The following is a 129,474-nucleotide window of genomic DNA, read 5'->3' as shown; positions in this document are numbered from 1 at the left end:
TGGGTCTGATGATTGCTGACCACCACACTGAGCCTCCTCCTCTCATCTGCAGAGACCTGGGGCTGCACTTCCACCACACAGGAGGATGTTGCTGTTTGCTGCAAGCATCTCCTGAACTAGGCTACCTGGTCATGTTTTGTTTAGTGGGAGCTCCTCTGCATTTCATAACCCTTGTCTCCAGTCTTGGTGGCTCTTGTTGAGCAGAATCATTTACAGTATCTGTAGAGGGAGAAATAGGTTGACATCAGAGAAGCACGAATAGTATCCCAATACTGGTGTTGAAACAAGTGCCACAGATCTTTGTGGCCATGTTAATCCTTGATGCCTTTAACAGTGCAGCTTTGGGGGTTGTGTGGGAACATGTCTCTCCTGGCACCTGGCCTCTGTCCTGGGCAATGGGAGCTCAGCAGAAGCTGAGACCAATCCTGCAGGAAAATCAAGATACAGTGCAGTGTGGGAGCAGTGGAAGAGGTAGGAAAATGGTTACTAGGCCTTCTCCTCCCCTCATTCCCTCAGATCTTCCTGAGCACATCCTCAGCTCTATGGTGTGCTGGATTATCCCCTGGGGAAGTGAAGATGACTGATGTCTGGGAGTGATTTTTCAGTCTCTCTCCTCGCTGATGCTCCTGCAGTAACACACCGTCCCTTCAGATGCTCTTACTGCATTGGTCTGGCAACTTCCCTGGGAACCCTCCCCCAGGGAATATCACATCCATTGCCCAAACACCAGGTGTCACTGAGGCCCTAAGGTAACATTTCCTTGCTTTTTATTTCAGATGGTATTTTTCAGTTTTGTTGTTGAAAATATCATGAGGTTTATTTTCCCTATGGAAAAAATACATCTCCATTTCTCTCAAAGTGATTTATAGAGAAACACAACACAAAAATACTCTTCTACAAGCAGGACTGAAACATAACTTGAAAGAGAACACACAGCCTTCAGTATCCAGGAATCTGCTTGATCTTTGTCATACTGAAGCAGCCATCTACAAAAGCAAGCCTTGTCCCAGCAGCTGCTGAAAGAGCAATTCACTTCAGTGGAGCAATTTCTTCTCAGAATAATGATCAGAATCATATTTATGATTGGAACAGAAGTGCACTTCTGTTTCAGAATTGTAGTAATTTTTCTGACTGTTGAGATGCAGGATCCTCTCAAGGGAAAGGTTATACATTAATCATTCATAGTATAACATGGAGAAACCAGGTCATAAGGAGACTGAACAAGTTCTAAAAATAATCTGGTTGAGAAATGAAGAAGTCTGCAAGATGCAAAATTAGAGGACACTCTCACTTGATTCTTTTGTCCTTTGAAACTGAAGATCCCAGATCAAATCCTGACTGGGTCTTTAGGAGTATAAGAACTGAATATGCAAAGGAAGCACCCCAGGCTTAACTTTTAATTGAGTGAGGCTGTGTACCCAGGCCACAAATGTTCAGTAAGGGTGACCTTTTTAACTAACTCCACTGGGCTTTTAGGCAATTTGAGATATTTGGAAGCAGCTTGTCTATACCTAAGATGTCTGGAGTCTTTCAATTGTCCTCACTTTTTGAGGTTGCCTATTGGCAAAGCACCTGTGTTGTTGGGTTTTCTGTCTGCCAGAGAGCATTGAGATTCAGGCAGCTGCAGAGTAAGGATGGGGAAACCTCACTGATGTTCTCTGCTGCCTGAGGGTGATAAGGAGGAGGATGGACAGAGTCTTCTTGGAAGGGCACAGAAGAAGACCAAGAGGTGCAATGAAAGAACAAATGCATAAATTGCAGCAAAGGAAATTCAGATTAAATGTATGGGAAAAAATTCTTCACAATGAGAGCAGTCAAAGACTGGCACAGGCTTTCCAGGGAGGCTGATCTCCATCCTCAGAGACATTCATCTAGTTTACAGGGGGGAAGCAACTGTGATAAATTCACAGTCTGAAAAAGTAGAAATGCAGTGTCGTGGACTCAGCCCAAGCCAAGCATGCCTGAACAGGAGTTGTTGGAGTGGAAGGCTGTTGACAGCTTTGTAGCATATGAACTTTGCATAGGTGAACTCTGAGAGTTACTGGGAGAGAGCCTGGTTTGTAACCAGCACTACTGAGCTGCCCAGTAGTAACCCAATGGCGCTCATTTTTTCCTCTCTTTTATAAGGATTCAGTCAAATAGAGGAACAAGCCTTAAAGAAAGGCAAGTTATAAAGATAAAAGAGACAACAGGGCTGGAAGAGAAATGTGTTGCATACTTGGGGATAAGGAGAGAAAATATTGCCAAGGGCTTGCAGGTGATGTTTTTTGAAATTTGTTTCACCAAGGGAACAGCCTGCTATCTCCTACTGAGGGAAATAAAGGCATTTATCAAAGATATGTCAGTCATCTTCATCAATGTTCTCTTGGATTGCATCTGGGAGATGGTGCTGCTCTTTGTGACAGAATTGTGGCTGATGTGACTTACAATTCCCTCTGTTACTGATTACAGGGTGTGCTAAACCATGCATGTCAACTACTCTTACACTGGCACGCCTCTCAATGTCCCTACTGTCAATACTTGCTGTCTCCAGGCTTTAAGTGCTGCAGAAGACAGCTTTGTTCCTGCCCTGGGACACTTCGTTCTCCTGCTCTGCCAGCGCCCCGCGGGAACACTGCTGACTCCATCCTGTAATTGCCTACACGTGGCAAAGTCAAAGACTCCCAAGATTAGGGAGCTCGAATCATGTTTGGTGGAGTTTTGACTTGTTGTTTTGTTTTTATTTTGTTTGTTGCTGTTGTTTTGTTTTGTTTTGGTTTTGTTTTGTTTGTTGTTGTTGTTCGTTGGTTTGGTTTGGTTTGATTCGGTTTTGGTGTTGTTTTTTTTTTAATTTTTTTTTCTCCCCTCTTTTTTGGGTCTGTGTTCTCATTCCACCCAGAGGCAGTGAAATACACAGATCTCGATCAGATTAATGCTGTTAGGAAAGTAAAGGCAGGACAGGAGGACAAAGAGAAGAGAAAGGGCAGGGGAGGGGGCAGGCTGGGCGCGGTGCGCGCTCACCCATGATCTTGCAGTGACTCACTGATACGGCAGCGCCTGGGGAGCCTCTCCAACATTTCCAGCTAGCCAGATCATTTATTGTAGTGAAATGATTCACTGACCTTAAGAAGCAGCCAGAGGCTTTCTCTGGAGACTGCTGGAGAGGCAAAGTAATCTAATAGATGGGAAACTGCACTGAATACTTTTTTTTTTTTTCTTGGTCTTGTTAATGATCTCAGCATGCACAGCTCATTTCAGCACTCTGAAGATATTTGGCAAGTTGTTACTGAGATTTTCCAATCATTTTAGGACTGGTATTCAGTTACAACCGAAGATTATAAGACATATTTTAGCTGTGTAGTGTAACTTCCCAAAGTGATTTTTGAGACCTTTTGTAATACAGGGTGTCCATCTCTTACTTATTAAGGTCACTACAGAGCACTTTCCTCTAACAAAATAAAAATAAAAATCCACCCTATGCAATCTGCACACAGCCTGGAGCACAAAGAAGCAGTTCAGACAAGCAGTGGGTTTAGGTGACTTTTGAAGTCTGTTACTCCCAACTTTACAATTCTGGAACATTTTTAAAATTTCATGCAGCTGTGCTGAATATGAAGGCACAGCACATGAAATACCAGCTAGTAACATGCAGGACAAGCAGACAGTGTCTGTCCAGAGAACAATTTCAGCACCTTATACATGTCCCCTTCAAACCTGTGCTTAGGAATGGTTGCCTACAGTTCCCACGATTAAAATGGGAATTTGTCCTTTGAGAGCCCAGAGGTCATGGTGATTCCTGGAGTTACACCGGAGCAGCCACGTGATTGTGGTGATGGTTCCCTGTTCCACCTCTGTAGAAGATGCTGATTTCTCAATATCCTGAAAGTCAGGCCAAGTCTTCTGCTGTCTGTAAACTACAGCAAAGCTCTGGTTTCATACTAATGTAGAGCCAGGTACCAGGAAGTGAATGCAGGAAAACTGACATGGGCAGCTGACTGCTCCTCAGCATCTTACCTGGGGATACTTTGGGGCTGTTCAACCAGGGAAGAGTTTGAAGGTGGTTGGAAGTCTCTTCACCTGGTGAACCATTTCCATAGTTTGTCAAAGACAGGGACATAAAATGTATGAGAGCAATGTGTAAGGGCATGTTGTGCATTCTGCACCTGCACAAAGCCCTTTCCCATTTTGTCCTCTGTTTTCCCTCTGTGTTTCATTACATGGTGGGTATGATACTAATAACAGATGTTTATCCCCAAATCCAGCCGTTTATTATTTTCCCTAAGAAGTTGTTTGTTCCAAATGAGATGACTGATTAAACTTTTTTTTTTTCCTTTAGAAGAGTTTGCTGAATGGGAGTGAAAGAGGCAGCTTAAACTTTGTATTCCAAGTAGTTTCATGCTTCTATTTTTTTTTTCTGCTGTTATGTGACTAATAGATGTTGTAATGGTTGCCATAGTCATGGCTGAAAAGTCCCTCTGTAAAAGCTCTTTGTATATAGATAAGTGAATTTTATAGCTTAAAAAAAAAAAAAAAAAAGAAGCCTTGGTGAGCTCAGCTATTGCTGTTGGCAGCAGTCTCCACCTCTGGGATGGTCACTCATTAAAGTGATATTCAATCCTCACTTTTGCACATGTGCCTCAAAGAAGCTGCATGACCAAGACTTAGTGCCAGCAGCTAATATTGCCTCTTTTCTTGATGCTGCTTTTCTCTATTTCCTGTACAAATTCTTCTAGGAATTAATTTCTGTGATTTGACTGCCTTAAGGGATGACAACATACTAGTAACTTTGTATACCCAAATATGCACAATAGCAGCAAAGTTAGAAGATACCATTTTTATGTTCAAGGTAATTTATAAGAGCATCTCTTGCTTGTACTTACTTAAAATTTAGATAGTTCAAGTATTTTACATTTTAAATGAGAAGGAGGAACAGCAAAATTAAGTGTGTAAACAGCAGCTAAGAATGGAAATCATCATGTGCAAAGCCAGAGGACTAAATCATAGTCTGTACATGTGGAAAGGAGAGAAGGCTCACCAGTTGAAGAGGGGATAGTGGGAATTTGTCTCTGAGCAGGTCGCAGACAGTGAGATTTTGAAGAAGGTATGAAAACTGCTGCTGTTAGAGCACTAGGACACCATTTTAGCAGCACTCTTGAAGTTGTAGTTCTTCATATGGACCTCTCCAGATCAATCTGCTGCCCTTGTCAAGATGGAGTCATACTCATACTGTGGAAGGAATGGACAAGAACAGCCCAGCTCGACAGGCAGAGCAGCTATGATTTCTCAGGAGTAAGGAAAGCTATGTTCTGTTAAAAAGCAAGTGGCCAGAACAAAGCTCAGCTTCCACCACACAGCACTTCTTCCAGTGCCCAGGCTGTGGAAAAGTTCCTCTCATTCTCGAAAGTATGACAGACCAAATCAGTTAAACTTCTCCAGTTCTGCCTGAACACTTTAATCTGTGAGATAATACAGTCATTAGAAAGAGGAACACACACAGGATCTCCACAGCAGCCCGTTATACCAGAATCTGGCTGTTTGAAGCTAGGGTGTGGGCACCTGACAGGAATTTATTTTGGAATTACTTGCAGCTGAGCATAGGTTTGGTGGATATGATACTCCAGCTGACCATGGAGAAAAGCAGAGCGTGCTGTCAGATATCAGCATCAGAGATACCAGAAATGAGTCAGAACAACTCAAAAATTAGAATGCATGTTGCAGCATTCTACAGAGTGGGAACAAGGAAAATAGCAATCATAGTGACATATCAAATTCCTGTTCTGAAGCAGAGAGACGTGAAAGACAACTCATTTAGCAATTACACATTCTTTAAATCACAAAAGGGAAAATCACAGAATTGTAAGGAAAAGAAAAACACTGCATAAAGTAAGTGACTGTCAGTCCATGAAATGAGATTTTACATGCATGTGGTCATGCCAGGCAGAACTTCAAAACTGAATGTATTTATACCAGATGCAAAGGCAAAATGAGAAATGGAGTACAAGATCAAGAGACAAAAGGACTGAATGTCTTAGGCTTTGAAAACTAGCAAAATAAGAGAGCAGAATGTCCATAAATGAAGATAATTTTTAAATTGCATCATAATGCTGTCACTAAGAGATTGTAATTTCTAAACATGACCTACAAAAAGCATTCCAACTAAAATTTTAGGTAATCCATAGAAACCGGCTATTCCTGCTAAACCATGTGAATTTATGATCTTAGTGAAAAAAGCCACAAAAACAAACAAACAAACCAACAAACCCCACAAAACAGGACAGATAGTTTATATGGTCAGAAAGATGAACAAGTTAAGCCACAATTTTTGGCATAAATTTTTTACAGCATCGAAACATTAATGCTGTTATATTGCCCTGGTGGTTTTGCATCTGTGGAATAGCTACTGTGAATTTTACCCCTCTAAGTTAATATGATGTCTACAGCATCACATGTTTTGCAGTGTGCCTAATAGTTAAGAGAGAAATATTAGAGGTCAATAAAATAAATAAAAACCTAGACTTCACTGCCAAAGCTTTAATAAAGAGATACCAAGAAATAAAGTGAAATATGTACTTGCATATATTCAAGCATTCCAAACAATTTTTAAAATGAGCTCAGACCTCAGCCTTTCATTTGGAGCTATGTTCTTCACACGGAAAAAAAAAGACACATTCCTATTATTTGATACTAAAGCACTGTCCTGGAGGAAAAAAAAACCCAAATGAACAGAATATTGATACTATTCTGTTCAATAGTAAGTCATTCAACTACCAGGCTCTCAGATGAGAACACAGCTTGGGAGCTAATGCAGACATGGATGAATACCAGTTTCCTCAAGAAGAGGGACTGAGAGGCCTGGCAAAAATATTTACCTTATGCAACATAAGTGTGTGGACATGAACTCATGTGTCAGAGCCTCTGAAAAACCATACCTCCAATGGCTGGAAATTTCTGCTGGAAATAGCCAGAAAAGTAAAACAGAAAATAAAAAATGAGAATATTGCAGCCAAATGACTGTTCAATTGACACAGAGGAAAAACTAAGATGGTTGCAGGCTGTTGAGTAAGAGCTGTTCATGAAATTACCATCCCAAGAGCAGGATATGAATATCCCCTCAGAAAGGTACTACAATGGTCTGTGTGTCCATCCTTGGTCTGTGCAGTACAGGCACAGCACCCCCCAAGTGCTCTGCAGAGACACCCTGAGTGTCTGCACTGAGTAGTGGCCAGAGCCCATGAGACAGGAGTGATGTAAGATACGTATTTGTAGCCTGAGAAAAAAGAGGCCAAGACATTAATCAGTGTTTGAGGTGAACTCTGTACTAATCTGCCTGGTTTACAATCTGTGGTGTAGATATGTCTGCGTTACATGATCTGACAACCAGAGAAGCTGCAGACTGTCACCTGAGATAGCGCTCTAGAAGGAGGATGTTTAGAAAAGGTAGGAAACCAGAACTTCTTTTAAAAGCATTTAAAAAAGTTTGTTCACTGAATGTGACTGAAGCAGCAAAGCCATGAGAGCTACACCATTTACAACTGACCTTATCCAGAGCAGTCCAGAATTCAGAAGTATGGTAACCCAACAAAAATATGAGCTCAGCTGGTTCAGATCTCAAGGGATATTAAAATAACAGTTTTGAGAAAAGAATGAAAGAGAAGCAAAGTATAAACAAAATCAACCAAAGATTTAAAAGTACTTCTATCTCAAAATATATTCATCTTCCTGCTAAGACCCAGATCACAGGGGAGAATCTTCCACTTTTGGATACTGAACAGTGATGATAGCATAAGCATTTCAAGTGATGTTGAATATAGAGGCAGCCAACTTGAGGATATGTCAGGACAATCTGAAAACAAAATCTTGTCTCATTGCTTATTGAAAATAAGCAGCATCTCCAGTGCATTTTTCCACAGGCAGAAACTGTCTTCTCATTATAAATGAAATGTCTATTTGCAATGAGTTTATGCACCACATCTGGGAGATAATCTTATTGCATCCTACTGCCACAGTTATCAAATAGAAAAACTGAACTAGAAAACAAATGTGTTGGGTTTTTTTAAGTTTACAGAATGTATTTGAACAAAAGAAAAAAGGTCAGGCCAGTCTGGAGCAATATTCCTCAAGGAGTAGCAGTAGCATCTTGGTATAAACATGCACGTTCCTTGGTTCCAGTGGAGCAGCACCATGAAAATCTGCAGTAATAAAAGTGGGATGAGAAGCATGCAAAGGCAAACAGCTGCACTGGAGGAGAGGCAGGAGAGCTCCCACAGCAGGGTGAAACTTTCAGTGTCAGAGAAAATCATGAACTTGAGGCAAGGCACAAAGGCAGACATGGAAGATAGTGCAGCATAGGCTGTTGGTGGGACAGGTAACTCAGCCCAGGTAAAGCTCCACTGACTGCAACCGACATCACATAAAGGTTGTCACCACTGAAAGATGACACCAAAGAGCAAAAGGACACTGATAGAAGCACTGGCTAAAGAACTCTCTCTGTGTGCTGGTAAAACGATACAAGAAAGGAGCCTGCCCTGGTGACATCTGTGTGACAGGTGACATCCACGTGCTCCTGCCAGGAGAGCCTGGCAGCTGGACAGCAGTGGCAGCCCCTGCAGGGACAGCTGCTTTCCCTGGGTGCTGCTCTGGGGGGTTTGCACAGCCCTCCCCAGAGCAGGAGCCTGAATGCAGGAAGCCTTTTACAGCTCCAGGCCTTTCTGCAGTCCTCAATCTCTTGTAGATGGTTGCTGAAGAACTGCTGAAATCTATCTGTGCTTATGGTCTGCCAGACTGTCTTTCCAAACAAGATTTTGCAGATGATATTGAATTAATTTAACCTATAGGCTCATGTAAATTGCTAATATACATAATTTCTTTTAAAAATTCATAATCCTTTTCCTAAGTGGTCAACACCAAGTACTTGTAAGGAAAATAGAGGAAATTTTCCAAATCCATACTTATTAAGTCATAAAATATATAGCTTAATATCTCTTTCTCAATGTATTGTAACCTATCTCAGATACTATACAGAAATAAAAATAAAATAGAAGATCTTCAAACATTATTTCTTTCCTATGTTTTTGATTTTGTTTTGCCTAGTGTTCAACTTCCATGACATCACAGCAACACTACTCATAATGCTGTAACACAAGAGTCTAGGGAAGGGGAAGGCTTTGCCTGCAAATAGTTAAATATGTGTGATTGTCTTGAACTTCATTTTTTGTGTGCGTTATTATGAAATTACCTGGGCTTTTTTTAATCTTTAAGGTAATATTTCATTATTGTTTCAGCTCTATTAATATAGTATAAAGAAGAAATATTTCATTTTCTCTAATGAAGAAAATGAAAAATCAATTTCCAAGCCATCTCATTTAGAAAAGTAATTTTAAAAACCATGAGACCATAATTTTGAATTGCGTAATGAACAATCAATTCATGTTTTAGAGCACACAGAGTCAAGGGTGATTTGTTTAGCAAATTCAACTCAGTTTTCTAATGCAGTTTGTATTTTATTTGTCCTGACCATACTATGTCCATTTTCATGGTAGCTCAGTAGGAAAATACATGAAGACCCAATGCTTCTTATAGAGGTTTTTATTTCTGATTTACTGTGTTCCCTTCTCCTCTGTACTAACATCTCATTTGAAGCTCTTGGTTGCCCTCCCAGCAGAGTGCCCTCAGCTCAGATTCCTGAATCTGGTGCTACCAGGCACCCCTCTGTGGGAGTCTGTTTCCATGGGGGATGTTTTGCTTTCTGCCCCACAATCTGAGTCACAACATGGGGCAGTGGGGCTCTGACTATGCTGCCAGAGGACTACACAGCTAAATGTCTCAAAGGCACTGCAAAAATCTACAAAATCTTCCTTTAGAGGTGATAATATAACATGAGAAAGTAAGATCATAGGTGTTTTATAAATAAGTAAACTAAGGACATGGAGGCTAAATCACTTTCCAAGGGCCATGCATATATGCGGAGACAAAAATAACAATAAAATATATTATGCTTTTCAAAGAATTTAAACTAGACTATCTGGTAAATTTTACTTCTTTCACTACTCAATAGTCTTTAATAAATCCTTAACTGGCATAGCTACCTGAAAACATTGAAACTTTCCCAGTTTCCAGAATGAGAAAACTGATCCACCTTTTCTTTCCTTAACAAAGGAAACAAAGGTTTTCATGCATGGGATCCCTGTGGATCAAACCCAAAAACATCTTTATATTATCAACCCTGTGTTCAGAACAAATCCAAAAGCCCCATATCAGCCACTGTTAAGAAAATGAACTCTACCCCAGACAAAACCAACACAGTATTTTATTAAGCTTGGCTGGTACTGAAATTCAGCGTAGGGCAGCCATATACTTTAAAAGATTTCAGGGAAAACCTGTTGGTTTTAACAAACATACCTTGGGGGAATGGGGGGTTTCTGTCTGCCATTGAGTAGGAAAATGCAGATAGCCCAATCTTCTTTTCTATACCTCCCTGATGCAACTGGTAAGCTCTCAGAGATATCAGCAATATTTGAAATGGCTGAGCACCATTTCTTCTGCAGTGATGGAGCAGACCCCTCTTTTGCTCACTTTTGTCACATGCAGAGTGAGAAATATCTAATGGGAAAGCAGCAACTCAAAGACCCCTCAACAGCTGCTGAGGTGTTCAATCAGTTTGGCCCCAGGAATAGAGAGGCAGAGCTGGATCACATGTACAAAGAGCCTGTGAGCAGAGTTACGTGGCTATAAACTTGGTATGAGAGGAGATTGAGCAAAGCAACTCAGATGCCACAAGCACGATTTGCTTGCTGCTAATGATGTCTCTGTAACATCACAGGCTATCTCTAAGCTATATTTTCCATTGCCTTGCTAGCTTGCAAAACTTTTAATGGAACAAGTTTTTCTGGCAGAAGAACACTGATTTTTATCTTTAATGAGCAGCCTCTCTATCATTTAGCTTCAGGAAACAGCTTCCTGGTTGTAAACTGCTTGAGACTGCTGACAGCCAGGCGACTTCAAAAGCAGCCAGGACTGACTTCCTTGCTAACTTTGGGAAGGAATTCAAAAATGCTGAAAGGTGCAGATGATTCTGTTATGGAGCAGGAGGACTCTGCTTCTCAACATGGAGAAATGATGAGTTGGGATATCAATGATATCAAACTTCCCCAGGTATGTGTCTTAGAAATTGATTTAGTAATCTCCACCACTAATCTTAAATGTTTTCTCAGTCATCTATGACACATTGCCTTTATTCTCTTTGTCACCTTGATGTATAGGGGAGGGTTTTGCTAGAAAATACTGAGAAAATATTAGTATTTCCATGCATTTCTCCTTAAATGTATTACTGAAAGAGCTGTTGATGCATGAAAAATGTCATGTTGCAAAAGCATTGTTTTCACTGGTGGATTAGGTGCAGAGAAAGCAGAGGAATAAAGATACCTCCTGCTGTGGCCACTTAATTAGGGCTGCCCAGGACTTGCTTTTTGCCCTGGGTAATGCTTTTTGAGAAAGGAGCACAGCAGCCACAACTGCCTTGCAACTGTGAGTGCTCAATCTCCCTGAAGATTGGGCTCCAGCTCCAGAGCTGTCTTCCCATATGGAAGCAAGTCTTTTCACTAGCACCTAGGGAAACGTTGCTTCATGCGTGCAGATGTTTGCTGAGAGGCACAACAGTGATCTTCCCCTCCCTCTGTCCTTTTCTAGTTCTCTTAGCTAAAAGTTTCAACCATGCTCTCCACTGAAAGCCCACACACCCTGCACACAATGTCACCTCCCTGCCCCTCAGCTCTGCACATTTCTGCCAGATTCCTCCTGCTGCAGTCCTTCAGCATCCAGCTCTGCCTTTCGTCTCCCAGCTCTGCCTTCTTACTGGATCCCAGCCTCCTCCCTACTATGACAGTGCTGTTTGCCCAAAGCCTCCATCTTCCAGGATGTTCCCTTCTCTGCCCTTCAGCCCAAGGTCACTTCCACCTGCATTTCAGTCTGGAGGCTTCACTGACACCCTTCCCTACACTGTCCAGTGGCTACCAGGGGAGCACGGGTGTTTTTCTCTTCTTGGTTCATGTTCTTACTGCTGTCATGGCTCTCAGTCCTGGGATTAGCAATTTAAAGGAAATTTCTACTAAGGTTTTGCATCCCTTACAAGAACTTTTCCCTCAAAACCATCTACTGCTCCCTCCTGACAACCAGCATCACCTGCCAGGGTGCTAGTGTCACCTAGGCTAGAGGAAACCCAGCAGGGGTCCAACTCTGCTCAGCTCCTGGATAAGCTCTTCCCCTCCCCAGCCTAAAATGTGGCTCGCTTTGCTCTTTCCACAGTATGTGAGCCAGACAGACTGGTTTCAAGAATGGCCAGATTCCTATGTAAAACATATCTATAGCTCAGAGGATGAAAATGCTCAGAGGCACCACAGCAGCTGGGCAATGAGAAACACCAACAACCACAACTCTCGCATCTTAAAGAAGTCCTGCCTTGGGGTGGTGGTTTGTGGTAATGACTGCTCTACCTTGGATGGGAGGAAGATCTACCTGAGACCAGCCATATGTGATAAAGCCAGGCAAAAACAACAGCGTGAGTACAAACCTGGCAGTTCATTGTATGGCACTTCATAGGTGAACACAACATAGGAAAAATCAAAGTACAGGATACCCTTTGGATTGCTCAGACTTTCTTTCTGCCATTCCTTATCTTCCAATGCAACTCTTGATTTGGAACTGTGCATTTTACACCTCTTATTGTTGGGGTGTAATCATCTGCTTGTTTGTTTTTTTTTTTCCTAATAATTTTTTAATCTCTATTTCTGCTGGCTAGGGGGTTGGTTCCCAGCCTTCTCAGGCGCACGAGTGAGGGTACTGAGGAAGCAGTGCAGTGCAGGCAGCTCCCTGGCCTGCTGTTCCTGCCCACCTGAGTGTTGGCTGCATTATTGCACTGCCCCAAGAGTAACTCAGGAGGAGGCAAATCTTGCTCATAAACTGTGATGACTGGAAAAATAGGCCCCACAGTCACGTCACTGGAGCCAGACAATGCAAATAGAGAACATGAGCTGCACACACATTTTTAACAAGACCATTCCAAACAATTGTGATTGCTCAGTAGAGCTAGCACATACTGATTTCTGGAACTGATGTACATTTCAGCTAAAGAAAGGTGCTACTCAGGTGCTCACTGAGGCCAGAACAATGCTTTCTAAAACACATATGGCATTCCAAACACTGACAAGAGAAAAACTAAAACTGGCCATGATAACAAATTGTTAAATTGTAATAACATTGTAAGAGAAATAATTTTTGAAAGTTATATTTAAAAATGGACAGAATAAAGGCAATGATTAGTTTGTTTATATTAATTTTTGCTAATGTTTGGAAGTTTTTGACACAGTTTCTCTCAGTGTCATTTCTGAGCACCAATGCCACCAATGAGCCATTGTATCTTATGGGATTTATCTAACCAGTGTTGTGTAGGAAATGTTTCCCTCTATCCTTGTTCCAGGGAAATGCTGTCCAAACTGCAATGGACCACTGCGACTCCTTTCCTGCCGAGGCCATGGTGGCTACCCAGTTACCAACTTCTGGAGGCATGAAGGCCAATTCATATTTTTCCAGGTTGGTATAAAATTACCTAACTTTATGCAAGTTAATTTAAAGATTGGTGGTTTGTTCAGCAATTTTTTCTTTTTTTTGTTTTGTTCCAACAAATGGGGCTATTGAATATGAAAGGTGAAATGACTGTAAGGAGAAAAAAATTTCACAAGGTGCCAAGCAACCTGATCTAACTTTGAAGTTAGTCCTGCCTGAGCAGGAGGTTGAGCCAGAGGACCCTTCCAGCCTAAATGAGCCTATGCTACTATGATTTTACAGCACAGTGTATTTTTTATTTAGGCTTCTGTGAAAACTTGTTGATTTTGAAGTGTTTTGCCTCAGGTACATAGGAGCCAACAAATCCTCAGAAGTCAGAAATAACATGTTATCTCTTCCCCTTCTCCAAGGCAATACACATAATCATGAGGCAATCTTGGAGCAGGAAATGGTTGTACCCAAGGCACTCTCTATGGAAAATGCCATCTATGTATTATTTGTAACTTATATCTGGATCACAGTATATGCAAGTGTTTAAATAATGGCCAGTGTTTCTGGAAGCTGTAGTCCTAGTTCATAACATAACCACTTTCCTGCTTTCTATTCTTTCACTTACTAAACAAAATTAATTCTCCGTTGAAGCTAATGGAAATTAATGATCAGATAAACATGTCTAAACTGTGAGAAGAATTAAAATGACTACAGGGACTGTAGCCAAGCTGCAGAAGACCTCTTAGCTTCAGCTGGAGCTCTACTGGGGGACTGTCTTCTACAAATAAATGTGGTACACTGATTTTATGATTTCAGAGAGTTTCTACCTCATCCCACTTCATCTGGGATATGTTTATTATTTGAGCTCACAGTAACTAATCTCATTAAATACAAAACACTAAATTAGGCCATAATATGTGATTTTGTCCTGTGCTATAAATTCTACTCCCTTAAGATTATTAACAAGGTTGCTTCTATCTTTAACATGCCATAATTACTTTCTGAAGTCCAAAGGAGCTCATGACCACCCACGTCCAGAAACAAAACTAGAAGCAGAAGCAAGAAGATCAATCCAAAAAGCAAAGTCAGCTTTTTCTCCACCTTCTCTAAGACTAAAAAGAGTCCAGGAGATTGAGGTAACTCTTACTATTGGTCAATGAAATTTTGGTCAAGCAATCTGTAGTTCAATGCATGGTGGAGGCTATCTGGGCTTTGGGTCTGGGTGGGAGCAGGATTTATATCTCCACATTCTGCATGCCCATGATCAGGCCAAGAAGGACCAGGGCTGTCCTGAGCATCCTGCTCTCCTTAGCACTCTCCAGAGCAAATTTGTGCCTGGTGGCAGCAGATTGCATCTACACTGGTAAACAAAGCAGGAAAGAAAAGTTGCTGTCAGGCAGGGTAAGTTTCATCACCGTTCATGTGGAACTTTCTGTCCATGAGTTTCTGCCCATTGCCTCTTGCCCTATTTCTTGGCACTCCAGAGAAAGGCAAGACATCCTCCACCCCTGCTTGCTCTCCTTGAGTTTCAGCAAGGTTAAAAAGGGGAAGGTGCATAACTAGTACCTAGTTTGCCTGGTTTGAAAGCAGAAGAGTGCTTAGAAGGACTTTCTGAAGCATTCAGTTAAAACGTCAGCTTTGAGGGGTGTGGAAACACTTACGAAAGCATCTCTGAAGATCTCTGTGACTGCTGGAGGAGGGAATCCCAATGACCTGCATTGCAAAGTCTGTGTTACACTCAATTATCATCACCAGTATTCAGATGCAGTTTGTCTTTTGATATGTTAGGGGTGGTGCATTCCCCCAACCTAGTGTTAGGGACAGTAATCCATTCAGCCAGAGACAGATGGGATAATTGCTCTGGGTGGGGACACATTTCTTAAGTGGATTACATGGAGAAGGGGATTTGGGAACCCAAGAAGCAGATAAAATGTGCACACAGGAAGTTAAATCCATTAGAATAGAATGTGAATTTAGAAGCTGCAGCTATTTCTACTGGAAATACTCAGGAGAACACTAAAACCCAGAACCTCTTGACACAAGTGCCTGGGAACAAAAGTATAAGAAAAAGCAGCTAATCTCTCTAACTGTCTAACAAATACAGCAACGATTCTTTTCCTATCACTGGTTTAGTTCTGTCTCCGTGAACACTGAGATACTGCAATAGTTTCCACCTAGGAAATATGACTGAGCCATGTGGCTTTCTTTCTTTTATAACTGAGTCTACTGATCAGCCTACTTGTTTAAGTTTCCTGTAGACATCTTTCCCTTTCTAAAACATCTTCCTGAGGCTTTCACTTTCAGTTATGTGGGAGTAGAAACAGACTCAAGATGTCACAAATGTCTAATAGCAGAGCCTGCTCTTTGGCTGTTATGACTCTGTACAGTCAGACTTACACCATTTATCCTCATTGGCTTTCCAGTTCATGGTACTCCAGCAGATTTTCCTTGGGAATAACCCATCATATTCAAGGTTTGCCAAACTGGCTATGATACAACTTAACTCAGGAGCCTGATTGTCACACAGAACCTGTGTTGCCCAATCTGCAAAAATATATTCCGAAAATATTCCAATTTAACATGTTCAATCTGCAAAATGTATTCTGAAAAGGTTCAATTTTAATGTGCTCACAAGAGACCAGGGAGGAGAACTTTAGAAAAAATAGAGCCCAAAATAGAGTAAGTGATATACAGGATAGTATTTCTATGGCAGGTCTGTAGCTGAAGATGGGCTGGGTCCTACACCAGATTGTTGGAAGTATTTTCTCATGATGAGTGGAGAACAACTAAAAGGAGCTTTGGTGCTCCAGCAGTCTGCAAAACCACTATAATTAAATGGATGAAAAAGCAGAATTGCAAAGAAGAGACACCTGCAAGCACTCATCAGAAATTAGTGTTCTGAAAGGAATTAATGCTTGCATAATTATAATCCAATAATTGGGGCAATTAAACAGAAGACCCAGAAGAATAATTCTTGTGTGTTGATCCCATAAAAAAAAAAAAAAAAAACAAAAAAAAAAAAACCCAAACAAAACCAAAAAAAAAACAAAAAAAAAAAAAAAAAAAAAAAAACAAAACAAAAAAAAAAAAAAAACCAACCAAAACCAAACATACTTAGATTTTCCTATCTCCATAGGAAAAAAAATCTGTGTGGTCAAATATATTAGCACAATTTCATGTTTAGGTCCTTCTTCAGTATATGCTGGCAGTGGACCCTAAGGGCTGTGAAAGCAAGGTCTGAACAACTCTTTTGGTGTAAAACAGGCTTTGGGCAAAAACTGGTGAAACCAACTGAGAGCCAAGAGCTGGGAATCTTGTTTAGGTTGCCCCTACAGGCCATGGGCACTCCCCAATGGTGAGGGAGGCTCTGCTGTGCTATCTCTTCTGTTACTTGAGTTCACAGAATCACAGAACGGTCAGGGTTGGAAGGGACGCCAACCACGGCGTTAGTTGAGCGCCTTTGTAAGCAGCTCCCAGAGGAGAGGGGCTCTACCCCACCTTGCTTCACTAACCCATGCCTTGTTTTCCCAAGTCTCTGGCAGGTGCAATGCCGACACAGGAGCCTTTGCTTCTCTCCCACCCGGAGGCTCGCATGCCACCTGCTAATTTCAGAGGACATTTAAGCAAGAGCTGGCCGGAGCCGAGACCGAGCAGCTGCTGTGGGCAGCTTCCATGCCCGAGGCCAGCCGGGCAGGACGGTCCCTCCGGAGAGGCAGCGGGCTGGGGCCGAAGCCGGTCCCTCCGCGGGGCCCCCAGCGCCCAGCACACCCTGCCCGGGACAAAGGGCGGCCGGGACCCCTTCGGCTCTGACGCGAGCCCTTTGGGGGATGGATCCTGCGGGGAGAAACCCCCTCTGACCTACAGCGGCAGCCGCCCCGCTCTGCCGCCCCGCGCCGCGCCTCAGGGCGGGCCCTGCGCCATGGCGAGCGGGGCGCAGCCTCGCCCACAGCTCCTGCCGCCGCCGGGGGGAAGCGGAGGACACGGAGGACACGGACTCTGTCTCGACTACTGCGACAACGACCTGGGTTTTAACCTGTACCCATTGCGGTGACTGGGTTCAAACGTCCCTGCTCGCCCCTCCTCTGGCAATGGGTCCAATTCTCCACCCCTGTGGCAACGCAGATGTGGAAATGCTACCACAACGGGTCTCGCTTTAGCTCCCCTTGCAGGCCCCAGAAGGGGCTTTCATACCTGTTCATTTAACACACTAAATACTGTTTATTTAACAGTCGTGTTTCCCCCCAGTGTTTCAGATCTAATAAAAGCTATCAGCTCTTAGAGACTGCCTCGCTGCCATTCTGGTTTGGTAGCATTTCTGCCCTCCTGGATACACAGCTTGTCCCAGCCTGTGGGACTGTGGAAGGTGCAATGGATGATCTCAAGGATCAGCTCTCCTGTGCAACCTTCTGCACTCTTCCAGCTTCTCCAGGCAGTCCCTCTTCACACCTAAGTCCCTGCACTGCACCAGCCTTGCACACGTGTTGTATAGAGCTGGATGCAGGACTTCACATGGGATCTTGTGAGAATGGGGAGAACCCTCCTCCTCAACCTGTGGCCACATTTCTTCTGATGCAGCCCAGCATACATTTGGTCTTCTGACTTGCATATGCACACTGCCATATCATGTCCAAAATACAAATTGCTCTAAGGCTTTGTCTGCAGGGCTGAATCCAGTTTCATATATTTAAGGTGCCTTGCTGCTTTTTCTATGCAGTTTTCATTTCTTTCATTGCAGATTGTAAAGAACCCTTCAGCATCCATTCCATACATCACCCTCTTTGCTGACCACTGCCACAAGCTGTATTTCAGCAGGAGCCATCAGTTCTTTACATTTCTTAAAAAAAACAAGGGTGCCAAATAGCAATTTTCTTGCCTAAACTTAGTGGCTCAGACACCTTTGGCAAAGATTCCTTTGACGTCTGCATGCCTTTGCTGCATGACTGGTCTCTGCTGCTCTCTGGTTTCAGGGGATTTCAGGGGGTTTCAGCACTCTTCCTGCAGAGGCAGGCACTGACACACACCCCTGCTGCCACCTCTGCAAGGAAGAGCTCAGGATGTCATGTACGATAGATGGAGCCACATTTCAAGACTGGTTCCTTTATCCATCAAAGGGAGAAATAAACCTTTCATTGAGATGAGTCTGGGAGGACAATTTTACAAAATAAGTGGCAATAAAAACTTCACCATACCTCAGAATGGGAGGTGTCACGTGTTCATCAAATAGGTTCAGTCTTAGATGTTTTTCATGGGGTTTTTTGGGGTTTTTTGCTCCTCTAGTTATCTTTTTGGATTCTCTCTCTCTTTTATTATTATTTTTTAAGACTTTGTAATATACTGGTTGCTAGGGAAACCACTCTCCTTGTGATGGTCTAGTTCAGAGAAATTTACAAGACAAGGATGAATTGTATTTATAGAGTGTTTCAAAATGTTTATTGGAATTTGTGAAACTGGATGCACAGTGATTCGTTTTAAGTGGAAAAAAATCTAAATGTAGATCACAAAATAACAGTGTGCTATTGAAGGTCAACTCACCAAACCTTTTTTTTTAGTCAGTGAATTACTCCCACACTAATTCCAAACTTGGCGTGTTTTATGATTTCTCAGGTCATTAACTCAAAGAAGGAAACTTTGATCAACATTTGTAACAACCTCTAAGACAGAAAAAGAAAAATTAATGGCAGCCATGAACATTTGTGCTTCAGGAGGTGAGCTGCAGGGTTAGGGACAGGCAAGGCCCCCGGCGCTGGTGTCCCATAGCTGGGATTCCTCAAACCAGCCACACAGGTGAGGGATTGCCCAGGGCATGGCCCCTGCCACAGCCACCTGGCTCTGTCTCGTCTCTCCTCTGAATTCCTTGCCTCTCCACTGCAGTGCTGCCAGCATCACCTCTCAGCAGCAGTGCCATTCCAGTGTGTGGCTGGGAGGCTCCCTGGTAATTGTTTCCACACCTAAGTTCTATCAGTTCCCCTTACACTCACCAGACACTTCTACTTTTAGAAACTTCCAGCAAAGAGGATTTGATAACCAATCCTGTTCCATGCCTTCTCTGTTCCAATCCCAGCTGTTAGCATTTTTCACTCATCTGATTTTCTTTCCTACAAATCAACCATTTCTTCAATTCTTTTAAGATGGGTAGCATCCACTTACTCAGTTTCACAGGTTTACTAAAGGTCTATTACATGCAAACCTCCCTGAAAGGTAATTACTACCGACCTTTCTTCCTGCCTGAGAAAGAAGAGCCTTTTTGTTGGTTTGCCTTGGCGCCTGAATCAAAAGGTTTCCAGAATGAAACCTATTCCTGTGATCTCAGCTCCCCTCTGTAGCTCCCTGACACAGAAGAGCCATACCTTCTTGCAGCTTCCATGCTTGTGATCCTGCACAAGCAGGACTGTCTCACAGTTTGGGGGGAACCCCAGCCCCTGTCCATGCAGTGTTCCTCATGCCCAGCCTGTTCCCAACAGAAACACATTTTAAACTCAAAATTATTCATTGTTAAAAAGGAGGAAATGAAACCTTTATGATTTTTCTAAGGTTAAACACATAAAGCCTTTCCAGATTTACAACCTGCTAGGGTCATTTTGACCTTTCCAAACTCTTGAAGCAACTTCTGTGCTGGCAGCAACTCCCTCCACTTTAGGTACATTCAGCATGGTGGGTCAATATAGCATGAGGTTTATCTCTGTTTGGCTTGGAATACAAAAATACCAATCCCATCTCTGACCTTCACAAAAATTAATTTTTCAGTGTCTTTGGGATATGTGAAAAGAAACAAATATGTATCATTGTTTTAAGCCTGTTTTAACCAGCTGTAAGGTACTGTGCCCAGCTGGGCAGTGATAAGAATAGCAGAATCATAGAATGGTTTGTTTTGGAATAGACTTGAAAGATCATTTAGCTCCAAACCCCACTGCCATGGGCCAGGACACCTTCCACTTGAGCAGATTACTTAGAGCCCCATCCAGTCCCCCTCTAGGTACTGGAAGGTGCTATAATGTCATCCCAGAGCCTCCTCTCCTCCAGGAGAACAGCCCCAACTTTCTGAGCCTGCCTTCATTGAAAAGAGATTCCAGCCCTGTGATTAACTTTAGTTGCCTCCTATAGACTCATTCAAACAGGTCCATCTTTCTTGTGTTGGGAGCCCTAGACCTGGCAGCAGCCCACTCTAGGTGGAGTCTTATGAGAGCATAGTAGAGAGGAAGAATCAGAGGTGAAAGAGCACTGGATGCATGATCCTCTGATCCTATATTTTAGAAAATATAATGAACACTCAGGTTTTTCAGATTAGCTTAATGAAGAAACACCAATTGATCTGTGAGGATCCAGCCATAGGATAACCCTGAACCTCATTCTCTTCTGCAGAAAATGATTTTCTGAAAGGCCCAGGTACAGCAAAGCATGATGAAGCCAGCAGAGATGCAAGGAGGTCAGGATGTGGATGATTACACAGGCAATATGGTTTGTTCTGGCTTATTGCTGTTTGTGATGGCTGTAGCTACTGCCAGAGCTAATATACATAAATCATACATGGCATGAATGATCTACTCTACATTCCCGAGGTCTGAGCTCTGAAAGCACTGGCCTCAGTATCTAAGGGCTAATTCTTTGGGAGCAATCTCCATGCTTGCTCTGAAGCAAGTGTTTTTATATATAAGGGCTCTTCTGAGGCCATCAGAGCACTACAATGTTCCTCAGTATCCTATATTAGCCAGGCTGTATCTTATAGAAACCTAACTTTTATGTTTGGAAGATTTTCACTCCTGCAGCATTTAAAGGTGAAATAGACATATAAGGATAAGAAACTACCTGAATAGTACAAGGCAGCAACTTCAAGCCTGAATTTATTAGTGTATTTATCCTGAGAACATCAAATTGAGAAAGGGCAATGTTTTTGTATCAGTGACACCAAAGGGGAAATGAGAAAGCATAATGGGGATTTGACCTACATCTCTCCAGCCCTGGGAACATACACTGTTTCTTGTGGCCTTCCTCTCCCCAGGACCTCTGCCTTTGCATGTGAAAGGAATTGCAGGTCAGACTGAGCAAAGACATTTTCCTTTTCAACTCCTTGTACAAAGCTCCTGTCCCTGGGGAGATTGGCAAGGCTATGGACTTTTTTCTACAATATGGTCCTAAATGCATTCTCTGTATTTTTAAATGAAACAAACTTCTTGTCAAACTTCTGATGGTTGAAAAGACTCCAGCTGAGGAAGCTTTAGGGGATACACCTCAATTCATTGCAGAGAGCTTTTCTTTCCTTGTGGTCTTTGGGACATTTAGTAATCTGCATGTCTGGTACTCCTGGCAATTTTTCCCTCAGGGTAGTAATTTGGGGCTTTTTAGTAATTATGGTCAAGGAGTCAGTGCTTTACTTATTGCAAGCAATATGTAGAAGTGACTCTGTGGTAGATCTCAGCAGGGATATGGCCAGGAAAAGGTGATGTACTGAATCAGGATCAGTCAACATAGATTGCACAAGTCAGGTTGAACTGTTTTGGGTGTTTAGATGTGCAATTCCAATTGGTATTCATGTTTTGCTTTGATTACTGATTGCATCTATTTTACTCTGACACCAGCAGACTTCCTTAATTTTTTAAATGAACAGCATCATTTTCACATCCTCCTCTGTCTCTCCTGGGTCCCCATGCCATGTAAATCCTCTTCCTCCCTGTGCTGCTGCAGTCCCCAGGCATGAAGGGGTTTTTGTCTTTCACAAGGTGGACTTCTCCAACATTGTTTATCTCCTGAAGCAAGAAGGACTGAACATCAATGCAGGGGAAACAGTTTAGGGAACACTTAAACAAACCCAACATATATAAGTCCACGGGCCCTGATGGGATGTGCCCATGAGCACAGAGGAAGCTGGCAGGTGTTATTGTGAGGTCACTCTCAATAATCCTTGAAAAGTCATGATGATTGGGAGAGTCTGAAGACTGGAACAAAGCAATGTTATTTTTGTCTTTAAGAACAAGGAGGAAGATCTGGGAAACTACACACTGCCCAGCTACACCTTGAAATGTGGAAAGGTAATGAAAAAAAATCCTCTTCATAATTCTTTGCAAACACATAGAAGACTAAAAAGTGATTAAGGCCAGTCAGCATGGATTTATGAATGGGAAATTGTGCTTAACCGACCTCTGAGCAGTCTACAGTGAGAGGGCTGGCTTGGTGGATAAGGAGAAAGCAGTGGATATTTTTTATCTTGTTGTTAGCCTGCCTTTCAGAACAGTCTTCTGAAACATCCTCAGAGACAAGCTGATGACATATGGGATTGTTAAGTGGACAGTGAGTTGGACTGAAACCTCTGCTATTTTGTGATTTTGTAACTTAGGATCAGTCATAGCTCTTCTCATATCAGAGCGCTGCAGTCTCCAGGTGTTTCCATTTGAATTAGCCATGTGCAGTGTGGCATATACAGAAAGTCATTTGAAATGTGCCATATGAAAGACACCCTGGGGCAACAGGACACAGCCTTTGTGGCCCTGAAGAAGGCAGCATCAGCAATGTGATTGCCACAAGCATGCTTTGCTCTCCTTGTTGGATTATTTGATTTCTGTGAGCAATGTGAGATGATCTCCTGTACAGCACAGATAATCTCTTAGGGGACAGGGCAAGCGAGGAAAATCTTTGGCCAGCTTTTCACTCTGAGCTCATTTCTGCTGTTTCCAGTTAGTAAGTGAGGAAGCAGAACTGTCTTGGATGGTGTGTCTCAGATGAGTAATTTTCATCTCTCCAAATCAGTTGTGGCAAGATTCAAACTTCACATCTTTTGACAGTTGTATTACCAGTGATGTGGCTTAAGTATTCTGTTTCCAAGAGTTGCCCAATCTATTTGTTCTTCTGAAGATGGACAGTCATAAATAATACAGACCACAGCACAAGAGTGTCCTCTTTGCTCAGTGCTTTCTGTGCCTGGTGGAAACTCTTAAGCAAAGGTCAAAGCCACATGGCAGCTGGGCATCCAGCTCCTTTTTGCTTCTAGAGGAGATAGCAATTTCCTGTGGCAGGATCAGGTCCCTCACTCCTTCATCCCCAGCAGAATGTCCCTGGCAGAACATGGCATGGACCAGCTGGGGGGGCCTTCTGTCCCAAACAGCAGGGGAGGAGTGGAGGCACAAGGACACGCTGCTGACTCCTGTCTGCAGCCTCTCCCCTGGCACCTGCAGGTGTCAGGGTGAGGTGCTGGCAGCCTTATGCTGGACTCTGGCACCTACAGCAATGAGTAATGACTGCACAAGAACAGCTGTGACCAGCCTAATGTCTGTGGATACTATAAACATTGTGTGTCATGAAAAGCTGTTTGCCAAACATCCAGATTTTCTCTGCTCAAGTCACAGCAAGGACAGGAGGTAACAAACCTTATTTTCAGTGCAGACCAGCAGTGGCTGTGGGCAGAGCAGGATCCCTGGGGGCAGGGCCCTCCAAGCTGACAGCAAAAGCAGCAGTACATTTCAGGGCTAGTTCATGTTCATTGCTTAGAGACTTCCCTGATTCCCCACAGAGAGAAGTGGGATTCCCTGCCTGAGAGGCTGGAAGATGGTAGGACAAGGGGGTACACATGGCATGACTAGAGACTGACTCCTGCACTCAGAGGAAAATCTAGAGGCAGGAAGAGAGCAGGAGAAAAAAGAATGAATGTCCAGTCTTGGGATGGCTGAATATAGGATGAACAAACAGACCTTGGCCAAAGTGAGTTAAAATAAAAAGTAAATGGATGGTGTCTTGCCAGTTTACTCCACTGAAATCAATGATATCAGTCTCTGTATACACAGGAGAAAACTTTAGGTCAAACTGTAATCCTGCCCTGACCTTCCTGCACTTTAATGCATTTAATCACCCCATCAACAAGGACAGAACTTTCCAGAAGCCTCAAATACCTGCCAGGAGCCATGGAGAAATGAAAACCAAAACCTGTTCCTCTTTGCACAGATGGTTTAGTGCTTGGTACTCCAAGGCAGGGAGCCAGTGGAAAGCCTCAGCCAGCAGAGCAGGTATGGCAGCTCCCTGCCATGGGAATTCCCATGGGAAATTCATGACAGAGTGCAGGATTACCAGCACAGACCCCATCACAGCACTGGCATTACAGACAGTGACAGATCTAAGCATTGAGACACACAAAGCTCACCTGAGGAGCATCACCCAGCAGGTTGCTGGGCTGCTGGTAACCTGCTCTCCTCTCTTCCTCTTGCTCAACACACAATGCCCCACTGGGAATGGGCAGAGGGAAATGTTTTTCTGCAGTTCAAGCAAGGTATGGTCTGGGGTTTTATTGTTTTGTAGCTCAATAGTTAATAATAGCTGTGTAGCTAATTTAACAGGAGTTTTGGTGTTACTTGACTTGCTCTAACTCAACTGAAGCACTTAGACTGAGCACTTGCACCAACTTCCTCTTGTGAACTTCCAGAAAATGCTCCTTCAAAGATACTGAATTATTTACATCTTAGCCCTGCTCCTTCCCAGTGCCTTGTGGAACCCTTCCTTGGGGACCAGAGGAGTTTATCTCACTTGTTAAATTCACTGTTAAAATTCACTGTTCATACCTTTATTACTGACAAATGTAAGGAAGAAAGGTTTGTCTTCAGCCAGATGAAACTAATCTCCATGACCATGATTTGCACTCACAAGTGGAATTGTCTGTGTCCTTCCTGCAGCATGGCAGTGAGTCCCAGAGCCACTGGCTCCCAGCCCTGGCAGCAGGAGGAGAGTGCTGCTCCACAGCAAGCAGCAGCCAGGCTGGGGTGGCCTTGGTGGCTTGGTGAGGTTGCAGATCTCTCTCCACACAGGAGATTTTGCCTGACCCCATAAAAAAGGTCTGGTTGGCTCTTTCCTGTAAAACTAATGTGTTGTCTGAAGGTCCTTTCTAGGTGTCCACCAAGGGAGTGTTTCAGTATTTTTAAAAAGTTAGTCTCTTGAAAGCCCTATTCTTGTAAGAGTAGAAAACCTCATTATTCAGCAAGAAGCTTAAAGTTTTTCTAAGCAGATCTTTTTAACTTTGTCAGTGGGTTTTTCTTGGCCACCCCCTCAAACAACATACAGCTATTCTTCTCCAAGCTGGATCACTCCTTCATAGTGGAAACCTGGTGTCCTGAACTCCAGACAGCCTCCTCCCTCCCTCCTGTCATTGCACAGAGTGGATCTATGGTTTTCCACACTTATTCTCAAAGTTTAATTTTACTTTTACAAACTCATTCACAATTTTACCTACTTGATTAAAATCTTAGTCTTACATGACAGAAATTATGAAGCTGGGCTTGGCTTCCTCTGCCAGGCTCTCCCTTGTGAATTCTTTGAGTTCTAGTAATGGAACTGTATTAAAGCATTATTAAGATTATTTGTGATGATATAAATAAAACCTGAAAATAGGTATTGTATAACAGGCTTTTTCCCCATGGAGATACCAGAAATGTGTCTCTTTCCCCCATTGCCTACTTTCATAATTGGAACTTGGTGCAACTGAATCTTTGGTCCATCTGTCAATTTATTTCAGAATTCAAGTTCAAAAGATTTGGTGCAATCTGTCAGACATGATGACTGCTTAATATTCATTTTGTTAGAGAACTGTGTAAAAGGCTCTACAGAGGCATCTGGACAGGCTGAATTGATGGCCCAAGGCCAATAGTCTGAGGCTCAACAAGGTCAAGTGCTGGGTCCTGCACTGGGGCCATGACATGCAGAGCTACAGGCTGGGGGCAGAGGGACTTGTTCTGTTAGGTCTTGGAAAACCTTAACTTAGGCTTACTGTAAACCTGGGGTAACCTTTTCTCCGTTCAGGTGCTATAACTTGGTTTAGTTTACAATTTTTCTATAGCAAACCATCTTCAAGACCTGATGAGAAGCTGAACTGCAATTTTAGGACAAGAAAATCAGGAATGCTGCTGTGCTGAAGGTCAGTGATCACCAGTTGATAACAATGCACCTCATTATTTTTTAAAATTCCTGTAGACATTAGTAATTACATGCTGACAGTACACTATATGATTATGCTGTCATAAAAGACTCTAATTTGAGTCCTTCAAGAAGAAAGAAGAAAAACTTGATTCACTCTGTTGCACACACCCAGACAAATATTCAACTTATTATCAGATTATTTTTCATGGTAGTTTTTCAGGTTCTACAGACTTTGGTGGGTTTTTATATGAAATGTTTAAAAAGGCACACTTTTTAAAGAGGGAGCAGGTTTCAAACAAAACTGTTGGCAACTGTGTTAGCCCCTTACAACCTTCCCCCTCTATTACCACTGGGAAATGTGGCTGACTTTAATATCTGTAAGTTTATTTTTCTCAGACTTTACTTGCCAGATCACCATCTGTCTAGACACTGTCAATTACTAATATGTGTACTCAAGGTAAGTGTAAGGGTACTCAGTATTTCCCTTCTCAAAATTTTTGTGATTAAATTTACAGGGAGAACAGATCTAACCCACTATATTAATGTGTGCCATTTAAGGCACATGTCAAATCATCCAAAACATTGATTCAAAGTGCAGAAGTTGTGATATATACCCTGGAACCTTAAAGGTCTTCTTGAAGGTTGTATAATAGGAATGATATTTTCCTTGGGTATCCCCTTCACCCCCCCAAAAAAATCAGTGAAGGCCACACCCATTGGGACAGTCAAGTAAAAAAAGTAAAGCTGATCCTATTGGGTCAGCTAGTAAAAAACCCCTAAAGCCCCGATATATATACTCTTAATTAAAACTGGTTGTAACTGATTATTACTTTCATACACACTTATCAATTTTCTTTTATATGAAGACATTTGTGTATTTTACTCTACATTAAGCCACTGAATCCTGTTTCCCAACCCTGAGGTGCCTGCTCCTCAAGTTGTTTTGAAAGCAAAAATCAGCTCTTTGTGTGAACACTGTTTGACTCAGGAGGCAACAGAAAATGGGTTCTAGGGGAAAAGGAGGAAAAAATTTTTTTTCCTTGAAATATGCCACTGAGAGCTAATAAAAACCTAATGCCCCTGTAAAATATCTTAACTGGCCATCCCAGGTTAATAAACTCTGAAGTGTGAAGTACTCAACCTAAACCAAATTTCTTATCAGTACAGATAGAAAGGAACTGCCTGAATCCTTGCTCTAAGAAACCCCTACAGTATCCTCTTCAAAATATGAGAAAGGAATGCTCCTTTCTGCTCCCCAAAGACAGCAGGTGGTGCAACATCAAACTTTGGTGAAGATACACACCTCCAGCTCATGGGTTCACCTCTGCTCTCTCTGAGGCACCCCATCATATCTGTGTTTACCAGTTTATCAGGGGTTCTGGGGAGATATCTGTTGTTATTCCTTACAAAAGCTGTTCTATAACAAATAGATTACTTGCACATACTGCAGGGCAGGATGTCCAAAGCCCAAAAGCATGTCTGCTTAGCCCTGGCTAGGGGCCACCAACCTTGCCCCAGCAAACTGAGACCAAAATGTTGAGAGCAGGGCAGGGACTGAAATGATGACCCCTGCTTTGGGAATGTACACTCTCCAAGTGGCACTTCTTTTCAGTGCATCATGCTTCATCACGTAGTTTTTCATATTGGCTGCCTCAGATCCCATTAGGAAGCCATTATTCTGTGATTCAAATAATTAAAATCCCTTCTAAGAGAACTGGCCTTTCTGTTTATTCCCATTCAGTTGTGTTATTGTGAATGTCTTCCTAGTGCAGAAACATCAGGACATGAATACTTGCCTGGCCAAATGTAATGATTGCTTAGTCCATTTCCTCTATTTTTCCTAAAATGTTCTCAAACTTTAAATAAGTTTTAGGGGAAAATAAATATACTTAGTTTATGAAGTACAAAGGAATGCTTCACACTGTGGCAAGCCACCTCATGGCACAACAGCAACAGTGTGCACCACCCTGGGAAACACAGGGAGTTGCATCCAAAAGCTCTTGTTTACTACTAAGCTGCAACAATCTGCAAGGCAAGCACGATCTCAGGAATAAAATAAAATTTAAAAAGGGGACAAAAATCAAGCAGGCAAATTCAATTGCCAAAAAAAGAAAAAAAAAAAAAGGTTGCAAAGTAAATCTGGCAGATTTGTTTAAGCAACTTCAGCAATCTCTTACCCTCATGGTAGTAGAATTAATTAATTTACTTAGTTTGTAATTTAGTATGGAAATGTAGGGGTTATGGTGCTTGTATGTAGGGGAAATTAATTCCTTCAGAAATAAAATGTGTGGAAAAAAATGTCTACTCATCTTGGCCTTTCACATTAAAGAAGTATTTAATTTGGCAGGATTTAATAGTGTTACTTTCCTTACCTCTGCATCATATCCAGCTGTTTCTCATAGAGCATTCTGAAGCTAAATTAATAAACATGTTTCAAGTATCTTCAAAAGATGTCCAAAAACCTGCAGTTGCCAAGGAAGGGTGCCAATCCCAAAGATGCAGGAATGTTGTCTTCAGATGCAGTCATGTCCCATGATTTTTTTTCTATTCATACTCTTAATGTATCTTCCATAAAGTTGCTCTATACTGTGAAGTTAACATGTGTCTTTTACTGCCTTGAATGATAGGTACACACCAGCACGGTGCACCTTTCAAGTGGGCTACATTACCAGAGCTGAAAGCAGTTCTAGCTAGAAGAGAATGCCACTTATATATCCTCAGAAGTTCCATTCAGTAACAGAGACTTGTTTCTCTTCCCAATCCTTTGTTTCAGTCAGTATTATATAGGACTTCTGGTTTTAACTGTTATTTTAAGGACTCAGGAACTAGACTCTGGACAGGCCAGAGGCAAGGCAAAGGTATTATTTGTTCCTTTGAAGCAAACAATTATGCATGTCATTTTAATAAGCAAGCTGCTAGTCTTAGCATAAAGGAAAAACCTGGAATCCAGACCAAGCAATAATCAAATGGAAATCTTTGATTCTCTGCAGGTGTTAGTAATACTAAGTAGCATAGGTAACAGTAATTTCTGAAATCAAAATTTCACAGATGTACAGCAGCTTTTATGTTTCTCTCATATTGGACCATAGAAAAAATGGTGATGCACCTCAGTACTTCAGCCATTTTAAAGCAAACTAAAATTTCCAAATACCCTGACACACATTCCAAGGGAATTCTTTTGAATTAAAAAAGAAGAAAAAAAGCAAACAGAACAGATTCTATTGTTCTCTTCCATTAAAGAACCTCATGTAAACAGCACATGTTTTTTATATCCTGACCAGCTTGGCTCAGGGCTATCAAGTGATTCAGGAGCTAAACGAGCAGCTGGACAATTTCTACTGGCTGGTCCCTTGCTCAGGGCACTGAATTACAAGGTCTCTTTACAAAAAAAGGTTTAACTGATGCTAATCTCCAATCAGTGAGACAAATCAGTGTAACATCTGAGCATCTTCTCCATACGAAACTCTGCACTCTGCTGTCTTTAATTCAATGTATACAAGAGATCTACAGCTCCAAGAATGATGTTTCTGTCACCTTTTGCAGCCTCCCTTCAGTTTTTATAAGTGAAATTGTCTCAACTCCTTCAGTAAACTCGTGGGAAAAAGAACTGTATAGGTGCACACCTTATTCTTTTAGTCAAGTTACTAATGCAATTAGTAAAGGGCAATTTCACAGAAGTAAACTAGTTATACCAACTAATGTCATTATATGATAATTACAAGGACAATGAATCTAAATTATAGAAACACAGAGCCTCTAGTAATTTGAGCCTTGGACTACTGGAAAACACTATACAGAATGAAGGAAAAGCAACTAGTCACCAATTCTTTGCTGAAACGGGTGCTATTTTAATAGCTGCACATGAACAAACAGTAATAGTATCTGCTCATTCATCATTTCAAAACATAAAACTAGCTTGACTCTTAAATCACTTAATGCAAGCATATTCATCATACCTCAGTCTTATATATAGAAGGTTCACATAATTTTTTTGGTCAAGGAGTATTTCCTTTAATCTCAAAATAATCATTGCTTGAGAGTTCTATTGAATCAACATCTCTATTTGTAATGAGCTGTCTTTTCCTTACACCCAGAATAATATATAGCCAAAGCAAGGAAAAACAAAAGGTCAGAAGAAGCAAGTAAGTCTTGGTATGAATAAAGCTCTGAGTAAAAAGGCTCCTCTATTACATCCAACTTGCTTACTGGACAAGACTGCACCTAAACTAATAATCACTATCATAATCTGACTCTTGTGGCAAAACTTAAGACACTTCTCAGCAGGCAGAATCAGATCTCTACCTTTCACCCTCAACAAAATGTGTAGGTAATGAACAGATTCTCCTCTTTACAACCTTTGCAGTATTTCAAAACACGAAGCTGATATTCTAAGCAGTTGCTTTTCCTTTGAGCAATGAGAACACAATAGACTCCTTATTAAACATTCTGTTGCATGAAGTAATAGTGAAACTGCAGTCTAAGGGCACAGACCAAATAGGAAGAGCCTTATGACAGTAGCTAGGAATGTCATCAACTTTCAGATACACACATCCTCATTGATAATGCATGTACCTGAAAACTTCTCTACTTTTCTCAGATATCCTGTAAGTAGTATAATAAGAAGTCATTAAGAGGTTAATTCTACCTGTCAATCTTGCCTGGAATGTAGTTTATGCATGGTAACTCATAACTAATCAGGAAAATAAGGATTTATTGGGAAAATAAGAAATTGCAAGGGATTGCATGTTCAAAATCATGATTTATTGATGTATTTTTTTAATCATGTAGCTCCTTGCAAAGATACAGTTTATAAATTATAAAACAAGTATAGTTCTTTCCACAGCTTTCACATTTTAGTCCTCAAGTCCAGGTCAGTATTTTGAAACAAGATGGTCAAAGGTAAATTATGCAAAATGGATTAAAAAAAAAACAAACTACACTAAAAGCTTCAGTTCTTCCAGGATCCAAGACAGACACATAATAAGCAGCATTACAATGTCTGCACTACACCCCCAAGTGATATATGCAGGAGAAGCAGCATACAGTACCTGCACCAGACCTCAAGGAACACTTCATGATTAGCAGTACACAGCACCTGAACATCTACAGCAGCCTCAAAACTTATTGCAGTCAAACAAATGCTCAAAGGGTTTACAGCACGGGTGGCAAGGGCAGATGAGGGGTTGTAGCACATTACAGTCATGTCCAAGTGAGCCCTACTTACCTGTGTATTCACACCAGGCCAGTGCACAAGCAGTGCACACCAGCACTTCACCCCTGCACTGGGACACTCCTGCAAACTCATCCTACAGCACAAGGGAACAATTCAGTGCCTGTATCCCTCTCCCCTCCACGCACATCCAGTGGAAAAGGCAGGCTCCACTGAACTTTTACAAGATCAAATTACACTGATGACCAACTGACACCACTGCATTGGTGGGGATGTACCACTGCAGTTAAATTTTCTATTTTGTGCTTGCTTGCACTTGACTTTTTCCTTAAGGTTGATGTCAACTAAATGCCAGATCTTAAAGGCAAACAAAGTAAGTTAAATTTAAAGAAAACATTTATTTGAAGTTCTTTTAAATCACACAGTTTAACAGATGACAACTTTCTCCCTTTTCACATTTCAAGTCTTCACCAGAGACCACAAACACTGTCCCATGGACAGTGAGATTTTCCTATTGATTCCTTTTGAATGAATCGGTGTCTACGCAGATAAAGATTCACATTTTAAGCAAACTGATTTAAAAATATTTTTTAAAAAAACTCAACACAACAAAACATATAACTTTGTTATCAAATTCTTATCACAAATAAAAGGTGTTTAACACTCATAAGCTTGATCTCAAAACAAAATCCCAGTCATTCACAATCAAATAGAACATACTGCCTTCAAAAAATTTCCCAGAATTTTAAAATGCTCCAAATATATACACATTTATAACTTAAGTGCTTATTAGCTACAACTTTTTACTCATGCAAAAGTTGTGAGAAGAGAAGGTGTTTCTTAGAGTGGCTTTTCTGAATATGCAGTAAAACTCTTCACTCGTGCAAAGAACAAAGGGGTGTACATTTTGTCAATGTCAAAAGTAGTAACAGCTGTCTCACCAGTCGATCTGCAAAGAACATTGTAAAAGTTAAATTAGCACAAGTTGCTGTTTGAGTCCCTCATGCAATCATGTTCCATAGTACAGCGTGTGCATCAAGCTACAGCTGGAATAAAGTGTCTTTTGTAATGCTTTGTTCTGAAAGCATTTGAGTATTAGCTGAATCACTATACAGAATCCACTTCTTCATTCATACCTAGAAAATCACTTTGCCTTTCCACTCTCATTATGAGCTCCAAGGCCTGAGCAGTACAGAAACTTCACACTGAAAAGAATGTCTGTGATATAAATTAGGTATGACATTAGCTTTCATATAAACAATTTGTCTGTTTATAGAATTTACCTATACTTCCAACTCCCAGTAGTTTATTTCCTGCATTTTATATTCTCACAGCTCAATAGCTGAGCTATATTCCTATAAAAACACTGAATATTAAGAACACTGGAAGACAAGGCCTAAATCCACCCTAACTGCCAACATCAAACATCTGGAAAGCCAACTTGCCAGCAATTTGAAGTGTCAGGAGCAAGAACAGAGGTAATGGCTCCTACCTGGTTAGTGATCAGAACAGTTGATCACATGTCCATATTCTGCACTGCTAAATTGTATAGTTAGTAACATTAGAGTTCTCACATGACAAGTACAGACATCTTTAGTCTGCACATCCAGTTGAAAATATATAAATCTTAAAGGAAACACACTTTCCACACCCCCTCACTAGCACCACATTAAGTCATTCAACCCTGATTCAGTTCTGAAATCAAATACTCAGCATAAATCCTTTAAAAACCTAAAATAGTAGAGTTATACTACTTAGGAAACTTCCTATTATCATAAAACAGGTTACTAAAATCTTGGGATTTCTTTACATAGAAGTTCATTATGGTATTTCAAATCAGGACCAGTTATTGTTTTCATGACATTTTGTTAAAGTCACCTATGTCTCAGACTCTTTACATTTTCTGTACTTAGTACTGGTCAAATTAATGTCATCTTTAATTCCACAGTTAAGTATTCTTCTTTGCTTTTGTTCTCCATTTACTCACCTGCAAGTGATGTGACAAGAATGATGTATCCACACAAGTTTGTTGAACCTCTGGCGCCCACTGGAGCATAACTGCAGTCCTACATGGAAACTGTGATCTGTTTCTTGAGCAGGAACTCGGCGGAAATACCTGTATTTGTGGTAATCAACTGGTTTCTGTACAGAGAAATAAGAAGTTTCATGACTTACAAAGAACACATTGTGCAACTATTTACCCCAAGTAACTGGGAGACAGATAGGTAAAACTCATACTTGAAAACAAGTACTACTGTTCCTTCAAAATATATAAGTATGTATGTTAATGATGGAAGAAGTTTTCACAGAAAGCAAAAGAAGCATGCAGAACACCACCCCACTGTGCATACTCACTCTAACACTTCTTACTCTTCACAAGTTTCTCCTGACTAGCACTTTGGTAATCAGAAGAATTTGTAAATAAGTTGATCAAATTGTTCAGAGTTAATTAATAAATACTGCTTATCTAGTTTTACTAAACAATGTGGAACATAACTGTACACAGTCAAATCTATTCTCAGAAAATGACCTGTTCATTCTTCTTTCTTGTTAATAATGTTGACACCTAATAGCACCATAAATGGAAATTAAGCCTAATTCTCCCCTAAGGGGGAGAACAACTGTTTAAATTTGAACCAGATATTTATTTGTCTTAATAAATGATCACAGATTTGGGGACAAATGTAAGAGACATCACCATGGTTATTTATTTATACTTTATTTTTAAACTGTTTAAAAATTACATTAATTTATTAATCTTTTCGTGTAAGCAAATCTTTGGGTCTCTTAAAACATTGTCTGAGTAAAATCTTGTTGATCTATTTCTCCTCTATTCTATTTTTCTACCTACCTCTTCCTTTTTCTTCATTATTACAGCAAATACTTTGGTTTGATTGTCTGTTTCCTGGGATAAGCGATAATGGCCAAGCAAGATTGCATCCGTTCTGGGAAGGTAAAAAGGAGGATAATGTCAAAGACATAAAATTATTCTGTGTCTCAAAAGTGTGATGTTCTTATAATACAAATATCAGTAATGAAACAAAGACTGACTACACAGCATAATGATATAAACTATTTCTTATTTCCATTCAATAAAGGCTCATTGATGATATTAAATGGGGAAAACATTTTGTAAAGTGCTTCTAATTTTCCCAAACAGGACAGTAAAGGTTAGTTAGTTGGTTCTATCTAGCCTACTGATAAATGTTTACAGATTTCTGGTGAACAGCTCAAACCTGTTTAGAAGTTGCAAACAATTTTCTATGCTTTTATGTCCAAACATCAAACATATCTCACTGAAATCTTCACTTTCCTTCACTTATGGAAGTGTGAGAAGGCAGTCAGTAAAAATAGTATCTTCAAAAGGACTGTTCCATTTACTTGACTTAAAATTTTTTAATCACATAAGCAACAAAGAAAATCTAATTAAAATATCAGGACCCTAAAATGAAAGATATCTTTACATAAAGATCAATTTTTTTTGTAGTTCTTAGGAGAGAATTATAAATATCTACAACACAATATAAATATCATTGTTTTGCTAAGCCAGGTTATAGAATCTGAGACAAAAGTAAATAGAAATTGCTAGGTAAAAGCAAAATAAAAACTGTAGATCCAAATACTTTATTTCAATAACCTTGTGTTTTTAGTCCGTAAGCGAGGAACTATAGATTGAGGATCTTCAGGAGTTGTTAGCATCATAACTTGACCATCTGGAAAGAATCTCAAATACCTGCAAAAACATAATTATACAATGCAAACCTAGAAAATGTATACTTTTCCTGTTTCTTTGCTTTTGAAATCACAGGAAGTTACCCAGAAGGGTTCGGAACTTAACTGGTAGTAGCATTTGAAAACACACATAACAGAAAAAAAGAGATCAGAAATCAAAAGAGAGTTATAAATATTGAAAGAGGAAGTTATGAAGAGTTTTGTCACCTCTGTCAAAGCAAGGTGGCTACCCGGGGATCAAAACTGACCTTAAGTTTCTCCATTCCTATCTACTGAGATCAATGCAACAAAATCTCAATTACAATATCAGTACAGAATTAAAGATGTCACATGGACATTTTCAGGTTCTGGAATCTGACTGATTTTTACAGTACTCAAGTACTGTGCTAATGTTTGAGACTATAGCAATAGCCATCAGGTTCAAAGGCTTCTATGAATAGCTTGCAGCCTCAGAAGGGACAGCAGAATGAAACAATAAATCTGGGAGAAACAAGATGAACGACAAAAAAAAGGCTGAGGAAACAAATGGCAAAGCATTTACAGCTAGATGAGAAAGCCCAGCCTCTTGATTTTTACAAATGATTACACATACCCTAAATGACTGATCTTGTATAATCATGTATTCTCTTTGCTGAATTGTGTCATGTGCTCTATCAGACATATAAAGCAAAAGTTGTTTAGGGAAAGAAATCAGTAGATAAGTACTAATTGTTGTAAGTATTCACGCCTTTGCCACATGACATGATTTAAGTGAGGATGAAACATGTTTCTAAGCTCATTTCTAATTATCATAATAAATCCTGTTTCTAAAACCTATTCTCAAAAAATACACATTGCTTTACACACCGTAGCAGTCCCATTCAGTTTTACAAACTTATTATTGTTTGTGGTAGCCAGGGGTGGATTTAAAGAACTTAAGAGAAACATTTCACTCACTCATTGTACTACAGCTCTACCTGTAATATTCCACTTGGTGCCATGCTCTATAGAAACCATCAAGAGACTGTTCTCCTTGGCGTATGTATTTTGTCTTGCTGACATACACACCTACCAAAAAGAAAGATATGTGAAAAAAAAACTAAAAACATAAAATACTTATGATGAAAAGCCAATAATCTAAAACTTTTGAGTACGGTTGTGTTACTTAAATACATGCAAGTTTTTATTTTCATCCCTTGCACCTTCCCCTTCTCTTTGCAGATATTTTACAGATTGAAATGCACAAACAAATTCAGATCAGGTCTAACAACAAGGTCATGAACATCAAACCCACCTGACTGTTTATCTCACAACTATTTCCAAAATCACAGCTTACCATCAAATCGAACGCGAGGCCTTTCCAAAAACATGTCCCTCCAAGAAGCATACGGAACAAGCTTATTGCAGCTCCTGCCCCAGATTTTCAAACAGACTTGATGCCAGATTTCAGGATCTCTAGTGAAAATGAGAAAAAGCAAACCCCATAACTTCCCTACAAACATTGTTTAGCTTTCACATATCAAAGTAACATTCTCTTACTTAGTTTGGCTGCAACTAAAAAAGTCTTTCTTGAACAAAAATAACTCATAATTTAAAACTCTTGACTAATTTACTTAATTCTGGAGTATTTGAAAGCCTTTTCCTCTTCCCAGTGAAACTGAAGAACAGAGTGTCATTTTCATCCAAGTACAGAACCACAACACTGCAGCATCCTGGCACTTCTCTGTGTGGCTGTATGAGGATGACAACATAACAGACCATAATTTGGAGACTTAATTTGCAAACAAGGTAGAGCAAGTAATAATGCTAGATTTTTATTATGGTAAAGTAATCTAGCTCACCTACTATTTAGTAGTGTATTCAAATACTGATTAGCACTTTGAGGAGCTTAACATGAAAATGTCCATGGGAAGGAAAAGCAGGACATAATTAGTGCAAAGAGAAGTTTCCCTCTAGGTAAATTATCTACAATACCTGGCACAAATGTAAAATCCTCGACAAACAAGAGATAATTGCTCCAATGATCTTAGATCCAAGTCACTTGAAACCACCCATCGGAAAATGTACATCAGTACTTCCATAGGCAACGCTAAAAAGAAAAGAAATCCCTGTCAGATGCAACCAGCAAATCAACAGGTTATTTATAATTTCAGGTTTGGCTTTTCACTTTCTATTAAAAAAAAATCCTGCTTTTCACATTGTAGCCCAATGCCAGAGAACAAAAAAAAAATTAACTTAAAAGGTCACTATAGATTAGATGTGATGTCCATAAAGGACCTTTTTCAGCCTATTAACTTCTGAAGGAGATATGACTTTTTACAACTTTTCATTCTGCTATGAGAAAGTCAGTAAAAAATATATTGTAACACTGGCTGGAAAGCAGAATATAAATCTAGAAAGAGACCAATATTGCTGCTGAATGGACACATCTCCTGAGATCATTCTAGACTAATCTCTGCAACATCTTGTCTTTACTGGCCAAAAAAAGAAAATACATTTTTCTCAAGAGTACAATGCACCAGTTATTAAAATAAAGCATTTTTTAAATCCCTGTTTTCTTTATGTTTTGGTTTGCTTTGCTTATTTTATTTTCTTTTCTTGACCATAACAAAGGAAATCAGGCCAAGATTTCAAAGTGCAACTGGTAATTTAGGATGCAGAACAAAGGCATCTGTTTTTAAGAGAAATCATAGCTCATATACACTCTGCACAATTTAGATCTCATTAGGAAATCTCAGGATAACTGTCCTAGAACTGAAGCACTGGAAGTCATTAACCTTCAAAAGACTTTCTAGCTTTGTTATATAGTCTTTCTGACCTTGAAAGCACACATGTTGCAAAAATCTCACACAGAATCAGATAAAATAAAAGAAATGTAAAGATGCATAGTCTACAAAACAATTGTCTCTTACTCACACTTAAAAACCATAATAATAATTGTATTTCAGAAGAACAGGAAGGAAAAATGGAATACACTTACTTCAGCAAGTCCATTCCTAGAAGTTGCTACTTTTAAGTATGCCTCTGATCCTGAAAATTCTACTCAGAAATACTACATGGAAAAAGTTTATGTGATAAAGACAAGATCTTGCATGAGAACAGGATTTGTTTACTTAGTTGATAATTTTTTTCTCCTTTGTATGTAACTACAGAAGTAAATAAAGAGATAATGCATGCACTTCTTCAAAGCTGGCTTTTCAATGAAGGAGACAAATGTTTTAATAAAGTGAAGCATCTATATAAATTCTGCCTCTCAAATCTTACAGTGTATCTTAATTCTTACCTGAGATGTGGGTCTGGCTGACATAAACTTCAGGCTGACAAAGTTTGACTGAAGATTCCTGAAGAGTTAACTGCTGCTGGAAATCTGTCAGGAGATCTGCCATTTTGTCATCCTCTTTGCTATCCTCAACACTAGAAAAGGGACAATGCCAACACTTTAATATTGAACAAAACATTCCAACAGATGTCCTCACTTTGGCATCAATCCACTGCCTTCCTCTCATTCAATGGAGCTGTTTCCTGTACATTTTTAAAGCAATCTCATTTCATCATACAATAAAACAACTACTGAAATATGATCAAGGTCATTAAGATACTGCTGGAATGCAAAGTTTTTTTCACTAAATTCCCATCCCAGTTTTTTTTTATTTGATAGTTTTTTATTGAAGTCACTGAAAAATTTATTGACCTCACAAAACAACAAACCCCATCTTTAACTTTGTCTAAGGTATGCCATATCTTAGAAATAAAATGTTGCTAATGAAAAGTTGTATTTTGCAATCTCTCTCATGATGTAAGAGATTGGAAACAATTCAGGATTACTTTTCATGCCTGTGTAATTCACTAAAGAGTGATCCTTGGTGGGTTTATTCAACAGTAATGAAGGAAAAGTTGGTAGCAATTCTGTAAATAGGCAGAAATAATACATTTCAGGAGCCAGAACAAGATAGCAGAACAGAAACAATAAGCTTGCTACTTATCGGAAAATTTGAAGGATTATTAAGTGGTAAAATAACATTACCATATTAAAAAAATAAAGTTATCTAAATTTAAGTCTTTTGTCATAGTATGATCTTCTAATAGTTTCCTGCTTGCTTGCCCCAAATGACCATAAACAACACAAAACTCCTGGAGCACATCACAAAACACTTTCTTTCCCCTGACTTGGTATATGAGCTAATTAAGAAACATTCTAGTCACTTTTTAATACTGTTCAGTTCTACTCTAAACAAGCTAATAGAATGAGCTGAGAATATAAGCAAGCAACTAGTAGACCTACCAATGGATTTTGAAGTATAAAAATTATGTTTGGCCCTGTCCTAACTAAGATTACAGTAAGATGTTGCACTGAACATACCTTCCTTTATTTTGGTGAGTATGATGGTCAGTTTCAGTACCTATCGGCCAAATTGTAAACTGTTTTTTTCAAATCTAATTGTGTAATTTGTTTTTTCTTATCAAGACTGTATGAAACACCTACAACAGTAATTCAGAAAGCACAAACACCACAACTAAAATCTCTCCAAAATAACACATCTCTATCAACACTACTTTTCAACAGTAGAGTAACAATTGAGACTACTGGTTGTTTTTCTGTCACTGACACAAAGTGCTGGGAACAATACAGCAACATTTAAAAACACACATAAAAATCCATAGAACTGTAGAATCATTTAGGTTGGAAAAGACCTCTAAGATCATCAAGCCCAACCATTAACCCAGCACTAAACCATGTCCCTAACTGTCACATGTACACATCTTTTAAATATCTCCAGGCACAGTGACTCAATCTCTTCTCTGGGCACCCAGTTCAAGGGCTTGACAACCCCTTCTGTGAAGATTTTTTCCTAATATTCACTCTAAAGCACACTCTGAGGCCATTTCTTCTTGTCCTGTCATTTGTTATTTGGGAGAAGAGACCAACACCTACCTCAATACATCCTCCTTTCAGGTGATTGTAGAAAACAGGAAGATCTTCCCTGAGCCTCCTTTTCTCCAGGCTAAGCACCCCCAGCTCCCTCAGCTGCTCCTCACAGCACTGGTGCTCCAGACCCTTCCCCAGCTCCCCTGCCCTTCCCTGGGCTCTCTGCAGCCCCTCAGTGTCTTTCTCACAGTGAGGGGCCAGAGCTGGACACAGCACTCGAGGTGTGGCCTCAGCAGTGCTGAGCACAGGGGACAATCCCTGCCCTGCTCCTGCTGGCCACACCATTGCTGACACAGGCCAGGTGCCACTGCCCTTCCTGGACACACTCTGGCTCATGTTCAGCTAACTATCAACCAGGACCTCAGGGTCCTTTTCCACCAGGCAGCTTTCCAGCCACTGTGTCCCCAGCCTGTAGTTCTGCATGGGCTTGTGGTGGCCAAAGCACAGGACCCAGTGCTTGGCCTTGTTGAAATTAACACAATTGGCCTTGATTCAACATGTTCAGATCTCTCTGCAGAGCCTTCCTACCCTCCAGAAGGACACCTGCCCAACTTCAGGTCAGAGTCTTAATGGAGTAGAGAAAATGATGCTTAAGTAAGAAAATAATCCTGCAAAACCCAAGGTTTTCACATTATTATAGTACATGATCCAGTAGTTTTCCTAGTGCACAAATGCAGAGCAAAGATTTCATGCCAGCAACAAATTCAGAAATGAAACTAATGGATGTAAATAAAGCACTTAGCTCATCTTGCACTCTTTTGTATTAAGTCAACAGCTGCATTGGAGCTGTACTGTCCTGGGGCAACAAGACTGAGCTAGTAATACAACAGCGACATGGTTGTGCTTTCCTTTTTCATTCTCCATGTTAAAACTCTTGTTTTTTTCATGCAGCTATCAGCAGCACCACTGGCTGATATGAGTGAGCAAGAATTTGGGAAACTGCTCCATAAGCTTGCCTACGTTAGACTGCAGGGGCTGGAACAGAAGTTTTGACCCTCCTTAAACAAAAGTCTTGGGCTCAAGTTATGCCAGCCATAAGACATTACACATCCACCGAACTGAGGCTAGGGGTATTCTGATCTGTGTGATGATGAAAGACCAGACTAACCAAATTGCAATCTTTGAGCTTCTAAATGTACTGCTCTACTGAAAACGCTCTCATGTGGCTCTGTTAGCAAGAGAATACATTATTCCTTTGCTTAATTAAGATGCTCACTTTATTAGCATGAAGTTTTAACTAATTAATCATTTTGCCATCTACAACTTTGTATATGATCCTAAAACTGAAAATCAAAAATCAAAATAGTGACTGATGCTTTTTTTTATTAAGTGAGAGCATAATGACAGATTTGTAATCCTTCCCCCTGAAATCAGCTAGCCCCAAACAAGCCTGTTACTGCCCTTGAAAAATATAGTCTACTTAACTGACAGTAGGTAAATTTTCCAGATACTAGGAGACTTAAAACTTCATATTACAGCAGAGTATTGAAACCTTTCAAAAAGAAAATGTCATGTTTCAGTACTCCTATGCACTTAATTAGTAAAATTTCATACTTACCACCTCTTTCCAACTCCATCACCATCTGGGGACCGTGTATAGGTGATCTTAAACTCTATATCAGGTACAAGCTGCATGGCTAGACGATAAAACTTGATGGCTGAAAATAAAGGTTTGATGTTCAAACATATCTGATGCCCATATTAGCTTGTCAAAGCAAAGATTGGTTTCAGAGAAACAGTTTCAGCTAAAACACAAAAAGATGGAAAATGCCTTTGCCTAGGAAAGCTTATTTAGTCAAACTATTAGGTTTAAATTCAATACAGAAGAGAAGAACAGTAAGTATCTGTTTTCAAAACTAAAACCCTCATGTGCTTTTTTAGAATAACGAGTTATCTCAGATGTGTTTCAGCTTTTATAGATTTACCTTAATTACCACAAAATCAACTATGGAGTAGAAAATCTTACAGTAAAACATTATGAACTCCTGATGTTGTTTGGTCCCCAACACTTGCAAAGATTTCCCAACAAACTGTAAAGATTTTAGACAGCAGATCCAGAACTAGACATAAGTTAAATGAGAGAGAAAAATGATGCAGGTACCTGCAATAGCACAGACAGGCATTCAGAAATATACAACACTACAAAGGTGAGAATGATGAATAAAATATTGCTGCAATTTTAAAATTTCAACAATAGATGCAAAATATATCCATTTCTCTATGGAAAGCCCTGGAAACTAAAGAAGGCACAGAAGCAAGCCACTCAACACACTGAGGGTGAGGAAAGCAGCCTTGTCACAAAACTATGGGACATGAAGGAAAACCTGACAGCTTGGGTTTTGCACTGTTCTCACACACACATATAAATACTTATGCCTTTAGCACTACAAAGATCCTATAAACATTGAGTAGAGAAAGAGGTTCAGGAACATCACTGTGGCAGCAAACTTGTTTGGATGTCTTGCTTTTGAGTCAGCTCTGTAAATGCTTTGCAAATTAAATAAATTTGATGTATTCACATTCAATCTATGTTAATACCAGCAGTAAAATCCTGTAAGCATGCATATGTTTCTTTGTACTCCTACATCAAGATACCAAGATCAGAGGGCAATTCTTCTTCAGCTTAGACTCTTAAAACCAAAACTCAAATAAAACATCAGTGAGTGTGGAGCTTAGAATTTGTCTGACAAGTCTCAGAAACTCAAGCTTGGGGCTAGTAAATGTTCCTGTTTCCTTGAGTTCATGTCAGGGTCAGTGACTAACAAATAATATCCTTTGGCTGTTGAAGATGAGAAATACCAGCAGTCAACTAAATAGAGAACAGTCTCAACTTTAGCATTTAATCTTGCACATCTGTCTCACAAACATCAGGTATCAGCAGCTTTCAGAAGCAGACTTGGATTCTGGTGACCTGGGCCAGGTAAGCAAATAAAAGCCTGGTCTGAAAGAGATGTTTCAACATGTGCCCAGTAGCATCATGGCACCATGGCATAGCACCATGCCTCTGAGGTCTCACATAGATCTATGTGTAGCAATAATTCAGTTTAGCTTCTCTAAGTCTCAAATCAAATTCAATTGAATTCCTATTCATGCAATCCAGCTGTCTGAAACACTTTTGTGAATGAACTGTTAGATATTACTATTTCTTTGCTGCTATGTTCAGTGCACAAGGAGTGCACTGAAGCAGATGAAGCCATAACTTTCATTGTATATACACAATGTTCAAATAGACTGCTTTCCTCACTTTAAAAAAAAAAATTATTCAGAAAGAATATTCACAATCTACTACATGATATCCTAAATACGCACCAGATTTTTACTTCTGACATATTTTTTACTGTGCATTTAATCTTTTACCAAACAACCACCATATATCTTAGCCTAAATTAATTTTTCCCTGTAAAAACACAGAAATTAGAAACTGAGACAGCTGATTTTATGAACTACAGAGGACTCACATTTCTCTCAGTTAATATGAGATATGAAACAACAACCAGAAATCACTTGAAAATGAAAGAAAATTCCCATGGTGAAGTGGAAATTTTATATTCAACAGGTGGCTGACTTCAGGAGCTTCCAGAGTTCTCTCAGATTTCTGTATCTCAAACTTACATTGCACCTGCACTTTACACACAGTTGCCAAACCTGGTGGATGAGCAGGATGGCACATACACTCTGCTTTGCTTTCTTTCTTGTATGAAAGAAACAGAAAATTGGTATCTCCACTACTGACCCACAGTAGTAGGAAGTTAGGAAGACTTCTTACTCTTTAGATTCTGAAAACTAAATATGGAAAGAAAATTTTTAATTTCCATTTTTACTAGTACTGATAGCAAGAGTAGAGGTAAGCAAACTAAGCACCTTAAATATTTATGATAAACCTCAAAGACTACCAGATTTGAATGTTCACTGCAGGAATTCTTGAAAAAGCTATTTTAGTATGCTGTGTTAATCAAAAAAACAAACAAAACCCCCAAACCAAACAGCCCTCTAAAAAAAAAAAAAAAAGCATAAAAAAATTCCCACAACCAAACAATAAAGTATTAAAGCATTCCACAGATTAAGTAGTTTTGTTCACAGTGGAATGATGAGAACTGTGAGCACAGGACATGTAGTTTATTGTCTTGATTAATTACTATGCTAATTTCATGTTACAGAAGTCACATAAAGAGGTGCTCTAAGATACTGTTATTTTGCCTGAAAGCTATAAATTCTTTCTTTGGTGTAATTTTTGCTTTACCTCAACCTTAGAACTGTGATATGATGGTAAGCATGTTTGCTTGCTTATCTGAATGATGGAGCTTTGGAGCTTGCAAATCACTGTTAGTCAGTAGTTTAAGTTCACTGGCACCATGCAGATTTGCCCATAAATCACAGGGTGTTAGATTTCTCTACAATAAGGGTGTTCATTGTAGACTTCCATATTACCTTCATAAAGGGCCCCATTTCGTTCTTCTTCCACTGCCTTCAGGAAAAGTTCTTTTGCCTGCACGCACAATGAATTACCATTTTTAATTCCTTATAAATACAAGTGCAATGTCACTTAACTTAGAATTATTTTTTATTTTACCTACTGTACCTATGACAGAGATAACAAAATAATACCATGAATAGAGAAGACATACTCATGTGCTACAAGACATAACTGAAATTCCCAGTCAACAAACTATCTGTATTCCTGCTACTCACCCCTTACCTACAGTCTTTCAGAAAGCAGATTGTGAAGGAGACACCAAGGCAAGCATGAAGACTAGAAAAATCAGTGTAGGATTACACAGACATTACTATGGAGAACACAAGATAACCTCCAGATTTAATTCAGCATTAGCTTTTAGAAAAGTTATAGTGAACAGTAATACAGACAAATAAAACCTCAAAATTATGCATCTTTTTCCGTACCTTTTCCTCTTTTGCTATCTCCTGTTTTCCCCTGGCATCAACAGACTTTAGTCCAGGTTCTCTTGATGATGCTTTGCATGGCAGAGGTTCCAACCCACTAGAACTCACACCTGGGGCAAGCTCAAACATCCACTGAGCTCTGAACATCTGGAGCTCTGCCTAAAAAACATGATTAATTCTACTTAGTGTCATATATTCAGACAGTTTATCTTCTGAGGAGAAATTATAAAGTACAAACACAAAAAGAATTTCAAGACTATGCTTTACATTTCCAAGTCTTACATGGCTTCAGTGGTTATGACCTAAGATTCCATAGAAAAGTGATCTTTTCAGACATGTTCATGTTTGTTCTTGTTTATACAGAATTTATCATAAGCAAGAAATCAATTAGCTCTTAAAATTAAAATTTAGAAAATTCAGGTTTTTGTACACAAGCATTCTAAGTTATCTACCATTCAAAGATGGCCATTTATATAATATACAAATAAGACCTTACTCCTTTCTCTTTTAAAAAGTATGGACTATGCTCTTTGAAATACTACAAGTTACAATTCCTGCCACACCTTTTTTCTGGCATCTTTGAAGTTACACTTTACATGTCTCTTGCAATCATCACAACTTCTGGGGAGCAACTACACAGAAATCTACGAGAACACACTTTTCTATTACACTGCTTTTATCAGATTTCTAGTCCAGTCAAGAGTGACAACTTAAACTGGAATTTGATCACAGAAACTGCTGTTCAATTCCTACAGTTCTTCAAAGAAATTCCTGAACTGTCACAAGCTTTCTTTTCATCTACACACATAGCCAAAGACTCAATTTGACACTTAGAACACATTGCAAAATTTATCTCACTTTTGGAGGGGCAGACAGATTAAGCATTTGTCAGATCAACAAATGTGTGGTAACTAAATGAGGACAAGTGATGCAGTTTAAATCACAGCAGTACTATGTTTGTAAAAACCCACTAGCATGAGAGACATACCTGAAGATTTGCTTCACCAGATCTTTCACTGTCATCGGTTCTCACCAGATCAGCGTGACAATCTTCTTCAGCTTCTGCCTAGTAGAGAGCAGATAAATGTGATTACAGGGTCTGCCTAAGTCCCTACAGCACATTCACAAACAGCAACTGTCATGGACACACATTAAAAAAAAATAGCGTATTTCCATTTTGATTATAAAAATTAATTTAAAAACTACCAAGATCTGTTGTACTTATGTATTAACTCAATGAAGATGGGTTTTGCATTTTAGACACGTTAATCCAACACATCTTAGCTGTGTATCACTTGAAGGTTTCCACACTTCAATACACTGCCATACCTGACTAAATACACTCTATGTCAAAGCACAGAGCAAAAGCTTCAGTATTAAACAATAATGTGCTTTGTTCAACTAATTAAAGTTTAATCGCTATCTTCTCATTGTAAAAATAACCAGTATTATATTGTTTATTAATATTTGCAAGAGCACAAAAGTGCTTTGAATAACAATATATACTTCATATATACATGTGAAACTAAACAAGAAATGTATTGAAAAATAAAATAAAAAGCTAGCATGAGAGCTTGACAGTTGGTTTTATTTACAGTACAGCTGTGAGACAGGTTAAACAAATAAAACCTGAAATAAGACCTTTGACTAAACATAACATGGCTGTACACAGGAAGTTAAGCCAGCTAGTTTAAGAGGAAAACTTTAAAAGATGCAAATGAATTATAATAGTGAAATATACTGAGATTTATGGAGTTTGTACTAAAATAAAGGAAAACTAATTTTGAGCATCACTGACAAGCCACTACAATGACAACAACAGCAAGATGCCAGTAATCATTTACAATTGATAGACGTGGTTGTTTGGCTGAAGATAAACAGATATTGTGTTTATTTCTACACTCTGATTTTTAATTTCCGTACATTTTTAATTTCCCAGTGGAGGAAAGAGGTGAGCCAGAACACTGTAAAACACTAGTGGCATTAAACCTCAGAAAGGAGTAAATAACTTGGAAATTTCATGGGCTTTGATTCCAGAATTTAATTGCAGGCAGTTAATGCCCTATGAGTTGTGACAGTCCTACCACATTATTAGCATCCAGGAATATTTTGTTGGCCAAGCAGAGCCAGCCTAGGAATGAGCTAGCTCTGAAATGGGTGTCTGTAAGTGCATTATTATGGCACTGGGCTGACAGAAATAAGGCCTAATTCTGTCTGTGCAGAGTGCAAGGCTTCTGGTTTGCAGCCTGAATTATGTCCAGTCAGCTCTCCAGTCTGGGCAATAAAGCTAGTTTTATCTGCAACATGCAGAAATCAGCAATTTTGAAACTAAATCAACACACTATCTTCTTGTGCATAAAGGCACGCCCATTAAAATTTTAACTCCTGAAGTCTGTAAACAAACTGATTTAAATGTTGAAACTACTCAGAAGGTAGGAAGCTGGATGAAGTTTACCTCATTAAAAAACTTTTTATTTCACTAACCTGTTCCACTCTTGATTTTCAATCCCTCCTCTCCATTCAGCTGCCCTACTTCTTGATTTTTGAGTCACAGTCAGACATGGTAGTGGATCAACTCCATCCAAAATGTTAGTTGATGCTATTTGAAACCTAAATATGCTCTTGTCTCAAACCAAAAATACTATGAAACCTACCCCACAGTCTAAAAGCTGTCAAAAACCATAATGAAATTGATTACAAGAGAAGTTTTGTCATTACCTTCCCTATACTGCATGCATGTGCAATCTGCAATCTCTCGTATCAAAGGTTTGTCTTCTGGCAGTAATAGCAACCTAAGTGGCCACCTCTCTAAATTTACCTGCAAAGCAATTAATTCACATTGCTACTGCATAGGAATGAACTAGAAAACTGATCTCTATTAACAACCTTTCCACTATTTATTTGATCTGCTGAAACCCTATGATTTTGCTAGGACTAGTGAGTAAACACAGGCACTGTGAAGCAAGGACCTTCACTAGCAGACAGCTCATGAGGTCACACCTAAAGCACTTTGCAACGTGTACAGATTGGCTCCTTGTCCCCACTCTGAGAATACTTGCATTATACATAAGAGTTTCTAAAATCCACAGAACACTGTGCTCTAACTGCTACTTAGGGGATAAATCCAGATTGTTCATCCTTGTGCTGCAGGCCTTTCTCCTGACACAAGTCAGCTGTCACATGGAACAGTGATTTCATCCTGATTGAAAGGAAGACATCATACTGTGTACTGGTTGATTTGCTTGACTAATTTTCCATGAGGAAAAGTAGGAGCCTGTCAAGCCACCAAAAGGTAATATGTCAAAAGTAAACACCTAATTTAGGCTGCAAGTTGTAAAAAACAAAATCAGCTGGGAAGATTCAATTCTGATTTGCTTGCAAAGCTTTAGAAACCATTTGCCAGATGCAGAACTAGTTTATTTGCACAGTTCAGTTTTGTTTTGCAATCAGTAATTGCATGCTGATTTCCTCAGACTACATTACTCACTAAACTGTCTGTACCGTCAGACAGTTTAATAGTTCTGATCTCTGTTTCAGCAAAATAAAAGCAAGATCAGAAACAGTTCGAAGCTGAGAGTCACCAGTTGAACAAGGCTATGTGTTAATGTGTGAACCATACAGAACTCGGGGAGGAGCAAGTACGGCAAAGCCAAACAGTGACTGCCTGCTAACATTCCACTTGGTTCTATAAAAAAATGAGAGAACCACACTATTTTTCAGTAAATGTGGTAGAAACAACACCGTGTTCAAAAAGAAGAGTTTTGATAACCGTGGTGAGACATTTTAACAGCTCCCATGTGATATAAATGGTTTAACTCTAAATGATCGAGTTCTCATCATGGATACTTGAATCCATATTGAGGCGCAGTCAATAATGCAATACTGAAGCCAGGAATATTTCTGATATGTTAAATGACAAACTCAACTCGAGTCCCCGGCCCACAGAGTCCTTTAAATTACTGAGTGACTTTATGCCACCACATTTTCGAGGGAAGAGAGGGAAAGGGAGGGCACGCTCCCCTGTAATGACACAGGGATTTTGTTCTCGCGTTCCTACGGAGGGCTAGCTCGCCCCAGAACCAAGCGGCCCCACTCCGGACCAGCCTCTGCGGGAGGCGGCCGCGTCTGCCGCGCTGGGGCGGGATCACAGCCCGTCCGCCTCACACGGTGCCCGGGGGCGGACAGGCGGGCAGGGCAGGGCAGGGCTGCCTGCCAGCAATTCGCCCGGGGGCCGCTCCCACGCACACACCCCCGAGTCCCGGTGCCGCCCGGCCGTTCCTGCGCGGCGGCCGAGCCCCGCCGCCCGGGCCCGCTCACCATGCTGCCGACGCTCGGGCGGCGCTGTCCCGTCCCGGGGGCTCTGCCCCCCTGCTTGGTCCGTGTGTCCTCCCTGCCCGCGGGGGGCACTTAGCAGAGTTCTCGGTCGGAGAAGCGCACCACGCAGCGGGAGTCCCTGCGGGCCCTGCGGACGGCAGCCATCTTCCCGGCGAGCAGGGCCGGCGGCGGGAGCGGCGGGACACGGCCCGGGCGAACCCGCCAGGTCAGAGCGCCGCCTCCCGCGCGGGCCGCTACGACGCGCGACAGCACGGACTCCCCGCCCCAGTGCGCACCGCGGCCCGTGGCGCCTCTGCCGCCTGTGGTGGCGCGCTGCAAGGCCTGCTGGGGAGCGTAGTCCGCGGCCGCGCACCATGGGAAGAGCGGCAGAGCAAAGGCTGCCGGGAACTGTAGTCTCCGTGAGTTGGAATCCCGGCAGGCGCGATCCCAGGGGCGGGAGCCGAGGCAAAGCGGCGATGTCCGGCAGCCGCGATTTCCGCGGTGACTGCGGCCAGGCCGGGACCCTGGCACAGTCGAATCGCCGACGGGGTAACGGGAGAGCGCTCAGTACCGCGACTGTGGAGATAACAGCGCTGCCGCGGCCATTGAATCTCTTGGCCCTGATCATTTGCTCGTCCAGTTCAGTGAGCACAGTTATCACCTGCCGTCAGCACACGCCTCGTCAGGTTTTTTAAAACTGGACTAAACCTATTTTATTTTTTTTTTTAAGCGTATCACAGTCTCTTTGTTCCAGTAGAAAACCAGTGTGTATGGATCTGTGAACCTTCGTGCATGTCTGCTGCTCTGAGGGTTTTCAGGAGGAGGATGAGGAAGCGTGTGGCTTCTCTGGAGGGGCAGGTGAGCGCTCGGGCTCGGGCGGCGGGAGCAGGAGTGGGGTGCAAGGGCTGCGGGAGCCGGCAGCGGCAGCGGGTTTCGGGTGCAGCGACTGTAGAACTGCTCTGTGGAGAGGAGAGAGGCAGGGGCTGCCCGACAGGCCGGGCGCCGATCCCTGGCCGGGCCGGCGGACGTGGTGGGAGCGGGGCACCGGGTGCTGCTGGCGGGCTGTGTCAGCCCGACCGCCTGAGGTTCTGAGATGGGGCGCTCATGGCTACAGCTGGCTATCATTAGTGCTGCTTCTCCTTTGGAGCTGGAGGCATAGCTGCTTTTCTCCTACCTGGGTATGCCTCTTCTTAGACATCAATCGTTACATAGCAGTAAAAACTGCTTTCCTGTGAGTGTGGTGAGGCACTGGCACAGGTTGCCCTGAGAAGCTGTGGATCCCCCATCCCCCGCACTGTTCAAGGCCAGTTTGGGTGGGGGTCTGAGCAACCTGGTGTGGCGAAAGGTGTCCCTGCCCATGGCAGGGGGTTGAAACTAGATGATCTTTAAGGTCTCTTCAAATCCAAATAGTTCTGTGATTCATTTGAGAGTGAAGAAGCCTTGCCTGTAACAACAGAAAAACGGTGTCCTGTGGTTGTCGCTGGCATGAGTGCTAATTGTGATTATGCACGTGGGATGTAATATGGGTAGCTTAAAGCAGAAATCTTATGTAAATATACACTCTGGCTTCGCTGAGAATCATGCTGGTCTGTTGGAGGCAATTTGCATCTTTGTTATTTATTAATGTAAATATAAAGATTAGCTTCTGACTAGATGGGCTGGGGGAGGCACCCAGAGCTTTGTTTTCCCCACACCTGTTTTAGCAAATGAATATCCTGTCTTACACTCTACTGAATTACAGCACCAGCTCATCTTGTCTTTCCAAATCCTGGGAATTAACTCTATGCTTTACTTTCAAAACCTAAGGGATGAAGTGTAAAAAGAAGCAAACACTTCCTGAATTATTATTACAGTCCTGATAATCAATTGTTTTAGAATAATTTTTTGTTCGTTTTCCTTTTTCTGCCCTTTCCATTCTCTTTTAGCCTGACCCTATCAGAGCCTGAGCTGCTGGTGCTTGGGTGAGGAAGGCACAGGCCCACGAAGCAGCACTTAAAATGTCGATTTTTTTTCCCATTTGTTCACAGTTTGGCATTTCTGCGTTCTAGTTTTGTTGTTTAAACTCCTCTCTGGGATGTGAGAGAGGCCTATCAACATTGTGGGGTTTGTGTTTGTTCGGCTGGGTTTTGTTTTCACAGAATCACAGAACTGTTTTAGTGTTGGTAAGGACCTCTGGAAGTCATCTAGACCAAACCCCGTGCCAGGGCAGGGTCACCTACGCTGGTTACACAGCAACACCGCCAGGGTTTGCAATGTGTCTGGAGAAGGAAACTCCACCACCCGCCTGGGCAACCTGTCTCAGTGTTCTGCCACCCTCAATCTAAAGAAGTTCTTCCTCATGGTTAATGGAACCTCAGGTGTTTCAGTTTGTGGTTATTACTCCTCATGTTGCCACTGGGCACAGCTGAAAAGAGTTAGGCACCATCTTCTTGGCACCCGCCTTTGAGATATTTCTACCTATTAGCAAAATCCGCTCCTCATTTTCTCCAGATTGGACAGGCTCGGCTCCCGCAGCCTCATAAGAGAGGTGCTCCGGAGACGGTTTGGTTTTTTCTCGTTGAATCCCAGCTCAGCTGTGCGAGGGGCCCGGCGCGGCTCCCCGCGGCAGTCGTGGGGCGCTGTCCCCCCGCGGGGAGCCCCGCCGGGCCGGGCCGGGGGCGCGGGGGCCGGGCGGGGCCGGGGCCGCGCCATGGGCCGAGCGAGGCCCGCGCGGCGCCGCTCTGGGCCGCAGCTGCTCCGCGGGGCGGCGGGGCCGCCATTCCGGGCCTGTGCGCGGGCCGGGCCGGGGAGACGCGTCCGCGGTGAGTCCCGCCGGGCGTGGGCATGGCGGGGACCCGCGTTCCCGTACAGCGAGGAACAGGAGCGGGGACACTCGAGTGTACAGGGGCCGAGGCTGGGGATCGGGCCCCGCCTCAGCGCGAAGGCCGGGCCGGAGCCGGGACCTGGCCTGAGCGGCGGGCCCGCCATCGCCGCTCTGTCCCTGCCTTGGTGCGCAGCTCGTGGCGTTCCCCCGGAGCCCGGTGTAACAAACGGGGCGGCCGCTGGGACCGCAGCCAGGGACACCCACGGCTCTGAGCCGCGCCTTGCTCACTGCTCCCTGCGAGTAATGCCTTCGAGTAATGGCCACAGCGCACTGCAAGGTTCAAAAGGCACATGCTGTTTGTTTACTGACTGCGTTTCGCAGCTGTGAGCCAGTTTCGCTTTCAGTTCTCGGTGCTTCAGCACTTCAGACAGGACTGGATACGTATTTAAAGGGTTTTTAAGCGGAAGAGTAGATTGGAGTTACACCTTGAATAAGCCTTGGTGTTAAAAGGACTTTTAACTGATTTCTGTGGGGAAAAAAGTGTGTACGTGAGGTAAAGTCTGAAAACGGTGGTACAGCATGGTGAAAATAAGGAGTTTGCATTTTACTCTTTAGTACCAACACACTTTTTACTTTAAGATATTTTTTGCAGTTTATATTTACATTCTCTAACGATGTGAATTTATGTAGGTGGTATTTTTAGATTGGATGATACATGTTGTAGCGCTGCAGGCTGCCTAGAGACTCATGCTCTTTTACAGTGATTTCAGTGGGACTCAGGCAAAACAGTCTGAAGGCCTACTAAAGGAAATTTTTAAAACAAACTCACTATTAAGTTCAACAAAAAAATGATGTTGATTGAGTTAACCAGAGAAGACTTAATTTAGGTTTTGTCAGTGGGTTTTCATACAGGTGGGCTGTGCTTCCATGGGAGCTGGGTTAACTTCTGTGCATCCTGACATGTTTTTTAACATGCATTCCTCACTGAAATTTCTGACCAGTTTCTGACTGGTTTGTTTTTTTTATCTTTTTTATTGTTGTTGGGTTTTTTTCGTTGTTGGGGTGTTGTTTGGTTGGTTTTTGGAGGTTTGATTTGGGTGGGGGTTGGTTTTTTGGTGTCTTGGTTTTTTGTTTGGTTTTGGATTTGGGAGTTTTGTTGGATTTTGAGGTTTGTTTTTTTGTATGTATGGGGTTTTTTGTTGGTTTTTTGGGTTTTTTTGCTCTACTCACTTTTATTCCTCAAAAATATTTCAGTTAGTCTGTTTTGGTCACATTTGACACCAGACCTGAAATTGCAAATATAATTTCATACAAGTTTTGTGAGAATTGGTATCCTCAGTAAGGAATAAGCAATTAGGTTCACCACTTTAGCTGTTCAAGAGGCATCAGATGAACAATCTATCCAGCCATTGGCGATTATTGCTAGTAATGTTAAATATCTTTAGTTTTGCTGTGGTTATAAAATATGAGGCAAGGGTGTTCCTCCATTCTTCAGTCACAGTTCCCTGAAAGGGATATGTGAATGGTAATTCTGGGACAGCGTAGGAATCTGTGAATTTTGAGACATCACAGCTGTTAGGATCACAGTTTCAGAATTTTGTTGTCAGGTCAGTATGTGCAGGAAAGTCCACAAGTCCCATCTCTATTGATTGGAAATTATTGTATAAAATAATTTGGATATTAATTAATTTTAGATCTTCAGGCTGGGAGAATATGCAAGAAGTTGTCATTATTCAGAACCTTGGCAACAAGATTTCAAACAAAGGCTTCTGAGTTGCCATCTGGTCACTGACCTGTTGGTGTAAACAGGTTAAGGCTTTATAACCTGGATGCAGACCACTGAACATAGCTTTATGCTATTCAAGTGCACAACCTGAAAACCAGCCAAAAAGGAGCTGGTGCTCCAAACTGCTGTTACAGACAGGTTCTGTGTTCCTTGGCAAGTAGTACAAAATGTGGGATTAGATCTGTAGGGTGCTCAGTCCTGGTTCTCTGTTTCAGTGACTTTGTGGAAAGAAACAGATACTGGTAGAGGGCAGTTCCTCCTGCCTGAGACACTATACAGTGTCTGAGATAGATTTAGAGGCATGCTGCACAAGGGGCAAATTGTCAAAAGGTCTTCTAACTTCAGATTTCCTGGTCTTTATTCCTGTATTAGTAGGGCTAGTAGGCTTAGAAGACAGAAAATAAAGGATGCTCACAACATCTTGCATCTACAGGATTGTGACTCTGCATTGATGTCAGTTCAGAGTTCCAGCAACATAGTCATATTACATCTAAGACCATAACAGGGCTTTGTGAAATAAGAGATATAAGGCTACTACAAAGGAAATTGTGGAAATGTAGCTAAAATACATGTTATAGAAGGCAAAAGTTGCAAGCCATAAGTGTTGTCTTTTTAAGAGGTAAAGAATAACAGAATGCAGTGACCAAAGCTTCATTTTAGGGGAATTCTGTTTTATTTCAAATGTATGGTTAGTTTACATAGAATAGTTTACTTTTTTCTTTTTTTTTTTTTTTTTAAATAAACTGTAGGGGAGGAAATACCAGCAACAGTTACATTAAACTAGAAACAAGAAGTTTTTTGCTTTATTATCCAGCAGAGATTGTGCGGATGGATGCCTCATCCCTGGATGGGCATGACTGGGTCAGGCTTTGAGCAACCTGAGTACTGGAAGGTGTCTCAGCCCCATGGCACAAGGGCTGGAACTAGGTGATTTTTAAAGTGCCTTCCAACCCAGAACAAAAGATCAGATAGATAATCTGATGTAGATGCTACTTCTAGAGACTGATTCATGCTGATTCAGTTACTGTAGTGAAATACATTTGGTCTTGCCTGACAAGAGTGTAATAATCTTCTTCTGCACACTTTGTTTAAAGAAATGCATATAGCTGTGCTCTCTCACATAGGACCATATGGGAATTTAGGATATTGGTTTAACTGATGGCAGTGTGACTTGTAAGATAGTGACTTACATGCCTAAAAATTCTACTAGAACAGATCCCCCCCAATTGCATTGTAAAGCTTCATTTTTCCTGGTAGCAGACTGTGTTTTCTCCAGGCCACGAGACTTCATCCTGTGACTTTAGCAATAGTGTCTCCCATAAGGGCTGCTTGCAAGCTTGCTGGAAGGGACCTTTAGCTTTAGCATAGGAGTGGCTTTGGGGATTATGCTCAGTCACATCCAAATACAGGCTGGCCCTTTCTGGTGAGAGAGCAGGACGAGTGTTTGTGTATGGCTGACAGGGCTGTTCTCTTGGAGGAGAGTGGAGTCTGAAAACAAGCAATCTCACAAGGGTACAGAAATCAAATGGATTGTGTTCTGTGCTTTCAGACCAAAGGCTAAGTCTTGAAAACATGATTCCTGCAACTGTTCACACTGTCCTGAGTGCTCTATATTTATGCTGCCACAGAAAGAAGTGGTTACACTCGGAGAACAAACACAGGAAACGCCAAGGACTGAAATGCGCTTGCAGCTAAAGTATCCTCATCATGAATAGGTACAAAACTATCAGACAGCTTGGTGATGGGACCTACGGCTCTGTTCTCTTAGGGAGAAGCATTGAATCTGGAGAGCTAATAGCCATTAAAAAGTAAGTGGTTTTATACATTACTTAATGCGTAGTCCAGGTTTTTCCTTTTCTAGGTCCACATCAACTTGGTCATGCTAGTTTGAGTATTTCATGTTCTGTGCAGCTTTTTAATATGGAGTTGTATTTGGGCAGCATGAAAAGTTCCTTGTATCTTCCAAAGCCTCAGCAGGACATAAAGAGGGTGAGATATATAGACATTGTTTAACAGCACTTTGCTGCTATGTGCATAGAACATGTGTTTTATTATTTAGAGTATTCTGCAAATGCTTCTTTGGAATCTATGGCCCTTTTGCTGCTGCTTACATGGAATGTATATTATTGTAGTCTAATTTGCAATGGAATATTAATACTGCAGTGATAATTAACACAACTGATCTCATTGTCCATTATCTGTATCTTTTATGCTATTGGTCTTTTCAGCTCAAGATTTTATTGAAATTCCTTGAGAAATTGATTTGATTTTCTCTTCTGCTTCAGCAGCGACCTTACTTTGTAAATGGCTTATTTGTGCTAGCTATGGTGAGAGACATCTGTAAAGCATTGCAGGCACCTTCCTGCAATACCGACCATGACAAGGGGCAGACTTGTCAAAAGAGCTTTCAGTACAATGCTGTTTTGTATGAGCAGTCAATAGCTGGCTTTATCAGCTTTCTAAATCCCCTATGCTGAGGGTATTTTGCCTGTATCAGACCTTGCTAGAAGTACCTTTAATTTTCAGTTTGCAATATGGGAAAATCTCAAAAAAATCAGAACAAGCCATAAGTATTCTTTTAGCTTAGGTGTTAATGCTGGTCCTTTGTTAAAAACAAAAGTGGCCTGGTAAGTGAGTGCACAGGACAGTAACTGCAAAAACACTGCACTGTCAAAAAAACTAAAAAATCCACCCCTTCATGACACAAAGGGATTGTAGTTCTTAAACTACTCTGTAAGTATTCTACTTTTTAACAGCTGGTTTCAAACTGGAAACCTGCTACAATAATAAATATTGTATTACCATTAAAGGCAAAGGCTCAGGTCTGAAATCCAGACTCTTCACAGCTGGGCATTTTTGTAAGTTTTAATCTGTGATGGTCTGTGTGCATCTCTGTGAGCCTTCATCCTTTCGGTTCTTAATGCATAGAGTTGGGTCTCAAAGAACTGAGTGGTAATCAAAATGTGCATGAACACACAGGACCATATGTTGCACACAAATACTGTGTTCAGAGTTACAATATGGCTTAGGAGAATGCTTTAACAGAAACAAACTGTGTGGCAAAGCTGCTTATAAGCTTGAAGGGGAAAGCAGGATCAGAAAAGCTGGTGGCATGATAGATGCACCTTGCAAGGGAAGGAGAAACATGGGGAGTAGTGGACAAAGGAAAATGTGGAAATACAGCAAGGTACTAAAATTTAAGAGAAATCAAAATATAGAGAAGAGGGGCAAGGAGAATATGGTAAAATTGGTGACCCAATGAAGTGATTGGCTCTTCATTTGATTTCAAAACCTTCCTCTGAGTTGTTCATAACTGTCAAAATTGCCCTTGTTTTTTTACCAGTTAGACTGTCCTCCATCACATTGTTATACCAGAAAAAAAATAGCATGCCTGAGTTTGTTGAAGACTGAATTATTTTCAGCAAAATATATATACAGAAAAATTCAATCCTGTGTAATAGTAATTATTATTTGACTGCAATTCAATTTATGTGTGTTATTCTGGTAAATCAGCTTGACTATACTTTGTCTAGACATGTAAAGGTTTTTGACAAAGGGCTAACATTTTTTGTTTTGTTGGAAGAACTGAATTTTTAAGATGCAGAGACTTGTGGTTCTAAGAACGACTGATATTTTCAATACATTAGTCATTATTTTCCCCTCTACTTTTGTAGAATGAAGAGAAAGTTTTATTCCTGGGAGGAGTGCATGAACCTTCGAGAGGTTAAGGTACTTGTTTTGTTCAATGGTTGGCTTCAAATTAGACAATCACTGTCACATTTGGGGGTAACATGAAGTGTTTTACAACTCTTGTGTCAAAACATTGCTCCCAAAGTGAGCAGTAGCATATGACGTTACAGTTCTGTTTCCTGACTCTGCATTGGAAGGGAGTGTTGGTAGGCTCATAAAAATGCTTGTTGAAATTCTGTAACCTTACGAAAATTACTTGGTTGCAGGGAGGGGTGTGTGAGTGAGAGCATTCCTGTCACAACACCTGGAGTTCATTGGTGTTTATTTTTCTGAGCTTGATAGCACATGCTCTTTGTGCAACATTAACTTTTGTACTTGCAGTTGTTTCTCTATAGTTGGCTTGAGGACAGACATTTAGCATGAAGTTCTGATGTTGAGGGTAAGCTCTAAGGACCTCCTTAATTCATAATCAGTACTGAAAACATGCAGGAAACCTAGGTCATTTTTGTTATGGTACTGTGTAAAAATGGATGTCGAATACACTAAAAGTCTAAAAAGAAAAGAAGGAAGACCCAAGTTTGCTAGTTTTGGCTAGGGTAGAATTAGTTTTCTTTGTAGCAGCTTCTATGGGTCTGTGTTTTGGGTTTTTGACCGAAACAGTCCTGACAACACAGGCATGTTTTAGTTATTGTTGAGCAGTTCATTCACAACCTCAGTCCTTCTCTGTTTTTCATGCTTCCCTGACAGTGAGTAGGCTGAAGGTGGGCAAAAGGGTGGGAGGGGACACAGCCAGGACAGCTGACCAAAGGGACATCCCATGTGACATTGTGCTGAGCAGCAAAAGCTGGGGGAAGGAGGAGGAAGTAGAAGTGCTTCAGAGTGATGGCATTTGATTCCCAAGTAGCCATTATGTGTGATGGAGCCCTACTGTACTGGAGGTGGCTGAGCACTTGCCTGCCATGGATAGGATTGAATGAATTCCTTACTTTGCTTTGCTTGCATGCTTGACTTTTTCTTTACCCACTGAACTCTGTATCTCAGCCTTTCAGTTCTCTCACTTTCTGCCCTTCTGATTATTTTCCCTGTCCCACTTGGAGGGCTGAACAACCTCAGCTGCCCACAAAGGTTAATCCAACAATACCAAGGAAGACTTTTCAGGTTGTTTCTAGTACCTGACTGTGGCCAGTGCAGGTGCAAGAAGAGTGTGAATTCTGCCATTAGGAGGCTCATTACACAGCAAATGCAATTGTTCTACTGCTTACAGTGATAGCAGATAGCTGGCTTTTGAATGACCAGCACATTAAATTGCTGCATAGATTATATATGTATGTGGTAATACTTGGAGGTCTGGTCTTTGTTCTCATAGCTGTCTGATTATTTAAGACACTAAAGATTTTTTGAAGTTAATTCTTCTGCAACAGTGAAATAAATTATTTTGGGGTTTTTTTGGTTTTTTGTTTTTGTTTCTCCTACTTCATTATATTAAGACCCTTGTAAAATCCTGCTTGTATTTTCTGTTTCTAGTCTTTGAAGAAATTAAACCATGCCAATGTGGTAAAGCTGAAAGAAGTTATCAGGGAAAATGATCATCTGTATTTTGTGTTTGAATACATGAAGGAAAATCTTTATCAGTTAATGAAAGAGAGGTATGTAACAGCATCACCCATTCCTGATATAAATTAATTACTTGTGTAATGTGCTTTTAACACCCCTGATACTGTTCAAAGGACTTTGGATCATTTGTTTAGGCTTGGATCACTATAGCTTAAAGCTGCAGGCTGCAGTAGGGACTGTGACTGTCATCTTTGAGCATATCCCAAGCAGTCTAGTGAGAGTTTCCAGTGTCTTGTCCCAGATTAGTGTGGTAGGGGAGTAGGGTGTCCTTTTGAGAGGTAGGAGGAGAGGTGTGGGCTTTTAACAGTCCTCAAATTGAGGAGGTATTGGACCTAGAACTTCTAAGTACTCTAATGGTCTTTTTTTTTATAGGAGAGTGGTACCACCACCTCTTCTTTTCTGGCTTCCTCAAATAAATGAATAAGTGAAAACTAATTGCAACAGTAATCAAGAGGTATCAAATTTTGGATTGCTTCCAGGAATTACATTTCCTTGCAATGTAAACTGACATGACAAAGTTCGCTTGTTTAATTTGTCAGCATTCTGAATAAAATCTAGCTTTTTGATATTTTCTGGAGCATTAGTAAAGTCTTAATTTTAGCCTTTGGGCCATGATAACATCCACCAGAAGATAACTAAGGGCATAATTTCTGGCTTTGAATTGTTTCTCTCTATGGGCCATAGTATCAGCCTGGCAGATGACAATAATCTTCCTTGATTTAACAAAGTAAGGTTATTGTTATAATATATCTTGTGAATGCCTCATAAAATAGCTTTTTAAGTGTAAAAATGCTTACTAGGTGTGCACAGGTATAGAAAACTGTAATTTTATTGGGCACATACATATGAATATATAATTATATATATGGATATATATTATATGAAATAATGAACTTTGAAGAAATTATTCAAGTCTATAACAGAAACCAACAATCTTTGAGAATTTCACAGAAATGCATCATATCCTACCTTAAGAAAACAAAAAGTACAGATGTCTCTAAAAGTATGCTTTGCATCCTAGTCTGTGCAGTTTAGCTAGGCCATGGACTTGTTAGACATTGTTAAACTTGTTAAACATGAGTAAGTCAAATCTTTAAGAACGTGATTTATTTCCTTAATTCTTAGTTAAATGGGCAGTTTTGTGCCAAGGGACTGTAGGGGAAATAAGAATTTCTTCTGCAGCTAGAAAAGAAAGTAGGCAAATATGAAAAGCTGACTAGGAGTTTTAATTGTCATTGCTACCTTTTATCTTTGGCTTGTTAGACAGCAAAAGCTAATATATGAATCTAATAATTAATATTAATTTTTTCCCTTTTATTCCACAGAAACAAACTGTTCCCTGAGTCTACAGTTAGGAATATTATGTATCAGATCCTGCAAGGGCTTGCATTTATTCATAAGCATGGTAGGTTATGTTTTAACTATAAACATTCTGAATTAGAGACAGTGTTTGTTTAAGTTTTCTGATTAATACACAATCAATTACATTAATAACTTTAGTAGAAGGAATGATCAAAAGAATGGCTCTGTATCAGAGTTTCAGATTACTGAAAACACCTGTATTTTAAAGTTGCCTAGTACTACATTCTGGAGGTTTGCTCACTTCTTTTTTTGTAGATTTCCACTTTGTCAGTGTGGCAGCTGGCCACTCTGAAACTCTTTGGATGTTAATGAACACATTTCCTGATAGATTTAAAGGTCCCCTGAGGCTGAGAATAAAGAAATTACTCTTTCCTCAAGGTACACACAGATACCTGAATAAAATACACATTGTCTATAAGATACATTTAAAGTAATAAAGTTAAAATGACAAGCAGCTTTTGTTGCAGGAGCTTCCAACTAATATTTCCAACAATGATAAAAGCTAGAGCTGATATACCAGCCAGTAGTAACAGGATCTCCTTAACTAATAAAATCTCGAACAACTTTATTTTAACAAAAGCTTTTTCACAATTTTTTTCTGACCTTTGCAATTCTGCTAGATACACTGTAGGGTCTGTTGCTGGGCAGCTCTCTGGGTTATCAGAAGAGATAACCCTTTTCTGAACTGACATTGGTGGCCAAGGTCCTGGAAGTGAAATGCTTGCAAAGACCAGTAAAGCAGTTCATTTGAAGAGCACATTTAAGTGTGTTTTGCAGAATATTTTCCAGCTAATGACTTTATTCACTCTTCTAATGGGGCTTGGATACTCAGCTGAAACCTAACTATAAATTCCCATCTGTTTTGGTGACATACATAGTATGTAAAAACAGAAAAATATTATGATTGATCTGCAAAAATCTAAGCCAGCTTTTTCCAATAAATTGTCAAATGAATCACAGCCTTTCAGAACAGCTTTTATTGCTATATACTTACTATAGCTGTGAAGACTGAATAGTTTTATGTCAAAACTGTCCTTTTCACTAACCTGCTATCACATTAGGTTTGTATTTCTGCCAAGATGTTGCAAATCCGTAGTTGAGAACACCTGGAAATGTTTGGCAAGCCCAACGGGTTGGTTGTGATACTGTGGCTCACAGTGTAAAAATGAGTGTCCCAAGATTCACTCTGCAACAGTTTTGCAAAAAAAAAAAAAAATCACATTAACATTTTTCCCTCTCAGTATTTCTCTGTTCTCCTTCTGTGTGGCATAGAAATGCTTGTCAAGTAAACTTCCTACCTTCTTTGTCCATCTGAACTCTTTAAGCATCTTTTTATATTTGAGTACACAATGGATTGCTTTTTTTTGGAAGTTTGTCACTAAATAAATTGCCTCACAAGCATTCTGTTGGTGCATGTCTGTGCAACAAAATGCACAAGCAATTGTACTAAATGCTAAGGGCAGCCTTGATTGCTTTGCCTGGTACCTTTCCCAAAGCAGTAGTTCAAGCTGGCACCAGAATATCAATTCAGCATTACTAGAAGGATGCAGTCTCCTGGTTAGATACCTACAGCACTATGTCTTCAGTGCTGTTATACATTAATCTAACAAACAAAAGCTAATCTATGTCCAGGTGTAGTCTGTTCTCTGTGGGAACATATTAAAAGCCATGGAAAAAGTATAAACATATTGGAGTCTCTGAAAAGGATTTGGGAGAGCTTCAGTTAGGTAGTACAGAGGGAGCTGTATCTAGGGATGATGGTTCAGATGCTTGCAAGAAAAGAATAAGGACAAGATTTCTGTGCTAAGCCTGGAAGCAAAGTTCAGAGACAGTAGTCAGTGATACTACCAGCCCTCTTCTCTCATTTGTATTAAAAGAGCACTGGCCAAACATTCATTCATGATCAGTTTTTACTGGATGCAAGGAGCACTAAGAAAATTAACTGAGGTCCTCTGACATGGTGTTGAGTAGCTGAGTGCTTGCAGATTATGTTCTCAGATTTAAAAAGTTCAAAGTGCAAAAAAACCCCTCAATTTATATTCTGTTTAAAATAACATTTTATGTAACTGATAACTTTATTGGACAGTTTCCAGTTAGAATGAAACTAGCATTAAAATGGTGGAAATTTTTTTTATGTTACAGATGTGTCACTTGAAAGAGCTGTCTGAATAAATGCTCTAAATTGTTACAAGATAACCAACTTGTATGTACTGTTCTTCACAATCTAACTGAACATCATTGTACTGATCAGCTCTGCTGATCACATAAGACTGATGTCTGTGTAGTGCTGTTCCAGCTTCAGCGCTAAGAACTAAAGCAAAACAAGCCGGTTGGAAAATAAGTGATACAGCTGTGAGTGATATTGCAATCCACATCAATATGTCATTTGCCTTTCAGGGTTCTTTCACAGGGACCTGAAACCTGAAAACCTGCTTTGCATGGGACCAGAACTTGTGAAAATTGCAGATTTTGGCTTGGCCCGAGAGATCAGATCTCGACCTCCTTACACTGATTATGTATCCACAAGATGGTAAGTGCTAGTACTCACCTACATTATAGAAACTTGCAGTTAACACTTGAAGGTAGTACAGTACTGAATTTGTACTGATTGTTATATTGCTCTTAATGCCTCCTTGTTATGAAACTTTTAAGTTTGGTGTAATTTGAAAAGCTTCAGTTAGAGCAAGACAGTTTACAGATAGCAGCACAGCAGCAGAGTGGGAGTGTGGTAAGGCAGGTGGGAGCATGCTAGGGTTGCTGTGTGTCAGGAAAGTGTATGACAGTTTGCAGAAGCTTGAGTAGTTTTAATCAAAAAAAAGAAAGTCTGTGTACAGGAGAGGAGAGTGAAGTTTTTAAGGAATGCTTGGTCTTAATAGCCAAGAATGAAGAGGTGAGTGATTTCATGTGTGTTTCAGTTCTGTAGATTGTTGGGATTTCCTTTTCTTCCTTTCCTCTACAGGTACAGGGCTCCTGAAGTACTTCTGAGATCCACCTGCTATAGTTCTCCAATAGATGTTTGGGCTGTCGGTTGCATAATGGCAGAAGTTTACACACTGAGGCCTCTCTTCCCAGGCGCCAGTGAAATTGATACTATATTCAAAATTTGCCAAGTCTTAGGGACGCCAAAAAAGGTAACTGAAGTGATATTCCAGACTGCAGTAATCCTGGAGTTGTTTTGCAATACACAATGGCACAGTAGCAGTAAGCATTAAAAAAAAAATCTTCCCACTTGCTCTTAATTTATAATGATGTCAAATACAATAAACTAAATTAAAACTTATTTTCTGTTCAGTAAGTATTTCTGTGCAGTAATTATGCTATAAAAGCTGACACATAGAGGAGAAATTGACCCCTGCACAGCAAACAAAGTCCTTAGACTGTGATTTCATTAACTGGGAATTTAATTTTTCTTACACATTGCATATAAACCGATGGTTTAAGAGACTAAAAATAGGGATCATGGCAAGATCCCTATTTCCTGATTCCTTTTGTGCCCATGACTCTGTCAGATGTATAGCAAGTCTCACCTCTTACCAGAGATGTGAAGATTTTTAGTGAAGTTCTCAATACAAGACTAGAGTAAGCTGGACATGATCTATGGTCTTCACTGATAGATTATGTGCTAGTATGCTTAGGCAGTGATACTTTACAGCTGAACTTTTTTTGTGTTTGGAAATCCCATTCTTCCAGAATGACTGGCCTGAAGGCTACCAACTTTCAGCTTCCATGAATTTTCGCTGGCCTCAGTGTGTTCCTAACAACCTGAAAACTCTCATACCTAATGCTAGCAGTGAGGCCGTGCAGCTCATGAGAGACATGCTGCAGTGGGACCCCAAAAAGCGGCCAACAGCTAGTCAGGTTTGATTTTTTCTTTTTCTCTGCCTGTGATTTTTTTCTTTTACTGCAAGGAACAGTCATTTAGCAGTTGCTCAGGGGTGCAGTTTTTAGAAGGGAGAAGAGGAGAATCCAAGAAAAATTTCTAAGACAAAGGAGGGTAATTAAGAAAGTGTTGTCAAGTCTTTTGCATGAAGCGTCAGCTGCTTGGGGTATGTGGTCAATGATCAAAGATGTGACTGCAGCATGTAAATACACAATACACTTGAGTTAAGCATAATCCAGTCACTGTGAATAGCAGTAAAGTGAAGACAGGATGTATGGCTGAAGGCTGTGATGCTGTTCTTTCACTGCAATGTGCTACAGAATGACTGGAATCTGGTTTAGCTACCTTGCCCTAGGCAACCTGTGCCAGTGCTCTGTTACTCTCAGAGTTAAAAAGTGTTTATTGATGTTCAGAAGGAACTTCCTGTGTTTGTGCCCATAGTCACTGAAAAGAGACTCAATTTTCTTTGCAGTTTCCCTTAGGTTTTTTTGCGTACTTTGGTAAGATCCTCAAGAACCTTCTCTTCTCCAGGCTGAACAGTCCCAGCTCTCTGTTTTTGCTCATATGGGAGATGATCCAGTCCCTTAATCACCATTGTGGTCCTTTGCTGGACTCTCTCCACTATGTCCATCTCTCTTCAGCTGGAGAGGCCAAAACTGGACACAGCAGTCCAGGCACAGCCTCATCTGTGCTGAACAGAGGGGAAAAATCACCGCTCTTGATTTGCTGGCAGTGCTCCTCTTCAGGCAGCCCAGGAGTTAGTCTTACTTGCAGCAAAGGGTTTATTTGGTAGCCCTTCCATGTTCAACTTGGTGTCTACCAGGTCCTGTCCTGCAAAACTGCTTTCCAGGTAGTTGACCCCAGCATGTTACTGGTGCATCTGGTTATTCCTTTCCAGGACTTAGTATTTATCCTTGTTAACTTGATGAGGTTCCTGTTAGCCCATTTCCCCAGCCTCCCAAAGTCTTGCAGGGTGGCAGCACAACCAACTACTGTGTCAGCTCCTCCTTCCACATGTCACATCAGCAGTCTTGCTGAGGGTGCACTCTGCACCACCAGTGACATCATTAATGGAGGTGTTGCCAACAGTATTTGCCCCACTATTGACCTCTGGGGAGCACAGATGTTCCTGGCCTCCAACCAAGACTTTGTTCCACCAATTGCCATCCTTTGGGCCTGGCCTTTCAGCCACCTGTCAGTTCAACCCACTCTCTCTTCCTCCAGCCCAGTGTTGCCTGGATGAGGCTTGCTTTTGCTGGGCAGCCTCAGTTCAAGTGCATTGAGCAACATCCTGTACATAAGCATTGCCCAAGTCATCAGTATTATGCACATAGTGGTGGTAGCCACTGGTTTCGGGTAGTACTCAACTAATACAGTAGGCACCTTTTGGAAAACAGATGTGATTCTGGGTTCAGATCTGACACTTGTCTTCAAGGGCCATAGCTGAACCTTTGTGATTTAATTAGGCCTTCAGCTTGAAATTTAATTAAAACATTTCAAAAGTGAAATAGATTAGGAACTCTCAAGGTAGTGAAGAATAAAACAACACTGACTGTAACAGTTTTAAGAGCATTAATAAATGTTTTACAATAAAGTACAAATAGAGTGAGGAATCTGAGCTCACAGAAGCTGTTTGCAGTAAGAAGTCTTTGTGAGGGAAAGATGAGTATGCCTGAAACACCAAGATAGATTGATTTCCTTTACTGACAACTTCCTGATTAGTTGTAAGGCAGAATAAAAGTACTTTTACTAACTGACTTTACTAACTTGTCAGAAAATGTAGAGGCTAATTTCCATAAGGGTTGTATTTCTTTCACTTAATTCAGTCTTGGAAATGGAGAATGGAAGAGATGGGATGTCACTTGGGTTCATTGAGTTTTGTTTGCTGAATCTATAATGATGGGGTGATGTTTTCACATGCACATGATGAGACAGCCTGTAATGAAACATGCCTTTAGATGCCATATACCTGGTTAGCTATCTTAACTCTGCAGAACCTTTTCTTCTGTACTAGTCCACAGAGAATTTGATAACTCTATGTCTTGAAACTTCTCCACTGTTTTTTTGAAGTGAGTTGTGCTCACTGGAATCTAGTGTTGAGAGATGGGTCTTCTGCTGTTTCCTACCCCAGAAAAAAAAAAAGGAATTAAATATGTACTGACACATAGGACTGGAGTAAATGAAAAACTTCATGGTTTTATAAGCCTAATGTCTTTATTACTCTTTAGGCACTTCGATATTCATACTTCCAGGTTGGGCATGCCCTGGGCATTCAGGAGCTGGGAAAGCAAAAGGAACTGCATAATAAATCATCACTGCATATTAAGCCTGTCCCTCCAGCACAGCCCCCTCCGAAACCTCATGCCCGAATTTCATCAAGGCCTTTTCAACAAAGCCAGTCTGCTCAGCGTGTGGTGTACGCGTGTAAGACAGACAACTCTGGGACTGAGCATAGTAACTACTTACAGGAGGACAAATCTAACCAGGTTCTTCTGCCTGCACTTCACAATAAGGTTCCTCAGCAGGTAAAGGTCCATCTAGCATAAGATAGCTTTCTGATATACTGCCTTTTTCCCATTGTTTGTTGTTCTCTTTCAAGGTTCTCGTACTGCACAAGACAATGAGTGGAGCTATGAAATGGTTCCAATGTTCCAACTTTCTTCTAGAAACTGAAAGTCCCTCTATTGAAATCTAAATCCAGTTGCTGTAAAACAAGCAAGTCAATTTCTCGTTTTAGAGCCGTTTTGTGCTTCCCTTTGTTGTAAAGCACCACTAACAGGATGACACTGATGTCATATGACTAAAAAGGATGTACAGTGTTCAAAATATTAATGAGATTGATGCCAGAGAGAAAACTATTAAGCTAAATAGTATTGAAATTAGGGAAAGGGCACTATTGCCTTTATCCATTTAAGGTATCCAATTTATTGACTGGGAATAATAGTCCCTTTGGTCTTCCATATTGGACATGGAAACATTATTCTTGCAGCATGAGAATGTACCCTTTCTGTCTACTGATGAGGATACTGGATTTTAAAGTAGGTGATGAGAGCAGACAGTGTGAATGCTGCTGCTACAGGGTCACTTGTAAGCAGGGTCTGAACTGCCCAGTGTCACACAAAGTCAAAATGTACTGCTGAGCCTGCATGACTGAAGGGAGACAATTTGTACCTGTGCTGTCTTGCAAGAGAAAAAAAAACCTAAATGTGTAGACACAGGCTTGTGGAAACATAAGTGTTTATGTAGTTTTATACTCCCAACTTGGGTCTAGAAGTAAAAATTGAGTGTAAGGTAATGGTTGGGAGTGCATACTGAAACATTAATAGAATGGGAATTGAGACCCATTATTCTGTCTGTTCAAGACGCTTTATTACTGGACAAAATGCAGATGATACATAATAATATCAGCGGGCTACAGATTGTGTTCTTAAGCATGTTTAATGGAAGTTGAAGATTGTGTTGTTGTAGTTCTACTACTATTATTACTCTTTGAGATAGAGGAAAAAACGTCCTCTGTGTTCCTGTCACCTAATTTGTGGTCTAAGCACAAGGGTTTGTTTCTTTTTAATCTTATAACAGAAAACATCTGCTGGGTGTGAGAATATAAACAGTGAACTTAAACCAAAACCTAGGCGAAGATGGGGACATCTTCCCAGGACAGTTAAGAGTTCTGAAGACTGGGATGACTTGGAAGACCTTGATTTCAGCTCTTCCATCATGAGAGTGGACTTGAAAAACAAGAAGCAGAATGATGAACCTCTTTGTAGGCAAGTTGTTTTTTATGTGTATGTGCTATTTGGTGTATTTCTTTTACCTTTTCCTCTGTCTTAGTAATGTTGCTCTTCATGCTTTCTTTATATCTAGAAATGTATATCTATACAATTTTGTGTTCTTTTTTTTATCCCCCCACTGAAAATGATAACTGGCTTAAGTCTCTCCAAGTTAGTTTTTTGACTACATACTTTTGATTTTGCACATGGACCATTTTGACATATTCCACACATATAAACTGTTTTGGACAAGTCTAAGCTGCAGTTGGATGGTGTACAGAAGAGAAAAACTTACTCAGCAATTTGTAAAAACTTTAAAAGCAGTATATAAGGGAATTAGAAGCACAAATCTGATTTTCAGGGTCACTTGTATGACTTTGAGTTGATAATATTCCCTGTTGTCTGTGTGTTTATGATGTAGCAAACACATTATAAAGAAATGATTCCTGGAGGTGGGATGGAGTTGAGAAAGTGAACTCTGAATGAACATGTGCTGTAAAGAGTTGGACTGTATGTACCAATTTTTGAATTACAGATTTGAAAGCATTTTGGACCTGAAGCCTTTGGATGCTCTAGGCTGTGGCAGCAGTGCACGAACATCCCATGCGACCTTTTTGCGGCAGGACACTCCCACATTGCGAGTTTCTGCAGCAAAGCAACACTACTTAAACCATTCTAGGTATCGACCTGGTTAGTAAAAAACCACTTTTTTCTTCTTCCTGCAATTCCAACAGGAATATGAAGTAGTCATTGGTGCATTACCTCTTATTCTTTTAACTTGTGGAGGGGAGCTGCTGATCAAAGAACATGAGGACAGAAAGAGCTTTCCTAATGTAAATGGCCATGACACAAACCTACATTCCAGCAACTGAGAAGTGCTGCTTAGAATAAAGGGGACAGGATTGTTGGTATTTCTTCTTCCTGATGGATACTCTTATACTTGGAAGTGCATTAGAAAATGTCTCCCTAAAAAGACTGGTGGTCTAGACTGGAAGAGAAGTCCCATCTGTTTACCTCATGAGCATATAACACCATGAACAACAAGTGAAACTAGCAGCTGGATTATACTTTGCTGTAGTTTGGAGTTAAGTAAAGTGCAGATCCACATCTATAGAGAACTGCATGCCTGTCTTCATGATAAACTCTGTTATACTGACAGCAGTGCTGAGGCAGGATGAAGTACAGGAGGCAGACATGCTGTCTGCCAGTATTCAATGTGAGATGAATTTAAGCGTATTCTTTCTCATAATTTCTATTCATAAAGGTAGTGTTAGTTATTTAGTCAGTAGTACTATTTCTTCAAAATTAATTAAGTAAACTAGAAGGTATTGTAACAGCAAACTCAGTCTTTTTTTTCCTGAAACAATTAATCACTTTCACATTGTCTCAGAGTTTTGGATAGCTAAAACTTGTTTTACTGGAGGAGATTGTAAAACACATTGATCCCAAGACTGCTTTAGCCATATCATAAATTGTGAGTGCATCCTTGAATGTTAGGTACCCTACTTAAAAATGGGATCTATGTTAAATACATATAATAGGTCTCATCTGAACTGTAGTGCAAACTGTTTGCATAATCTGAAGTTTAGTAGAGACACCAAAGAAGAGTGAAGTACTATGAGAAATGGAATTGCCATTATTGCTTCTCAGTTTATCTTGTTGCTGTTAGGCTTTTATAGGAAGCACAGATTTAATGTACATAGCAATGTTCACTTTCTGTGACATGAGAATATTCATGGCCTTGATGTGTAAGGATCCTGTCCTGTGGTATAAGCAGCCATTGAAGCTAGTGGAACTACTTACATTGTTATGTTCACAGGATTAGGGCCTGTGGCTATAGTTACAGCATTCCTGTATTATGAGGGGTTGGAGGGTGACTCAGAGAGTTAGTGAGAGGGAGAGGTTGTGGTTAAGTTGAACCAGACATCTGCTCTAAGACTGTGCATCAGATGGAATAAATGCAGGCCTGTGTGGCAGCAGGGATCTTAGTGAAGTAATCTTTGCATTTTTGCAATATAGGAATAAGCACCAGGAATAACATCATCTCTGCTTCAAACAAAGAGTCTGTTCCATCTAATCAGTGGCCCAGTTCTGGTTTGTCTGGGAAAACTTTCGGTTTGGGAGGAAGCACTACCAGCAGGATGAATTCAGGTAAGAAGGTGTTCTTAAGACTCTTGAGGAATGATAATAAGTGATGTCTATGCAATTCCCCACCAGTGTATTTTGGAGTCATCCATTTCCAAAATGTTGTCAGCTCCCAAGATACCTGCTAACTCTGTCTTGTCTATGTGTTAAAATAGGTGTCTTCTTTGGGACACTGCCTTTAACTGAAATACAGATTTTTTTTCTAGTGAATCCTCACAAATCTGAAGTACCCCATACATAGAAGGCTGGACAGCTTAGGTCTGTTCAACCTGAAATACTTCATCTCGTTTTCAGTTTCCCTCTTCAGTTTCTTTAAGTCATGTTTTCTGGTTTCCAATTTATTTTAGTCCACCTGGTGCATAAATGGATGTCATTACAGGAGGAAGCTGGTATAAACTGAATTAGCCATACATACCATTCTTGTTAAACAAATTAAGAAAAAAAAATCTATCATGTCTTTCAATTGATGTTGTTAAAATAATGTAGTAATTATAGTTTTAAAAATTCATACAAAAAGCAAAACTTCCGTTTTTCTTCTTCAGGTTTTTTTTTTTGACATTTGGTATTTCAGGTACTTAATCACTGTTGTTTGAGTTGAGGTAATTAATTTGTAGACTTTTACATTAGTTTTTATCAGATATAACATGTTGATGTTTTTAGATTGTATCTGTGTTTTTCCTTTCTAAACTCTGCCTTCAGGTTTTCATGTGATACAGTTCTGCAGTGCCATATTTCTTTTGCATATAGTGTTTTGGAAGTGTTTTATTGCCAAAGTTTGTTTTGAGTCTTGGCCCAAAGAAATATTTTGGGTCTCTAGAAACTCAGGTTAAAAAAGAAACCAAAACAACAACTTCAAGTTTTGGATGTAATTTTATCAGAAAATTGTTCTTTAAGCTTTCAAGATGGGAGGACACTGTAAATAGCTAAACTACATGAGAACCTTTATATATGTAGCATGTCTCCTTCCTGGCTCTTTTAGAAGTTTTTGCTTCTTTCGTAGCAGCATAGGATGCCATTAGATTTTTCTCTTTTTTATTTTATTATCATCATTTCCCACAAGAGGCTTTGCCATTGCTCTAGTACAGCCTAGGCACTTGTGTGATGGCTCTGTGCATAATGTCTTGTTTAGAGTCCCTCTGTGCTATAACTCCTGACTGTTTTGTCCTGTTTCTATGGCTTCTCCTACAGATCAGTTAAATCTGCTCCTGCTCATCTTAGGGACAAGCTTTGTAGCTGGCTTTCAAAATTTGAAATGTGAATCTGTACCACATTTTTAAGTTGTGCACTCACAGGCTTCACTAAGAGCTTTGTGTAGCACCAAAGCCCCAGACTCAGTACATAGAAACCAAGAGTCAATATATTCTTAGTACATAGTTGCAGAAAGTCAAGCAAGATAATTCCAGCTGAAATGCTAAGTTCTGGAACCTTTGAGAAATCTTGAAAAAGCTGAGATGTCAGGGAGAATTGCCATTCTCCCTGACAGGGTGCAATCTGTACCTGTTTTCCATTAATTTGTTATGCAGTCTGATACTGAAAGTCTTCTGAATGCAGGTGTATATATAGATACTGTGAATTTTAAGTGCCTTCAATTAAGTTCTTATTTTGTTCAGTCCGTGATCAGGCTTGGTCTTGATCCCTCAGGGATGTTACCTGTTGACAGTATGGGAGATCCATTGTGTTCAGGTGTTCCTTGCCATTTTTTTCAGGGCCCATAGGATCAAGTGGTCTAACGAGTGCTTATGCCCCTTCATTTCTGAAGAAGGAAGTAGGTTCTGCTGGGCAGAGGGTTCAGCTAGCACCAGTTGTGGATTCATCTTCTGGTAAGTTCTGTCTCTTGGTCCTTTGGTCAGTACTCCAGTAATGCTGTATGTATGCAGCACTGAACTACTTATCTTTGCTTTATTTGTCATATATGACTGATTGGAAGTATTGTTTGTAACCTTGCAGAACTTCATATGGAGAAGGATTTGTGTTTACTTTTGTTTATTAAATATGTGGGTTATGTTCAGCTTATTTCAATGGCACCTAGAGGTTAGTGTGAGAGCTGGCACAGAATTCACACTTGTCAAATCAGTGATGTAAATATTCTTTGTCCCCTAAGGTTTTAGAGATTGGATCCACTGTTGTTTTATACCAGCAAACTTTGTTTAAAAAGGAGGCTTATTTCCTAAAGTAGATGATCTGGATCTGCACCCAGTTATTGTTCAGTATGGACAGCTCTCACTGAACCTTTGTATCACAGACTTTTTTTATCCTTCAGATTTTGCATCTGTGCCATCAGTCAGACCCCTTCTGGGATGGCCATCGTTCAGCTCACCTACCAAAAGCTCGCCCAGGTTAATGCCTCTCCCGCCGGCAGCGGAGCCGGTCCACGGGCGCGTTGACTGGTCTGCGAAGTACAGCGCTCACCGGTGACCTGGGAAACACCCTGACCACTGTGTGCTTCCCTGGAGATGCTGGCCAACCTGAGACCATTTCACACTGCTTTATATACCTGTACATTTAAAAGAAGCAGATCTTCCATGAATGAGACATTTTGAAGTCTTTTTTTTTACTTATTTGCATTAATCTGAATGCAATATTGTACTTTTTGTATAAAAATGTTTTGTTATATACTTGGGTCCAGTTATTTTCATAAAAGTGATACATTTTGTATATAAGGCTTAGGGAATTTGGCATTTTTATACAGCAAATTTTTATAATGAACTTTTAAAAAATATATCTTTTTTATTAGATTCAAGTTTTTATAGAAGTGGATAAAAAAAACATGGTGCAATATTGCAGTGAAGGAGAAGTACTGAGGAAGGGGCATTCATTAGACATTTTCTGAAGTTTATTTGCTAATTCAGGCCATGTAATTTCAAGTGATGCCATGTCTCATTGCCACACTTCTGTTGTCCTATGCTCATTTCTTCATACTGACATCAGAGGAGTGACTTTACAGTCTAAACTCTCCTTCGCAGTCACTGAGAGACTGCTGAAAGATAGTGGGAGGCACCTTTTTTTTTTAATTTATTTTTGCCTTTAAAAGGTTTTTTGTTGAACTGCTATTCAAATTTGCCAAATCTGAGGGCTCTTATTTGGTGAAGGGTAAATATTGTTTTGTAGATCTGTTTTCTGACACAGCATTCCTTTTTCCTGTTTATAAGTAATTCTTTGGCATTGTTCACTATGAAATAGAATGTGGACCTACCTCTGTTAAATTAATGTAAATGGTCTAATGATTTCTAAGGACAAAAAACAAATTCTGTTTCTTCTTTTTTTTTGTTGTAAGATCTGAAGACATATTAAAGACTGTATTAACAATAAATCAATAAAACTAATAAAACTGGTTTCAGACTAACAAAATATTAATGATATGCCAGCAACATAGTTTAAGGAAACAAGATCTATGCAGCTGACTTACTTTTCATGACTGTTCTAGATCTCTGCTGTTTTAAATCACTTAATGGGAAAAAAACAAAAAACCAAAACAATCCAGAGGAAATGAGCCAGTCTAACATTATTTATGTTTATACTCAGTTCTTCTTCACTCAGTATATCTTCATTTACAATTTGAAGAATATGTCAGTTTCCATAAATTAGGCCCAGAGGCTCTACAGGAAAAATGGGATCTCGTGTGGTCCTGTTATGAAAATGTAAAACTGTGACTGATTTCACTGAAATTGATACAGTTCTTAGAAGAGCAGTTTAACTCAGTTTATGAGAGTAGGATTTATATCAAGTTATAGAGAAAATAAAGTAGCCTCATAATCTGATTTAGTTCTGGTCTGGAAAGGAGTGCCAGAGTCCAGCCATCAGCAGAAAGTTCTTTTAGATCACAGTCAGCATTTGTCTGTTCCTGCACCTCCTTATACAGAAGATAAAACTGTTGAGTGTTGTGGGGGAACACACCTTCCATAGGTGTGTTCAGGAGCAGTGCTGCCAAAGCTGAAGTGTGCTGAGAAAATGCATCTCCCTGCAGAAGTGTGCAGAAATGCTCATCTTTCTGAGCTCATTGTGTGATCAGCTCAGGAAAATTTATTTATGGAGACTTAAATCTAGCCTAATGGGATCAGAGCAGGTACAGTTCTGTTTCCAGCCATTTCACAGGAAGTGAAGGGATTGTGTGTCAGCAAGATCCTCTCTGTGGGATCTGCCAGCACACATGGGGCAGCTGCTGTGGTTTTGAGACTGACAACAGATTCTGACCTTTTTGGTGCTTCCCATGGCTGATGTGGGATTTTGAGGAAACTGTGCCCCAGGGTAGGCTGCTGGCTCAGTACTACAGGGGGAACCACAGGGAGTTCTGGTCACTGCTAGCTTTTTTGGGCTCAGCCAAGATAGTTCCAGACAAACAGGGAGTAAAAGCGTGCATGTAAGACACTTGCCAAAGACATCTGTGTCCTGCTGCACTGTTATCTGGGCATAGCAAGTACTAACTCCATATCTAATTGCTTCCACAGTAGTGATGCCAATGATTACCAGTAAAGCAGCCATTTGATTTCTAAAGCACACACATATGGGTGTCTGTGGGTAAGTGAAAAAGGAAATATGTATATTTGTGTTAGAACTGGAAAGATAGTTGTTTCTCTTGGTGGAAATAAATACCTATATTTATGTCTACATATAATTTAATTTATTTTGTCACCAGGTAATTTGTCTCAAGAATGAACACCCTGAACCTATCCCACTATCCCTAGACTTAATTAGGCTATTTAGGTAGTCTGGTCTGTACACTCAGTTCCTATGATTGGAAGGAGACAAGTCATGAGAGGAGGCAGCTGAAGCTTGGATCCATCATACCTAAGTGTGAGCTCCTTTGTCATGAGGTGACTCACCCCTGGTGAGTGAGAATCATGTCAAAAGAAATGTGTCTCATTTGAGAACATGCTAACATTCTGGAGAGATAGCTGAGTCTCTCCACTAAGGATGGGGACAACTCTGAGATCAAGTTACACAGGATGAATTTGAGCCTGGCCTGTAATCTCTGAACCTTTATCAGACTGTCGGTGATTCTTTTGACTATAGCATTCAGGCTTTAGTCAGTCCAGTGAAAAGATTAGAAAAATAAGTTGTACTACTAATTTTCTTTTGTTTTTTCAGTATCTCCTCCTTTCCTAAGTTAAAGCCTTTTATTTTTTGGGGGGGGAAAGCTAATAATGTTGACATTCAGAATCACAGCTAGTTTTAATTTAGTGAGACAGAAGGTTAGCTGTATGTAGTGGCTGTATCCTTCACTCAAGCAAATTCTTACTGAAGCTGGAAAAGTTCTTTTTGAGCAGGTCGGAGCTGAGTTTATGTATTTTACCATGCTGTCTGTGTGCAATACAGATATGGAAAAGATGGAGGTTTTTATATACTGAAATCTAGCCAAGCAGCATATCTGAGAATTTATGATACGTAACCTACTATTTTGTGCTTTAATATTTAGCAGCATCTTTGTAGAAAATGTTTCTAGAATTGTACTGTTTACGTTTTCTCAGGCTTAGGCATAGCATGTAATAATAAAGGAGTCTGACAGTGGATTCATTCACCCCTGTAATCCACATTTTCCAGAAAGTAGTGTGTAAGTTGCCAGTATTTTAGCAAGAAAAAATAAAAAGCCAGAAAACCCACTCCCAATGTGTTCCTGTACCTGATGTGGCTGTTCATATGAGCATAATGTTCCTTACTGTGAGGAGGAAAACATACTGAAAGAACATCTTAGAACTTAATATGGAAGAAGGGGGGAGAATTTTCTGAGACGGGGAGAAATAATGGTTCTTGTTTATTCAGTGTTTTTGCTCAGAAACATTCTAAATGCTTGTTTCATTCATTGTGTGTCAAATATCCTGCCCAGAATAAAGTTATCCTTGAAGAAGTACTGACTGACTGACTTGCTCTTTTATTCCATTTTTAATGAAAGCACTTTTTGCCTTCGGTGTTTTGTTTTTTGGGGGTTTTTTTCAGTTGGGGTTCATTTTTTAAAATAAGCTGCCTTGGAGTGGCACTGCACGTTCACTGGCCACATGGTTTGAGTCTAAGCATGTAAGTCCTGCAATAATACTATGAGCTCCCTGTAAAACTGATCACTTACACTTCCCCCCATGTCAGCTCCTCTGAAACTACCTGCAGGACTGAATTGTAATATGCATAACACTTCAGGAGAACAAGCAGCTGATGTAGATTGTTGTGGGTTCCTTCCAAGGGAAATTACTCTGTTCTGTTCTTGTTCTATTCAAAATTGTTCTCAGTCTCTTGTGTTACCTCTTTAGCCTTCTCCCCTGGCTTTCAAAGCAATAAAAACTGAAGGCAGTTTATAACTTACAAGCCCAGCGCTTTTGTGAGCTGTTGAAGTGGGCTGAAAACCACTCGCATGCATGAAGAACTAGGTGAAAAAAAAAATACTTACATGTGAAAGGATTTTAGCTTTACCTGGGTGCCACGTGGAGGAGCTCTTAAGAAATTGGAGAAGCATCAAAGTGAAATAAAAGACAGGATTTGCATACACACAACCCTCGCTCAGTGTAGGAAATGTGCGTGTGAGGCACAAAACAATGGCAAACTGCCCCATGCAGCGCCTCACTTGGATGTGTCTGCAGTCTTGGAAGCTTGACTACCCTACGTTCTCCTACAAATGGACCTTGAGCTTGTTTGGAGGTTCTAGCAGGGGAGCGCAGCTACCGTATACCCTTGACCGATGAACGGTACCGTCTCTATCGGGGAGGTCGTCCTCTTCGACCGAGCGCGCAGCTTCGGGAGGGACGCACATGGAGCGTTGAGGGAGGAAGGGGACACCCGCCTAGCCAGCCAGATCAGCCGAATCAACCCTGGCGATCAATGGGGTGACAGATGTCGCAGCCAGATCGCCCTCACATCCAGACAAACTAAGCTTGCAGAAAGGTATTTATAGTTCAGCACTGCCGAGGCTCTTTACGTCATGGTTGGTGAAAACGGCTAAGAACGCAGGGACACAGCGCAGGAAATCAGTACTCTGCACCGACACCACCTCGGGAAAAACCGGTTCTTAGCCCATTTAAAAAATTTTAGCGAAATTGTTCGCGGTGAGACGCTTTTCCAGAAGGCTTTGCGAAACTTGCAAATTAAGGGGTTCCCATTGGCGGCTGCTCCGCCGGCGCCGCCCCGTGGCCTGCGCGGGCCCGGCGCCGCTCGCGGCTGCGGGCGGGGCCGCCGGGAGCGCTCTGCCCTGGGCCGTCCTGTGCTCGCTCGGCTTCGCCGCTTAACCCTCCGTGTGAGTGAGTAATGTGGTTCTCTCTTCCCGTTCCCCCCGCCAGACAAAGCCCGTGCCTCGGTCCCGGGCTCCCCGTGCGTGCCAAGGGCTTGTCCCCGGGAGGGGTGGCAGCTGGTGGCCCCGGGGCTCTGCCTGACCCCCGCTGAGCACGGGACGGGCCCCCGGGTGGTGTTGCGGCTGCAGAGTGGAACCGCTGTTCCAGTGGAACCTGCTGAATGCGGGGAATATCGGGTCCGAGAGTCCTGCTTTCGAGGGGACGTGAGAAGCACGGCTGGTCCCCTGCCCTGTTCGCCGCTGTTCTGGTCCGTCTTAGGAAGATGCATGGGAGCGATTGCTTCTTGCACTGATATCTATGTTCCCTCATTCCCCTTGATAGCCCAGATGGCCTTCATAAATCACAGCAAGGGAACAAATTTTTCACCAAGTCCCATTTCCTGTTGAGGTATCAGGCTGAGGGGAATGGACAGCAACCTAGCAGCAATTGCAGCTCCTGGCTGCAAATTGCCACTAAACCTCTTTCTGATGAAGGGTGAAGAAGGGAGCAGCTCTTTCCATCAGATTTTCGTTCACAAGTTGGACTTTCTTCCTGTATGGCATAGCAGGCTCAGCCCTAGGAGCCTGGAAGGCGACAGCTCATTTCAAATCTTGTTAATCCCCTGATATTTACAAGGCAAGCACCCGCCTTGCCTTTACCTTCCTTTTGCTTCTGCTGCACTGAGGTGTGTTGAGCATCAGTGACTTGCTTAGAGCAGGCAGTGGCACTGAGGAAGAGTGCCTCTTCTGATTCCTCAGTTTTTTAAACAAGTTTAAAATCACCTTTGGCTTTTTTCTTCTTTCTCTGTGAATGTAGCTATATTACAAGTAGCTCCCATTTCATTCTGTTCTTTAGTGTCGTTCACAGTGATACTTTTCTTCAGTCTTTTGGTGTGTTTCTAATTCGCTGCTATATTTATCAGCGGTAGAGATACTACTTGGCAGTGTTGGAGTTCCCTGTGACTGAGCTCAGAGCAATCGAATTTCCCTGAGCAGGCGGGGGTGGAATAGCCTGGCTCGTTGGAATTCCCATGGCCTGATGCATCTCGTGTTTTGTGTTCTCTTTCCATTCCTGGTGGGTAGCAAGCAGATCACTTTGTGCGTGCTCAAGGTCTTAATTTTCCCTCTGTTTATGAAGGAGCACTTGGAACATTGGAAACTGGAGGTTATTGTTCACATGCCAAGACCTCTTTTCCAGAATTGCTTGAATTGTGGATTGAAGTTGACCATAAATTACCTTACAGAGGGAAAACAGCTCTCAGCTGTAGCAAGGACTTGCTGTTAGGAGTTGCTGTTCTGCATGTGAAATCCCAGTATGATTAAATTTGATTGCTCTCTTGGCTTATGGTTCCACAGTGGAATCCAGTTCCTGCTGAGGCTAAACACTAGTCTATTCAATAAAATAACAATTAATAGCCTCATTTATGAAGTCATTAAATAACTAAAATGCTGCTTGCAAACCATTTGATCATCTGAAAAGTCTATGGAGTTTTGCATAGCAACAGGGTTTATTAATAGAAAGAAGTGCAGCCTGTACAAGGATAAGTAGTGCAACACTGAAACACTGTGTTTTAATCTGGATTATTACAGAACAGGCCATTCTTTTAAAGTTTCTACTGATCTTGGATCACATATTGTGATACTTTTTAAGTTTCTGGATCACCACAGCTAGAAAAAAAAGTGAGACGTTTAAAATTACATTCCCATGCTTCACCAAAGGTGTAGAATTAATGTTTAGATACTTTTGGCATTCCTTGGTACAAGGTCTGCTAGTTTTGGAAACTCATGTTTACTGCCTCTTCTTTTTGATCAAGATCTGACTTTTAGTGGTAAGTAACTTCAATGCTAAAACTGTATTTTCTAAAAGTTTAAAAGATTTTTTTTTTGTGGTGATTTTTTATTTTTTCTGTTATCTCCTACGTAGCAACTCGATGCTTATGTTTCCTGAATTTCAGGGAGATGAAAAGTCTATGAAATAGTTTGACTTGACTGTGCAGCAATAAAATCAAATCCGTTTAGACTGAAACTTTACTAAAATATTTTGTCAAAAATTAACTTAAATTTTTGTTATGTGAGTGACCTGTGAGGAATTCCAGCTGCTATTGGATTTCTGTATAATTATTAACTTACTATCTCTTATAATTCCTTTAGGTAACATAAAGTTTGAAGAAATGTCTGCAAAACCAAAACTTTACTACTTTGATGGAAGAGGCAAGATGGAATCAATTCGTTGGTTGTTGGCTGCAGCTGGGGTTGAGGTTTGTTTTAGAGTTTTTAACTTCTAGCTGCACATTGGTAAGCTTGAGGCAGATCACATGTTATTAGTCAAAAAAGAAAAGGCATCCCAAGATGGTCAATGTAATTAAATACTTTTACTTCAGGCACAGAAAAGCATGGCTTCAAGTTACATGTTTTCTGATCAGTGGCACTGTAAGCAGTGACACTTGCTTAACACAAGACTGTGTAATCCTTAATTAAGCACTTGATTACTGACCCAGAGCTGCTGAGCTGATAGATGTGTTTCTCATATAGTGTTATCTGTGCCCAGTGAACAGCAATTTACTTTCTCTAGTCTTTCAGTTTTCAGTTGAATGCTCATACAGAGATTTTTATTTTTCATTCCACTGGCTGCATCCTCCATAATAAGCTTAACACAAAATATGTTGTCTTGCATCATTTAGAAGATGAAACTTAGCAGGGTGAAGTGAGCAAACTGACCCACGTGTGTAGGGAAATTAGAAATCTCTGTGCAGGAGGAAAAATACTTTGTTAAAACAGAGAAGGAAGATACCACTTTAATTTTTTCTGATTGTATGTAATTTGCTTATTCATTTGCTGTGCATTTTGGTGGTAAATTGGTAGTACAGTTTGAGTCCTCAAACAAAGGACTAGTATTTGCTCTGAGTGTCCTCTTTTACACAATAAGCTGTTACAGTATATACAGTTACTTGTGTACTGAGCCAAGGAATATGAGTTTTTTAAAAAGACCACCAGTCTTTTAGTGAAGGCCTTGCAGAAGACAGAACTGTCTGCTTCCCTCCATCATTTGTTCCTATGTTGTAAGTCCCTCTCTCTTCTTCTTCTTCTTCTTTTTTTTTTACGTTAAAAAAAAAAAACAAAAAGCTGTTGATGAGTATACCAATTACTATCTTTTTTCCTTGGAATATTTTTTTCTCAGCTTCTCATCAGCAGAAACATGGGTTCTGAATTTTAGACTGTGATCACACTTGCTATGGTTCAACACTGGCAGTATGTTAATATGCCTAATCTTCTGAGGTTTCTCTTGGATAGCAAATCTTAATTACTAACATGAGTGGCACAGATGTTATGAGGGAGGCTGACTGAGCAAGGCATTTAGGGATTGGTAACATCAACCATTTTTTAGTCTCCATGTTCTGTACTGATCACAGACATGTGTGGTACATGCAAACACATATGTGGATGTCTAACTTTGCTGTCTTAATCTTGAACTCAATTTCTCCATAACACTGATTGGACTGGCCATGCCCAACCATATTGAATGCAACTACATCCATCTGATCACCAGCAATTCTGTATCTTTTTGTTTCTCATCTTGTGAATAATTAATCTTCAGGTGTCTGAAACATGCATCTGTACTAAACTTCCTGCAGGGCTTGCTATTTGTACATTATTTTGTGAAAGCTTTGTTTTAACTTCCAAAGAATTTGTTCCTGTCTAGCTCCCAAATCAAAATATGGCACAGCAGTTTTTTGCCACATTCCAGAAAGCATCTTAAGGACAGCCCAGACTGTACTATTGATTGTTTCACATTACTGCCTGTTTAATACCAAACAAACCATCCTCACTCTAGTTCTTATTGCCTGTTCTTCTGTTAGGGTTGTCCTTAGCAGCATTTATCAAGTGTGACAGTCCAGCAGATACTGCCAGCACTTCTGTTCTTGGTGTGTTCTCCCTTAGAGCCATATGTGAAATGGAAAGAACTCTGATGTATATTATTTTTCTTTTATGGTGCTTTAAAAGCTTATCTCTTCTAGAAGTGTGAAAAGATTCTTACTTCCTCTTCTTCCTCACTCTCTTTTTTCAGTTTGAAGAAGAGTTTTTGGAAACTCGAGACCAGTATGAGAAGCTCCTGCAAGGTGAGGCCATGTGAAACCTCAAGAAAAGTGTAACCAGACTTGGAGAAGATGTGTGAAGTCTTTCAAGACTGTGTGTCTTCCTTTCCACACAGAAGAGTAAAGCTTGCAGATGAAATTGCAAACTGGGTATCTTTCCAACATGGAGGGTTTCCCAGACCTCTGAATTCTTCTGTTCTCCATTTGTCTGTGATCTCACCTGGTCCCACAAACTAAACCATGGGCTTCAGTAACCAGAAAATATGTATCCCAAAAGTTCATTTTCCATCCTGATATAGCTTAAAGATTGGTCATAAGAGAGAAATCTGTGAATCTAACATTTGCTTCAAATTGTGTTTGAATAATGGAGCAGATTTTGATTTACCTTGTTTAGAACTAGACAGTTTTTTTATTCAGTTGAGATGTTTAGTGTGATTGTCTCCACTGCATTTCAGTTTCATTTTAGAAGCTGCTGTACACAGTCCTGACTGCAACTTCAGTGAAATTTTTTAAGGAAGGATGGCAACTCACAATAATTTTGTTTTTCAGTTTAATTTGTCTGCACCACTATAATTTATTCTGTGCATGGAAGAACTCCAGTTTAATACAATGACTACCCACAGCAAGCTCACCATAAAAGCAATGTTCCATTGAAAACAGCAAGAAATCTGACATGGAGTTATTAGATTGGCTGAATAATGTGTGTCTTTCATTTTAGGTGGATCCCTGCTATTTCAGCAGGTGCCCATGGTGGAGATTGATGGGATGAGGATGGTGCAGACCAGAGCCATCCTCAGCTACATTGCAGCAAAGTACAACCTCTATGGGAAGGACCTGAAGGAGAGAGCCTTGTGTGTAACAGTATTACTCTTCTTGAACTTGGTATAGTAGCTCAGATGGATGCATGTAGAATTAATGGCATAGAAGCACACACTCCTGTGCACAATCACCTCAGTGATACACAACTTGCAGTGAGCCTGAGAGGCCACAGTTAGATGAAAGCCAACTCATTTGTTCTAACTCAGTTACTTTTCACATAAAAATATTTGAGTCATGGGTTTATTGTGCCTTACTGAAAGATTAATACAGCCTGACACAAATATTAGAGATGTGACTGGCATGTAGATGCTGAACTACTTTTGTAACCAGAAAACTCTGGAAAGAAGTGGTTAGTTTCTAACTTTTGGCTGCAAAATAAGAGCTGTCATTGACATCACTGGTTGCATGATGTCCCACTGCACTGTACAAAGTGTGTGGTTTAGATCTTTGGGAGCTGGGGCAACTGGCTGTTGAAAAACTAGTGGTTTCATGTGAAATAACATCCATGTGAAATTACATCTTGATGTTGTGTCTGTGAAGAAAAAAAAGTAGGATTGAGCTGTCTCAGTATGCAGCATTTTAAATGTCCACCTACAGTACAAAACTTGCTGTCATAGCTCTGGAAAAGGGACAATCCAAAGAACTGCTGTACTGATAATTTAGCTGGAGGAAGAATCTGGTGTTCCTTAGACTTCAACTCCATTATTTATCTGCTTGGCTCTACTTGGACTTTGGATGAAATTCTGAAGGTGGGATACATCCAGACAATTAAGTCAGTTGGGAATTACTTCTTGTGGTGTTTCTTTGGTGATTGTGAAGTCATCTGTAACACCAAAGTTATAGACTTAACCTCTGTGCAATCCTGTTTAATTGCTGCACAATGAAGCAAGTAAAGAGCCAGAATCACTGCAAATACAAGTAAGACTCCCACTGTGACATGTTTTGTTTTTTTTTTTTAATTGCAGAAATTATTTCTATGAGGGGATGTGTTTGAGTGGGGGAAGACACCAGGACAGGGGGATGGGAAATTCAATGTTTACTATCCTAAAACAAATATAAGGGAATTCTCTTTGTGAAACCTATTTAAGGCTTTTGTTTGCTTTGGTTTTAAGGATTGATATGTATGTTGGAGGAACTGATGACCTTATGGGCTTCATTTTGGTGTTCCCTTTCTTGTCAGCGGAGGACAAAGAGAAACAACGTGCTTTTATAGTTCAAAAGGCAACAAGCAGGTATTTCCCAGTGTATGAAAAGGTATGGAGGAGGATCATTTTCTTCCCTGATTCTGGAGGGATAACAATGGGAACACTGGGTATTTCACCACAGCCAGAAGTAGAAGTGTCAGTGCAGTGCTTTACACCAGGACATCCATACTGTCTGTTGGCTGGAGGGGAGTCAGAGAAGTGTCAGATTAATTGGGGTGGGTTGGGTCAACCCATGAGACTTTCAATGTGTTTTCTTCCCCATGTCCAGGTGAGGAAGGGAGCAATAGAGAAGCTTTGAAGGGCTTCTCATGCCCAACCAGGGTCAACCCACCACAGTAATTTGCATTGCAAAAGCAGTGATAATTGTCTTCTTTGTTTAACATTTCAAATACATCTTACTGGGTTTTTGTAATACACAGCTATCACTGCTGACTTCTAGCCATACCAATCTTGGTGTTTTTCTAACTGATAATTTGAGAGATATGACCCAAGAGGTACTCTCAGTGGAAATTAGTATGCATGGACAGGATGATCTAGCAGGAATAGCTCCCTCCTCTCTATTTTAGAAACTAAAGAGAAGAGAGGTTTTCACTTTGTGAGGCCTGTTGGTGGTTGCCAGGGTGCATTCTGCCCTATATTCCACTTATTGCATCTTACCCCTAATGTTTTAGGCTGATCACCTCTCTTTTATACTCTCTGTTTTCCCACTAAAGCTGTAAAAACATTTTTAAAAAAATCCAGATAAATTAGACTTGAAAGATGTGAATACCAAGAAGGTATCTGACCCTATAGTCTAATACACAGGGTTACCTTGAGCTATAGGAAGAAAGGATTGGTAAGAAAAACCCTGGGATTCTGGATTTCTGCTGTAAAATGATCAGTGACTGCTGGCACATCCCCTGTTCCCCATTAGCTGCATTGTAGAGAAGGGTGAATACAGGACAGAAGTATTGTCAAAGAAGGTGTGCCTGTGCACTTTGAAAACATGAACCTCAACTGGCTATCCACACCTGAGTGTTTAATCTATGATATTTTTAGGTTTTGAAAGACCATGGGCAGGACTTCCTTGTTGGCAACAGTTTTAGCTGGGCAGATGTTCATCTTCTTGAAGCCATTTTAATGGTAGAAGAGAAGAAGTCAGATGTGCTCTCAGGCTTTCCTCAGTTACAGGTACCTTGCACTAACAAGATTCTCATATGGCTGTAAATATGATGAATGATATTTCAAAGTCTGTTATGTGTAGATATTTCCACAAAACATTTGTTACCTTTTCAATGTAGTCTTGCTTTGCCTGCCTTGGGAAGAGCTGTGTAAGGTGTTTCATCTAGTGAAGCTGTTATTTTCTGGAATAACTGCTGTTACACATCTGAAGGAATGCACCCTCCCCTTTTTTGACTCGTACCAGTTCTTTGATTAAGGGGAAGATATTTTCTGGATCACAAGAACTGATCTGAGTAATGTACATATTAGAAACCACAGATAACTGTTAACACTTCATCCCATATCAATACAAGACAGAAGGCTCATTTGTAACTGTGGAAAATAAAAGGGCTGAAGTGAGTGGGACTAAAATTCATCCACAGTTAAAACCATATTTCCTGTCTTGTCTCCACATACAGCTTGTTAAAGGATGTTACACAAATCAGTAAAATAGGGTTTTTTCTTGTGTTGCTTTCTGTTCTTTCAATACCATGTACTTACTGTTTGCCTTTTAGGCATTTAAAGCAAGGATAAGCAGCATCCCTGCAATCAAGAAATTTCTTGAGCCAGGAAGCCAGAGAAAACCTGTTCCTGATGATAAATATGTAGAGACTGTCAGGAGAGTTCTCCGCATGTATTATGATATGAAAGCAAATTAGTTTGCCTGGCTGCAGGCTGTAAGAGAACTGCCAGATTGCACACATCCAATTGCACCATAAAGGAAGGTGAAGGGGTGTTCAAGAGGTGCTTCAGTGGGCAAAAGGTCATGCTCTTACACAAAATACAGCAGGCAGGCATTTTTTATAACAGTTCAATGCTAGCCTGTTTTCTCCTTCGTTCATCTCAAGATTTTTTTCTGGTAATTTTAAGCAAGTGAAATGGCAGCAACTGTCCCACTGTCTTCCTAGAGACTTTGTGGAACAGCAGAAAAGAGAAATGTGAGTAGCTGACTGATAGCTTCAGTATGTCGTGCTATTTCTGAGGACTTTTTTCTAGATCCACATCAGAATTTTATATTAGAATTGCTCCCAATGTAGCCTTTATTCTTCTTTAATATCACTGTTGGAAAATGAAGCATGTAGTTTTTAAAGAAAATAGGAGTGAGGTCATTCTCTTGCCAGTTCTACTGGACATCAGTGACTTGTCTCAATATCAACACTGTGCCTTTATAACTAGGCTGCACTTTTATTACTGAATTAGGAAATAAACTGACTGCCAAATGATGTTTTTATTTAACTGCTGTATCTAGAGGACCTGTACTAATGAAATAAACTTTTTATGTAGTCACATTGTAGTCCCGTTGTCTGGTAAATGAAAGCTGAGCCTTGCAAACATATTTTTTCCTTTTCTTGGAGGATAAATTCTTCATATTTGATATGAGGCTGTTGTTAACCCACATGCCTCATGGAAAGGCATATTTTGTTTGTGTTTATAAACAAAAGAAGGGAGATATGAAGGAAAGGTAGTAAACCATTCACACAAACCTGATATAGCTCCTATCTAGTACCAACCAAACTCAAAATGTTGTTTCTTTTCCTCTTTTTTTAACTCTGTGGTTTCACAGACAACTAGACAATGGAATTAAAGCATTTTTAATTCCTTCAACAAATGGCACTTTGGTTTTGAAGAGCTGCTCTGCAGGATATTACCTTGGTGTTTCATATTTGTTATTTATACTTCTATATTAAAGAATGTAGAACTTTCTTTACAAGAAAAGACTTTGCTCAATCTCTAATGGCCCTGGTTTATTTCTGTATTAGTTATTGGTTGAAAAATAAGGTGCTGCTTGACACTGGGATGTAGTAAGTACACTCACCTGATATTTGATGAACAAGTTGCTGACGAGAGCTTGCCAGACTCCCCAGCTACAAACACTTTCCCCTCATTGCCAGGTATACAGTTTGTATTGACCTACAGTAATTGATCAGCTAATCTAACATCAATTGCAATCACAATTCAGTCCTTGGTTTAATCTCAGATTAGCTTAATAGAAAAGTTTGTAAAACACTGTAGTAATTGATCATAATTCTTCTGCTGAGTGAACTTTTTCTCCACAAAATGAGGGAGGTTGTGGTATAATGCTGTTCAAGAGTTCCATAAGCAAAGATGCAGCAGATGTAGGAGGTGCCTCTGTCAGTATTTGTTGGTGATAAGCCTAACAGCTGTTGGTTATTCCTGTTAGTAAATAGAGTGGTACAGCAGCAATGAACAGAACAGTTGGCACTGAAGCCTTGTCATCAACACTGTACATGTTTGGGACAGGGTTAACTTCAGCATAGCTCAAGAGTGGTTGTGTGGACTGAATGACACTTAAACAGCATTTGGTGCACCCTTGGAGCACATTTTTCAGTTTAGTTTCATCCAGAAAGAATCCAGTTTGTGTACTCCAAGATCTCACTGTGATGGGAGCCAAAGCCCAGTTAAGAAATTAATTTTTAGAACATCCTCATGTTCCAGACTACTATAGACATACCCATAAGGCTCCAGGTCTGGCCCAAGTGATGGTTCATTTCCTGATATTTCAGTAAATTGCTTTTAAGAATTTCATTTTATTTCATTATTTTTTATTTATCTTCTTGGTTTGTTTTCAAATGAAAACACCTGAAAGTTTTTATACATTGTGTGGACTTCTCCATGCAAAATCTACAGCCATGTTTGCTTATGCTGGGGTGGGAGAGCTACATGGTGTGACACAGTGCTGTGGGTTAACTCTGTCTGATAACCTTCATATTTTGATATTCCCATGCAGGTTTGTCAATTTACTTTCTAACCTATAAAGAGCAGCAGATTTATAGACTATTATTGTGATATTTCATTTTGTGAGCAAACTAGGGATGAAATCAGCTTAAATCTAAGCCTTTCATAGAGTATCTTATTTTACTAAGCAACCTTGAGTCCTGGTACACACTCCAGCAGTAATTATTGAGGGTATTAGGGTGTAAAAAATAGTTAACATATAATAGCCTTGAGATTTGTTTCACTCTTACCTGTCACAAAGCACTTAGGTGTTAGGCAGTTTTGATGTGTTTGAGAAGGACTAGAGGTTTTCTTCAACTCTTGCTCTGGTAAGACCTATTTATGTACAAATCAGCCTGAGCACCATTCTGATAGCCATGTAAATTATGCTCAGTGGAGATCAGGGTGGTTATCCTACACAACCATTTTTGATTTAAAACACTCTGCTGATGGAATGATGAGTTCATTTCCATTGAAAACACTGGGATAATTCTCACTGATTCACTAGTGAGTATGGGATATTTCCTTTAGTACAATTTATGGTTTCTGATGACTGTATAGGATCTTGTGCTTGCATTGTGCTTGCTGATATTTTGATAGACTGCAGTTAATTCCAGTGGAACTCTACTATTTGGTTAAGCACATCTGAAAGTGTAAGAGAAGCATCAGCTACTCACAGGAGTTTTTCAAGTCTCCTGCATGTTTCTTGTGGCACTTCTTCACACTGACTATAGCAACATTAACAGAAAAAAACAAAACAAAACAAAACAACAAACAAAACCCCAAACCAACAAAAAAACACAAACAAACAAAAAGGCTCAGAGAAGGAGACATCTCTTGTCCCAGGCTTTCTCACAGATTCAGCAGGTGTTTATCTTTGTTATAATTCTTCCTCTTATGTTTACAGTAGAGAAAGGTCTCTAGCTTGAGAAAAATCCTAACTGAGCCTGAGAAAGCTAGACTAGAAAAGTCCTTTAAGATTCTCCCTGGACCTGTAACAGCCACATATGTACAACCTACAGTACTGACTAAGGATGCAGAAATACACCTGAAATGAAGGTTTAGATTATTAATACTTCACTGCCTGTTCTGGAGCAAAACTCAGAAAAGCCATTAGGTTTTTAATTCCTGTAAATATTTTTCCCCTTGCATCAAGCTGGCTACAATCTTTCATACCTATCAAACTTCTGTGGACAGAAGTCCAGCAAGTTGGAATTTTTCTTGTGCTGGATGGAAGCTGTCCTGGTGGTAGAAGAGAAAGTGCCCTCCATTCTCTCTGAGTTTCCTTTCCTGTGGGAAATTAAACAGTTATACACACGTATTCATTTCAAGTTTTGAAGAAGACAGAATGCTTTGCAGTTTCTTAGACTCTTACAGAATGCAGATGTAATCAAGAGAGAATTGGGAAATACAACCAACAGAGTAAAATACAAAGAATACAAAAGGAAAAAGCAGAGCTGGGAAATGCATGTGAGAAGTGAATTACAAATCAATTAGTTACAAAAATTATGAGATAAATTATCTTTTATGCATGTGATTTCAGTATGAGAGACAGAGAAGGGCTTTCATCTCCCCTATCTTCTAACAGAAGTGGAATAACACAATTAAATAAAAGCAACAAAATACAAGCAAATAAAAGCAACATTTTTCACACTAAGACAGTGGATCTCATTGTTAGAGAATGTCATTGAGGCCAGGAATTTAAATGGATAAAAGTAGTATCAAGGATATAATGAATGCAGTAAAAGCTTGAAAGATATTGAATATTTAGGAGCTAAGCAGCTCTCCAGTGCAAAAAGATTAAACTGTGAAAGGCAGGTTATCCCAGTATTGATCACTGTATGGTTTTATACCTTACCTTGTAGGCTTGTACCATCTGACTTGCATCTGCTTTTCTCTGAAGCTGGAGCATCTGCTCTTAGGAAATTGTCTCCTCCCTCATCATCAGCCCTGAGACACCATCTGATGAAGCTGATTTCACAGCCTTTTGTTGGCTTGATTAAAGACTTTCCTACCCTACTTAGCAGTAGAAAATAAAAAGATTCTTTAAACCTAAGTTTAGGTTATTAGTCATTTTAGCTGTAATAGTGCACATAAGGGGAGAATCCTAGAAAGACTACTAGAATGCAACAGATAACAAATAGAGGAAACATACACTAGTACAAGTTTCCATAAAAATATGAAGTATACTTACAATAGATGAGCTATTTAAGTTAAATATTTTACAATGAAATTTGTACTACTAAAAGTATGTTTCAGTTATCTTTGAAACCTTGATCTTGCCTATCTCGTGCCTTGATAAATCAGCCCTTTGACCATGTTGAGATAGTTAAATCAATAAGGATTAAACAATCCAAATAACAATGTACTACAAACCAGCTCTCCATTTAAACTGTTCTCACAACACTACACTGGGTGTAAATCAGAATTAGGGGCATTGTTTTCAGACTTTCCTGTGCCAGTGGGCAAGCTGAGAGGCAAAGAGCTCAGGGAAATATGTGTGAGGTTACTCCAAGCTTGGTTAACCTTGCTTTGGGCAGTCATTAAAGCTTCCTGCACAAAGCCAGAGTAGTCACTGAGGGTTTTGCAGCAAGGCTTAAGTGATGCTTGACTTGTTCAAACTATTCATGTGGACTCAAATTATTTTTAGTGGTGCTGTGCTTCAGTTTAGGAGTGCAATAAGCAGCATGGGGAGAATTCTCCTACCCTTCTGTGTTTAATTCTTTGGTGACATTTAGTGATGTGCTCACCTCTAAGAGGATGCTGCAGTCAGGCATGGTTCCCCAAGCCAGCTGCTTAGTGAGGATTGCAGGTGGGTGCATTTTGAGAAGACTTTGAACTTATGTCATCTGCAGCACAAGGAAGTGTGTCTGCAGAGCACAGTGGGAAAGGGTCATGCCAGGACAGGTATAATCACTAGTTAAAATCTGCCTTTGCCCAGCCCCAGATCACTTCAGTGGCACTTGGGCCCCATGCCCGAATCTTGAATACTCATGGGTGTGGCTTAACAAACCATATGTAAAATAAACTTGTTTTCTTTTCCACTCTAGAGGTTTGCAGCACCCTTATTCAAGTTAGAGATTGCATCAACCTCCTTGATATGATTACTTGCAGATTTCAAAGGAGCTTTGTAATTACATTATGAAAGGCTGTGTTGGAAGCAAAATAAAAAGAGAACAAGGAAGAAAGTATTTTTGTCAAATAAGAATAGGTAGAAGGGGAACAACAGTCAAATCTGCATTCAGCAGATTTGAATTCAGCAAATCCAAAAAGTATCAGAATGCTTTGCTTGACCACTCAGTCATCCATGACCCTTAAATTAGGGACTAGTCCTTCCCACTGTTTGCTACCAAGCCCACTGCTGTCCTTGGCAGCATCTGAGACTGCAGAGAGGACAGAGAGATTAGTTGCATGCATTCTCTTCTGTGGTCTTTGTTCCTGAAACAACTCTTGCACTCAGGTGGATGCTGATATCAGACCTCAAAAACAGGGATAGATTTATGTGGATTCAATACTGCCATCATGGATAGGTATGAACAAATGCTCCTTTCCTACTCAGCTGTCTGTGTTTGTGCTGCATTCCTCCTGGAGCCACATCTGCATTACACAGAGATCACCATGCCCATGTTTAGTACAGCATGCATTTGCACAACATTCAGATCTTCCAACACAGGGTACCTGTTCTGCCAGATGGGGACTGTTCTGGACCTCTGCTGGACTTCTGACCCATATTTAGGAATTTTCTATAGGGTAGCCTGGTAGTAACTGAGTTTGACATAGAAAAAGTACAGATGTATGAATTTAATGTTATGCTTTATTCAGTATATTATGAACTTAAGAAAGAGAAAGAATTAGGCAAAGTGTAAAAAAGCACCATACAATTGGGTTTTGCTGACAGCATCAACCTCTCAAGCACATAAATTACAAATTTGCAGGAAATCCTTAAGGGAAGTGCATCCTTTAGAAGAAACTGCAGCAATTTCCAGGCAGAGAAACCATTACAAAATTCCAACTGTGAGGAAAACTGTGCTTGGAGACTTTTGTCCTGAGATATCCCATAGTAAAGTTCTGTGTTAGTACAGCCATGGCTTTAGACAGACAATTTAGACAGACCCCACCAGTAGTGTGAGTTCAGTGAACAGATATTCAGATTATTTGTACTGATGTCTGCTGCAGGGGTATAAAGTGGTGCCCAAAATCACATGTGTGTCTGTGCTAGAGAAAAGAATCTTATCTTGGCACCCAAGTTCCATTTTCCATTTTGCTATGCTGTCCTTGTGTCTGTTCACATCCACTTTCAGTTTTGGGATTTTTAGCTGAAATACAGTAGAAAAGCTGCAATTTACTTCTCCTGGGTGAGACAATAATAGTTTATTTCATTTCTGAATATTAGCCGTGTACATTCAATTTCAAAAATTAATTCTATTGCCTTGAGACATAGGGTGGGTTGTGACATAAACTGCTTTTGTATCATAATATATAACACTTTTTATATCAAGTAAACATGATAATGCATTTCAAAGTAATTGAGCCCTGTTATCCCATGCTTTGAGTAACTTCTTTATGCTATACAGCAGCAAAAATAAAAACCTGCCCAGTAATTAAATAAGCCTAGAAGCTTTAGTGGGTTTTCTTTACATTATTGCTATTACCTTAAATATGACCCCCCCCCCCAAAAAAAAAAAAATCTATACATTTCTCAGTGTTTTCAAATGTCTTGCTCTTGTATTTGGGTAAAATGCCCCCAAAATTCCAAGAGAACAGTTGGAATAGATGGCTACCATAGAAACTGAGAGATTAGCGTCATGATAGTCAAATCAGCAGACAAAGACTGTCTCTGCTTGGGTGTCAGTTTTCAGAGCCATACGTCTTTAAACTGGATAGGGTCAGTTTAGAGCCTTGGAAGGTTTTTTTTCTCTAATTGGGTATGTCTGGAAACTCCCCCAAGCTGCAGAGTTTAAACAGCCCTGGGGAACCTGCCTGTGCTGGGTGGAGCCTGAGTTACGGTCAGAAGGTAAGAACTTAAAATTCCTTTTCCTCAAGCGTTTGCATGATTATTTTTAAGTGAAACAACTAAGTTTTTTAGGGCAGCTGCTGGTTTAATGTAAGTTCTCTGCTCTCCTTAGTCTGTTTGTGTGCCAGGTAGACTAAAAATGGCTTGATAGTTGTGCAGGAGAGAAAATACCAGGGAAAGAGATATTTTAACCAGGAAGTTAATTCTGTGGTGCAGTCCAGAGCTGACCAAGGCAACTCAAACAATTGAGAGGACAAAGTGCAAGCCTCGAGCACTGGGTTGCTTCTTCTAGGTTTGAGCAGGAAAGCTGGTCCATGGGATATGCTGGACTCTGATCCCAGCTCCAGGGCTAAGCTCATGCTGAGTGCTCCTGTGTCTGGAAGATGATGATCTCTTAAATTGTTCTTGCATCCCTGAGATGCATGCTCAGAAAAATTTTGGACAGGCATGTTGCTAAGGCTCACAAGACAATAGGAAATCAAACAGAAGTATGGATTTTATACAAAAACAACAAAAAATTGTATATAGTCAAATTTTGTGTTGAGATTTTTGCTAGATGTCAGGGCTGTGTATGCAAGATGTGATTATTTATTTCACTGCAGCATAAATTTATGACATGAACCACTTCTTCAGCACTGTCTGAGTACAGTAGTCCCCAAATGCCCTGAGTAGTGATGTATTTTGGCAATAGGAATGAGATTTTACTTAATTAAAGTTAGAAGGCTTTCCATGTCTGTTCTGAACAGTCGCTGGACATTTGGCCATTTGTACCTCTTGCAGAGTCAATTTTCTTCAGCAGGAGCAGTCAGAAAAAGCTTTTCAGGAGCAAGCAACACCAGCTCAGACCATGGACTGCTTGTAAGCCTGATGGTTTGTACTGCTGTTGTGCAATATGTGTTAGACCATTTCCCATCTCTTCTTTTGTCCTTTTAAACAGTACATTCTGAAAGTCTCTCAGTAAAACTAGAAAAATAGTGGTGGTCTGAGTGAAATCCTGAGGCCTCTGTAGGGTGTAGCTTTCGCCAAATAAATGAAAAAAGATATTGAGGGTGTGGATGAATAGGTTTGCTTTTTTTAAGGTAGAAGTTGCCGAGTTTCTAGTTAGTTGAGGGTTTTATCTTTTTGTCTTTAGAGTATCTCAGGTGTCAGTACTCACAGGGGAATGAGCAACTTGTCTGAGCCCACCAGCCAAAACTCAGGTTGAGACCCACTAAGTGAAAGCTGCCTGTATGTGAGCTACAGGTGTCAGGTCCCTGTGTACTCAATGGAGATGCATCCAGCAGGTCTAAAGATTGAGGCGACTTTTAATCAAAACTCAACAGGTTGGTAGGTTTTCCCTATGTTGGAAGTTTAAGGTAACTGCAATTCACTGAGATCTGGCAGACTTATTCTTAATTTAAGAAAAAATATTATGGCAAATTTTAATTCTATGTTTGTCATTGCTCTTCTCACATAATTTAATGCCACATAGAATTTCTGTTCATGTTAAATGATAAAATGATACCTGAGGCTTCCTACTCCTTTTACTCTTCTTCTGCAAACAAAATATTATGTTTCCAGGAGGATTGAGGTTCATATCCTTGATATTTCAGTTGTTGGCTTCTTTAGTTACAGGAACAGTCTTGTTTACCTGTAAGTTTCTATGCATTACGAGTTTTGAAATGTGAACCAAGTGTTTTGAAATGATACAGATGCAGCAAAGCTGAAAACTAATGATAATGAAAGAAGCATCAGCTAGTTGTTGTGAACTATGTTGATAAGCTGCACTACAGTCAAAAGCAGTCACACAAGGTGTCGAGACTAATAAAATACTGTCCCTAGAGCCAAACATTATAATTAGGAACAGCTATTCACATTTCAAAACTGAGCATACTTTTTTCCTTGATGTGTATTTGGATTGTATTTACTAAATTACCCCAAATATCCCTATTTATTGTAGTAACACGACTTGGTTCTTACTGGAATTGCTCAAGGGAGAGCTCTCAATCTTGTTTTTTAAAGTCAAATTTTGGCAAAATATGTTCCAAATATACTTTATTTTAAGTACACCTACAAAGCACCGTGAGTTGAAGAAAACATACCACTAGAGTGTACTGGGCCTGATTCTGATAAGAAGCATCAAGCAGATGAAAGGTGTGACAGATGCAATGTTGCAGCTTTGGCTTTAACTCTGGGAAAACTGGAGTCATATGGAATTTTTTTTAAGTGAGGCACTCTGAGCCATTAGGATATGATTAGGAGATATATTTTAAAGGTTTTTCTCCTTCTGAAGCATCTTTATGAAGGGGAATGCTGTTCTTTTAGCAGCTAGGGCACGAAGCACAGGGGAATTGAGGCCTGGCTGTAGGAGTGAGCAGTGGCAGCCCAGCTGGCTGTCCCTGTGTGTGGCAGGGCTCGGTGCCCAGCTGGCTGTCCCTGTGTGTGGCAGGGCTCAGTGCCTGGCACTGTCCCTGTGTGTGGCAGGGCTCAGTGCCTGGCACTGTCCCTGTGAGTGGCAGGGCTCGGTGCCTGGCACTGTCCCTGTGTGTGGCAGGGCTCGGTGCCTGGCACTGTCCCTGTGTGTGGCAGGGCTCGGTGCCTGGTGCTGTCCCTGTGTGTGGCAGGGCTCGGTGCCCAGCTGGCTGTCCCTGTGAGTGGCAGGGCTCGGTGCCTGGTGCTGTCCCTGTGTGTGGCAGGGCTCAGTGCCTGGCACTGTCCCTGTGTGTGGCAGGGCTCAGTGCCTGGCACTGTCCCTGTGTGTGGCAGGGCTCGGTGCCTGGTGCTGTCCCTGTGCGTGGCAGGGCTCAGTGCCTGGCACTGTCCCTGTGTGTGGCAGGGCTCGGTGCCTGGCACTGTCCCTGTGAGTGGCAGGGCTCGGTGCCTGGCACTGTCCCTGTGAGTGGCAGGGCTCGGTGCCTGGTGCTGTCCCTGTGTGTGGCAGGGCTCGGTGCCTGGTGCTGTCCCTGTGTGTGGCAGGGCTCGGTGCCTGGCACTGTCCCTGTGTGTGGCAGGGCTCGGTGCCTGGCACTGTCCCTGTGTGTGGCAGGGCTCGGTGCCTGGTGCTGTCCCTGTGTGTGGCAGGGCTTGGTGCCTGGTGCTGTCCCTGTGTGTGGCAGGGCTCGGTGCCTGGCGCTGTCCCTGTGTGTGGCAGGGCTCGGTGCCTGGCGCTGTCCCTGTGTGTGGCAGGGCTCGGTGCCCAGCTGGCTGTCCCTGTGAGTGGCAGGGCTCGGTGCCTGGTGCTGTCCCTGCCCTTGCTCCGGCACAGCGTCGCAGCCTCGCCAGTCCCCCTGTGCCCCTGGGGCACCTCGGTGGGACACGAGGCCAGTGCAGCTGGGTTCCACATCTGGCTTCGAGGGACACCTCAAGGCTGCTGTGAGCAGGAAGGAACCAGGCTGTAGCCGTGCAGGATGGCCAAGGAAGCTCATCCTGTTTCATGGAATAAAGGGAATATCAACAATTCGTTGTCCCCTATTTGAGGAAGAAAATGGACTGCATATGGAGCTGCAATATGTACATATGGTAAACAATGCTAGACTAATTTCAACCTACTGGTAAAACATGTTTTTCTCTCCTTCTTTTCATCTTTTCAATGACGATGGCAATGAGGCTAAGTGAGTAATTTTCCATTAGGATTTTCGGTGCTTTGCATAATGGTCTTCACAGGCAGCAGTGAGTGCCCTGTAGCTAGGCACTCATACCACTTGTTTAAACATGTCTGTGTTTGCTTGCAGTCATAAGAAACCTCCCTGGCAGCACTGGGGAAGATTCACACATCTTTCCTTTCCTCGCACCAGCTGTGTGGTGTCACTGGTCTGTCTCTCACTTTATGTTTTGAACAAAATGAAGTTTAAACTTCAACAGGCATAGTGAGAATAAAAGGTGCTATCTCCCCTCAAAGTAATGGTGCTTACAGCAGTTTTATGAGATATTGTTTTCTGTTTAATGTCTTTCAGGGAACCAGGAGCTCAGGAACATGTCAGGAAAGCCCAGACTTACCTACTTGAATGGAAGGGGCCGGATGGAGCCCATACGATGGCTGCTGGCAGCAGCTGGTGTGGAGGTTGGTTGACATTTTCAGTGGAGTGTTACAGACTGGAATTCTCAACTTTCCTCAGTGAGGGACAGTTTAACATGCATGTGGTGGATAAAAGCTAAATGAAGGTGGCTAAATTCATTTGTTCAGAGGCACTGCATGTTTGTAACTACCTTGTTCCGTGGTTCATACTTGGAATGCAAACTCGGTGGCATTTAGAGTTTATTAGAAGTAGTGCCAATCTTCTGAAATGATTAATCATAAGGGGACAAAATGGGGATTCATGTAAAGGGCCTTTATTAATAATAAGTTATCTAGCTGTGCTAAACCCATTTAACTCAGTCTTACTAAGTTTGCAGTTACAATGTGTGTAAGCTGGGGTGGGGTTAGAAATATTTGATGTACCTTGTGCTTCCCTTGGTACTGGCTCCAACCTGTCTTGCTTCTGTAGATGCCTGCACTCTGTTTGTGCTTGGTGTTGGGTTATTTTTGAATCAGTGCTCTGATGCAGAAGTGTCCAGGCCCTCCTTCTGCTCCCCATCAGCTGTCAGGGCATGTTTGGGATCCTCAGGACATTTGCATCTAAACAGTGCTGCTGAAGATCTGGCCCATTACCTTTTGCTTGACTCAGTAATTTTGGGCATGGTTATGTGCTATCACTTAAAAGAAGAAAAGTGTTCAAATACAGCAATGTGACACTATTATCACTCCTTTTTCAGTTTGAAGAGGTTTATTTGGAAACAAAAGAGCAGTATGACAAGTTAATCAAAGGTAAGAATCTTGACACCTGAGGCTTAGTCCTTCAAAATAATTGTACAGCCTAGCTAAATTTATGGTTTGAAAATAGTTTATTTAAATCAGTGGAAACTTCTGGGTGCACACCTTGAATAGTGCAATACTAGTTTTGAGTAACCTGTTATTTCAAATGCCAAATAACTGCTATAAGCTAAAAGCAGAGCTTCTGTGATTGTGTTTATTGTAGTACATTAAACACGCAAACACCTTTACTTAATACAACTTACTTACCTATGCTGTTGAATTGTTAACTTAGTAGCTGGCACATTTTTAGTCCAGGGCAAATAGAACTCCCTGAACCTGAGATGTGAAGCTTCCCCTAGTTAAAAAACCTGGGGCCAGCAGGGAGACCCATGGAAAGCCTGGCATGGTCAAAGCAGCATGCTGCAAGAGCTTCATGCCAACCTTGGGAGCAAGACCAGTACTTTCCACATACTAGTGCAGACCCTTAGACACTGCCCTTGATATGATCAGAAGAAATCCAGCAGTGAACCCCTCTACAGACACCCTGGAAGGAGAAGACCTTCCTGCCAGAGTGGGGAAGGAGTTGGGACCGTGAGGAGCAGTAGAGAGTGCACATGCCCCACAGTTTACCTGCTGCCCAAAACATCTCAGAGAAACCTTGGAGCAGGCTGAGCTTGCCAAGCCATACAAGAAGACTTGGAAGAGGTCTTGCCTGCATTGTGGCTGAGCTCAGAAAGAAAAAGCTGTGTCTAAAGACATTCTGTCAGGGAAAGCTAAAATGAACAAAAGTAAGATAGAAATGGTATTAAGTAGATAAAAATTAAATTTGCAGGTCTGGTTGGCTGGGACTCTTACAATGTGGGAGAACAGTGCAATGCACACAAACCAACTATAGCTCTAAATGCAAGAGCACAGGTACTAAAAGCTCAAGTCTGTATGTCTTTCACAAGAAGAGGTTATCTAGAGAGAGTGATACTGTAACCAGGATTGTATTTGAGCTTATTGATATCCAGAGAGAAGAATTAAATGGTGGTGAAAAGGGCAGGGAAGTTTTATAAAAAGGATCATGTGTTTTATGTCTATGTATTAAACTTAAGATGATGAGAACACAAAGAAAAAAAGGTGTGGTCTAATAGAATGGATTGACAAAAAAAAGATGAATTAGTAATCCCGAGAAAGGGACCTCTGGAATGTTGCCAGCTGAGCAGGGTGGGGACTCAACAGGAGGAACTCCACATTACTTCTCCCTTTAACACTTTTTCTCTCCTTACCAATATGCTTTCTGACAGGGTTTCCTGTGTTTAGACAGTACCACATTGTTAGACTGGCTCAGGCATGACTTTGGCCTGTGCCAGCTGATGATCCTCCCTCCTGGCAATGCCCCAGCAGTGTCAGGATGATGCCTGGGCCAGGGGCTGTTCCCAATGGGCAGCTTGCAAAGACACAGCTGTTTTGGATGGATATTAAATAGTCAGATAGCTTTGGCCTGGGCAGAAGTGAGGGATGACTAGCCTGGCACAATCTGTGCAGCCAAAGGTTGGTGCAGGTGGTGCTTTGGTAGATGGGTGAGTGAGCTCTGCTGGTTGGTTACAAATAGCAGGTGATGGGTTCTCAGCATCTGCTCCACAGACCACCTTTGGACAGCACAATCCAATCCATGGAATTGCTGGTAAACTCCTTTTAATCCTGCATATGTATTCTGTGCTGTGGTTATGTGAAGTGGTTCTCCCTGCAAAATGAAGGAGGAGAGGCAGTCCACTACTGATTTTAAGAGGGACTCCTCTTTTCTGTAGATAAGAAACAAATCCTGTATTCAGTTCACTCATATTTGCTGCATTGCTTTTTGTCAAGGGCCAGAAAGACAAATTTTATTTTTCACTTCACATATTTCTGCTAAAAAATATCCTTCCAGATCTATTAATGTTCCCATTCTGTTGTTTCTGTTTGATAAGTACCAACTAATGTTTCTTCCTTAAGATGCAGAGATGTGTTCTGGAAAAACAAAAACACACATGATCTTTCTGTGAATGTTTACAAGAATCAAATACAAGCTATTTGTTGCTGCAGAGAGAAGTACTCCTTGAATTTCAGCTGGAAATGAATAATATAGAATGAGTGAAGAATATTAATTCTAGCCTAGCAAGGTATTTTAATTGATCTGGAGAAAAAGGCAGGCAGATGTGCCTGTAAAATGAACCTTCATATCTGGTAGAAGGCTTCACCAAACAGATACAAATTGAGCAATTAAAAGAAATCATTAACTTTGAGCAAGCAAGTGGCAGCTACCTGTTTGGATTTGGAGCTCTGCTCTGATTATAAGCAGGACAGGGTTGTTCTCTGGGATGCCCTTAGTGTGTAGATGGACGAGGGCATGTCTCCAAAAACAGTGAAACAGACCAACAGAAAACTGGTCTAGAATAGACTGACTTTGCAATGCTAAATCTACGTGTACTTAGCTCTCAGAGCTGCCTCACTGAAAGCTCAGACAATTGCTCCTACCAGCACCAGCAGAAAATGGGACTACAAAGATGTTTCTAAATAGGTCTAAATTGTTGTAGAATGGTACTGAGGCTAGACCTGTAAGATCTATGGGGACACTCAAGCTCTCTTCCTGGAGTGACTGTGTGAAACTTATTCAAACACCAACAGCTGTCACAGGCTCTGCCTCTTGCTCTGTAGCTTCAGGATGTTTAAAGTGGCCTGACCCCTTCCTGTATTCCAGCAGCTTGGTCTTGCTGTGGTACTACTCATGCATGTACCTGACAGGGAAGAGATCTGCATTCAAAAGAACTGGATTATTTTTAAGTTCAGATGTATCACTGTCCTATACCTTTATTCTCCTCCTATTCCTTGGGTTGGAAGTGCTGGTTCAGACTTTTCCTGGCAGCATGAGGCAAGCTCCAGAAGTGCAGAGGTACAGGCAGGGCCAACTCCCCCAGCCTGTGGAGCTCTGGCAATGCTGTCAAGCCCAGGGCCCAGGTGTGCTGTGGTGGCCTTGCTACAGGAGTGTGATGCAGCTGTTTGATCTTCCCCACAATGTTAGTTGAGTGCTGTGAGTTTTACACTTAGAGCAGGACATCAGTGGTCCCCTACATTGCAAGTGAAATGTGCTCAATGCCTTGCTCTCCTGTACCCTTGCAGTCTAGGAGGAACTAACAGGCTTTTCTTCACCTCTCCACCCTAGATGGATCCCTGCTCTTCCAGCAAGTACCCCTGGTTGAGATTGATGGGATGAAGATGGTGCAGACCAGAGCCATCATGAGCTACATAGCAGGGAAATACAATCTCTATGGGAAAGACTTGAAGGAGAGAGCCCTGTATGTAACACCTCGTATCACTAATGGAGCAGGCTGCTATTTGATAGCTATGTTATATAAACCAAATTCAATCCTGTAAATCCAGTATAAAGGCATCAAAAATGCTAACAGTAAGATTTAAACACTGCTTCTCAAATGTTCCTAAGAGAATCAGGCTTTTATTCTTTTTAAAAAAATATTCAGATTTTGTTCATGCTTAGCTTTGGCTGTGAAAATTGGCACTCTGTTGGTGATACAAAATTCCTGTAAGTTGCCTTAGTTAATTGGAAAATGGATGAAATAACTTCTGTGCTTTTTTCTACCATCTTCCCCTGACCAATAGGATTGACATGTATGTGGAGGGAATATCAGATCTGATGCAAATGATTTTGATGTTTCCTTTCTCTCCACCTGATGCAAAGGAGAAAAATCTTGAGTCAATAAAGGAGAGGGCAACTAACAGGTATTTTCCAGTCTTTGAAAAGGTAAGTGACACCAAGTATGTGTCTATCAAACTTGTGATTATCCAAAAATCGTTTCTGCAAAATAACAATGTGTTTGTAGTGTAGGTCAGTTCCCAATCCTCAGCTTTTTTGGCTGTCTCAAAGGGGAAATACAGCAGCACATTTTTCTCTCTTTGCTGGCTTGTGTTGTAAGGGTGTGGTATTTGAACATCTGCAAAGCAGTATGTTCTCAGCTGTACAGAAAAACTTTTCAGTAATGTGCAAGCAAGTGCATGTGATTATTTTTCTTGAAGGAATAGTTCTATACTGATATTTGTTTAAAGCCCATCTTATTACCATAATTAATTTAAATTGGAAAAGTTTCACTGGAGGAATGCAAAAATCCCTTGCACACAAGTCAGGAAGAGAGATTCGGAGTGCTTTAATAAAACAACAATCACAGATTTATAAAACAACAAACCCAACCCATATGATTCATACATTTGGCAATATTTCCCACTTTTGTAATATTTATCTAGTTTTCTTGGAAAACAATGATAAAGGCTGAACATCACACAAGTTCTTTGCACTAAAATAACCTTTTGCCAAAGGCAGCGGTTTTCTTTACTTAGCTGTTGCAATTCTGCATTTCTAAGTTTGTTTCCTGATACCAGCATTGGACATCACTTCATATGAAATATCTAAATGGGAGTTCTATGAATAGCTTAAATTGCTTGTTGCTTCCTCCATTATCCCTATTTCTTATTCTAGGACTGTTACTAATCTACTTAAGCACATGGTTTTGTTTCTGTTCTGGGTGTTCATCATTCATTATTACCGAGTGACCAATTGTAGTCTGTGTACTAGAACACAAAATGAACAAAACTTCATTTTCCCCCAGCAATAATGAAATTATTTAGGCTCAACTACAGTTGAAACCTCCACCCTGAAATTTCAGGATTCTGGAATACAGAATTGCTGCTCAGCTCTGCAGCTGCCAAGGATGCTCATATGTCCCAGTCTCATCTGTGGCTCATGTTTTCTTGTCTTCTCCAGGTTTTAAAACAACATGGCCAAGATTTTCTCGTGGGCAACAAATTCAGCTGGGCAGATGTTCAGCTAATGGAAGCCATTTTAGCAGTGGAGGAGAAAGTTCCTGCTGTGCTCTCAGGGTTTCCTCAGTTGCAGGTAATTTAATTACTGAGCATGTTGTATTCAGGAGCTAGAGGTCAGTCCTGAAGTAATCGTCTCCCCAGGCTGGGTAAATCACATTTTTGTGGTCAGAATTTCTCTCTTGTTCTGTTTTTTATTTTTTTTTTTTTCTTAGGTGTTTAAAACCAAAATGAGCAATATGCCTACAATTAAGAAGTTCCTGCAGCCTGGAAGCCCGAGGAAACCCCCACCAGATGCCCATTATGTAGAAACTGTGTTGAAGGTTTTTAAGAAATGAAACCCTTGCCCTTTGGTGAGACCCAAATTGCTGGGAGAGTGGAGGAAAGCAGAGCAGCACCCCAAACTCCAAGCCAAAGGAGAAGGAAGCTCAGCAAATTAGTATTGTTTTAGTTAAAACCAGTGCTAGAGAAACAAAGCAACCCATACCAGAAATAAAGCATTCTATTACACTGGCAATGTGATAGCAGCTTTGTCTTTATTGATATCAAATGCTTGGCAAAACATGAAAACAAAGGCAAAGAACTATCTGTAGGGTAGGGAATTTGTTAGGCTGGAAAAAGAAAAATGCAGTGTTAGTATTGTCAGAATGTAACTTATTGGAGAAGATATTTTCTACATGAAAAGAAGCTCAGAGTAAGAGCTATGGAAGAGAAAAGACTCACAGCACCACTTACTCTCTAAAGAAGTAGATTAGTTTCAAATTTCCATTCTTAAATTTAAAGCTTGTGGGTAAATTGGATTTTTAAGGTCTCTCAGCAAAGATTTTGCAAAACTTTTTTTTTTCTCCATAAATCAAGTATTTCAAATCTTGTGAATGATCATACCAGCTACTCACAAGCTGGTTACAAATGCATTAGATCTTGAGAGCAAAGTGTTGTCAAAGAAAGGTGCAGTCTGTTCTGCATTCTCTGGCAAGGCAGAGGAGGTTTATTTCTGCATGTTTAGGATAGAACACAGAGCAACAGATACTCAGATTCCATTGAAATCCAAATAAAAATATTTGTAGCAGACAATAACAGTCTTGTGAAGTGGCCTTATGCAGCACAGAAGCAGCTGCTTAGAAGGAAACTGTTCCAACAACTGTCAGTAACTAGATCTGATGCTTAATAGTCTGTGACATGAGTGCAAAAAAAATCAAAAACAAACTAGAAAAAATACGGGGAAATGAAACCTGAGGGAGAAAACAGAAGAATGCCATTTTCCAGAATAGCTCAGTGAAGTGACATTTCTGAAAGTCAAGTTAGGAGACAGGCTGTGTTGGACTTAGTTGCCTGAAATCTCAGTGGACACTTGTGACAGGACAAGAAATGTCAGTGTTGGGATAAATCACAATCTGAAGAGTTGTACTCCTCTCCCCTGTAAATGCAGTAACTGCACCATTTTCCATGGCTTGTCTTCATTTTCTTCTGTCTTCACTCAGAGTCAAGGTTTAAAACTTGAAGGAGACAAATTTTCTTGTGTTCGGACTTGGTTGTTTATTAAATCTTATCTAAAATACAGAGTTCTGCAACACTTCTAGGTACCAGCTGAAAGCAAGCAGAATGGAGACAAATCTAGCTAGTTACAAGGTCTTTTAAAAGACCTTTTAAAAGACCTTAAAGCCAAACACTCCAATAAAGAGCTAGCACCTACATTAGCTATATTTCTGACCCAATAACCAAACTCCCTGGACCCACAGTGCAGCACTAACTATCCAACTAGAAACTATTACCTGAAATCAGGGGGGATAAGACAGAAAAAGACAACACCCAAACCCCTTCATCCTGTCCCATACCTATTACTATATTCTAAAACCTTCAAATTCAAAACCCTTCGCCATGTGAAATCGCACACTTTTATTTTAACTACACACTCATGTCTCTATCTCCATCACCCAAACTTAGAAGCCTTCTCCACTGCCTCAGGTCAAAAGCAGTGCTCTCCTGCAGGTCCGTGTCAGAAAGCACAGAAAGCTCAAAACCCAGGTTTCTGGGTTCCAACACTGTCCCCTACCTCTAAGGGAAGGCTGAAGGGACTGGCTTCATCTTAACTAACTCAGCTGAGACATTTTGAGTCATTCAGCTGTAACTGAAGAGCATGCTGAGGGATTCCTCCTGAATTTGGACCTATTAGAAGGAGACTAGACAGCTAGACCAGATGTGGGTGTCTACAAAGTTAGGTGAGATGAGTTGCCCCCAGCTGTCTACACTATTGTTAACTATCAGGCTTGAACTCATGGTTTCCTACCAGGTGGTCACTACACCCATGATCTCTCCTAGAATTTATCAGAGGCAGGTCTATGAATGGTAAATTCAGACAAGCTACCCAGGAGGGAGTTTGAGTTTGTGAAACCGCCAGATGCACCTTGGTGCAAGTGTCGCTGAGTGAAGAACTTCAGTCTCCTCCTACATTACCCCAGGTTCTGTGTCATGAGTTATACGTGTCCAGAAGTGTGGGAAATGCTGTTTCCAGCAGTGTCAGAGGCTGGACAGAAGACCTTCCCAAAATGTAAGGAGAGGGCAGAGGGACATCGAGCCCTAGCTAGAATGGGGTGCTGTAAGCAGTGCTCTCAGTAAGGGGGCCCCTTTGGTGAAGCCTGGCTCCCCCTCACGTGCCATATGGGCTAGAATGTTCCACCTGGGGACAAAGAACCTGCTAAAAGACAATACATTGCAGCAGTAACTCTTTTGATGACCTGTCCTCCTGTGGTGCTATCTCTAAATAATTTATTAAGCTTATTTTATTGTCAAGCATGCAACACATTGATGTAACAGGTACCAAGAGTGAGGGCTTATAGGATGAGGATCAATTCCAGCTACCAAGCAATGAAGCATGCACAGGAAGGACAGGGAGACAGTGTGGTGTACTGTAACAGCACGTGATGGTTACATAAATATTAACCACATAGATTAGATAGGCTGGAAGGTGCATGAGAGTGTATCTGTATTGATTTTCTGAAATCCATTCAGTTGTCCAAAGAAAGCTGTCAGGAGTACAGAGTACAGTTTGCCTTCTGGCACCATATTTCATTCACTGTCCCTTACAGCTGCCTTTGGTGTGTATTTTCACTGAGTCATAATCAGGAAAATATTCTTCACAGATAAAAAAATTCAAAACTAACCTCAATATCAGAGATGGCATTCAGCACAAGTGCCCGGCAGGAATATACACTAAGGCATAGAACCTTGTGAAAGATCCTAGCTGAATTAGTTGCTATCACTTGTGTAAAGTGGCAATAGGTTAAAAGTAAAAAAACATAAAAAAACATTTGAATAAAAGTGTGAGTGTGATTGGTGTAAAATTATTTTTTTAAACTGAGTGTGTTTTCAAGTGTTATAATTATTTTTAACTAGCATGGTAACAAGCAATGAAAGTAGGAGGCATATTACCATTTTGTGCTGGCACAGATGTTTAGTTTCTAATGATCATGATCTCACTTCTATCTTACATTTGTATATAATCAGCATTAGTCAGGATTTTATTTTCTGTAGGTGAGAGGTAACTAAACAGAGCTAGTTGGTTTTGTTTGCTTTAAGAGACAGGTTTCCAGTTTGCAGAGAAGTGTTTGGAACATTCGGTGTAGGAGGGGCTACAGAGTTATATAATCTCAAGGCAGAACTGCTGAGAGTTTAGAGTGAGTCATACTGTGGACAAGGTGAGGCTTTGCTTTTACTTTGCCCTAAAAATGCAGGGAGTTAAACATTAATTTCAGACAGTGAATGGGTTTTATAGATCAAATGTCTGTATTTACTTTCTTTTCAAACATGGTTATGTGTATCAAATGTTAAATTTTTAATCAGCTGCTTTTGAGGTGTACAGAATTAAGAAAAAGAAAAGTAGATCTCAGATGTGGGGAGTGTTGTCTCTCACTACCTCCTTCCTAGTGTAGAGAAGCTGACAGGTTATTTCCAAGGGGAGTGTGGTGGGGTTGGGCGTTTTCCTTTGGCTGCTGTCAATGCTTCAGCTTTGTTGCTGGCAGGGTGTCCAGAGCTGTGAGGCTGGTGTAGGCTGGGCACTGTGTGTGTGTGTTTGGTGCTGATGTGCCCGTGTGGTTCTCAGTGGGGTGGGTGACAGTCTGCCTGGAAACTGTTGATGCTGAAGTTCCTGCCTAGAAATTGTTGTTGCTTGAAATTCAGCAGAATTGCAACTGGATCAAGCAAGCATTACCCTGTGGCTCTGCCTGTGGTAAAGACAAATCTGATATTACCAGAGGCAAAATTCATTTCCATATCTTTGAAGGCTTGTCTAAAGAAATTGCAGAAGCAAAGGGTGTTGTAAAAGAGGTTGACTGGGGGAAAGAATTCCTTCCTGGCTGGTTATAATGGAGCATAATGGGTGCTGGAGAAAGCACAGCAATTGCTGAGTTTATAGCCTGTATCTGATTAAACACTAAACTGTATTCTGAGCTCATGCCAAAATACACAGAAAGCACCCTCAGCTCTTTGGTCAGAAGAGAGCACTTTGGATGTAAATGGTTTTGATTCACTGCTTCTCTGACTGGACCAATTGCTCTAAGTGCAGAGTTCTGCTTAACTGTTCTGCATGTGTAAGAAACATTTGAAGGCAGAATGATTCAAGGCAGTCTCTCAATATAATCTAACATTTCCCTCCTCTATTAATTGGATTAAAGTCTTGAACCATAAATGATGGTTTCAAATAAGACAACTTTGAGAGCCAGTTTAGATACTCAAAACTGCAAAATTTATTTTTCATTGCAGATAGAGGGGAATCAGGCACTGGAAGGAAGCATGTCTGGAAAACCCAAGCTTCACTACTTCAATGGACGAGGCCGAATGGAGCCGATTCGGTGGCTCTTGGCAGCAGCTGGGGTTGAGGTTTGTATCTGGTCTTTTATGCTGAGATCATGTGACAAATATGTGCTCTTACTGTTCCTTATGAAAAGTGTGGCAAAGTGTGATTGAGCAGCATTTTTAAACTCTGCATTTCGTGCATTGCTGAGTAAGCCAAGAGTGACCACAAACCACCCTAAGCAGGGGCAGGTTCCTGTCTCACTTCCACACATCATGTGCAAAGCCCACTGGTAGCACCACAAATGCTTCTCCCCTGTAGCTAGTGAAAGAAGAGATTGAAAGGCCCAGCAGCAGAACCTGGCTTCTTATCTTCTGATCACAAAGGTCAATTCTGAGTACCTTCAGTTCAATCCAATGTGTAAAATAGCAAGAGATTATTACTGCTACTACAGTGTCCTTTGCCCTTGAAGGTAGTGCATATTGTAAACCACAGAGGTTTTTTTTTACCTCTGATATATTATGATAGTAAACCAGAGTTGGAGTATATGAGTTTGTCTGTTTCAAGAGCCATGGATTTCTGTTACAATGATGGCCAATGTGCCTGAAAGCTTTGAAATATGATAAATGTTGTAAAAAATAAAATTCCCCAAAGCATATCTCTTTAGGGTTTCTTTATCTTAATGAGGAAGAGGCTAAAACATGAAACGACAGAAAATTTATTTTCTGTATCCTGCAGTTTGAAGAATCCTACTTGGAAACAAAGGATGATCTCACAAAGTTACAGAAAGGTAAGTTTCCTTCACTTTTAAATAATAATTGCAGCAATAGTATTAATAATTAGAATTAGAATTAGAACAGGAATTAGAATTAGAATTATAGTTAGAATTAGAATTAGAATTAGAATTAGAATTAGAATTAGAATTAGAATTAGAATTAGAATTAGAACAAGAATTAAAATTACTTGCCTTTCTAAGAATTTTTGTGTCTCAGTGTATTAAAAAGAAATTCTCTTAGCTGATTGTACCTAAGGACTCAGAGGTGCACACTGCAGTGTGTTAGGTGGCATCATCCACGCAGTTGCTTCAATCTTCACTGAATCACAGAAGGATGAAGTGAGAAGGGACCTCTCATGGTTGTCTACTCCTCGTCCCCTCTTCAAGCAAGGCCAGCTCCAGCCAGTTACCCAGGGCCATGTCCAGCTGGGTTTTGAGTATCAGCAAGGATGGACAATTTACAGCTTCCCTGGACAGCCCACACAGTCAAAGAGCCTTTCTTTAATTCACATGGTTGACTCTCCTTTCATTCAGCTTGTGTTCATTGCCTTCCATCCTATGGCAATAGGGGCTTTGTCATCAGGTCATCTTGAAATTCATTAGCATTTTAGGTTGCATACAAAGCTGTTGTTTTATAATCCATGTAAAAACAGAGTTCCACATTTCTGAGTTTACCTGTGCCTCTGCTGCATTCCTGCCTCCCAAGGCAGCTATGCACCATGCTAGCTTCAGCTTCCATCTTCCTGGACAGGATGATCCTGTTTCCTCCAAACCAAATCACGTGTCTGTGCTCTTTGCCTGGTCTGTCAAATGAAATCAGAGTTAGGGCTAGCATTTGCAGTCCTGCTGTTCTTTAGGAATAAGGATTTGGTCCCCCTGCTACAGGCTGCCTTTCAAAAAGTATTTTGGGATACCAGCATAAAGGTAAATGCAAGCTTATAAAGTGAGACATAGTTGATGAATTGTCTAAGTCATGAGATATGATTCCATAAAGCAAAAGGTCTCACTGACTTCTCTGATCTGATACTTCTCTTTCTGGAGGGATTTTTTACTTCTTCCTTGCTGGGACAGGGCAGCTTCTACAGGCTAGCAAATAGTTGGATGGCTCCAGCCTCACTCCATGTGATATTTAGAATCTCATGGAACTTGCTCATATTTCTTCTTCATGCCTGTACAGATGAGATGCCATTTGTAAAGTCACTAAAGTAGTCAGAAAGACATTTTATGCTTTTATATTCCCTCTTATTTAAATGTTCATTATTATTCACATTGTGTGTTGGCCAGTGCTTAGGAAGTCCAGATGTATTTCGCAAAACATAACAGAAACTGCCTGGACCAGATCCTTCATTCCTTCTCATCTGTATTAACCCCTGTAATAATCTGTATTAATCTCCTGTCTTTGACCCTTCAGGGCATGCATTTTTCCATGTGTGACAGCTAAAAGTTCTGCCTTTGGCTCTTTTCTCAAATCTGAAGTTTCCACAAGTTCTACCTAAGAAAAGGTAGTTACATGGTGAGCACTTTGCACACCTTCTTGTAAGAAGGAGGAAGGTTGTCACCAAAAGGCTTGTCACACATTGGAACACTCTGCCCAAGAAAGTGGTTGAGTCACTGTGTGTAGATGTGCACTTGGGGACAGGTTTAGTGGTGAAATTAGGTATTGTTGGGTTTACAGTTGGATTTGATGATTTTAGGATTTTTTATCCAGCCTAAATGATTCAGATTCTAAATACAAATAATACAAGTGCTTACATTGCCTAACACACTTTGGTGGTTCTCATTGAGGGACTGAAGGTCTCCTTTTGTCATTCCCTTTTCCCTAGGTGGATCCCTGCTCTTTCAGCAAGTGCCAATGGTAGAGATTGATGGGATGAAGCTGGTGCAGACCAGAGCCATCATGAATTACATAGCAACGAAGTACAACCTCTGTGGGAAGGACCTGAAGGAGAGAGCCCTGTACTGTAACAGTTCCACCTTTGCTTGTTAGAGCCCAGCTCACTCTGTAGCTGAGTGTAACACAAGGCAGTCCCAGCTCACAGCTTGATTCAGTGGGAGAGAGCAGTGCTTTGTGAGCATGAGATGACTGTGACTGCAGGTGGCGTCTGCAGCAGTGATAGCCAGCTAGATGAGATAGGACAAGCCAGCCCATGGATCATCAATCACAGGTCAATGCAGACATCAGAAGAAAGCAGTCAGGGAGGCAGATTGTTTTCCTGAGGCTGCTTTTCATTTTCTCCTGCAGTAGTCTACAGTATCATTTTCTACTCATCATATTCAGGGCAATGTCTTTTAAGGAACCAGAAAAATCTTTCATCTGTAAGAACTGGGAATTGGTATAGAATTAGAATTAATAACTGGTTATTAAAGAACAAGACTCCTAGGGCACATATTTTGACCTCAGGTGTGTTTGAATACTTCAAATTAATAAGCACTGGGAAGCACATTTTGAGATATTTGCTAGGTATTCGTATGGAGCTGCTGTTAAACTTAACCTGTCTGATTGGATTTTTAGCACAAGTTTGGATGGCACACGTGACAATATTTTAGTCAGGTTGAAAACTCCATAGTCCAGAGAAATTTGAGTCCTAGTGAGAAGTGAAAGGGGTACAGTCTATAGGTTTTGCCCAGGAATGTTGCATTTGTTTTCTACCCAAGTACCCCGCTGCATGCCCCGAGTGCAACTGCATTCCCAGGGGAACTTTGCCAGGGTATGTGTGTGGGATGGAAGAGGCAGGGATTTGCCAGCATCTCAGTGAGGTTATGCCAGGAGTTCTTGTGCTGTTCAGACCTACTGTGTTTGACCTGACCAAGTGGATCTAATCCTTTCAGAATCGATATGTACGTGGAAGGACTCTTCGATCTGAATGAGCTCCTCATGACATACGAATTCCTACCAGCAGACAAAAAAGAGCAACATTTTGCTAATATGCTGGACAAGGCTGAAAACAGATACTTCCCTGTCTTTGAGAAGGTATGTGGCAAAGAGGTTGTAGCTCAATTGATACTGCTGCCTTGGAGCTCCATCCTGAAAGCACTCAAGTTTTATGGAAGAAAACCAGTAGAAAAACCACTACTGGAATAAAAATGCTCTGGTTTTGGTGGTGCTGGGAGTAAGGTGGAGACAGGACACTTCAGAGGGGATGGAAGGCATTTCAAGAAGGCACTGCCAGCCAGAAATGCAGAAGAGAAAAAGAGCTGATAGATTATGTCTAGGATGGCAGTGCCATCAGATCATGGTTTGTGCTACAGGTGATTGAACTGCATTTCCTTCTTTCACAGACAATTCTGTGCAAAGTGTGACTGTGCTTTGATGATATCATATCGAGTAAAAGAGAGTAAAGACATCTTTTCTTTCTGTTTCTCTGTTTTTAGGTTTTGAAAGACCATGGAAAAGACTTTCTGGTTGGCAACCAGCTGAGCAGGGCAGATGTTCAGTTACTTGAAGTTATTTTAATGGCAGAGGAGTACAAAGCTGATATACTTGCCAAATTCCCTCTCTTGCAGGTAAATGAATGAGCAATTTGAATGGATAATGAATGGGAAAGGAGTACTGATTTAAACTGGCTGAGAAATATGGGAGAGTGGGAGGGTCAGAAGTGACATGCAAAATAATCAGATACCCTAAGAACTTTCAGCTGGCCTCACATACTCATTGTTATTGCCACATTCTGTCACTACAAGCCCAGAAACATAAGAGGGGGAAGGATATTGTTTCTTCTGCAGCATCAAGCCATGATGTGACTTTCAGGCATGGATGACATTGCAATGTCTGACACTTGCAATGATTCTTAAGCCCTGTGTTGTTTTGGTTTTGTTTTGTAGAGCTTCAAAGCAAGAATGAGTGCTATCCCCAACATAAAGAAATTCCTGCAGCCTGGCAGCCAGAGGAAACCACTAGCAGATAAGAATGCTGTGGCGAAAGTGATGAAAATTTTCTACTGAGCTGCACTGAAAAGCCACAGGAACTTTGTTTCACTGGATTTGCAGATAGTAGCAGAGTGAAACTAATGAAAGGAGTGGCAATGTCAAATTAATTGAAAGAGTGAAAAAAATAGTTTTATAGATTGCTCTTTCCTTACATAAGGATGGGTTTTAGCCTACTGCAGACATTTTCAGGTAAAACTACATGAGCCTCCTTGCAAAAGAAACAGTCTGTTGGTTGGGATGTATATTGGACAACACAGGATTCCTTAAATAACTAATAACTAAAGAGAATACCTGAAATAAAGTTTTACTTTTGATACTCAAAACCTGTCTGTTCATTGATTTCCTGCTGCTAGCTCTATGCCTAAAAACTATCTAGTTTTGTTTTTCTGGCATTTCTCAGGAGTTGTTGGAAAATTAGGAGAGATTACCCCAAACAGTAGGTCATGTATATTTTCTGGGAGATGCCAGGAAAAGCCTGCAAGTTCTGCTTAGATCAGGCTGAAAGGTTTAGATTCAGTTTTCCTCTGAGCTTACCTTGGAATATGCTTGGACCAGAGGTCCTACTGCACCTCCATTTAGTCACTAGACACATAAACTCTTGTAGTGCAGCTTCACCAGTGTTTCCTTTATCAGAAGGCAGCAGCTCAAAGCACTTTGTGCCTCAGAAACAAATGCTTGTCACCAGCCAAAAACTTACTGAGGAGGAAGGAAACAGGATGGTGTCAGGTGTTACTTGGAATGTAGGAATCCATATTGACTTACATCACTTTCTATTAAACCAAGTTTTATTCAAGTTGTACTGGAGTTGTTTCTTCTCATCACTTAAATCAAGCTCCACTAGTGGGTTAGCAAGAGTGTTGATTTTTGATAAACATGCACATTTATGTAGTGAAATGCATTCCTGCCCAGGGCAGGAGGGTTGGAGCTTGATGATCTTTAAGGTCCCTTCTAACCCAAACCATTCTATGATTCTGTCATATTATTTAAAAACCAAATAAACTAAGTTTGTAAATGCAAGAGTCAGTGCCCTAAACCCAGCTAAAACTAAAGCAGGGGCAGTTTGCAGCTGGGCAAACTCAGGGCACTGTAGCTCTTGCTGAAGCCAACTGTTCCTTCATAAGAACAGCCAAGCATCTGGAGCTGGTTTTTGTCAACAAGAAAGGAAAGAAACCCATGTTTTTCAGCAGCAAAGCATGTATTAAAGAGAGTTGTTGCACAAGCTGCTTCCTTCCCTCCTCACTGATCCATTCAGACAATGCTTGCAGCAAGTGTACAGGAAGGATCTGAAGGAGAAAGTCCCTCCTACTATATCAATCTTTTTTTTTAACGTGTCACAATGCAATTTATTCCTGTGTAACATAGAAGGAATATCCTAGTTCACAGTTATGTTCATGGCAATTGAGCAACATTTTGCTTGTATACATTGGCCTTGACTGCAGGTAATGCCTACATCAATATTAACCATGCAGATTAGATAGGCAGGATGGTGCATGGCAGCTCTGCCTGCACTGGCTTCTTGAAATCAGTGCAGTTGACCAAAGGAAGGAGTCAGGAGTGCAGAATGTAGTTTGCCTTCTGCCACCACACTACATTCACTGTGCCTTACAGTTGTTTTTGGTGTGTATTTTCACAGAGTCATAATCAGGGAAACATTCTTCACAGAAAAAAAAAATTCAAAATCAATCTTGATGTCCAGAGTTGAAATTCAGCAGAAGTCCACTGCAGGAATATACACTAGCTTAGGCATAGGAGCTCGTAAATGATCCTAGCTGAATTAGTTGCTATCACTTGTGTAAAGTGGCAATATGTTAAAAGTAAAACAAAACCATAAAATATTTGAATAAAAGTGTGATTGGTGTAAAAGTATTTTATTTTAAACTGAATAAGTTTTCAGGTGTTATAATTATTTTTAACTATCATGGTACCACGCAATGAAAATAGGAGGCATATTACCATTTTGTGCTGGCACAGATGTTTGTAGTGCTCATGACATGTCATCAATTTTACATTTTGTTGGGGGTTGAGTGTTTTTCTGTTACTGTGTCAATTGTAAGAATTTTTCCCATTATCATGCCAATGGAGCTGGCCGGGCTACACCCAGGGTCCCTGATGGGTCCAGACAAAGGGGTGGGTGGGGACGGCCCCGGAGGGGCCTCTGAGGCTTCCGGGAGGGCACTCGCGTTTCCGGCGAGCCGGGAGGAGGACGCCTGGGATCGTTCAGCCACGCGGCCGAGCACAGGAGAGCCAGACCCTCTGCGATCACCTGCCCTGCATCTGCCCCGTTCCAGCCTCCTGCCTCTGCGGACACAGCTGATCCCCCGGACACACACGGTGAGCGAGGAGCCGCCGCTCCAGCCCGTTCCCACCGGGACCGGCGTGGCCGCTGCCGCCCCTCCCGCCGCTTTTCTGCAGCTCCGGGCTCTTCCAGCTGCAGCACCGGGATCCAGCGCAGAGACAGCGTGCCTGCAGCTAAAACAGGGACTGGAACCGAGCTATCTGTTCTGTTTTGTTGGTAATTCTGACAACTGCTGTTGTTTTCTGCTTGTACGGTTAGATATATTAGTAAAAGAGCTGTTATTCCTACCCCGTTATCTCTGCCTCAGAGTCCTTGATTCAAACAGTATTAATACTTGGAGGGAGTGGAATTAAAGTCTATATTCCAAAGGAAAACTTCTGCCTTTATTGGTAGACACCTGTCCTTCAAACCAGGACACGTTTGTACATAGTCAGCATTATTCTGGAATTTATTTTCTGTAGACGAGAGGTAACTAAACAGAGGTAATTGGTTTTGTTTGCTTTAAGAGAGAGGTTTCCGGTTTGCAGAGAAGTGTTTGGAACATTCGGTGTAGGAGGGGCTACAGAGTTATATAATCTCAAGGCAGAACTGCTGAGAGCTTAGAGTGAGTCACACTGTGCACAAGGTGAGATTTTTTTCTTTATTTCTCCCTAAAAATGCATAGAGTTCATTGTGAACCTCAGTCAGTGAATGGGTTTTATAGGCCAAATGTATGTATGTATGTATGTTCTTTCCAAACATGGTTATGTGCATCAAATGTTAAATTCTTAATCAGCCGCTTTTGAGGTGTACAGAATGAAGAAAAAGAAAAGTAGATCTCAGATGTGGGGAGTGTTGTCTCTCACTACCTCCTTCCTAGTGTAGAGAAGCTGACAGGTTATTTCCAAGGGGAGTGTGGTGGGGTTGGGCGTTTTCCTTTGGCTGCTGTCAATGCTTCAGCTTTGTTGCTGGCAGGGTGTCCAGAGCTGTGAGGCTGGTGTAGGCTGGGCACTGTGTGTGTGTGTTTGGTGCTGATGTGCCCGTGTGGTTCTCAGTGGGGTGGGTGACAGTCTGCCTGGAAACTGTTGATGCTGAAGTTCCTGCCTAGAAATTGTTGTTGCTTGAAATTCAGCAGAGTTGCAACTGGATCAAGCAAGCATTGCCCTGTGGCTCTGCCTGTGGTAAAGACAAATCTGATGTTACCAGAGGCAAAATTAATTTCCATATCTTTGAAGGTGTGTCTAAAGATGATGTAAAAGAGGTTGACTGGGGGAAAGAATTCCTTCCTGGCTGGTTATAATGGAACATAATGGGTGCTGGAGAAAGCACAGCAATTGCTGAGTTTATAACATGTATCTGATTAAACACTAAACTGTATTCTGAGCTCATGCCAAAATACACAGAAAGCACCCTCAGCTCTTTGGTCAGAAGAGAGCACTTTGGATGTAAATGGTTTTGATTCACTGCTTCTCTGACTGGACCAATTGCTCTAAGTGCAGAGTTCTGCTTAACTGTTCTGCATGTAAGAAACATTTGAAGGCAGAATGATTCAAGGCAGTCTCTCAATATAATCTAACATTTCCCTCCTCTATTAATTGGATTAAAGTCTTGAACCATAAATGATGGTTTCAAATAAGACAACTTTGAGAGCCAGTGTAGGGAGTCAAAGCTACAAAACATATTTTTCATTGCAGATAGAGGGGAATCAGGCACTGGAAGCATGTCTGGAAAACCCAAGCTTCACTACTTCAATGGACGAGGCCGAATGGAAACAATTCGGTGGCTCTTGGCAGCAGCTGGGGTTGAGGTTTGCATCTGGTCTTTTATGCTGAGATCATGTGACAAATATGTGCTGTTACTGTTCCTTATGAAAAGTGTGGCAAAGTGTGATTGAGCAGCATTTTCAAACTCTGCATTTCGTGCATTGCTGAGTAAGCCAAGAGTGACCACAAACCACCCTAAGCAGGGGCAGGTTCCTGTCTCACTTCCACACATCATGTGCAAAGCCCACTGGTAGCACCACAAATGCTTCTCCCCTGTAGCTAGTGAAAGAAGAGATTGAAAGGCCCAGCAGCAGAACCTGGCTTCTTATCTTCTGATCACAAAGGTCAAGGGCCTGCAATTCTGAGTACCTTCAGTTCAATCCAATGTGCAAAATAGCAAGAGATTATTACTGCTACTACAGTGTCCTTTGCCCTTGAAGGTAGTGCATATTGTAAACCACAGAGGATTTTATTTACCTCTGACATAGTATGATACTAAACCAGACTTGGAGTATATGAGTTTGTCTCTTTCAAGAGCCATGGATTTGTTACAATGATGGCCAATGTGCCCGAAACCATTCAAATATGATAAATGTTGTAAAAAATAAAATTCAGCATAGCACAACTATTTAGGTCTTTTCCTTCCTCATTCCCGCAGTTTGAAGAATCCTACTTGGAAACAAAGGATGATCTGATAAAGTTACAGAAAGGTAAATTTAGATTCCTTCAACTTTAAGCAGTAACAGCCGAAATAGTAATTATAATAATAATGATTATGATAATGAGAATAAGAATTACAATTATATTTACAATTAGAATTACTTGTCTGAGAACTCCTAAGAATTCTTAAGGCTCAGTGTCTTAAAAAGAAATTCTCTTAGCTGATTGTACCTAAGGACTCAGAGGTGCACACTGCAGTGTGTTAGGTGGCATCATCCACGCAGTTGCTTCAATCTTCACTGAATCACAGAAGGATGAAGTGAGAAGGGACCTCTCATGGTTGTCTACTCCTCGTCCCCTCTTCAAGCAAGGCCAGCTCCAGCCAGTTACCCAGGGCCATGTCCAGCTGGGTTTTGAGTATCTGCAAGGATGGACAATTTACAGCTTCCCTGGACAGCCCACACAGTCAAAGAGCCTTTCTTTAATTCACATGGTTGACTCTCCTTTCATTCAGCTTGTGTTCATTGCCTTCCATCCTATGGCAATAGGGGCTTTGTCATCAGGTCATCTTGAAATTCATTAGCATTTTAGGTTGCATACAAAGCTGTTGTTTTATAATCCATGTGAAAACAGAGTTCCACATTTCTGAGTTTACCTGTGCCTCTGCTGCATTCCTGCCTCCCAAGGCAGCTATGCACCATCTTCCAGCTTCCATCTCCCTGGACAGGATAATCCTGTTTGCTCCAAACCAAATCACGTGTCTGTGCTCTTTGCCTGGTCTTTACAGTCTAAATAATTTAGATTCTAAATAGAAATAATTCATGTGGCTACATTGCCTAACACAATTTGGTGGTTCTCATTGAGGGACTGAAGGTCTCCTTTTGTCATTCCCTTTTCCCTAGGTGGATCCCTGCTCTTTCAGCAAGTGCCAATGGTAGAGATTGATGGGATGAAGCTGGTGCAGACCAGAGCCATTGCCAACTACATATCAACGAAGTACAACCTCTATGGGAAGGACCTGAAGGAGAGAGCCCTGTACTGTAACAGTTCCACCTTTGCTTGTTAGAGCCCAGCTCACTCTGTAGCTGAGTGTAACACAAGGCAGTCCCAGCTCACAGCTTGATTCAGTGGGAGAGAGCAGTGCTTTGTGAGCATGAGATGACTGTGACTGCAGGTGGTGTCTGCAGCAGTGATAGCCAGCTAGATGAGATAGGACAAGCCAGCCCATGGATCATCAATCAGAGGTCAATGCAGACATCAGAAGAAAGCAGTCTGGGAAGGAGATTGTTTTCCTGAGGCTGCTTTTCATTTTCACCTGTAGTAGTCTACAGTATCATTTTCTACTCATCATATTCAGGGCAATGTCTTTTAAGGAAAAAAAAAAACTCTTTCATCTGTAAGAACTGGGAATTGGTATAGAATGAGAATTAATAAATGGTTATTAAAGGACAAGACTCCTAGGGCACATGTTTTGACCTCAGGTGTGTTTGAATACTTCAAATTAATAAGCACTGGGAAGCACATTTTGAGATATTTGCTAGGTATTCGTATGGAGCTGCTGTTAAACTTAACCTGTCTGATTGGATTTTTAGCACAAGTTTGGATGGCACACGTGACAATATTTTAGTCAGGTTGAAAACTCCATAGTCCACAGAAATTTGACTCCTAGTGAGAAGTGAAAGGGGTACAGTCCATAGGTTTTGCCCAGGAATTTTGCATTTGTTTTCTACCCAAGTACCCCGCTGCATGCCCTGAGTGCAACTGCATTCCCAGGGGAACTTTGCCAGGGTATGTGTGTGGGATGGAAGAGGCAGGGATTTGCCAGCATCTCAGTGAGGTTATGCCAGGAGTTCTTGTGCTGTTCAGACCTACTGTGTTTGACCTGACCAAGTGGATCTATTCCTTTCAGAATCGATATGTACGTGGAAGGACTCTTCGATCTGAATGACATCCTTATGACATATGAAATCCAACCAGCAGACAAAAAAGATCAACATTTTGCTAATATGATGGACAAAACTGAAAACAGATACTTCCCTGTCTTTGAGAAGGTATGTGGCAAAGAGGTTGTAGCTCAATTGATACTGCTGCCTTGAAGCTCCATCCTGAAAGCACTCAAGTTTTATGGAAGAAAACCAGTAGAAAAACTATGACGGGAATATAAATGCTCTGGTTGTGGTGGTGCTGGGAGTAAGGTGGAGACAGGACACTTCAGAGGGGATGGAAGGCATTTCAAGAAGGCACTGCCAGCCAGAAATGTAGAAGAGAAAAAGAGCTGATAGATTATGTCTGGGATGGCAGTGCCATCAGATCATGGTTTGTGCTACATGGTTTGTGATTGAACTGCATTTCCTTCTTTCACAGACAATTCTGTGCAAAGTGTGACTGTGCTTTGATGATATCATATTGAGTAAAAGAGAGTAAAGACATCTTTTCTTTCTGGTTCTCTGTTTTTAGGTTTTGAAAGACCATGGAAAAGACTTTCTGGTTGGCAACCAGCTGAGCAGGGCAGATGTTCAGTTACTTGAAGTCATTTTAATGATTGAAGAGTGGAAGCCTGATATGTTTTCCAAATTCCCTCTCTTGCAGGTAAATGAAAGAGCAATTTGAATGGATAATGAATGGGAAAGGAGTACTGATGGGACAGTGGGAGGGTCAGAAGTGACATGCAAAATCATCAGATATCCTAAGAACTTTCAGCTGGCCTCACATACTCATTGTTATTACCACATTCTGTCACTACAAGCCCAGAAACATAAGAGGGGGAAGGATATCGTTTCTTCTGCAGCATCAAGCCATGATGTGACTTTCAGGCATGGATGACATTGCAATGTCTGACACTTGCAATGATTCTTAAGCCCTGTGTTGTTTTGGTTTTGTTTTGCAGAGCTTCAGAACAAGAATGAGTGCTATCCCCAACATAAAGAAATTCCTGCAGCCTGGCAGCCAGAGGAAACCGCCATCAGATGATGAGGTTGTGGACAAAGTGATGAAAATTTTCTACTCCTGAAATGCATTCAAAAGCCACAGGAACTTTGTTTCACTGGATTTGCAGATAGTAGCAGAGTGAAACTAATGAAAGGAGTGGCAATGTCAAATTAATTGAAAGAGTGAAAAAAATAGTTTTTTAGATTGCTCTTTCCTTACATAAGGATGGGTTTTAGCCTACTGCAGACATTTTCAGGTAAAACTACATGAGCCTCCTTGCAAAAGAAACAAGTCCGTTGGTTGGGATGTATATTGGACAACACAGGATGCCTTAAATAACTAAAGAGAATACTTGAAATAAAGTTTCACTTTTGATACTCAAAACCTGTCTGTTCATTGATTTCCTGCTGCTAGCTCTATGCCTAAAAACTATCTAGTTTTGTTTTTCTGGCATTTCTCAGGAGTTGTTGGAAAATTAGGAGAGATTACCCCAAACAGTAGGTCATGTATATTTTCTGGGAGATGCCAGGAAAAGCCTGCAAGTTCTGCTTAGATCAGGATGAAAGGTTTAGATTCAGTTTTCCTCTGAGCTTACCTTGGAATATGCTTGGACCAGAGGTCCTACTGCACCTCCATTTAGTCACTAGACACATAAACTCTTGTAGTGCAGCTTCACCAGTGTTTCCTTTATCAGAAGGCAGCAGCTCAAAGCACTTTGTGCCTCAGAAACAAATGCTTGTCACCAGCCGAAAACTTACTGAGGAGGAAGGAATCAGGATGGTGTCAGGTGTTACTTGGAATGTAGGAATCCATATTGACTTACATCACTTTCTATTAAACCAAGTTTTATTCAAGTTATACTGAAGTTGTTTCTTCTCATCACTTAAATCAAGCTCCACTAGTGAGGTTAGCAAGAGTGTTGATTTTTGATAAACATGCACATTTATGTAGTGAAATGCATTCCTGCCCAGGGCAGGCGGGTTGGAGCTTGATGATCTTTAAGGTCCCTTCTAACCCAAACCATTCTATGATTCTGTGATATTATTTAAACACCAAATAAACTAAGTTTGTAAATGCAAGAGTCAGTGCCCTAAACCCAGCTAAAACTAAAGCAGGGGCAGTTTGCAGCTGGGCAAACTCAGGGCACTGTAGCTCTTGCTGAAGCCAACTGTTCCTTCATAAGAACAGCCAAGCATCTGGAGCTGGTTTTTGTCATCAAGAAAGGAAAGAAACCCATGTTTTTCAGCAGCAAAGCATGTATTAAAGAGAGTTGTTGCACGAGCTGCTTCCTTCCCTCCTCACTGATCCGTTCAGACAATGCTTGCAGCAAGTGTACAGGAAGGATCTGAAGGAGAAAGTCCCTCCTACTATATCAATCTTTTTTTTTTAACGTGTCACATTGCAATTCATTCCTGTGTAACATAGGAGGAATATCCTAGTTATGTTCATGGCAATTGAGCAACATTTTGCTTGTATACATTGGCCTTGACTGCAGGTAATGCCTACATCAATATTAACCATGCAGATTAGATAGGCAGGATGGTGCATGGCAGCTCTGCCTGCACTGGCTTCTTGAAATCAGTGCAGTTGACCAAAGGAAGGAGTCAGGAGTGCAGAATGTAGTTTGCCTTCTGGCACCACACTACATTCACTGTGCCTTACAGTTGTCTTTGGTGTATATTTTCAGAGTCATATATAGGATAATGTTTTTGAAAAAACATAACATTTGATTTCATTGTAAAAAACAATTCAAACAAACCCCGATATCCAGAGATGAAATTCAGCAAAATTGCCTGGCAGGAATATACGCTAAGTAAGGCAGAGAAGCTTGTGGATGATTCGAGGTGAATTGGTTGATGTGATTTAAGTAAAGTGGCAATGTGAAAAAAGTAAAAAAAATCCCATAAAACATTTGAATATAAGTGTGATTGATGCAGAAGTATTTTTTAAAACTGAGTGGGATTTCAGCTGTCATAATTATTTTTAACTGGGATGCTACCAAGTAATGAAAATAGGAGGCATATTACCATTTTGTGCTGGCACAGATGTTTGTAATGATCATGACCTCTTGTCTATCATTTGTACATAGTCAGCATTAATCAGGATTTTCTTTTCTGTAGGTGAGAAGTAACTAAACAGAGCTAATTGGTTTTGTTTGCTTAAGAGAGAGACGTTTCCTATTTGCAGAGAAGTGTTTGCAAATCCCTATAGGAGGGGCTACAGAGTTATATAATCTCAAGGCAGAACTGCTGAGAGCTTAGACTGAGTCACACTGTGCACAAGGTGAGTTTTTTTCTTTATTTCTCCCTAAAAATGCATAGAGTTCATTGTGAACCTCAGTCAGTGAATGGGTTTTATAGATCAAAAGTGTGTATGTACGTCCTTTCCAAACATGGTTATGTGCATCAAATGTTAAATTCTTAATCAGCTGCTTTTGAGGTGTACAGAATGAAGAAAAAGAAAAGTAGATCTCAGATGTGGGGAGTGTTGTCTCTCACTACCTCCTTCCTAGTGTAGAGAAGCTGACAGGTTATTTCCAAGGGGAGTGTGGTGGGGTTGGGCGTTTTCCTTTGGCTGCTGTCAATGCTTCAGCTTTGTTGCTGGCAGGGTGTCCAGAGCTGTGAGGCTGGTGTAGGCTGGGCACTGTGTGTGTGTGTTTGGTGCTGATGTGCCCGTGTGGTTCTCAGTGGGGTGGGTGACAGTCTGCCTGGAAACTGTTGATGCTGAAGTTCCTGCCTAGAAATTGTTGTTGCTTGAAATTCAGCAGAGTTGCAACTGGATCAAGCAAGCATTACCCTGTGGCTCTGCCTGTGGTAAAGACAAATCTGATGTTACCAGAGGCAAAATTAATTTCCATATCTTTGAAGGTGTGTCTAAAGATGATGTAAAAGAGGTTGACTGGGGGAAAGAATTCCTTCCTGGCTGGTTATAATGGAGCATAATGGGTGCTGGAGAAAGCACAGCAATTGCTGAGTTTATAACATGTATCTGATTAAACACTAAACTGTATTCTGAGCTCATGCCAAAATACACAGAAAGCACCCTCAGCTCTTTGGTCAGAAGAGAGCACTTTGGATATAAATGGTTTTGATTCACTGCTTCTCTGACTGGACCAATTGCTCTAAGTGCAGAGTTCTGCTTAACTGTTCTGCATGTGTAAGAAACATTTGAAGGCAGAATGATTCAAGGCAGTCTCTCAATATAATCTAACATTTCCCTCCTCTATTAATTGGATTAAAGTCTTGAACCATAAATGATGGTTTCAAATAAGACAACTTTGAGAGCCAGTTTAGAGAGTCAAAACTACAAAACTTATTTTTCATTGCAGATAGAGGGGAGTCAGGCACTGGAAGCATGTCTGGAAAACCCAAGCTTCACTACTTCAATGGACGAGGCCGAATGGAGCCGATTCGGTGGCTCTTGGCAGCAGCTGGGGTTGAGGTTTGCATCTGGTCTTTTATGCTGAGATCATGTGACAAATATGTGCTGTTACTGTTCCTTATGAAAAGTGTGGCAAAGTGTGACTGAGCAGCATTTTCAAACTCTGCATTTCGTGCATTGCTGAGTAAGCCAAGAGTGACCACAAACCACCCTAAGCAGGGGCAGGTTCCTGTCTCACTTCCACACATCATGTGCAAAGCCCACTGGTAGCACCACAAATGCTTCTCCCCTGTAGCTAGTGAAAGAAGAGATTGAAAGGCCCAGCAGCAGAACCTGGCTTCTTATCTTCTGATCACAAAGGTCAAGGGCCTGCAATTCTGAGTACCTTCAGTTCAATCCAATGTGCAAAGTAGCAAGAGATTATTACTGCTACTACAGTGTCCTTTGCCCTTGAAGGTAGTGCATATTGTAAACCACAGAGGATTTTTTTTACCTCTGATATATTATGATACTAAACCAGAGTTGGAGTATATGAGTTTGTCTCTTTCAAGAGCCATGGATTTCTGTTACAATGATGGCCATTGTGCCTGAAAGCTTTGAAATATGATAAATGTTGTAAAAAATAAAATTCCCCAAAGCATATCTCTTTAGGGTTTCTTTATCTTAATGAGGAAGAGGCTAAAACATGAAACGACAGAAAATTTATTTTCTGTGTCCTGCAGTTTGAAGAATCCTACTTGGAAACAAAGGATGATCTCACAAAGTTAAAGAAAGGTAAGTTTCCTTTACTTTGAAATAATAGTTGCAGCAATAGTATTAATAATTAGAATTAGAATTAGAATTAGAATTAGAATTAGAATTAGAATTAGAATTAGAATTAGAACTAGAATCAGAATTACAATTACTTGCCTTTTTAAGAATTTTTGTGTCTCAGTGTCTTAAAAATAAATTCTCTTAGCTGATTGTACCTAAGGACTCAGAGGTGCACACTGCAGTGTGTTAGGTGGCATCATCCACGCAGTTGCTTCAATCTTCACTGAATCACAGAAGGATGAAGTGAGAAGGGACCTCTCATGGTTGTCTACTCCTCGTCCCCTCTTCAAGCAAGGCCAGCTCCAGCCAGTTACCCAGGGCCATGTCCAGCTGGGTTTTGAGTATCAGCAAGGATGGACAATTTACAGCTTCCCTGGACAGCCCACACAGTCAAAGAGCCTTTCTTTAATTCACATGGTTGACTCTCCTTTCATTCAGCTTGTGTTCATTGCCTTCCATCCTATGGCAATAGGGGCTTTGTCATCAGGTCATCTTGAAATTCATTAGCATTTTAGGTTGCATACAAAGCTGTTGTTTTATAATCCATGTGAAAACAGAGTTCCACATTTCTGAGTTTACCTGTGCCTCTGCTGCATTCCTGCCTCCCAAGGCAGCTATGCACCATGCTAGCTTCAGCTTCCATCTTCCTGGACAGGATGATCCTGTTTGCTTCAAACCAAATCACGTGTCTGTGCTCTTTGCCTGGTCTGTCAAATGAAATCAGAGTTAGGGCTAGCATTTGCAGTCCTGCTGTTCTTTAGGAATAAGGATTTGTTCCCCCTGCTACAGGCTGCCTTTCAAAAAGTATTTTGGGATACCAGCATAAAGGTAAATGCAACCTTATAAAGTGAGACATAGTTGATGAATTGTCTAAGTCATGAGATATGATTCCATAAAGCAAAAGGTCTCACTAACTTCTCTGATCTGATACTTCTCTTTCTGGAGGGATTTTTTACTTCTTCCTTGCTGGGACAGGGCAGCTTCTACAGGCTAGCAAATAGTTGGATGGCTCCAGCCTCACTCCATGTGATATTTAGAATCTCATGGAACTTGCTCATATTTCTTCTTCATGCCTGTACAGATGAGATGCCATTTGTAAAGTCACTAAAGTAGTCAGAAAGACATTTTATGCTTTTATATTCCCTCTTATTTAAATGTTCATTATTATTCACATTGTGTGTTGGCCAGTGCTTAGGAAGTCCAGATGTATTTCGCAAAACATAACAGAAACTGCCTGGACCAGATCCTTCATTCCTTCTCATCTGTATTAACCCCTGTAATAATCTGTATTAATCTCCTGTCTTTGACCCTTCAGGGCATGCATTTTTCCGTGTGACAGCTTAAAGTTCTGCTTTTGGCTGTTTTCTCAAATCTGAAGTTTCCACAAGTTCTACCTAAGAAAAGGTAGTTACATGGTGAGCACTTTGCACACCTTCTTGTAAGAAGGAGGAAGGCTGTCACCAAAAGGCTTGTCACACATTGGAACACGCTGCCCAAGAAAGTGGTTGAGTCACTGTGTGTAGATGTGCACTTGGGGAAAGGTTTAGTGGTGAAATTAGGTATTGTTGGGTTTACAGTTGGATTTGATGACCTTAGGATTTTTTATCCAGCCTAAATGATTCAGATTCTAAATATAAATAATACACGTGGTTACATTGCCTAACACACTTTGGTGGTTCTCATTGAGGGACTGAAGGTCTCCTTTTGTCATTCCCTTTTCCCTAGGTGGATCCCTGCTCTTTCAGCAAGTGCCAATGGTAGAGATTGATGGGATGAAGCTGGTGCAGACCAGAGCCATCATGAATTACATAGCAACGAAGTACAACCTCTGTGGGAAGGACCTGAAGGAGAGAGCCCTGTACTGTAACAGTTCCATCTTTGCTTGTTAGAGCCCAGCTCACTCTGTAGCTGAGTGTAACACAAGGCAGTCCCAGCTCACAGCTTGATTCAGTGGGAGAGAGCAGTGCTTTGTGAGCATGAGATGACTGTGACTGCAGGTGGTGTCTGCAGCAGTGATAGCCAGCTAGATGAGATAGGACAAGCCAGCCCATGGATCATCAATCAGAGGTCAATGCAGACATCAGAAGAAAGCAGTCAGGGAGGCAGATTGTTTTCCTGAGGCTGCTTTTCATTTTCTCCTGCAGTAGTCTACAGTATCATTTTCTACTCATCACATTCAGGGCAATGTCTTTTAAGGAACCAGAAAAATCTTTCATCTGTAAGAACTGGGAATCGGTATAGAATGAGAATTAATAAATGGTTATTAAAGAACAAGACTCCTAGGGCACATGTTTTGACCTGAGGTGTGTTTGAATACTTCAAATTAATAAGCACTGGGAAGCACATTTTGAGATATTTGCTAGGTATTCGTATGGAGCTGCTGTTAAACTTACCCTGTCTGATTGGATTTTTAGCACAAGTTTGGATGGCACACGTGACAATATTTTAGTCAGGTTGAAAACTCCATAGTCCAGAGAAATTTGAGTCCTAGTGAGAAGTGAAAGGGGTACAGTCTATAGGTTTTGCCCAGGAATTTTGCATTTGTTTTCTACCCAAGTACCCCGCTGCATGCCCCGAGTGCAACTGCATTCCCAGGGGAACTTTGCCAGGGTATGTGTGTGGGATGGAAGAGGCAGGGATTTGCCAGCATCTCAGTGAGGTTATGCCAGGAGTTCTTGTGCTGTTCAGACCTACTGTGTTTGACCTGACCAAGTGGATCTATTCCTTTCAGAATCGATATGTACGTGGAAGGACTGTTCGATCTGAATGAGCTCCTCTTGACATACGAATACCTACCAGCAGACAAAAAAGAGCAACATTTTGCTAATATGCTGGACAAGGCTGAAAACAGATACTTCCCTGTCTTTGAGAAGGTATGTGGCAAAGAGGTTGTAGCTCAATTGATACTGCTGCCTTGAAGCTCCATCCTGAAAGCACTCAAGTTTTATGGAAGAAACCAGTAGAAAAACCACTACTGGAATATAAATGCTCTGGTTGTGGTGGTGCTAGGAGTAAGGTGGAGACAGGACACTTCAGAGGGGATGGAAGGCATTTCAAGAAGGCACTGCCAGCCAGAAATGTAGAAGAGAAAAAGAGCTGATAGATTATGTCTGGGATGGCAGTGCCATCAGATCATGGTTTGTGCTACAGGTGATTGAACTGCATTTCCTTCTTTCACAGACAATTCTGTGCAAAGTGTGACTGTGCTTTGATGATATCATATGGAGTAACAGAGAGTAAAGACATCCCTTCTTTCTGTTTCTCTGTTTTTAGGTTTTGAAAGACCATGGAAAAGACTTTCTGGTTGGCAACCAGCTGAGCAGGGCAGATGTTCAGTTACTTGAAGTTATTTTAATGGCAGAGGAGTACAAAGCTGATATACTTGCCAAATTCCCTGTCTTGCAGGTAAATGAAAGAGCAATTTGAATGGATAATGAATGGGAAAGGAGTACTGATTTAAACTGGCTGAGAAATATGGGAGAGTGGGAGGGTCAGAAGTGACATGCAAAATAATCAGATACCCTAAGAACTTTCAGCTGGCCTCACATACTCATTGTTATTGCCACATTCTGTCACTACAAGCCCAGAAACATAAGAGGGGGAAGGATATCGTTTCTTCTGCAGCATCAAGCCATGATGTGACTTTCAGGCATGGATGACATTGCAATGTCTGACACTTGCAATGATTCTTAAGCCCTGTGTTGTTTTGGTTTTGTTTTGTAGAGCTTCAAAGCAAGAATGAGTGCTATCCCCAACATAAAGAAATTCCTGCAGCCTGGCAGCCAGAGGAAACCACTAGCAGATAAGAATGTTGTGGCAAAAGTGATGAAAATTTTCTACTGAGCTGCACTGAAAAGCCACAGGAACTTTGTTTCACTGGATTTGCAGATAGTAGCAGAGTGAAACTAATGAAAGGAGTGGCAATGTCAAATTAATTGAAAGAGTGAAAAAAATAGTTTTTTAGATTGCTCTTTCCTTACATAAGGATGGGTTTTAGCCTACTGCAGACATTTTCAGGTAAAACTACATGAGCCTCCTTGCAAAAGAAACAGTCCGTTGGTTGGGATGTATATTGGACAACACAGGATTCCTTAAATAACTAATAACTAAAGAGAATACGTGAAATAAAGTTTTACTTTTGATACTCAAAACCTGTCTGTTCATTGATTTCCTGCTGCTAGCTCTATGCCTAAAAACTATCTAGTTTTGTTTTTCTGGCATTCCCAAGAATTGTTGAAAAATTAGGGGAGATTACCCCAAACAGTAGGTCATGTATATTTTCTGGGAGATGCCAGGAAAAGCCTGCAAGTTCTGCTTAGATCAGGATGAAAGGTTTAGATTCAGTTTTCTTCTGAGCTTACCTTGGAATATGCTTGGACCAGAGGTCCTACTGCACCTCCATTTAGTCACTAGACACATAAACTCTTGTAGTGCAGCTTCACCAGTGTTTCCTTTATCAGAAGGCAGCAGCTCAAAGCACTTTGTGCCTCAGAAACAAATGCTTGTCACCAGCCGAAAACTTACTGAGGAGGAAGGAAACAGGATGGTGTCAGGTGTTACTTGGAATGTAGGAATCCATATTGACTTACATCACTTTCTATTAAACCAAGTTTTATTCAAGTTATACTGAAGTTGTTTCTTCTCATCACTTAAATCAAGCTCCACTAGTGAGGTTAGCAAGAGTGTTGATTTTTGATAAACATGCACATTTATGTAGTGAAATGCATTCCTGCCCAGGGCAGGCGGGTTGGAGCTTGATGATCTTTAAGGTCCCTTCTAACCCAAACCATTCTATGATTCTGTGATATTATTTAAAAACCAAATAAACTAAGTTTGTAAATGCAAGAGTCAGTGCCCTAAACCCAGCTAAAACTAAAGCAGGGGCAGTTTGCAGCTGGGCAAACTCAGGGCACTGTAGCTCTTGCTGAAGCCAACTGTTCCTTCATAAGTACAGCCATGCACCTGGAGCTGGTTTTTGTCATCAAGTAAGGAAAGAAACCCATGTTTTTCAGCAGCAAAGCATGTATTAAAAAGAGTTGTTGCACAAGCTGCTTCCTTCCCTCCTCACTGATCCGTTCAGACAATGCTTGCAGCAAGTGTACAGGAAGGATCTGAAGGAGAAAGTCCCTCCTACTATATCAATCTTTTTTTTTTTTAACGTGTCACAATGCAATTTATTCCTGTGTAACACAGGAGGAATATCCTAGTTCACAGTTATGTTCATGGCAATTGAGCAACATTTTGCTTGTATACATTGGCCTTGACTGCAGGTAATGCCTACATCAATATTAACCATGCAGATTAGATAGGCAGGATGGTGCATGGCAGCTCTGCCTGCACTGGCTTCTTGAAATCAGTGCAGTTGACCAAAGGAAGGAGTCAGGAGTGCAGAATGTAGTTTGCCTTCTGGCACCACACTACATTCACTGTGCCTTACAGTTGTCTTTGGTGTGTATTTTCACAGAGTCATATATAGGATAATGTTTTTGAAAAAACATAACATTTGATTTCATTGTAAAAAACAATTCAAACAAACCCCGATATCCAGAGATGAAATTCAGCAAAATTGCCTGGCAGGAATATACGCTAAGTAAGGCAGAGAAGCTTGTGGATGATTCGAGGTGAATTGGTTGATGTGATTTAAGTAAAGTGGCAATGTGAAAAAAGTAAAAAAAATCCCATAAAACATTTGAATATAAGTGTGATTGATGTAGAAGTATTTTTTAAAACTGAGTGGGATTTCA

General features: G+C 40.9%; 5 protein-coding genes across 17 annotated transcripts; 4 read left to right on the top strand and 1 right to left on the bottom strand.

Annotated features, from left to right (window-relative positions):
- Positions 1-11,028: 11,028 nt before the first annotated feature.
- On the top strand, positions 11,029-17,578 carry GCM1 (glial cells missing transcription factor 1; the record flags this gene model as incomplete). The annotated part of the gene is made up of 5 exons (XM_079298255.1): positions 11,029-11,130; positions 12,280-12,532; positions 13,451-13,563; positions 14,535-14,663; positions 17,060-17,578. 5 exons carry the CDS (start codon positions 11,029-11,031, stop codon positions 17,576-17,578), a joined length of 1,116 nt encoding a protein of 371 aa, XP_079154381.1.
- Positions 17,579-31,151: 13,573 nt separating this feature from the next.
- FBXO9 (F-box protein 9) lies at positions 31,152-50,061 on the bottom strand (the record flags this gene model as incomplete). Of its 2 annotated transcripts, none has more annotated exons than XM_079298360.1 (13): positions 31,152-32,531; positions 33,570-33,724; positions 34,434-34,527; positions 35,220-35,315; positions 36,271-36,361; positions 36,630-36,748; positions 37,268-37,382; positions 38,577-38,707; positions 41,779-41,878; positions 44,649-44,706; positions 45,120-45,278; positions 46,108-46,181; positions 49,437-50,061. In XM_079298360.1, the coding sequence occupies 13 exons, from the start codon at positions 50,059-50,061 to the stop codon at positions 32,423-32,425; spliced, it is 1,926 nt and encodes a 641-aa protein (XP_079154486.1). In that variant the 3' UTR covers positions 31,152-32,422. The 2 variants fall into 2 exon arrangements, with proteins under 2 accessions (XP_079154486.1, XP_079154487.1); XM_079298361.1 differs by having other exon boundaries at positions 46,108-46,185; positions 49,437-49,769.
- CILK1 (ciliogenesis associated kinase 1) lies at positions 49,856-76,328 on the top strand. Of its 8 annotated transcripts, none has more exons than XM_079298363.1 (14): positions 49,856-50,287; positions 55,651-55,830; positions 57,697-57,751; positions 59,237-59,358; positions 60,652-60,731; positions 63,086-63,218; positions 63,648-63,819; positions 64,379-64,546; positions 66,797-67,093; positions 68,148-68,335; positions 68,874-69,028; positions 70,358-70,489; positions 72,190-72,303; positions 72,744-76,328. In XM_079298363.1, exons 2-14 carry the CDS (start codon positions 55,730-55,732, stop codon positions 72,896-72,898), a joined length of 1,872 nt encoding a protein of 623 aa, XP_079154489.1. In that variant the 5' UTR covers positions 49,856-50,287; positions 55,651-55,729; the 3' UTR covers positions 72,899-76,328. The 8 variants fall into 8 exon arrangements, with proteins under 8 accessions (XP_079154489.1, XP_079154488.1, XP_079154492.1 ...); XM_079298362.1 differs by having other exon boundaries at positions 50,165-50,291; positions 55,572-55,830; XM_079298364.1 differs by lacking the exon at positions 49,856-50,287 and adding an exon at positions 52,111-52,234 and having other exon boundaries at positions 55,572-55,830.
- A 1,254-nt stretch (positions 76,329-77,582) lies between these two features.
- LOC306798283 (uncharacterized protein) lies at positions 77,583-102,936 on the top strand. The gene is made up of 15 exons (XM_079298254.1): positions 77,583-77,700; positions 79,881-79,987; positions 81,796-81,847; positions 82,542-82,674; positions 83,755-83,896; positions 84,886-85,017; positions 85,563-85,705; positions 92,910-92,925; positions 93,517-93,667; positions 96,730-96,836; positions 97,529-97,580; positions 100,753-100,885; positions 101,208-101,349; positions 102,364-102,495; positions 102,635-102,936. The coding sequence occupies exons 2-15, from the start codon at positions 79,901-79,903 to the stop codon at positions 102,755-102,757; spliced, it is 1,545 nt and encodes a 514-aa protein (XP_079154380.1). The 5' UTR covers positions 77,583-77,700; positions 79,881-79,900; the 3' UTR covers positions 102,758-102,936.
- A 4,234-nt stretch (positions 102,937-107,170) lies between these two features.
- On the top strand, positions 107,171-127,774 carry LOC306813692 (glutathione S-transferase-like). 5 transcript variants are annotated; one of them, XM_079329260.1, is made up of 7 exons: positions 114,721-114,831; positions 115,880-115,992; positions 116,607-116,658; positions 117,511-117,643; positions 118,518-118,659; positions 119,066-119,197; positions 119,496-119,920. In XM_079329260.1, exons 2-7 carry the CDS (start codon positions 115,906-115,908, stop codon positions 119,616-119,618), a joined length of 669 nt encoding a protein of 222 aa, XP_079185386.1. In that variant the 5' UTR covers positions 114,721-114,831; positions 115,880-115,905; the 3' UTR covers positions 119,619-119,920. The 5 variants fall into 5 exon arrangements, with proteins under 5 accessions (XP_079185385.1, XP_079185384.1, XP_079185383.1 ...); XM_079329261.1 differs by lacking the exons at positions 114,721-114,831; positions 115,880-115,992; positions 116,607-116,658; ... (2 more) ...; positions 119,066-119,197; positions 119,496-119,920 and adding exons at positions 121,761-121,819; positions 122,865-122,977; positions 123,640-123,691; ... (2 more) ...; positions 127,004-127,135; positions 127,454-127,774; XM_079329259.1 differs by lacking the exons at positions 114,721-114,831; positions 115,880-115,992; positions 116,607-116,658; ... (2 more) ...; positions 119,066-119,197; positions 119,496-119,920 and adding exons at positions 107,171-107,294; positions 107,947-107,998; positions 109,807-109,939; ... (1 more) ...; positions 111,356-111,487; positions 111,806-112,023.
- The last annotated feature ends 1,700 nt before the right edge of the window (positions 127,775-129,474 follow it).

The sequence above is a fragment of the Erithacus rubecula genome (assembly GCF_903797595.1).
Source record: "Erithacus rubecula genome assembly, chromosome: 2".
In the NCBI taxonomy this organism is placed as follows: domain Eukaryota; kingdom Metazoa; phylum Chordata; class Aves; order Passeriformes; family Muscicapidae; genus Erithacus; species Erithacus rubecula.
The sequence above is the reverse complement of the archived record's forward strand: the minus strand, read 5'-3'. Positions and strand labels throughout refer to the sequence as shown.

Coding starts and splice junctions, on each gene's coding strand:
- CILK1 (XM_079298363.1), top strand. CDS start 55,730: ATGAATAGGTACAAAACTATCAGACAGCTTGGTGATGGGACCTACGGC. Junction 57,752..59,236: donor TGAACCTTCGAGAGGTTAAG/GTACTTGTTTTG, acceptor TTCTGTTTCTAG/TCTTTGAAGAAATTAAACCA. Junction 63,219..63,647: donor GATTATGTATCCACAAGATG/GTAAGTGCTAGT, acceptor TTTCCTCTACAG/GTACAGGGCTCCTGAAGTAC.
- LOC306798283 (XM_079298254.1), top strand. CDS start 79,901: ATGTCTGCAAAACCAAAACTTTACTACTTTGATGGAAGAGGCAAGATG. Junction 82,675..83,754: donor GACCTGAAGGAGAGAGCCTT/GTGTGTAACAGT, acceptor TTTGGTTTTAAG/GATTGATATGTATGTTGGAG. Junction 93,668..96,729: donor GACTGCTTGTAAGCCTGATG/GTTTGTACTGCT, acceptor AATGTCTTTCAG/GGAACCAGGAGCTCAGGAAC.
- LOC306813692 (XM_079329257.1), top strand. CDS start 107,208: ATGTCTGGAAAACCCAAGCTTCACTACTTCAATGGACGAGGCCGAATG. Junction 107,295..116,606: donor TGGCAGCAGCTGGGGTTGAG/GTTTGTATCTGG, acceptor TCATTCCCGCAG/TTTGAAGAATCCTACTTGGA. Junction 118,660..119,065: donor ACTTCCCTGTCTTTGAGAAG/GTATGTGGCAAA, acceptor CTCTGTTTTTAG/GTTTTGAAAGACCATGGAAA.